The sequence below is a fragment of the Opisthocomus hoazin genome, chromosome 1 (genome assembly GCF_030867145.1).
Source record: "Opisthocomus hoazin isolate bOpiHoa1 chromosome 1, bOpiHoa1.hap1, whole genome shotgun sequence".
Lineage (NCBI taxonomy): Eukaryota > Metazoa > Chordata > Aves > Opisthocomiformes > Opisthocomidae > Opisthocomus > Opisthocomus hoazin.
Genome location: NC_134414.1, coordinates 99,704,640 through 99,841,647, shown reverse-complemented (window position 1 = coordinate 99,841,647; position 137,008 = coordinate 99,704,640). Strand labels below are relative to the sequence as shown.

General features: G+C 42.0%; 2 protein-coding genes across 2 annotated transcripts; one reads left to right on the top strand and one right to left on the bottom strand.

The window, feature by feature from the left end:
* Positions 1–51,257: 51,257 nt before the first annotated feature.
* On the bottom strand, positions 51,258–83,873 carry OTC (ornithine transcarbamylase). Its single transcript, XM_009944703.2, has 10 exons — positions 83,797–83,873; positions 78,927–79,065; positions 78,259–78,340; positions 69,397–69,484; positions 63,063–63,216; positions 55,517–55,639; positions 54,797–54,850; positions 54,539–54,688; positions 53,335–53,472; positions 51,258–51,317 (listed from the first exon to the last, which is right to left on the bottom strand). Exons 1-10 carry the CDS (start codon positions 83,871–83,873, stop codon positions 51,258–51,260), a joined length of 1,065 nt encoding a protein of 354 aa, XP_009943005.2.
* Positions 83,874–85,218: 1,345 nt separating this feature from the next.
* RPGR (retinitis pigmentosa GTPase regulator) lies at positions 85,219–129,991 on the top strand. The gene is given in 16 exon segments (XM_075430594.1): positions 85,219–85,396; positions 87,522–87,647; positions 94,133–94,225; positions 96,922–96,984; positions 98,531–98,689; positions 100,208–100,357; positions 110,265–110,423; positions 118,773–118,928; positions 119,409–119,533; positions 120,674–120,856; positions 121,677–121,842; positions 123,168–123,274; positions 125,114–125,179; positions 125,774–125,815; positions 125,818–125,829; positions 126,162–129,991. Coding segments are annotated over 16 exon segments (4,077 nt in total). The 5' UTR covers positions 85,219–85,326; the 3' UTR covers positions 128,562–129,991.
* The last annotated feature ends 7,017 nt before the right edge of the window (positions 129,992–137,008 follow it).

Below are 137,008 nucleotides of genomic sequence, written 5' to 3'. Positions count from 1 at the left end.
GTTGCCTGCCAGTGGCTGTCCTCAGCTGGCAACACCTGCAGCCAGTGTCAGTCCATTGCAGAACAGAGACGATCTTTTTGGCAAAAGGCAGAAAGCGGAGGGAAAAATAAAAGTCTGATCATTTTGCTGTGCTCATGTGTCTCGGGTGAATTCAGGCGGCTCCGTACAGGTCCCACCAACACCTCTGCATGGTAATTTGGCTCTAAGAAAGCAGAGCTGTTGCATGCCAGCCAATAATTTGTATGGCTGGTAGCTGCATGCTTTTGGCAGGTGCATCAATGGGACCAAGCTGTCAGGCCCAAGCCCCAAAATGTGTTTTCTAAGGAAGCCTCAGGCTTTATGTGTCCCCAGGGAAGCCATGGGGAGTACACAGCCAATCTCAGAGAATGATTAGTCAGAAGAGACCGTGTAATGAGGCACATGCAGTGTCAATGATGTCAACTAAGGTATGCCCATTTACAACAACTGATGAAGCACATCCAGCCTGCTGCAGCACAGACATAAGGGAGCAAATACAGACATCAGCTTTAGTAGTTTGTCAGCAAGCATGAGTTAGGATGAAACACTGTTGTGGTTTAACCCAGGAGCTGGCAACTACAACCATGCAGCCACTCGCTGGCAGCGAGGATCATGCAGCCACTCACTCACTCCTCCTCCCCCCAGTGGGATGGGGAGGAGAATGGGAAAAATGTAAATCTTGTGGGTGAAGATAAAGAGAGTTTAATACGACAACAAAGGAAATAATAATATCAACAGCAACAATAATAATAATGGAATATGTGAAACAAGCAATACATAATACAATTTTTTCTCACCATCCAACAACTGGTTGTGCAACCAGCTCCTGAGCAGCGATCACAGAACTCGTGGATATTGCAGAACTCATAGAAAAAAGCCTCAACTCACGGATAAGTTCAAACTCACAGAAAAAAGAGGGTCGAAATCACTGAAAAAGACTGAACTCATTGAAAAAGTTCAAATTCATGGAAAAGATCGAACTCACAGAAAAATAGAGAGTTCCTGCCCCACCATCCAGCCCCGTTTATAAACTGAGCATAACGTCCATGGTATGGAACATTTCCACTGGCCAGCTTGGGGTACCTGTCTGGCTCTGCTACCTCCCAACTCCTGCACACCTGCTTATTAGTCGAACATGGGAAGCCGGAAAAAGTCCCTGATTTCTCAGCAATGACTAAAAAAACTCAATGTATTACCAGCATTCTTCTCCTACTAAATCCAAAACACAGCAGCTACTGGAAGAAGAATTAAGTCTGTCCCAGCCCAAACCAGGACAAACGCATATTCAGCACCAATTCAGGAAAATGGTCTTGTGGGATGGATCTGCAATATTGAGAACATAGTGCCACCTCAAACTGATGAACAAACAATGTGTATTTACAGAGGAAGAAGTAGTTACACTAAGCAGCTTTCCTACATCTTTTAAGAAAGTCTTGGGCTACTTTACAGAAATGCACATGATGGTTTATGAATTACGCTCAGTAAATTAAGGCCTTTGCCTTATGTTAGGCCAAAAAGAGATGTCAAGGGAATAAGAATCAGAAGAAGTAGTTTTAGGTAAAAGGAGTGAATTTTATACCTCTAAACAACACAAACTAACCAGTTACAAGATGAAACATGGTACAGAGATTAACAAAACTGAGGTAAGTGTTACACTCTCAACCTCCTGGAAGCCAGATGGCAACTAGGTATATCCACTTGCCAGGTTTGTTTCAGTGCTGTTTTATGATGAGTAAGGGCTCTGCCATGCTGTGATCTTCCTTTGGCTCTGGATTGTTCCTTGCTATGGGAACAATGAAATCCTTGATTTTTTGGAGCTCTACTTCTGAAGCTCAAGTCTTTTGTCCCAAATCCAATCAACTGTGTGGAGGTAGGAAGGAGTGTGTGGTGGAAGGATGTCCTTTATCCTGTTTCCCCTCAGAGAAAGCATGTAATACCTGGCTTTTATCAGTAATATTGATATGAAGATGCTTTTCATAACTTTTCCTATCTCTCAGCAAATACCTGGATTTAAAAGGGATATTTCTAGCTGTTTTGTAGGCAGGCACTTCTGATGGCTTGTGATGACTTTCCTAATTACTCTACAGCTATGCAAAGTGTCCTCTCTGAAGAGAGTGGAACAGAAATGCACTTGTGACTAAGTGTAACTACCAGAACAGGATAAATTAAGAACACCACCATTTAGAGAAAGGGTGGAGGACTTGAAGAGATAAACGGTCAGAAAGCAGAAAAATACATGAAAAGTGTCTCTATATTACTTCAGGAGAAGCATTATTACATCTCCAGATGACATGAGTTTTGACACATAGCAAGAAAAATGGAGCCATACAATCATATAATCTTCATCTCTAGCAATAAAGTGACAATTAACCCTGCACATTTGCCAAGTCACTCAAATTGGTTTGTCACACTCTGTGGATTCTCTTTTTAAAATTTTTTTCTTTCTCTGTAGTTCTGAATACTAGCACCAGATTCTGTCCTGGTGTCCCTGGAATACTTGGACATTTTCTTAAGGTCAGTCGGTAATTTACAATTGCCCTGGGAGGAATTAGATCACTTTTTCTTCTGGAAAGATCAATGTGAGGGGTTAAGAAGCCTCTGTGAGGCCCCTCATGTCCATGATTTTCTATTATTTAGCTTGTATCAAGAAGCATGGTGGAGCTGCACCTTAGAATTTGAACACCACAGTGTTTGATACTGTTTCCATTTTTCTCCTTTTTCTTTGTTGACTTGCCATGATCTGTGTTAACTAGATTTCTCATAAGTCTGCCCTGAATCAAGTGGAGGCTGAACTGGGGATCCTGCCCCATTCTGCAGCACTGGCAGAAGTTACATTTTGTCATCACAGTTTTGTAAGTGTTCATATAAGAAGTAGGGGCAAGCAAGCAACTTCCAGCTTTTCTCTAAAGCAGGTGCAGCTATCTGCTTCTGCGACAGACGCAGGCTCCTGACTGACATGTAACTGTCTGCTTATTGTGCAGTATTTTCAGGGATTCCTGAATATCCTCAGATTATGGGTAGAAGGATTGGGAAACCTCAGGTGTGAGACAGCTGACAGACTATGGAGAACATGTATGCTGTCGAGGGAGGTCAGGATATGGAACTTCCACTGTAATGGAAAGTGGTATTACATCAGTGTGACACAGCAGCATAGGATGAGGCGAAGCACCATAGTAAGAGGGTCACGTTGGAGACCTAATTCTGTCATAAACTTCAGGGTGCAACTGGCAGGACCTGATTCCCAGAGCAAGGACGGAAGAAGATACTCTGGGAGACACAGAGGAATCCCTACTTTATACAGTACAGAGGAGGACAAGGGACAGTGTGAAGAGAGTCACAGAGGCTATGGTCAGCCCAAGAGTTCTTTGATAAGTAGCTGTGCTCAAGGTGCCAAAATAAGACCATGCACACAGTAAGAGGAACTTTGAGGTACACTGCATGAGTTTGGAGCCAGTGTGTTTTCTCTTGACACGGTGCCTAGGTTTCCTTCTCCTCCTCTAAACAACAGCTACTCTTCATGCCTTCAGAAAACAAGAGGACTGATTTTTAAAGTAGCCATTTATTTTACAACAGCACACTAGTAATAAAAAGAGAAAAAATTGCAAAAATAAAATAATCAGCATGTTTTAGTGAATAGAATTAAGCTGTAGAAAGCAATAACATTTGAAAAACCAATTCATTTCAGACAAAGTACGATGACATAAGACTGATACTTACTAGTCTAAGCAGAAGTCTTGATTTTTAAGGACAGCCTGCTGCATGTTGCATACAGGTATCTGTTACACGAGCATGCAAAAGATCTAGCTCTAGCTTAGAGGCCAAGACGTTGTTTCTGGAGCAGGCTCCTTCCCTGTGAAGCTGGGGAATGGAGCGGGTGGGAACTGCTCACTCAGACGCTGCTCATTTCTTGGATGAGCTGAGAGGTGGACAAGAGCAACTCTTCTTCCACTGCGGAGGATTTTTTTGCTTTGTGCCCACATCCCTTCCTTCTGGAAGAGCAATCTCGGCGCTTTTTCCTGGACATACCCTTTGCTTATCCTTCTCAGGTTCTGTCAGTGAGCGGCCTTGTTTCCTCCACAACCATAAGGCAATTTCCTAAGCCATTGCGTGAGGAGCTCCATTCCTCTAAGCAGAGGAGCAGCAAACAGCCGGGGACTCAATCCGTGTCAGCCTTAGCAGCCATAAGAAGCACGGCCCCTAGCACGCCCTCCTACCCTTGCGAAGGCCTTGACTCCTTGGGCTCAGGGCCAGCTGAGACAACAGGCGCAGGCGTCACATCTTGAATCAAAGAGGTGTTTGAGAAAACGCTGTGAGAAGCCTCGGTCAGAATGGCTGCCCTTCTCTCAGGAGGTGCTTTTAGGCTGGGCACTCGATCCATCCTCTCTGCCTGAGCTACACTGCAGCTACGTTGCAGCCGTGCCTGTGCCCATGCCTGTGCTTCAAGCTGGCCACCCACCCTAGATGGGCTCACGTCAAGGAGCGCAAGAAGTGTACACAGCTTGTTCACGAAGTCTCCCTGGCACTGGATACACAGCAGCATATGCTCAAGCAGCAGGAGCAAAAGGAGGAGCGCAAGGCACAGGGAGTTGAGAGCAGAAGGGCGAGGAGGTGCACAGGAAAGGCACCAGGACATCTTGCTTCATGGTCCCGCTTTCCTCCTCACAGGGCACTGGTGATAACACAGGGCTGCCTCCTCTCCCTGCAGCTCCGAGGATTGCCACTTCCCCATCGCTTTCTGATACCCTGCCCCCGAGGTGGCTACTGCTCATAGGCATCTTCCCCCCTCTCTTACTGCTTTTGGCCACCATCAGTCAACCCATCCTATCTTTGCCTCACAGTCTCTCCTAGGCCCTTGCTGCCTGCTCAGTCCACTGTGCCGGTGAAACCAGGAGCAGCATCAGCAGCAAGCGTCGGGGCAGAGAGACCGGGTCTGGTACGTGTGCCGTTGTCCCCAGCACAGAGCACGGCAGGCAAGCCCCGATGCCGCTGTCACTGGTGCATGAGGCACAAAGGTTGCCTGCATCGCTGGCCCTTTGCACTGGGTCTGCTGGAACCACGCTTGGACTGTAGATATGCAGATTTTTATTTAACACAGAATCAGCTAGGGCTTTCCTTTTTTAACACGTATAGCTGAGACTGATAGTGTTTTGTAACAGTTGATTGCCTTTGAAATGTATAGTTCTTCTTCATGTTTGTCCTGAATTGTATGTATTTGTTAATGTTTGTTTTTTTTACTGGCAACCAACAGAAATATACCTGTATTAGGAACCGAGACAGAGGGTTTATTGGAAGAATTTTTAATGATGCAAAAGTCACTTATATTCCATACTCAATCTCACATGGCAAAAGGAAATATAAAAAAGAGGCTCCATGAACATCAGCACTACAACACACTGAGGAAATGATCTCTGAAGACCTCTCTATACTGTCCAGCTTCTCCTGGGGCTTCTGACCTGGTGCTCAAGAGTTGCAGATCAGCACCAGAACACCCCACATCCTCCTGCCATCATGCTGGCTTCATGGATGAGAGAAGTAAAGTGTGCCATCAGTCCCTGGGTGACACTTGTGCAAATGTCCCCCATGGGGAAGGAGAACTTAGCAAGTCTTCTGTTCATCCCTTTGATACCTGAGAACCTACAGGCTTCAGAAAATGAAATAAATCTTGCTGTCTCTTCTCTTTTTCGATTTCAGGGAAGTAATTTGCCTGTTTTTCTTCCAGGTTGCATTTTACAGTCCTCTCCGAGTCCCAGCCCAGCCTGCAGACACGCGCAGGATCTTTTATCCCACAGGCCACCTTTATGAAGGGAGTTGTCACGCGGCAGTTGCACGACGTACGTAAATGAAGGAGCCACACGGACCGCACAAGTCACCTGAAGCCAAACTAAATCATATACTGTTTTTTTACTAGATTCTGGTGACTTCAGAAGCACAGCAAGGGCCTCTATAATACTTATGAATTACTGACAGGATATTGTTCCTGTGCAGCAGCAGGACAAAAAAGACACGCAGTGGCTGCACCGTGGAGGTGGTGCCATAGGGAAAGAACTTCAGCATTTCCATGCAGGAATTAGCGAACCAGGTACACCTTTCAGGGACATGTTTTGATGCAAGATTCATTTTTTTAGCACCTGGATAACACCAATGACACTCAGAGCATTGCTGTAGTCGGTAAAGTAGTATCAAATAAAGCACAGAGTTCTACATTTACTTTCTCCTGAAGATTTTTCTGCTAAATTGGGTCAACTTCTAAGTAAAGAAAGAGAGCATTTTAATCTGTCAGCACTGCAAATCTAGCCTGGGATTTGAAAATTACTTTTGTGCTTAGAATTGTTGTGGACTCTGAATTTGGCAAGCAATATTGTTGGTGCATAAGATATAATGGTATATAATCCAAAACCTGATCATTTCTGCTTTGCTTAACTTACCGTTATTTTAATGAATGTTTTCTTTGGTGGTTTTTTAGGGTAATATGAGCAAATAAAAGCTCCATAAATATATTTTTGCTAACATTGAAATTAAAAAAATAAACCAACATATCCCCAGTTTTTTAAGCAATAGCATTTGTCACCTTTATAAGAATACTCTGTATTATAGTCATGCAAGCAGATCATAAAACTGCTCTGCCCAGATCTGCAGGGGACTCAAACAGATGGCAGAGCCCACTGCAGTTTGGATGAAGATTTCATAGCTAGATATACAAGAGAATAGTAAAGTGGTTTCAAGGTCAGCGATGAGGTGAAATCTGTGGCCAGATTTTCTTCGGCTAGGAGCACGTGCAGCCTTTCTCATACATTTAAAGGAAATGCACCAAATACAGAAATTCCTTCACTATCAGGAGCAAATGCCCTCGGTGCAAGATGATACTGCAACAGGGGGAGAATTTGCTTGCTTAACTGGAATTTTTAAAATGCATATTCTACACTGATTTTTTTTCAGATATTTGTTCGTGACTATTTATGTGTGTATATGTGAGTTTTTATTTTTTTAATTCAGTTAGATCTGCAGGTGGTCATACAGCAGCTTGTAAATAATATTAATTGTGAATTTTGGCAACAAAAATGATTCCCAAATAATAGTTATTGTTTTTCAATTAGTTCTGGGCCCAACACGCATCTAAAGCTGTTGGAAGCTGATTTTTTCCTCTGTGCTTGTGTCTTTTATGCCCCCACAGATTTCTGAATCGAGTAGTTATGGCTTTAAATGGAAAATTTCCTCCCTAATTTGTTGTGTTCTTTTAAAAATAAAAACTCCTAGTGATCTAGCTTGTGCTATCCATCAGGCTCAGCTACACAGATCTGGAGGCTTTATCTCTCCGTTGTTTCTGTCATTAGTTTGGTTTTAGTTAATTTTCACTCCCAGATGTCTCTTGTGCCTGTTTTTTTTTCTGGTTAACAGGATATAAATTACCTTGATAGGCCAGAGCTGTTTGCTCTGTTTTACTTGTTTAATTTCTGGATACGTTTTACAGAGCCTGATCCCTCATCATCACAAAACAGCCTTTACAGGCTTACAATGCAGATTTCACTACAGTTATTTAGTGGCATGAAATATGCACAACCGGCTGAAGAATCAGGCTTGTAGTCTGAGCGCCTTTCTCCTCTTTCATTGAAGGGGCACAAAGTCCTGCTCTGGCGAGGGCTGGATCCAGCTCCCGGACTGTGAGAAATGCGAAGGCTCTGGTGAGCGTGGCTGAAAGAACGGAGGTGTGGGTTACTGTTACAACAGACGACTCCTTCTTGCTAGATCAGAATGTTTTCTTCAGAAAACAATGCTAAGCTGCATCATGTTTAGTATCTCCTTTCCATGAAAGGCAAGGGTTTTGGCTTTACTCATTATCAGTGAAAGGTGCTGTACAGCAGCGTCAGTGGACCTGCAGTAGGGTGGCTGCCAATCAAATCATTTCTGTGCTGCATCATCTTCTGCTGAATCACTTCTGGTCCTCAGGTTTCCCCCGGAGGGAGTGGAGGTTGTGCCAGGGTCCAGGTAGCTCGTCCAGGTTTTTCCCTGGAGGGGGTTCAGAAGAAGAGTGGTTGGGGTGCAGTAGTATCGATTATGCCGTGGGCGACTTGAGCAGATCCCCACAGCACTTCTTCAGGTGCCTTTGCATATGAATGCTTCGCTGCTGGATTATATAAAGCACTGCAGCAACCGAATACTTCCTGCTGGTTTTCCAAAGAACTGCTGCAGGGATACTCACGCATTGCACACAAGGATCCCAGGGCACCTGGTACTTTTCTCTGGAGGCTTTGAAAACTTAAAGGGATGGGATACAGTCATCTTGGAAAAAGCCTGGGAACTGGTCCTCAGGTGCTAAATTTGAGTGGTCTGGATAGCCCCTGCCCTGTTCTGTACTACTGTTTCCCCGTTGGCAGCCCAGGGCTAATGAACATTCAACTATAGGCAGTCAAAAGGAATAGAAATGCTTCTAAAATTTTCCAAAGCTTACAAAAATATGCAGAGTCATTATTACTTCTCCTCTAACCACAAAGGCACTGATCTGGGGGCCTGCTCCTTGCAGTTAGCATCTCCAGACAGCTCTAGGTGGGACAAGTCAACTTACAGCAACATTTCCTTCACTTAGGGACCAGCTGAAGGTCCTTCTTGGACACCTTCTTCCTGCTGACCAGCTCAGCTGAACAGAGGCTGAGAAAAGCAGTTCCAGAGCAACTTAGGCACGTACCAATGGTTGTCACTGAGGTTGCATACTGTTACTCAGCCTTGCATTGTCAAACGCGCTGTTTTTTGTTTTAGGCTAGTCAGCTGAGGTCTTGAGCTCATGCTGATCAAGGATCGTGAAGGAGACTGTGCAGCAAGTCAGTGAGATTTGTATGCTGGAACTCACTCGTGCTTTGAGAGCCTGCCAAAAGCAATGTTTCAGAGGGCATGTATAACACTGCCAAAATCAAGCTGATGAATGGCTGTATCATTGAATTTGGATGCAGAATGAGGGTCAAGTTCAGAACAGTCTAGCAGTAGGCTATTCACACAATCTAAGCAGGATGGGACCAGGGCGTTTTGTAATCAGCGCTTATTAAAAACAAGTTGTTTAGCTCTGTTTTATTCTAAAGTGCAGTAGAGGGAGGGCAGAAAGGAACTGAGTCTAGAAGGTAGATGACACGGCAAGTTTAGGGCCATACACTGCCAGGCTTATCTGAGCATTTAGGAATTCCCTCTAGTTAGGCACAGTAAAACAAAGAAGGCAAATGCTGATAGTCTCTGCTGGAACCTGTACACATCCAGGTGTTGGTTCTGTAACACTGGTGTTCACTCTTTTCTTCCAGGAATATAGTTGCTCATGTTTAATATTAATTCAAAACACGGGAGTAAGTCTGTAGATGAAATACTGCATGCTGTTTTTCCTGAAGATGAGAGGAGTTTGAATTTAAATTATGAAGCGCAGTTCTGAAAGCATACAGCCTTGCATTTCATTTTTCTTATTGAAGAATTTTATCTCCGTGGGTAACAGGCAGGCAAAGAAAAACACACATCAGGTGCAGGAGGTGTCAGGTCTTGGTTGAAGACCCTCCCCTCTTAGCTTTTGCTTTTCTATTTCATTTACATTGTTCTCTTCAGCCAGTGGGTTCTTTCCTGTTGCTTTTCACTGAAAGAAATTTTTTATGGCAAGTTACTTTGGGCTCAAGCCAGTTTTAACCAGTTTTATAGTCAAAGATCCATGTGACCAGGAGAGATATCACAGTAATTCAAGTCCACCATGACGGCTACTGAGAAGAAAACTAAGAGCTTACCTAAGAGATAATACTGCCTAAAATAGCTGCCAACCATAATACTGCTAATTCCTACTACCTTATGAGGAGTGCAATATCATTTCTAACACACACAAAGGGCAGTGCGTGTAGGTATATTTGGAACGTCAGGGACAATTTAATTAAAACAATTGAATATATTGTGGATACATTGTACTATGATTTTTGTGACCTCGGTGGTGTCCTTTCTTATACATCAGTCATAAGCTCTTGGAGTGATGGCTAGCCAGTCCAAGTCCACAGAGAAAAGGGCCAGTCCTTGGTGTGACACCATCTCCAGATAATGACATAACCAACAGATGACTAAGAAAACCACTTAATGTAAATTAGTTGTTTGTAAACAGAAAACTCATGTGAGAGCTCATGATGCACATGGCTTAATGGAAAACAAATACAATAAGGGAACAGCAAGCATGTAATTAAATGGAGCTTAGAGCTGAGGCTATCTATCCCATATAATCTGTATAGTGTTGCCATAATATCTAGTGATGGACAAATCCACCCCATTGGACCTGGACGTACTGGTTTAACAGATATTAGTTGGTTCTAGAGCTGTGCTTATATTACTAAATGCCTGATACAAGGTGAATTAAATCTCATGGCAGAACACTACATTTGAAACATTAGCTAAGCTTTACAGACTCAAATGATTGCAGAGCTGTTCCAAATCATGAGTGATGATTTATACCGATCTTTTTATTAATTTATTACCTGCTTCTAAATTGGAGAGTTGCTTTTCACGTAAAATGTGTCAGTTAAAAGAAGAACTGAACTCCAGGAAGACAGAGGACCTTGATTCAACAGAGCAAAGAAGGTAATAAGGATTGAAGAGTTTCTGAATGACGTATTGGTTTGCAGTTTGAATTCAGCTCCAGCAGAAATCTTGCCAAGATGCCCAATTCTCTTTCCATGCTTCTGTCTGGACAGCAGATCTGGTAGCTGGCTGTTTTGTTCAGTGAACAGTCAGATTTTGAACCATCTACTAAATAGTTATCAGCTTCTCCCTCTTCCACCCACATTTCAGTTATCTTTAAGGTCAGAGCTAGAGCGGGGCTGTGCCCATAAGGAGTTTGTCTTTAGCTGTGCTCTTCTGCCCAGCTCCTGCTCAGATGCCTCATTCTGTGCTCCAGGGCTGGACCACAAACACCTCATCTCTGGTCAAGGACTTCACTATGTCTCGAGGATTCCTCCTCTTCTTCACTGCCACCAGCCATCAGTCATGTGGGCCTGGGCTAAAAGTGTTGGCTGCTTTGTTCTCTGGTCTCCTCGTGCTTCCTCACGTTCTACCAAACACCCCCTGCCCGCACGGTGAGGGTTAAACCTGGCTGGTACCAATTCCTGCAGCGTGCCTTTGTCTGTCTACAAGTGCTGATGAACTGCGGTGGCTCTCCAAATATCCCTGCAAACAAACAGCAGCAATTCAAATGTTTGCTGAAAAACAATGGAAAGGACTGAGCTTGGCTGAGCAGGATCATCTGTCTGCTTAATACTCTGCAAATACCGGAGAGGACCTTTCTCCATCGTTTTCTCAGCTAATTTCCAGCTATATACTTAACTGCATACCTAATTGATCACCCACTGTCAATGCCTATGATCAAAAAATACGATAGTCTCTGGAGAGAAGTGTGTTTCATTCTCCTGGGCAAACTGAAGGTGACAGTACTGCAAAGGCTGGAGGGTGGAGGTGAGCCTTCGTAGGAGGGAGGAAGGAGAGGTGCCTATAGTTTCATTAGAGAAAGAGGTCACGTTTTCAAAGGTCAGATCCTTCAGCTTACATTTCCTAGGTACAATCCGACCAGTGCTTTGAAGTGCATTGCTGCTCTAGCTGTAAATAAACTTGAATTTTGGCCAGTTTATGAAGCAGCACTCAACACTATAGCTCACATGGCATCTGCTCTTTAGAGACTCCTAAAAAGCAAATTTATACCAAGGCATGTTGCCTTACAACTGGTGTCAGATTCTTGTAGAATCAAAGATTGGAAATTAACATCTCAGCAATGGTGAAAACTGTTTTGTGTTTGGAGAGCAGGAAATTAAATGGCTAGTCTGAGTCAATTTTTCCTGCTTCAGCTGTGCAGCAGTGCTAAAAACAGACAAAAACACCAACAGCTTGCCTGCTTTTATGAATTCAGGTTGCCCTAGTTTATATGGATGTACATGCATGTGCGTACGTATATGCAGTTGCTCTGGGTGAATGGAAAAAAGAGCTCCACCTAAAAAAACCTGTCTTATATTTTGTGGCTGTTACAGGCTAGGAGGGACACTGGCAGAGGCTGGTTAGTGCAACTGCAAAAAATGTTGCTCCGAAATCAGAAAAAAAGGACTGTCATGCTTTTGGAGTAGCCAGCTGTTCCTTATGAATAGGGCATCTGCGGGGAGTGAGCAGTGCTGCTGGACACGGAGTACAGCCATAAATGCTGTGTATAGACGGTGTAGAAGAAGACCCGCATGGCTAGGCTTGCCTTTGCCGTATTAGGCAGGTGGCCCTTGGTGTAGTCTAAAGGAGTAAACCAGCTCAGTGGACTTTTTAATAGAATTTATCGTAATGATTAATAAAGTAAACATAAACTGAAGCAAGCATGCTACTTAGTTTATTTACAAAACTAATAAAAATGCAAAAAATACAGTAATCAAATTATGTTCTCCAGTAAGAATGAATCAATAGATTAATAGCTTCAAAGTGCTTCTGTACTAAATTAACACAATAAGCAATCAAATCAGATGATGAGGCTGTCACTTTCACTCTCAGTCCTTGTCACTAACGAAGTTGTGCTAAGTGAGTCAGAGGAAGATTTGTTGGCTTTCAGACCAAAAACATCAGGCATCCTACCCAAAACACTGCTTTCACTTGGCTGGGCAGGAGCACAGGTCTTGGCACGTGTTTGACTGGGACTTAAACCCTTACCAAGCAAGAATGACAGAGGTGAGTAATATTGCTCTTTCAACCTAAGCTATGTGCAGCTATCCAGGTACAAACAATAACTCTTCACGTAACATTTCTTACAGTCTTGGGGCTGTTTCGGGGTGGTGGGTGTCATTACCCGTTCCCCTGCCCATGCGCACACTTTGTAGGAGAGCAGATCTACCCGCTTAACACAGACGGGTTCGCTAAGTAATGCCTGATGGCAGCTCTTGAACAGCTTTCAACTTCATCAGAACTTCCTGACTAACTCAGTGGAAGGCTGGCATTTATTTTTATGAAACTGCGAAAGGTGTTTATCCCTGAGCTGTACACAAACGGTCATTTGTAACCGGGGGAGGAGGGTGCCAGGGGGAAGAGAGAAAATACTGAAACTGAAGTCAGCCTAGCAGACGAGTGGTTCAGCGAGGAGCCAGCGGTTGTGCCTGCAAGCCAGGCGAGTGCCTGCTGGCCCGGGACAGACCATGCCCAGGAGCTGGGCAAGTGCCCACTGGCCCCAGCTGAACCACGCTGAGCCCCTGGAGCAGAGCTGCTCGGGCACTGCTTGATTGACTGCTGCTGACACACAAATTAATGGGAGGCAATATGGGGAAAAGTAAGGAGGGATGGAGAACGTACTCCTCAACAACACCCAGGAAAATACGGGCTAGGAGAGACTGCGCTTTCTGATGACCGCAGTGTTCCCTTTCTGAATCAAAGCCGAACCCCAGTGAGTGCTGGGGATAAGAAGGGCTGGATTTATCCTGCATAGAGATATGCTGAGAATAAAAGTCTCTGGATATTTCTCTCTCTCACTAAAATATCCTACTAGGACAGTTCAAAGGTAGATAGTAGTCAGATTTATCAAAAGAAAGAGCTTTCAACCCATCTGAGAGCAACAATGTGCTGCCCAAGGAATATGAAGATAAGCTACTATAATTTCATGCTGTGTTATTTTATTCCGTAAGACAAACTATTACTTGCTTTCACAAATTTATAACAGTGACCGTACAAATTATGGTTTGATGTCACAGGCAGTCTCATGGTTTAGCTAGTAGGAGAGAGAAAAAGGTAATTGCAAAATGTACAATGACAATAAAACAGCAGAGCTAGGTGGTTATGTTAGCAATTATTCCTGATGTGTGAATGCTTCCACTATATCTAATTTTCAAGACAAAAATTTCTTTTAAAGAAAAGTCCTTCCCGGAATTCTAATAAGGGCCAGAGGAAATGGATGGTGAACCTCGTGGTGAGTTGAGTGAGCAGCATGAACGACAGGTAGCGGGGAAGTTAGCTGAGATGTCGCTTGTTGCTCTCTGATGGCTTCAGGGAGAGCACGTCAGTCGAGGATCGACTCTGAAGAGAGCAGGCATCAGCCTGGCTGTCATTGCTGGGCAAGTAACTGGAGTGTTTGCGGTCTCTCTGGATATGCAGTGAACAGACAATGCAAGAAAGCAGTTCACCGTCACTCCTCTGAGCAGATCACCGTAAGCAACAGCCAGAAATTTCTAGCAGGTGGTGAGAGGAAAGTCCCCGCAGCAAGCCTGTGTGGGTGGCTAGCAGGAGCGCAGGGGTCTGCTCCTTTTCTGATACGTTGGCAGGACACTGAAGATGACCTCTCTGGGAGGATGGCATTGACTTTAGTAACTCTTCTAAGTGTGGATGAACCAACAGAAAAAGAGTTTGTGGGACAAAATAAAACCCTCTACGGCATTCTGACATGTTGCAGTAGGTGCTTGTTTAACATTGCTAGCAATACTGTTGTTAAAATAAATATTTGTTGCTAAGATACCCTGCTGGTTCAATAGCCTTGAAATCTAGTTTGTGTCATTAGACTGGAGGTGCAGATATTTTACAGATATGTCATTACAGCCATTGGAGACAGACCAAGGAGGCAGGGAGGGAACTCCTCGAACACTAATAAGAAATAAGCCAGTTACAAGCAGCAGCTCTGACCTGGAGGGCAAAGATATCCTTGGAAGACAAGCAGCTTGCTGAGTGTGAGCAAGAGAGAAGAGCGAGCAGGAAAACGGTGGTAAAAGAGGAGGGAGAAAAGCAGCAGGATGGGCCACAAGGGAAGAGGGGAGTGTGCTGCCTGAGAAATGCCACCGCAGCGGCAGAGCTGCTGGCTTGGGCTGTGTTCACATCAGCCGGTGAGGAGGAGCAGCAGAGGCAGACCTTGGAGACCGAGGTGTGGTCTTCTGACACCAAGGATCCGTCATGCTTACTACACAAATTTCTGGGGTTTTACTTGAGTCTGGCTCTGGACTTGTCCCATGAGCTGAGGTCCAGTCAGTGGCTGGACTATAGCACCATAGATCTACTCCTGTGGTGTCTCTCCTGAGTTAGTCCTGCCCAAGCACAGACAAGCACCCAAAGATATCTAATTTAGGTCAGCGCAAGCCTACTTTTTAGGCCTCTAGCCCATGGTGTAGAAATATTTATTCCAGCCTTCCTAAAGCAAATTCTCTGTACCATTAAGAGAGGGAAAGAGGCGTCCCTGGAAACTTACAGATACAAATTCAGCATCTTGGACTGAGCAACTCTTTCTCCATTGACAATTTAAGAAATGAGTAGGAAATGCTGGATGACTCATTCCACCAGAGGTACTGCTTTTCTGAGGAGGAACAGCAGCTTTTTAAAGAAAAGGCAGTGGCAGTAGCGCATCTTTTTCTTCATCTGCCTCTCCCTGCCATCTCACCATGTAACAAGACTAGGCGGCAGAAAACGTGCCTAGAGTGCGAGCAGCCTTGGCTCCGTGCTTTCTGCAGCCTGAGAAGATCTGGTTTGGTCTGACAGAAGACTATGCCAGCCTCAGCATGGAGGGGAGCCAGGGAGGGAGTGTGAGGAACCCTCTGTTTCTCCTGTTGGCAGGGGACCCCTCTGCAATCATTAATGGGGCTTAGCTCCCAAGCCTCCTGGGGCTCAGCAGGAAAGCTAGCAAAAGGGAGTCTGAGTCACATCTGGGAGGTAGCAGGAGGCTCTGCTCCTTGCAATATGTCAGTAACAACACAAGTAGTCACCGAGTAGGATCCAGGGTGTTTTGGGACAAAACAGCGACTGCCTCTTCTTGGAGGCTGACTGAAGCCATTTTCCTCTTGCCTCTTCTGCTTCTGGCTCCATCACCCTCACCTTCCAGCCAGAGAGAGGTCGGGGTAAGCAGGGAGGTTCTTTGCGTTTTTAGGTGTCTACCAGAACAGGTCCCAGGGGTGCACTGTACCCTGCCCACACAGGCGGGCACCAGAAAGGTCCCAGTCTGCAGATTTCCTTACCAGCAAACACATGAAAGCTTGAAAAACATCACCCCTCTCTTGCTAGAGACTGAGTCAAAAGGGAAAGCACCAGGGCTGGATCCTGCTCTCAAACACAGAAAGCCTGGGGCAATGCTGGCACACAAGAGAAATCTCCCACATATTCCCCCTATTTCTTGGGGCTTTAGCAGCTGCTATCTTATTAACATTTATATTTCTCAGTTCAGTTCATACCATTTCATTACAAAGGGCTTTGCCAGATGGTAACCCAACCCTCGCTGTAGCAGTTGAAGATGTTCTTGCCTCCAGCTGCCTGCTCTGCCCCTGTGTTCAAAGTTGCAACCTTGTAAAGGTCAGCAGAAGAGGACGTGCACCCAGCTGCGTCTGCTCCCATTCACCGTCCCGTTGAGGCCTTCAGCTAATGCTGTGGGCCATGATTTGGAGCAACCAAGGGACAGGTGGAATTTCCTTCTCCTCACATTGCTAAGACGGCAATAACCTCTGCAGCTGGGGGTGAGTGGTGGCTGGAGCTGGTTACATATCAAAGAAGTAGCTCAAGCTTCTCAAAGCTCGTGTGTGGCAGTCACAAGCTGTGCTGGTCCTGGAAGGACTTTACTTGTATAGAAATATAGGTACACTGGTTTGAACAAAACGATTCACGCTTGGGTGTGTCGCTGTATCACAGTTCCCGCTCTTTGCCCTCCTAAAGAAAGCAAAGTTGTATTTTATGAGCAAGCAAACTGTCCCAGCAAACGGTAACTCTTGCCAGTATAGCTGGATCTGCACCAGAGGCTTCTGCTGACACAGCTAAGACAATCAAGGATTATTCTTCTTCTCCTTCCTATCAACACACCAGGCTGGAAAATATCTGTTGTAGAGACTGGAATAAAAGCAATCACAATAGTTTGTCTTTTCTGCGGTGCTCCAATTTAAACAAGGTCATACAGGCAGCATCCGTGGGTGCAGTTTTACTGCTGAGATCAATTTCAGTGCCCTGCAGAATTCGACTAGTGGTAATGTAGTGCAGCTGGCCAGGCTCTGTCTGCACAGCTCTCGGCTTTGGTGGTTGGAGCCACCAGGATGTTCACGTGAGAGCAGAAATCTGCCAGCGATGCCCCGCAGCCAGCCTCTGGAAACAAAATATTGGGACAGCACATGAAGAAGAGGAGCTTACAGTTACATCTAGCTGCTGTGCTGTCTGCTTGTATAACCATTTTTTACTTATAGAGAAGCGATTCTGGCAGAGTATAAATATTGCCATAACGGTTCTGAGAATGGTGTTGAAGGAGAAACGTGTGGATTAGCAGGGATGGCTGGTGATGCACTTCTGTCACCTTTTTGCAGGGTGAGAGAAATATTCTTGTCCTAGGAAATGGAAGTCCTCCATCCTTTTCCTTGTCCTTGTTGTTTAATAATGAGAGTGGTGAACCATAAGGTGTCCTCTGCAGTCTTCAGACCAAGAAGCTGTGGACAAATAACTGAATTCATTAAAGCCAAGCAGGTAAAATCTTCATCCTACTGACCTCAGTGGGGCATGTATTTTACTTTATGTGCACAAACTTGCCCATGTGTATAAAGTTTTTTCATACTGTGTTCTGCTGTTGTGTAATAGTTAAATTATTTCCCAGTATTAATGTTCAACATAGATTTTTTTTCCCGGTTTTAATGTAGAGTTAATGGATTCCAGTTCTGCCCTGAGTTTCTGGTAACTGAACCGTACTTCCTTTGCAGACGGGTGATGTATGGCGACGTTATTATCTGAACCTGGGAACAGGAGACAAAGAACCCGAAGTGTCGTTGCCTACCACTCCTGCAGCCATTTAAAGCAGCCAGCAGTACGTGTAACACTCTGCCATTCTCCACCAGTGATAGTCTGTCCTCACCTTTCAGTGGTGTGAAGACCAACCCATTTTGCTGACCAGTGAAGGACGGATGATACCCATTTTCCTATCTTGCCTCTCCTAATAACTCCTCAGTAGCCTTGGGCATTTCACTTCTTGTCCCTCCCCTTTTTCTCATATTTATAAACCAGGCATAATATTTATACACACTTTTGGCTGTTACGCTGACTATTAATGACAGTTCATGCACTGCTCAGGAAATTAATATATTGCACAAGTACTAAGTGTAATTGAATTATTGAATATTCAGAATTATTTGACTCTATAGGCTATTTTTAGCTCTCATTTCTTTGTACAGAAAACACATCTATTTCTTTCAGTCTACAAAAGACTGTTAAATGGCAAAAGGTATATATGCCTTGAAACTGGCTGCTACAGAAATATGAGACTCTCTAGATGCTTGGAAACCAAAGAAATATTTGCACCATTTTCTATACCCACTAGTGCACCTTCTTTCTTCCCTGTCACCTCACTTCCTTTCTTAGCATTGCATGGTGCCGTTTTCCCACCAGTTGCTACATTAAACCTACCTAGAGGTTCTGCCCATTTGGCAACAGTTTGGTTTTAAGTCCTTTTGTCCCTTAAATATAGTAATGATAATAATAAAAAGTAATAAAATCCTGCCTTGGAGGCCATAGCTCTTGAGCAAGCCGTTCTCCTTAACGCCTACTCATGCTGCAGAGATCCTTGGGAAAATGCATCCCTCCAGGACCCCCACCCACCGCCCTCTGGTTTTAAGATTAACCTGTCCCAAATCTTACATTCAAAACTCATTTCATTTACTTTCAAAACTCATTTCATTTCTGTCTTCTGATCTCATGCTAATTTGTTCATATCTTTTCAAGTTTTAGACTAAGGAAAATGAATTCTGGATTATTAACAACTTATGACTGAAAATCATTGAGGGTTTGGCTGAACGCTATGTGCATGGCTCAGATAAAGAATTTCTGTGTCATCAGATCTGAGTCAGTCATGGTTCAGCTGAATGGAGGTTGCTTGGTCTCTGGCTGTCTTCACCAACTCACAACATGGATCATGTGTGTGTGTGCATGTGTGTGAGCATGTGCTGGTGGCAACAGGCAGAAAGCTGCACGTCACCCATTTTGTACTGACCTACCCCCTCAGAACACTGAGAAAAAACAGTGCCCATGCTGTGGGGACAGGGGGTACTGTGGGGACCACCACTAAAGAACCTGTATTTGCTCATTGAGTAGGTTATTGTCATTAGTATGCTGCTTCTATCTGATGTATGCTGGGTTGTTTTCATGCTCTAGAGGAGAGCGACTCTTGCTCTGTGGAGAATTCAGAAGGACCTCGTTCCCCATGTCCACAGTGGTCAGGCAGAATAGGGTCCTAATATTTGTAGCCAGCTAAAAAAACCAATCATACTCCAAAAGCCATAGTGAGGATTTAAGGAAATGGATGAGAGCTGTGTGTTCTGCCGCTCCTCTTTATGACCAGATAGGATCAATGTTCAGACAACAAAAGGTTATAATAAGTTTCTCTACTCAATATTTCTCTTCTACAGACAGTTTTGGTGAGTCTACAGAGACTAACTCAAGAAACGCTCATAATTTCTCAAATTCTCGAATCTGTGCACTGTCAGTAACTCTGTTGATGGAGTACCGGGTGATAAAAGACTCAGTGAGGATTCTCTGCTACACAAATAGCACAGCTGCTGGAAATGAACCTAGGAAAAAGGGGACCAGTATGTCCATACTGGTGTGGAGAGAGGACCAGGAGACTTTTCAGACTGTCTCCTAACCCAGCAGTTGCCCTTGAGGTTGCCCTGCCTCATGTGAGGTATGATTCAGGATGCTGTAAAGCCTTCATTGCCTCAGGCAGTGTCTTTTTCTGGAGGAGCAGTAGGAAGAAAACACAAACGTAGTAAGTCATGAAGCAAGACAGAGCCATGAACTGGTTCTTCTGGCCTAGTACCTGAAGAGGAGGCCAGAGAGGCAGACCAAGATAAATGGCCATTGCTCTGACCTTGTCCTGATTCATGCACAAAGCCAAAAGTCAGCTGTTTTTCTGAGGAAAAAAATGGGAGCTGTACAATATTTTTTGTCCCAGGAAAGCCAAAATGCCTGGAAAAGGGTTTCTTCTCCCCATTGTGGGGGTGGCTCTGAGCAGGCTGAGAACGGTGAGGCTGGGGAGAGGAAAGACCTCTAACAGGCGGTTGATACGCTTTGAAATACTGCATATACGGCTTTTCCTGGGCAAGGTTAGGGGATTCGCTGAGGCCCTCCTGAGTACAGGGGGACATTGAAATGGAGCCTCTGGGGAGCGACGTGAGCTCTCTCCTGTGCTAAAGGAGATTAAGACTCGACAGGGACTTGCCTGAGTGGGAGGTAATTCCTTGTGCAATAAAAACAAGGTGTGGGTCTGCCTGTGCAAACTGGCGCCGGAGCAGATTGGGTGCAGCAGCGGAGACTGTGCTGACTGTGCTGGTGGTGGGGTCGAACGTGGGTTTGTGTGTGTGTGTATGGGCACGGTCCTGTGCTCTGTAAAGCTTAGGTCGTTGTGCTAAGGACGCCTGTGTCTGAAGAGGGGTCATTACACACTAAAGGTGAGGAACGGAGGTCAGCATGCAAGGCTTCTACTAAGGAAGCAGCAAGGGAAAGAGGAATCAGCTGCAGAAAGGGGCAACCCTACATGCAAGGAAAGGTGGTGTTTAGAAACTCATTGAGGCAGCTGTGTGTGGGAGCCCAAAACCAGGAAACCCTGCTGTGTAATACTGCATACCCACATAAATTACTATGGGATGGGAGGAGTGAGATCCTCATATCAGATAAATAGTGACAATTTGGGCGTAAAAAATGTGGAGAACTGATGGTAGACAGCATGGCTCTGTGCTAGTGAGGAGAAATGCATATAAAGGACAGGAACTAAATAGGATACAGATATAGCTGTATACCGTATCCACTAGCTACAGAAAAAAAATAATACTTTGAAAAAGCAAAGCTCCCTTCTTGCTGGGAGAAGAAAAAAGAGCAAAAGGGCTTTCCACTGGAAAAGGAAGAGATAACATGTTCAGAAGAGGGTGTCTTCAGCAACACCTTGGTTTTTCTTTTGGTGTGACAGTTACTGTGTTGAGTCTTGAGGTATGAATTGTGCTACTGTAACACAAATAAGTAACTGTGTCTGAATAATTAAGCACATCTGAACAGAGAGGAAGGAGTACTAGAGACTGAAAAATGGGAAATTGTCATTTCACAGAGGAAAGGGGTTCAGTAAGAGTCAGAACGGCTCTTTGTATATTCCCAGCATGTCCACGCAGCAGCTACAGCAGTAATTTAGTAATCGGTTAGAGTCAGGGTGCATTTGAGCTGTTACAAAATACATGGTTTGATTTGGTTCCGTACCACAGCTCTTCTGCTATTGCTGTTATGGTTTTCCATTAGTATATAATATTCTACGTAACTGTATTTTAATAGCACACTATGGGCAGCTCTGTACTCTGACGAAAAAACAGTATTTAAACAAAGAACTGTGGATTTTTAACACACTCATATTTTGTGACTGAGGTTATTGAATTTCTTATAGCACTCCAATAATTTTCTTCTGCAGTCACAGTGACCCTTCACTAATAGGCAGTGTAACAAGTTGCTCCATCATAATGTGGCCTCGTCTTCCAAAGTTTGAAAGTTGGCAGCTGAGAAGTAGAAATGGAGACAACATCAGGGACTTTCCCAGAGACTTCCTGAGGAGTCAGACATGAATTAATTACAACACGGGCAGAAACGTAGTGGCTATTGCTTCAGGATATAAACCAGAGAAGTGTCCATCAGGAAAGCGGATGTGATCTCAGATATAAAAATCTGAACTAGGACATTTGGACATTGACTGAGCCTGGAGAAAGAGCTCACAGGAGCACTTAATGCAAGCACAGATATCGATCCTCATGCCCGTGCTGGGGTAGGCTCACTCACTCTTTGACCTCAGCCCCAGCTTGAGTTCAGCATCATGCAGAGACAGATCCATGGGTCATTCCAGCCGGGGCATGCCATTCAGCCCACCTCCCAGACAGCTCTGAATTGTTTTCCAGCCCTGAGTGTGTAGAGGCTACAGGTGAAGAAAAATAAAGCTTTTTGTACCTGGTGTGCTGAGGGAGCTCGGAGGAGGAGCCCTCGGACTCGGGCTGCTCTGCCATCGCTGTGGCAGAACCGTGAGTCTGCTCCAGCTCCGGCACAGCCTGCCGATGCGAACGCCCAGCAACAAGGGTACAAAAACCTGTCATTAGCAGCTCTTAAACACAGCGGTTTGGGAGCAGCATAGGAAAGCACAAAAGCTCTGATTGCAGGAAGCTGGGATAAAGTCCTAGCACCCTGGGAGAAATCGAAGCCCGTGTGCTAACATCCCCATTCTGAACAAGTCGCAGAGGCTTTCAGCCGCTGTGGTGATGTGTGGCCGAGTATGCCATTAATAGAGAGGGCATGACATCTCCCTGAAGTCACATCCCCGGACTGAGCATAACTAGGTGAGCATGTCATCTACAGTAAAACAGGCTGCATGACTGCGTATCAGGATATGTTTCTGGATGACGCGGCCGTGGAAATGACCACCTGTCAGCTGTGCACATTTTGGGAACACAGCACAAGGTCTTCACCAGCCGGGAAGACACGTGACAGAACATCAAACTGCGTGGTGTTATAGACAGCCCGCCTGTAGCATGACTGAGAAGGGCTGCCCATACGCAAAACCAGTACCTTCAGCACGGGACCAGATTTGTATCAAGTCAGGTCATGCCCCATTTAAATTAAATTTTAACCAAATTTTTAGTTCTTCGTAAACTTGAACTTCTGTTTTATGTGGGTATGGTTATATTTTTGCTAGAGAGCAGTTGTCCCTTCTATATTCCTTGGGCTTTCCATTTTGTACTGATAATCCCAAAGCAAAATCTCATGAATGGCTTCTGAAAATAGCTCACAGAGTTGTGGTTTCCATCAGAGCAGTTGATTTTGCATTCCAGACTCGGTGAGCATCACATGAGCCAACGCAGGGGCTTGGCACAGCAGTACTCACAAGTTCCAAGTTGATTTGCCTGTCAGGCACCCATGTAAATGGCATCGTGTCTGTGATAAGCAACTCTGTCCTGATTATCCTCTCTTAAAAGCCTTACTACTTACTGATTACTTCAAGAGGAGCAGATAAGGGCCCTGTCATTTTACATTGTTTAATGCTTTCTATTACAAAAGACCTTAGTGACGTTTCATGAGAAACTTTCGTACATTCAGTCTTGGGGGGGGGGGGCCTGAATTTGCAGCAGCGGCAAAGCCTTTTGGCAGGAAAAGTGGAATTCGTGTTAGGTTTGGGCTGATTAATTGTGCAAAAGTATATTGTCACCAAAAAAAGTCATCGCATTTACTTTTCATCGTTGGGAAAATCTTGCTTCCTTGCCAACATCAGCTTTCTGAGGATGGGCTGTGGCTGTAGCAAAACCGCTCACCTCACTCCTTTTGGGATGCCCCAGTAGCTCTGCTGAAGGGATCAGTGGTGAGAAGACAAACAGGCCGGGGACCTTCCTTGTCCCTGTACAAAGACACATTTTTCGGAGCCCAGTACACAGCGGCAGGGCACCTTCTCTTCTGGGGCACCATGTGAAACACCAGTGTTCCCGTTCCTCCCCTCAGCTCCTCACTCCCCATGGCTGCTGCAGAGCCCCCCTATCTCCAGAAAGTAAGTCAGGAGCAGGATGAGCATGGCAGTCCAGATTGTGTCCATTCCCCAGCACGGGGGGAACACTCAGGGCTCAGCTTAGTTGTCCAAGCATAACTGTCTTGTGCTATTTCCAATGATGTCCTCCTCTCTCCTGCAAATTTCTGTGGGGCTGAAAGAAAAGCAGCAGACCCACAAGCTTCTGGAGAGGCAGCTGGAGAGTAAATGGGATTCTGCAGAGTATTTAATACAGCACCAGATGTCTATGATTAAAGAACTGATTGAAACCCTCCTATTCATCTCCAGTTGCAGGCACTTCAATATAGTTGTCCGCGGTATGGGTCTCTGCAGGTGGAGCAGGTCTCAGGTCCTTTTGCTGTCACTGGAGAGCCAGTTAGAACCAGGAGAGCTGTGAATGCACCAAACCTGGGGCATTTAGGGAAGCCTTCTAGACCCCATTGACTACAGTGGCAGGATAGGTAAGTGGCTCATAGGTAGACAGCTATTCTAGCAACACCTAAACTCAGGTGTCTGGGTCTGGAGCCAAGTCCCACCCTCTACGACTGTGCCTGGGGTTCAAATCCTTTGCACGAAGACAGCAGATTGCTGTAGTTACATATAATTTTTCTTTATCGTTTTCCATTATATGGAAAAAACCCAGGGGAACTGCATTAAAAAAAAAAAAGAGAGAAAGTTAAAACTTTATTTTAAAAAACAAGATACAAGTTTTGAAGTCAGACACTTGAAAATTCAAAGTGCTGTATGTAGTTACCCCTGCAATACCTATTTGTCACCTTGTGAATACATTGCAGTTTTCTAGATTTTATAGTATTATGTTTTCATATCCACCTCTCTCTTAATTTTGCATTTCAAATTACTTTCTTCCAATGTTTAATAATACATTATTAACATAAATATAAAAATACAAATACATTACAAATACCCCTATACAAAAGCTGTATTTATTTAGGTTGCATAGTCAAGCACTTGAAAGTTAGGAAATGCCAGATGTACACACTGCAAGCACAGCAAGATACATTCTCTATCCCAGAAATCTTCTGAATCAAATTAACACAAGATGAACCATCTGCTACAGGGATGGGAAGATAAAAATAATAGTGACCGGGACAAGTTACATAAATCAGATATGAGCACCAAGAGAAAATGAGTGATTGCCTTTATTTTCTTCTAAGTGGTTTCAGGAGACCTCTTGGCCCTGGTGCTGTTGACATTCCTGGAATAATATTCTCTATATTGTCCATATCCCTGGATCTTCTGAAATAGCATCATGAGAAACAGCGTGCCTGTGGGGGGTTCAGACATGCCTCCTCACATACCTTGACAGACACGTTCCTGGTGTTAGGAATTTATAGCATGAAGTGGGAGTTCCTTTAGCAAAAGCGCTGCAAGTAAAAATAATGGACATTTCATGTTACAGACCGTGATTCTGGGGTCCAGTGTAAGGATAGCCCACCCCGAGCCCACCGCCCCGCAAGGCCAGTGGCTTGCAGTGCAGATCCTGCTGTGAGTGGCCTCACATTGCTGTGAGCCGATGCGTGCTCGGATTCATCTTCTTCACAATGACTTCATCTTCAGTGTTATTTTCAGGGGCAGATCTCTGAGCATGTGTGTGTGCACACAATAATGAATACTGTATGCGAAGTTGTGATCCCAGTCTTTGGATCTTTTGTAAGTACCTCCTGCTGTCTCTGGTGACAGAACACAACACTGACATTGCCTAGGACGCCACACGGGATACTTTAGGCATTGAGGACAGAGATAAGAGGATATAAATTAGGATTAGGTCCTCAATTCTTTCTCCTTATCAGTTGTTCCACTAGAATATTACCTCTAACACAATTCCTCTTCTATCCCCGATTTCTGTGTTTTTATACTCATGCACAAACATCTTGACAATGGGATGTAAGAACAGAGTGCTGTGATTACCCCTCCCTCTTGCTGGACTGGATGAATGCCATTCTTTTGCCCCAAATGCATCTTTCTCCAGCAGGCTCTCTAGAGCATCCCAGACTGGTTTGTGCTACAGGTTTCTGATGAAGGTACTAATGGAAAAGTAAACTACTGTGATTGCTGGGGAAGTCTTTCAAAAAACTGCCCAAATTACTAGTTCATCTATCCATCTACTAATTAAAGTTCCATATACGTGTCTTTACTGTGGGACCAAGGGGTATTTCCCAGCTTCTGGATCTGTGTGTGCCTTCTTCCCGCTTCCAGACCCGGGGCTGAGTCAAGACTTGGATATGCACCAGCCTCCTGCCTCCTCACCCCAAATTTCAAAAGCCTGCATGAGCTGGCCAGAGAGGAGCGGTGACACACTTTGCCTGCTCTTCTAACTGAGAGGAGAGTTGGTCTGCAGGGCTCACCACAGTGCCAGCCTGGCCTGTGCTACCTTAGCAGTACCCAGTCATGAGCACTTCATACTCTGCTGCAATCTGTTCTCAGTTTCTGGTGTGTCAGATGATTCATAGCACAGGAGAGAAGAATAACTAGATATAAACAGCAACTCTCACCATGCTCCTATTAATCATCTCAGAGTATTATTGTCCCACCACATTCCTCCCACTAGCTGATACCCCTCCAGAGTGTTCGTGTCCCATATGCTTGTGCAGCAAAGGGTGGCTAAACACACGCGAAGCCGTGACCGAGTGCATTTGCAGTTCTCCCAGTAACCAGCGATTCTCCCTTTTGTTCCTCCTGGAATCTCAGCAATCCACTCCCCACCCACGCGCCCGCCATCTGCTTCGGGCTTTTTGGTGCCGTTGCTGTGCCCGTGTGAGAACAACTGCACACAGCTCATCCTCTGAGACATGTCAAATGTTGCTTTCTTTCCAGCCTAGAAGGAGGAACTGTGGGAAGGATAGGGAGATCTCCCCTTTCCTGGTTTCTGAGAGTTTTGAAAAAATATATTTTCTGCATTGATCACAACACAGAAATGATCTGGCTTACGAAATGCTCTTCTTCCCTCCTACACACGCTTTAAAACAGACCTCTTGCCCTGATCTTTCTTTGGAGAATGCAGTCTATTGTAAGTACTCTTTGCTATTGTTAGTATGGATTGTTTTAGTGTTTCCTAAGTTTCCTCGTTCCAGTAGGAGGAGAAAAATACACCACTCCTCCGACCTTTTGAACTGCTTGCTTTTCTTAGCTATTGGCATAAGTCCATGTGCAAGATGTAAAAAGGGTGGAAGAATGTACCTGTGTGTTGGTTTGTGAAAGTGGGCTCAAGTGGGTGAGAGAATCACAGAATCATAGAATGTTAGGGTTTGGAAGGGACCTCTGGGGATCATCTAGTCCAACCCTCCTGCCGAGGCAGGGTCACCTACAGCAGGCTGCACAGTACCTTGTCAAGGTGGGTCTTCAATATCTCCAGAGAGGGAGACTCCACAACTTCCCTGGGCAGCCTGTTCCAGTGCTCCATCACCCTCAGAGGGAAGAAGTTCTTCCTCCTGTTCAGACGGAACTTCCTCTGCTTCAGTTTGTGCCCATTGCCCCTTGTCCTGTCGCTGGGCACCACTGAAAAGAGTCTAGAAAGAAGGAAATGGTATGAATATGGATGTATGGATTTATCTTCCTTAGGCTGTTTCCTGTATGTAGTCCACCCTGTTTCTTGGCCTCCGCAAGAGCAGGCAGGTCCACATGTACCCGACTCAGTGCCATTAGCGCTAGAAGGTTCTCTGGAAACTTTAATTGTGCCAATGACTTCAACCCAAGCTACCACATGGATAGCTCATTTGTGTAAGTGGGTGACTTTAACTTAGTCTGCACTGCTTTTAAAATGACCCCTAATAATGTAAATCTTCACTGGGCTAAACAATACTATTTGTTTTCAAAATGTCATTAGTTTAATGTGGGAATTTTCTGTGCTTGGCACAAAAGTGGAGAAAAGCACTTTCTCACTGCTGGTGTGTTGGAGATCACCTGTGGTACTTTCCATTACATCAGTCACTAGGAAACTGCACTTTTCCACATAGCAAAGGGCTGCATGGTTGTCACTGCTGAAACAAAATGGGGGGCGGGGGAGGAAGAAATAGATTTTTTTTTAAACATGCGTAATAGGTCAACTGAGTAAAATGGCTTGTGAAAAAATTTCTGAACAATTCCCTTCCTCCTGAGGCTAACTTAGAGGAATTGCTGAGAGAATTAGTCTGAAAGTTCAGAATTGAAATCACAAATTGAATAGAATATCTCCTGGAGACTTCACAATGAAATATCATCCCCATGAGTGCTAATAACATATTTGCCATTGCTTTCTATCCAGGCCAAAGAAAAGGGGAAAAAAAAGAGGGAAAAAAAAGAGGGAGTGAGAATAGAAGGCTAAATGCTTTTGTATAATGCAATGTTGTGATTTCTCCCCTAGCTGCCAACGAAAGCAACACTTTGAATTTTGGCTGATAATTCAACTGGGAGAATTTCAAGGCAGTTTACAGATCAGCAGAAGAACAACTGTAACATGAATAGTAGCAGAGACTAAGCAAAACAACAGAAGGAAAAAATGCAAGATCTCCATAAGACAACACTGCATCTCACCGGCAATCAGTGAAGCCCCTTAAGCACAACAGTCCATCCCTTACCTTTGCAGCCACCATACCCAAGAAATACAAGCTTCAGGAAAGTGAAACAAGATATGAACTGGGCAGATCATTTACATCCGATCTTTTCTAGTTATGCTTAAAAGTGGAGCTTTCTATGAGCTCTGAACTTATACTGCAAAGCAGCAAAGCATTTTGTTATCCTTTTGTGGTTTCTCCTCATTATACATTTGTGATGCCTCGTATGCATTTTGAGACCTACCTTCTGTATTTATTAATTTAATATTTATTAGCATTTATTAATTTATGCCTGTGTTTTTTGCTTACGTCATCCTCATCCTTGATCATCTCTGTCTATCTCCAGCACACAAAATAACTTCACCATTGGGTGATACGGATCATGTCACTGTGGCTTCCCAGCCAAGAGTCTTCAGGTGCAACAGTTTCTGAGAGAGATTTTTGTGAAGATGCATTATCCTGCATGGAGAGGGGAGGAAGGAGGAAAGATAATGCGATACATGTCCTCTTCTGTTGCTTTTGCAACCTGTTGATCATCTTTAAGATAAGTGATTGTGGTGGTTGAGCCTGGCTGGATGCCAGGTGCCCACAAAAGCTGCTCTATCACTCCGCCTCCTCAACTGGATGGGGGTAGGAAAAATACAATGAAAAGCTTGTTGATTGAGGGAAAGACAGGGAGAGATGACTCAGAAATCACCCTCATGGGCAAAACAGACTTGACTTAGGGAAATTAGTTTAATTTATCGCCAATCAAATCACAGTAGGATAATGAGAAATAAAACCAAATCTTAAAACACCTTCCCCCCACCCTTCCCTTCTTCCTGGGCTCAGCTTCGCTCCTGATTTTCTCTACCTCCTCCCCCTGAGTTGTGCAGGGGGACGGGGAATGGGGGCTGTGGTTAGTTCACCACATATTGTCTCTGCCGCTCCTTCCTCTTCATAGTCCTCCCCCGCTCCAGAGCGGGGTCCCACTCACTAGAGACAGTCCTCCACAAACTGCTCCAGCATGGGTCCTTCCCACAGGGTGCAGTTCTTCAGGAACTGCTCCAGCATGGGTCCTTCCTGCGGGGTCACAAGTCCTGCCAGCAAACCTGCTCCAGCATGGACTCCTCTCCCTCCGTGGGTTCACAGGTCCCGCCCAAAGCCTGCTCCAGCGTGGGCTCCCCACAGGGTCACAGTCTCCTTCAGGTTCCAGCGTGGGATCCTCCATGGGCTGCAGGTGGATATCTGCTTCACTGTGGACCTTCATGGATTGCTGTGGGACAGCCTGCCTCACCAGGGTCTTCTCCATGAGCTACAGAGGAATCTCTGCTCTGGTGCCTGGAGCACCTCCTCCCCCTCCTTCCCTGACTTGGGTGTGTGCAGAGCTGTTTCTCTCACATCATCTCCTCTCTCTTGCTGAAAATGCTGTTATTGAGGGGTTTTTTTTTTCCCTTCTTAAATATGTTGTCACAGAGCTGCTACCACCGTCACTGATGGGCTCGGCCTTGGCCAGCAGCCGGTCCATCATCTTGGAGCTGGCTGGCACTGGCTTTATCAGACATGGGGAAAACTTCTGGCAGCTTCTCACAGAAGCCACCCCCATAGTCCCACTGCTATAAAAACCTTTCCACAGAAACCCAGTACATTGATATTTTTTTTCCTTTAGATAAACTGGTAGTGTCCAGAAAAGAAGACACGTTCATCATAAACTTGGAGATGCTAGAGACGTGAGGGACTTAGTAGACCTTAAGACTATCTCTTCAGGCAGCATTCCTAAAAATCCATTAATCTTTCCAGGTCTTCGTAACAGCCAGTGAACCTTCTGCTCTACATTAAAGAAAGCTTGGTGATATTTCCTTTACTTTCCTTTCTAGAGACAAAAGAGGCAATAGGAGACCCAGGCTGTTCTCAGCTCATGCTTAATATGGGAAAAATCAGAAGGCTCCAGAGGTTTCACCAGAGCAGTTTTCTCTCAGCTCTAATCAGTAGGAATGAGAAAAGAAGATACAGCTTTGCCATAGCCTGCTGGGTCCATCGTTTTTCTTTGCTAGCGAACTACATTATCTGTGTTCATAACACAAGAATGCAGCCAACAAATCCTAGACATACCATATATTTCATGGGTTTAGCAACCCATAAATGTTGAGAGTAGCATCTGATTTATCTCGGCAAACAGCTCCAGCTGTTCTCAGAAACATTTTTTTTTAATCAAAGGAGGTATTCCCTAAATTAAGTCTTGATTTGAATCTCCTTGTCCAGGGATATATTTACAGAACTATTTGTAAAATGCTATCTGCTTCATAAAAGCATTTTGAATGCTTTGTTAATGCAGGGTGGTTGGACTTTCCTGTAATCATTGTTTCTTCCCGAAGGAAGATAACGTGATGATTAGTAATTGCTGGATTATCAAACAGTGCACAAGCTCGTTTTCTGGCCAAAGAAAGTTATTAGAGTTTCATAAATGCTCAGGCACATATATTATTCTACTATACTAACCTATTACTAAAGAGACCGCTGAGGAGAGGACAAATAACCCACAGAGGGACGGTGGAATATTTGCTTTCCTGAATAATCTGGCATTTTGTTTCCTTGCTGCCTACAGTGTTGCTTCTTTCAGGTGTGAATGCAATGGATGCCTGGCCCCCATGTTCCACAACATGTTGATAAGGGGATAATGACAGGTGATGATGTTATACAAATACTTGACATTCAGATTGGCCTCGTTTTAAAGAGTGAGGTCAACCTTTATCCATCTGCGACCATCCAGCACGGCTGCGTTACAGTCCCTCCCTGCTCGCTCTCCTACCAACTTTCCTTTTTGTCCCTGACATGACTCAGAGATGAAAAATCTTCAGGCTGGTCTCCATGAGAAAAAAGTCTATTGGTCTTCACAGGCTCCCATAAATCACTAGATGACCTTCATTCTTCCAGAAAGGAAATCGAAAGAGGAGCATGACAAATACATATTTTTCCTTGGTTAATACCTAATTTTAACTAGTAGGTGAATGTATTGGAAAGACAAGGCAGAGGTTTTTTTTAGAGGGATTTTTTTTCCCCAGTGGAAAATGCTGTTTTGACAGAATGGAAATTTTTTACTGGTACATAAGGCTTTCATTAAAATATTTGCAGAAGATGTTGAAAGATCTCGTTCTTACCATTTTGGTACAGGTTTTATGCTACACTGCTAACTTACATAAATGCAAAATGAAGTCTAATTGAGTAAGTCCAAAGGAAACAATTTGTCCTTAATGTTTGAATGTTTCCCTCCATGAAAAGAAATCCATGACAGTCACTTCTAGTCATGATTTGGAATGAAACGAAGTTTTGAAGCCGTGCAGCTTTCCTGAGGATGGATGTCTGGTTTCAGACTGCCCCAACTTTTGGTGCAGTCGTGAGACAGACAGAAATGCTGGTCATGCTGCCAAAATGGGACCAAACGGGTGCAGCACGCTACGTGGCCTGAGGTCTCTGCTCCATGCCACAGCATCCAAGTGCCACAAAAGCTTCATTTGGCAGCATCCCTGTAAAACTCCATTTTAAGCCCCCCGGTTGCTTTTTCTTGTCTAATTTCTTGTTTGCGTTTTGCTCTTTTTTCTGCTCCAGGGACTTTTTTCACAGTCTTGGGTTGCTTTCTCTTTTCTCTCTCTTAAATGCTCCAGTGAGTGTAACGCTCTCTGTTGGCGGTCCAGATGTAGGTGAGAGAACAAGGGGGAATGCTTTGCCCTTGCCTAGAGGTGGGTAGGCTGCCTAAAACGTCTTTATGGGAGACATACTCAGATCCCTGCAGGAAGGTGGAAACATGGATGATATAAGCCTAGCCTATTTCATGGTTTATGACTTTTATCAGTATGTAAATGAAAGACAGCGAGTGGCTCTTTCAAACGTTGACAGTAAAAGTGTTCATTTGGTCACATTATCAAAAAATAAGCAGTGAAAGGGATGGGGAGGTGGCAGAGAGAGTCAGAGATGTGGATGTGACTCATATACAAATGGAGTCATCTTAACCTTTACTCAGGGCTCCGTTGCAGACTTGCTTTTTGACCTGAGGAAAGCCATTCACACGTGTTTTCAAAGCAGCCATTAACTTCAGGAGCCCAAACTGAAACACTCTGAGAAGGACTCCTTTCACTGGAGCTGTTCGTATGTGGGATGGTCACGTGTACCCCATTTACGGCTAGGAGAAAGCAGCAGCTGGGTCTAAGACATGTTACCTTTCGTCTGCGTTGGATATCCACATCAGGACGAGGTGCATCTCTCAGAACTGCCTGTTTCTATCCCCAGCCTACCAGGGGAGCCGACACAGCTAACTCGCACCCAGGTATCAGCAGTGTGGATGTCTGAAGTGAGGTGAGAGGCATCTGCCCCGCGGCATCTTGCTTGATGCAGCTGCTGAGTGGTTGCAAACCCCGCTAACTTCACACGACACCCATATAATGGGTGTTTTGGAGGCAAACCCGTTTTCTTCTGATCTAATACATGGATCTTGCAAAAATTTTAAATCTGACTGCCTGGCAATTCTTTTTTTGAGGGAAAATATCCTCTCTGGATCATGCTGTTTCTGCTTCATGATTCTTAAGGCTCAGGCCCAAAGTAAAAAACAAAAATGGGAAAGACGGCATTAGGAAATCACAGATACTGTTAAGCACCTAAACAATCATGCTGTTCCTTTCAGACCACAATTGCTTAAGCAAAAATTGCCTTGTTTTTAGAATTACAGGAGGCGTCGGATAAGATCAGCATCTTGTGGATTTTACTAATGGAGATGTTCAGCCTGGCAGCTTCAGTCTCTCCCCAGTTACTATTTCTTGTATTTATGCACAGCCATAAAACTGCTGCAGGTCTCAAATAACGAACAAGAATCCCTAAAAATTACAAGGTGTCAGAACAGAGAAACAGAAAACAGAGAAAACTCAGACAACACTCCCTACCCATTCTATCTATCTTTCCTGTGAGTTACTAGAGCAGAATACAAATCTTGAAAAGAGTAAACAGAAACTTCTTAGCTTTCAGATAGCGATTCAGTGTACTAATGTGCATCGCAGGCCAAATCCAGGCCTCATGTGAGTGACTGGAACACTCACAAAGTCAGGAAATTCATGAAGTCAGGCTTACGCCTAAATTTGCTTCATATGTTATACAGGGCAGCTGTATATATATGTGTGTATATATATGTATATATGTGTGTGTGTATATATACATGCATATATATGTATATATATGTGTGTGTATATATACATATATATGTATATACGTGTGTGTGTATATATATACACGTATATATATGTATTTCACCTTGGAGTGAAAATACAGTTGTCAACCAGGATGTGATACATCCCATCAAAAATAATATACAAATTCCCTGTGACAGAAGCACAGCTACACCAAATAGAGCTTTATACAGCACTCAAAAGTAAAAGAATAAAGAACTGCTACAGTCCTAACACAAGCTGGGATGAACATGATGTGTATCTGACTTCTGGTTTGAATTCAGCAGGCTTCTCTGTTCTAAGAGAACAAATGGATCTTGCTTCCCCAAGCATATGGCAGCAACACATGCAATTTACATCCCATATGGGGTCTCTTTCAGGCAACCATCACTCTATAAAATGTCACAAGGAATTGCTTTAGATCCCCATTCCATAGTGCAGACACTTAGCATTCCCCTTTGTAGCACTGTCCATAGCTCCAGGAGAGCTGCTTTTAATATAATTGTTGTTTGTGCTGCCTGAGCACCTGAGAGTTAGGGAGCACTGCAACGCCTCTGCCATCGTACTGTGAAAAATGTAGGATTTCTGCAGATGCCTGTGATCTAATTTAGCAGCAGATGAAACCAGTTGGTGTGACACATAATCAGAAAGAATGGGGCAGGAAAAACAATGCTATATGGTTGTTACACAGCGTATTTTATCACTTGGTCTCAAAGCACTTGGTAAAACAGGGTAAGCAAAATTAGCCCTGTTTCAAAGATGCGGAAACTGAGGTGCAAGCAGGTGAATTTTCAGAGCATGCCAAAGCACTGGTAGAGCTGGCATCAAACCCAGGCTCCTAAGTCACAGTCCAGCTCTTTACACACCTACTCACACTGCCTCTCCTCTCATACTTTGGTCCTGTTTAAATCGATCACGCAATGTCTATGAATAGTTCTGTCACATATGTGTAAATGCATGGGTGAAAAACCACACAGAGTGCGCCTTTTTATTTCCTTGGCTGCCTGCACAGTCATGCTTAATTGGCACCGTTGTATAGGCAACACAATAAAAACGCCTAGCAAAATGATCAGATGCAGATTTTGAAGACTAGCATCAGAAGGGCCTTCCTTCCATGATGAGGAAAGCAGGCATCCACTCAGTGGGAAACCAGCTATCCAGGCAAAGGAGGACAGAATTTCTGGCATAGCAGAGGATGCAGTCAACAAGGCATTAAAGTAAATAAACAGATAGAAGCCTGGAAAGAGAACAGAGAATATTTGTGCTTGATGTAATTATAAGGAAGACAGCAGCAGAAAGGGATGAAACAGGAAAGCGCTTTGTCAGTGCACATGCATGAAGTTTAAGTGGTTTTGATACACGGAAGGCCAAGAGGAGGAAGGATTCATAAATTTCCATCACAGCGGAATATTATGAACACCCTGTTGGGCACAGCAAGTAACAGGTTGTGGGAATTCAGGTTACACTGGACCTGAAAACAAGGAGAATGCTCAGTGAGAGACCACTGAGGTTGAGGAGCATGCTGACGACTCAGGGAAGGGCAATAAGGTGCAAAGGATATTGAAGTATTAGCCTGATAATGTGACTTCCAGGTTAATGAGTTGCTCTTATAAGCAGGTTGGGACATAGTTGGGATGCAGAGGAGACAACCAATCTGCTATGAGATTCTCTTTCCAAAGGAAGAAAGGAGAAGAACAGAAGAAGCCATTGACAAGAAGCATTAAACGAATAAGCAGAGGAAAAGAAAGAGATCTTGAGAAGGGCAGAACTGCCAAAGCCAAGGAAAGAAAAGGTTTCAGCAAGGGGAGTAAAACTGATGACACCAAAGCCAGTTAGGAGGCTTAGGAAGATATGGGCTGGTAGTTGGGAAAGAAGCAATGGCATCCAGCATATGTGCCACCCACCAAGAAACACATGAGCACGGCGTCACTGTTCTTCCCATTTCACTTACCCTTGCGCAGGAGCAGATGAGAGAGTTTTAGTTGCGTGTCAAGAACCCTGCCTTGAAGGATATTATTTCTCTTCACAAGCCGAGCTTATATTGTATCCTTCAACCACCCTAACAGTGACCTCGTCATTAACACAGCTGACATGACACGGCAGTGCCACAAAACCCAGATAGCTGTACTGTGAAAATCCGAGCGTTTCACCACGGCACATCACATAGCTGGTCTGCAGTCAGTAATTTGCCTGCTGTGGTGTGGTTTCACCGAGCACAGGGCTGACCAAGGGCAGTCTGGGCACAAGGACACACACGCAGGCTGCTGTGTTTGAAAGGAAGCGTAGAGAGAGGAAAGGGCCTGCGGTATTGGCCCCTCAGCAAGAATTTGCAAAAATGTCTGGAGAACTTTGGCTGGACAGGAACATTACGCTGATCTGCTCCACCCAGTGCAACCCTCTGAAGTTCCTGCAGGCATTAATCTGACGTTCTTTTTTTACCTCTCCTGGTTATCCCAGCCCTTTTTATTGAGACTGTATATTAAGTCACTCTAGGCTTCACCTTTAAGTTTGCATGCAGTGATTTTTTGATGTATGTTTTTAATAAATTTTCTTTAGTTTGCTCAGGCAATGACTTCCCCAGCACCAAACACCCACGCTCAGCCCGCCGTCCGCAGGAGGCTTTCCATTTACTCCAGTGAGCCAGGTCAAGCCACAGTCAAAGCCTCATTCCTGGGAGGCTCACACTGGGTTATGAAACTGATAATGACATGAGGACAGCAAGCCCAGTTCTTAGACACAGCAATTGCTCAACGGTCCATGAGAGAAATATTCATAGTATACAGTAAGCAGCCAGCAAGGGGAGAGGAGAGAGTCCAGAAAGACAAACATGTTGATCTCCAATGGAGACCTGTAGATAACTTCTTTCTGCCTTCATCAAAACTGGAATTAACCTTATGAATTCAGGTGATTCTTCTTTGCCCTGACTCTTGTGTGAGTGGCTTCAGAGAGCCTTCTCCCCACTGTCTCCAGCAACAGCAGTCCACAAGGACGTTTCAGATCTTAATTGAAAGTGAAATGTTTGCCAAAGGTCAGTTCAAGTGGAAGAAAAGTCCCTTTCATTGTGGCTGGGGGGGAGCAGAGCAAATAAGTATCTCAAAGAGAGGCATGGAGAGCCTTTGTGATTTATTTGTTAGGAGGCAGGTGGGAATCAGCGAATTGTCTCCCTCTAATTTGTTTTTGCCCGGCCTTTACAAACTCAACACATTCCTAACAAGGACATGCATCATCTAGCTCAGCACAGTTCTCAATATGATTGTCCTTTTTTCCCTCCACTTCTGCACTCGCATGATAGATCACACTGTTAATAACTTCGTGTGGATTAGTGCACAGGAATGTTTAACTAAATGGCTCCAGTGGCTCATGTCACTTGCAGATGACCACCAACCACTTTGAATGCAAACCAGCACCCAGAGACCAGAAGGGCATCCCACTTGGATTTCGCTTAAGATCACAATGCCAACGCTGACACAGAGACTGAAGTTTAAGAAGAAAAAGGATGGGAAATTACAGAGAACATGCTGAAGGCTTCCTGATGGTTTGAGGCAGATGTAGGAAATACATCATGAATGATTTTAGCAAAGTCTTCTGCCAAACTGGACATCTACCTCTTCGCAGTGCACACATTTCTCTACAGACCCAGACATCTCTGGCAGCTCCCATTCTGTTCCAGAATTTTCTATCTCAGATAAATGTAAGATCACTTCTTTCTTATTTTTGTGATTACAGACAGTGTATGACATAAAGGGAGCAACACATTGTATTCATTATTTAAGACTGGGAGGTTTTTTTTCCTTAAAAAATTTGAGGTCTTTGTTCTGCACTGTATTGCACTCCTGGGTCCTGGGAAGCCGAGAGATGCATTGGGATTCTGGGACTGAGAGATGGGAATGGACAGAGGAGGAACAGTCAGTCCGTTTCACAGATGATTTTGATAATTCTGGCTATGCTGAGGGTTTGTGAAAAACAGAAGGAAGATCCGGGCTACAGGACAGTTGCTTGACAAGCACCTCTGTGCCAAACACTGGAAGTGGCTCCAGGATGGTCAGACCAGGAGCCTGGGGTGTCAGGCAGCCATGGACTTGGATGCTTGGGAAAGGGGATCCCCAAAGTCTGCAGCCTCTTGGCTCTGTCCCCTCACCAGGTAAACGCCTGGGTTAAAGGACACAGGTTCTCTTCAGCAGCCTGCTAAAAAAACTCGGAGAAAAGTAAAACATTTCCTAAAGAAAGACCGAGCTCTATCACGAAAAGCTGACTTGGCAAAGTGTTTTGATACTGCATGTCACAACTGCAGCTGAAAAAACTGCCACCTGTTTTGCAGAGGTTTCGCGGTTAAGCATGTCCTCCTGCTTAAGCATGTGCTTAAGCAGGTCCCGTGTTTGCTTCTGCAAATGGCCACTGTAATACACGTTGTCCTTCTTCATCATGGTATTGGGCAACCAAGCACCTCTGGGAGCAACGGCTCTGAAAAAGAGGACTGCTTCAAGGAAAGGCACTCACTACCTCCTTTGGAGATGGTCCAGACATTCAGGTTGTAAAGACTAATCCAGTTAAGCCATGTAAGGCCAATACTCTGAAGATTACCTTTTTTAGCTGCCTAGTCTTTGGCATAACAACCCTGACATGCTGCCAGCTACAAGGGCCTTTATTTTTTATAATAACCTTTGACACCAGTTTTACACAGGCGGCAGTAGTCTGGGCACAGGTAGCATGTGCTAGCTTTCAGAGTGTGCAGGGTTGAGCCTGGCTGGACGCCGGGTGCCCACCAAAGCTGCTTTATCATTCCCCATCCTCAGCTGGACAGGGGAGAAACAAATACAATGAAAGGCTACCGGGTGGACATGAGGACAGGGAGAGATCTCTCACTAATAACTGTCGTGTGCAAAACAGATCTGACCTGGGGAAATTAGTTTCATTCATTGCCAATCAAATTGGGTAATGAGAAAAACTAAATCTTAAAATGCCCTCCCCCCATTCCTCCCTTCTTCCTGGACTCAACTTCACTCCCGATTTTCTTTACCTCCTCACCCAGACTGACACAGGGGGACGGGGAATGGGCATTGCGGTCAGTTCATCACATGCTGTCTCTGCCGCTCCTTCCTCCTCAGGAGCAGGACCCCTCACAGTCTGCCCCTGCTCCGGCGTGGGCTCCTCCCTCCACGGGTCTGCAGGTCCTGGCAGGAGACTGCTCCAGCACGGGCTTCCCACAGGGTCACAGCTTTCTTCAGGCATCCACCTGCTCTGGCGTGGGGTTCTCCATGGGCTGCAGGTGGATATCTGCTCCACCGTGGACCGCCATGGGCTGCAGGGGCACAGCCTGCCTCACCAGGGTCTTCTCCATGGGCTGCAGGTGAATCTCTGCTCCAGCGCCTGAAGCACCTCTTCCCCCTCCCTCTGCACTGACCTTGGTGTCTGCAGAGCTGTTTCTCTCACACATTCTCACTCCTTTATCCCACTGCAGAGTTTTTTTTTCCTCTTCTTAACTATGTTATCCCAGAGGCGCTACCACCCTCGCTGATGGGCTTGGCCTTGGCCAGCAGCAGGTCTGTCTTAGAGCCGGCTGGCACTGGCTCTGTCAGACATGGGGGAAGCTTCTGGCAGCTTCTCACAGCAGCCACCCCTGTAGCCCCCCACAGAATCACAGAATAGTAGGGGTTGGAAGGGACCTCTGTGGGTCATCTAGTCCAACCCTCCTGCCGAAGCAGGGTCACCTACAGCAGGCTGCACAGGACCGCGTCCAGGAGGGGCTTGAATATCTCCAGAGAGGGAGACTCCACAACCTCCCTGGGCAGCCTGTTCCAGGGCTCCGTCACCCTCAGAGGGAAGAAGGTCTTCCTCATGTTCAGACGGAACTTCCTGTGCCTCAGTTTGTGCCCATTGCCCCTTGTCCTGTCACTGGGCACCACTGAAAAGAGCTTGGCCCCATCCTCCTGACACCCACCCTTCAGATATTTGTAAGCATTTATTAGGTCCCCTCGCAGCCTTCTCTTCTTCAGGCTGAACAAGCTCAGCTCCCTCAGCCTCTCCTCGTAGGAGAGATGCTCCAGTCCCCTCATCATCCTTGTAGCCCTCCGCTGGACTCTCTCCAGTAGCTCCTCGTCTTTCTTGAACTGGGGAGCCCAGAACTGGACACAGTACTCCAGATGAGGCCTCACTAGGGCAGTGTAGAGGGGGAGGAGAACCTCCCTCGTCCTGCTGGCCACACTCTTCTTGATGCACCCCAGGATCCCATTGGCCTTCTTGGCAGCCAGGGCACACTGCTGGCTCATGGTTAACCTGTCGTCCACCAGGACACCCAGGTCCCTCTCCACAGAGCTGGGTCCACCCCAAGCCTGTACTGATGCATGGGGTTGTTCCTCCCCAGGTGCAGGACCCTGCACTTGCCCTTGTTGAACCTCATCAGGTTCCTCTCTGCCCAACTTTCCAGCCTATCCAGGTCACGCTGAATGGCAGCACAGCCTTCCGGTGTGTCTACCACACCTCTCAGTTTGGTGTTATCAGCAAACTTGCTGAGGGTACATTCTAACTCTTCATCCAGGTCGTTGATGAAGAAGTTAAACAAGACTGGGCCCAGTACTGACCCCTGAGGGACACCACTTGTCACCAGCCTCCAACTAGACTCAGCACCACTGATGACAACCCTCTGAGTTCTGCCATTCAGCCAGTTTTTAATCCACTTCACTGACCACTCATCCAGCCCACACTTCCTCAGCTTCCCTAGGAGGATATCATGGGAGACTGTGTCGAAAGCCTTGCTGAAGTCAAGGTAGACAACATCCACGGCTCTCCCCTCGTCTAACCAGCCAGTCATGCCATCGTAGAAAGCTATCAGATTGGTCAGGCATGATTTCCCCTTGGTGAATCCATGATGACTACTCCTGATAGCCTTCTTTTCTTCCACTTGCTTGATGATGGCCTCCAGGATAAGCTGCTCCATCACCTTTCCTGGGATGGAGGTGAGGCTGACCGGCCTGTAGTTCCCTGGGTCCTCCTTCCTGCCCTTTTTGAAGATTGGAGTGACATTGGCCTTTCTCCAGTCCTCGAGCACCTCTCCTGTCCTCCAGGACCTCTCAAAGATGATGGAGAGTGGCTCAGCAATGACATCCACCAGCTCCCTCAGCAGTCGTGGGTGCATTCCATCGGGGCCCATGGATCTGTGGACGTCCAGATCGCTTAAGCGATCCCTCACACAGTCCTCCTCGACCAAGGGAAAGTCGTCCTCTTTGTAGGCTTCTTCTCTTACCTCCGGGGCCTGGGATTCCTGAGGGCCAGTCTTAGCACTGAAGACTGAAGCAAAGAAGGCATTCAGTAGCTCTGCCTTCTCCGCATACTCCGTCACCAGGACACCCACCTCATTCAGCAGCAGCCCCACATTGTCCCTAGCCTTCCTTTTGCTGCTGATGTAGTTGAAGAAGCCCTTCTTGTTGTTTTTGACATCCCTTGCCAGCTTCAATTCCAGGTGGGCCTTGGCCTTCCTCGTCGCATCCCTGCATGCTCTCACCACGTTTCTGTACTCTTCCCAAGTGGCCTGCCCCTCTTTCCACATTCCATGGACCTTTCTCTTCTGCCTGATCTCTGCTAGATGCTCCTTGTTTAACCCCCGCTACCAAAACCTTGCCACGCAAACCCAATAAATAGAGATACTGAGTGCTTAAGGTCCATGCAGTTTCTATGAATTTGTTTCTCCTGAAGGTCAGGTCCTATGTCTATAAATTATCTGGCAACTCAGCAGGGCCCTGATGATTGTCACTTGCAATGTATGGTGTTCAGAATAAACATGCTTGTTCTTCTTCTCTCCACCTCAGCGATGAGGAAGAGTAAGAAAACCCATTGTGGTCCTGAGCATTAGCACTGGGAAACTCGAGCAGGCACTGGGAAACAGCTTAATTTCATTGCAAAATGGGGCAAGTCCTAAAAATTACAGGTGAAGCAACTGCCCTGGCTGACGCGTGAGAATCGCACAGGACCACCTTTGCAGGAGGGAAGCTCCCACAGTCATCTACATTGAAATAGTGGCATTATGTCTAGCTGCAGAGACAGGAACAAGGAATGGGCGACTTTCTGATGCAGTCAGAGCTAAAACCTTCAAACTGGCGGTAGCTGATTGCCCCACAATTCAAAATCCATTCTGCCTTTATAAACCTCTGAAACAAATTGGTATCACTGCCCTCTCAGAACATCAGAAAAGCTTTTGCTTGGCAGAACCAGTGATTATCCTGCTATGTGGATACCTAAAAGCAACGTGTGCACGGTCACTACAATACAGTCTTTCAGAGGAATTTATTTAACATGTTTTCCCGAGCCCTTAATTGCAGTCTTGTGAATCCTAGTTACTACCCTGACCAAATCAACAGTAATGCTGGAAGAATAACTATAATCTCCTGGTTTCCTTTTCCCAGGAAGGCAACTAGTAAAATAGATAGTTCTGCTGTACTGCAACTTCCTATAGCTGTTTTTGATTGCATTTTCCTCCCTAGTGCTACAATGAGAATTAAACTCCTGTCTCTGGTGCGGTTTTCAGATGGTCTCCTGCTGTGAAGTGATGTTCTGAAATGCCCAGTGATTCACAGCTCTGGTATTTCATGTCTAATGGAATTATTTCTGGATGGAATTGTTACCTTTCCTGAGAGAAAGACACTCATAAAGCTGGTAGGAGACAAATTACATGCGTCTACCCTTGTCTCCTCCATGGGCTTTTCAAAATCAAATTACTTGGCTACACTTTTAAAAATTCCTGCTATTGCACAAATACGTGAGTAATTTAAAGTAAAACATGGGGCACTGTAATTATGCAAAACACGGGAAATTCATGGTTACAAGTGGACTGAAGAAAGACCCAGCTGTCTCACAGCACAGAGGAGTAAGAGAGGGGGATCTGGGAGCTCTCTCCTTCCTTTGTAGATCACACCACCAGTAACTCTGCATTCTAGGATTATACGCCTGTAAGGCATACGTGTAGGTCACCACATGAGGTGTGTTCTGTAATTTCTGGATTGCAATTAAGACATTTTATTGCCTGAAGTCAATCTGAGCTTGAAGCGCTTTGAACCCCCGCCACGGTTCATGCCCCTGCTCCCTTGGGAGGTGGCTGTGCCCCGGAGAAGCGCACCGGGCTGCCCTGTCACCAGGGAAACCCCCCGGAGAGGTGCATGTGTCATTCACCCTCTGGCATCTGCTCCTCAGAAGTCCCCCAAAGCTGCTCTGGGATTAAGTCAGAAATCTGAGCTGCGGAGCGGGGCTTGCAAGCTGGCTGGTGACTCATGCAGGGATTCTGTGGCGCTGGGAGACATTTCTTTTCAATTAGTTGAATTCCCAAAGTAAGCAAATATCCTTCAAATGATATCAATTACGAAACATTCTGGTCTGCCCGGGGAAAGCTCTGCGCACCATCCGTGGGGCACCGTCCCCGGGCTGCCCTGCACCAGCAGGTTTGCAGGGTGGGTGCAAACCTCCCCTGTGGAGGCTGCAGCGAGGAGGGGGCTCGGCCCCACAGCACCGGGCAGGGGGTCCCAGGGCAGCCTGAACCCCAGGGGTGCAGCAGGGTGCAGGGTGCGGGTCACCCCATCGGTGGGACAGCGCGAGCTGCTCCTGAGCAGGGCGGTTTGGGAAAGCAGCAAGGGCTTTGCTGTGGCCGAAGCCGGCCCATATGGAAAGCGTGTCCCAGGCATGCCGGAGAGCCTCCCAGGTGGTCAGAGGGGTGCAGGTCCCATCCTGACGCCGCTGCTGAGCGTGGCAGGCTGCTCTGGCACAGGGTGGCATGTGAGGAGGGTGCTGTCATGCCAAAATTTCTACTCTGGGTCTTCTACAGCCCTGTGGGGACATCTAAGCAAAGGGCTTTATGCGGCTGCCTGTACTTGGACTCAGCAGTGTAAGTGTCAGCCAGTGGGCCAGCAAGCCGACGGCGCACCCTACCCATCACACCCTGCTTCCCGGCGGGGAATCAGGGCATGCGAGTAGCAAAGGAGCCATGGCGTCCTCCTCCGTGTCCACTAGTCCAGGTTGTCCAGGAATGGGACCATGGCATGTCCCATGGAGAACATCCACCTCACATTCAGACAGTGGGTGAGCGTTTCAGATGAGGATGCTGGAGAGGACAGAAGTCAGTCAGGTGCGACGCCACTGAACTTGCTGGCTACGAGCTGGAGAGGGACCCATGAAGTCCCATAACCCGTGTGAGTAGTTCAGCTTTCTCCCTCCAGTGAACATTATTTTGTGCTTAAATCACTCAGCTTGACCTGCATCTGCCCTGCCCACTCTTCAGTACTCTTCTCCAGCTATCGCTGCTGTTCCTTCCAGCTGGACTTCAGTCTTGGCTAAACTAAGTAACTTTGATCAGCAAAGTTTGCAATCTTGATGCTCGTCCCTCTTTCTAGATATATTATGCTTGTGTTGGAGCCTGTTTTGCACAGGTGCCAGTCCCCTTAAAACAGGCCCATTAGAGAGCAGCAGAATTCAATAGTCCTCTGACAAATAACACAGACCACAAGGAGCTTTCCAAGGGCTCTGGCAGGGTCAGGCAATGCTTTGACTGTGGTTGTGAAAGATCTGCTCAGTGAATGGAGTCACCTCAGGTTGCTTGCCCCTAGAGAAAAACCACCTCTATGCATGCCCATGGAAGGGATCACCAGCATTTACAGAGGCCACGAAGGTTTGGGATTTCTTCAAAGAGTTGGTAACAAGATTGTGTAAGAATCAAATAGCTGTATCTCCTTAACCATGACAGCAAATGCTGGGCTAAATAAGATGTTTATTGAGGCTTATGAGTGTCTCTGTACACATAACCTTGGGCAAGACCCAGAAATACTGGGCTCTGCATTTGAAAGGCAGCTGGTTAAATAGCCCTGGCAAAATAATAAAAAAGCACTGTGTATTTGCTCAATACATCAAGTAAGTGATTAACTCAGTAATGGGAGACCCAGAGAAAAGAAGAAACTTTTCCATTTGCATGAAGTCTGGTTTCCAGACTTTGCAGCAGTATTACACATTCCTGGAAAACAAAACTAAGCTCAATGTACCTCAGCTCCGCCACGAAAGCTCTCCCCAGGCTGAACGATCAGCTAGCTCGGTGCATCGCTTAGGCCTTTGTGCAGCTCCTCCTCCTTCTCTCACAAAATTTGAAAGGCAGCAAAATAATTGTGGCTAACTTACTGGCCTGTCTTATGAGGGGTAAACATTAATTCAGGAGTTCTGGAGGACTTCATGCAACTAAACCTGTGTGCCTTCTTGCTATTTAATTGATCTAATTATCCCTATATTTCCCTTTTAGCAACTCAGCTTCTCACAGGAGACTGCTTCTGTTACCAGATCATGAGTAAATCTGCTGTAGATTTTTTTCCAATGTCATTCCTGATGTAAGGTGGTGCAAATAAAATATTTAATTTTGTTTGAGAATTCTTACTTTTCTTTGTTCCCTCCTGGTTGTCCAGGGTCCCCGCTCAGTCCTCTCTAAGTTACTGTTCCTCTTATTCTCAGAATTTTTAATTATTTGTGAATTCTTTCCACAGGCCTCTCACCTGTTGCAGTTACTGTGTTGTCTTTTAGCTTTGTACATAGCGAAGTACACAGGGAAAAAATGTTGTTCTTACTCCTGGAGAAAAATATAGAGAAGTAATTTGCCCCTCTTTCTTCACTGAATCTCTAATTAATGTTAGATCACTTTTAGAAGATCTTGTAAGGGTAGCCAAAGAATCCCTCCACTGCTGATAACCAGCTGCAGAAGAAGAGCTTACAGAGTGTGTAAAATGATTGCTGATAAGCAATACTGCATTTCTAACCGTGGGTGTAGAAGAGGAGTAATCTTCTAAAGGGCCATGACGATATTGAGGGAGTGGGTAGGGTGCCAAAGCACAAGCTCCAGGGCCAGTTGTGATGGCGTAGGATGCCCTTGCTGGCCACCAATTTCTGGTCTCAGTGCCCATCGGTCCTTTTTCACATCTGCCAGGCCTGTGCAGGTGTCTCCAAGACCCGAGGCCCTCAGCTGGTTGCACACCACCAGCCCCACAGCGAGGAGGAACAGGACAGGAGGGTCAGTCCTCCCTTTGTGCCTCTAGCAGGTGATGGATTGGGCTGGCAGCTGCCCCTGCTGGTGCACAGTCCTGGAGAGGGACCAGAACACAGCACTGCAAATGCATGGAGGTGAGGTATCGGAGCAGGGGGTTCTTAGATGAGTCAGATATGGGTAAGACTTGATAAACTCAAACTGGCCCAGGACTGTTGTATAGTTCAAACAGAAGAGCGGGGCTTTTGTGGAGGGAAGATCTAGACTATCAGGAACCAGCCAGCAGTCTTCCTGTAAAAAAAAGGAGAAAACAACACCCTATCCTTCAAGTGCACTCAGCAATGAAAACAGCACTTCTACTGATTAAAGCACAATAAATGTAATGAAAAACACTGTAAGCTATTAGTGACTGCTACCTGTTCTGCATTTGTTTTAAGCCCTTTGAATGCTGATAACTACTTTTTCCCCTAGAAAATCTTTCTACATTATTGCTGTTCCCTTTACTCACCGCATTTGCAGTCATCACTTGTAAATTCAGGCAATGAATTCATGAGGAGCCTGCACAGCATAATAACACTACCTTGCATGCTGCCACAGCTACCACCCGGCAGTCTGATGATGCTTAACCTGCGCCGGAGGATTAAGCCTCGCAGTGCTGTTGTGCTGCGTGTGGAGGCAGCGAATGTCGCTTCAGGCAGAACAGAAACCCTTCTGGGTACCGCGTTTCTGGGTCACGGGGACAGAAATGTACACGTCTATTTGGTACCAACCCAACGCCTCTAGGAAGTGTTGGATGTGCTCTGCATGCACTGTGCAGACAGCCTGCACGTGTTCGGTAAATCCCCCCACCGGGACGTGTTTGTCTCCCAGCGCACAGCACACAAACTGGATATTGCATGCGCAGAAATGGGCAGCACGTTCAGTGCTTCCCCACAACGGTCAGTCGCTCAGCACATGTGTGACAAGTCCACCCAGTACTCCTAAAAAGCATCAGAATAGCTGATGGTGTGAGCAGTTTGTGCAAGACAAGAGCAACGACTATCATCCTTTGCCGTGTACATTCACAGAGGAATAGAACCATAGGAAATTACCATCCTGGAAAGGTTGGACTCTGTTGCCCACGTGCTATGGAGCAGACCTACGCATGTCTTTTAAAAATGTCAAGGTGGTTGAGATGTTGGCATCCTGCTCAGATCCCTAAATATAAAAAGAGTCTGCAATAACCTAGATGCATGTTAGCTCTAATCAGAGCACAGGGAAGCAAAAGAGTAGCAGATAATTGTTAAAATGCTCACCGTGAAACATTTGCGGCAGCAAAGGCTCAAGGGTTATGGAGATGTTAGAAACCATGGAACTGCCGGAGAACGGTCACATAGGAATTGAGGCTTCTTCCCCCAGAAAGGTGGTGGGACCAGTAGCCCAGCTGGAGTGCATCTACACCAGCATGGGCAACAAACAGGAGGAGCTGGAAGCCATTGTGCAGCAGCAGAACTATGATATAGTGGCCATCACGGAAGCATGGCAGGACAACTCGCACAGCTGGAGCGCTGCAATGGACAGCTATGAACTCTTCAGAAGGGATAGGCAAGTGGGGAGAGGTGATGGGATGGCTCTGTATGATAGGGAGTGTTTTGATTGTCTGGAGTTTGATGACAGTGATGACAGGGTTGAGTGTTTATGGGTAAGAATCAGGGGGAAGGCCAACAAGGCAGATATCGTGGCAGGATTCTGTTACAGACCACCCAACTAGGACGAAGAGGCAGAAGAAATATTCTGTAAGCAGCTGAGGGAAGTCTCACGATCGCTGGCCCTTCTTCTCGTGGGGGACTTCAGCTTACCAGATGTCTGATAGAAATACAACACAGTGGGTAGGCAGCAGTCCAGGACGTTCCCAGAGTGTGTGGAAGATGATAACTTCCTGACACTGCTGGTGAAGGAGCCAGCTAGGGAAGGTGCCCGCCTGGACTTGGTGTTTGTGAACAGGGAAGGAGTTGTGGGTGAGGTGATGGCTGGACACTGTCTTGGCCACAGCAACTACAAAATGATAGTTTTCAACTTGGAGAAGTTAGGAGGGGGTTTAGCAGAACCGCCACCCTGGACTTCTGGAGGGTAGACTTTGGCCTGTTTAGGGGCCTGGTTGCCAGAGTCCCTTGGGAGGCAGTGCTGAGAAGCTGTGGATGCCCCCTCCCTGGAAGTGTTCAAGGTCAGGTTGGATGGAACTCTGAGCAACATGGTCTAGTGGAAGATGTCCCTGCTCATAGCAGGGGGGTTGGAACCAGATGATCTTTAAGGTCCCTTCCAACCGTTACCATTCTATGATTCTATGATTCTATGACAGGCAGAGGAGTCCAGGAAGGCTGGACATTCTTCATGAAGGAAATCTTCAAGGCGCAGAAGCAGACCTTCCCCACAGGCCAAAAGATGAGCTGGCAGGGAAAAAAACTGGCCTGGCTGAACAGGGAGCTTTGGCTGTAACTTAGCGAAAAAAAGGAGACTATATGTCCTTTGGAAGAACGGACAGGTGACTCAGTAGGACTACAAGGATATCATGAGGTTATGCAGGGAGAAAGTTAGAAGAGCCAAAGCCCAACTAGAACTTAGTCTGGCTACTGCCATAAAGCATAATAAAAATGTTTCTACGAATGGATTAGCATCAAAAGGAGAGCAAAGGAAAATCTCCACACTCTACTAGATGTGGGGAGAAACTTAATGACAAAGGACGAGGAAAAGGCTGAGGTACTTAATGCCTTCTTCGCCTCAGTCTTTAACAGTAAGGAAAGTTGTTCTTCAGACACCCAGCCCCCTGAGCAGGAATACAGGGATGGGGAGCAGAAGGAAACCCCCCAAATCCGAGCAGAAATGGTCAGTGGCCTGCTACGCCACATACACACACACACAGGACTACGGGGATGGATGGGATGCACCCAGGGGTACTGAGGGAATGGGCATATGTGCTCACAAAGCCACTTTCCATCGTCTATCAGCAGTCCTGGCTAACTTGGGAGGTCCCTGTTGACTGGAAGGTAGCTGATGTGATGCCCATCTACAGGAAGGGCCAGAAGGAGGATCCCGGGAACTACAGGCCTGTCAGCCTGACCTTGGTGCCAGGGAAGGTTATGGAGCAGATCATCTTGAGTGTTGTCACACAGCACTCACAGGACAGCCAGGTGATCAGGCCCAGCCAGCATGGGTTCATGAAAGGCAGGTCCTGCTTGACCAACCAGATCTCCTGCTATGACCAGCTGACCAGCCTAGTGGATGAAGGAGAGGTTGTGGGTGTTGTCTACCTGGACTTCAGCAAAGCCTTTGACACGTTCTTGCACAGCATCCTCCTGGAAAAACTGGCTGCTCATGGTTTGGATGGGTGTACTGTTCACTGGGTAAAAAACTAGCTGGATGGCCAGGGCGAAAGAGTGGTGGTGAATGGAGTGAAATCCACCTGGCAGCCGGCCATGAGTGGTGTTCCCCAGGGCTCAGTTTTGGGTCCGGTCTTGTTTAACATCTTTATCAATGATCTGGATGAGGGGATCCAGTGGTCCTTCAGTAAGTTTGCAGATGACACCAAATTGGGCAGGAGTGTCGATCTGCTTGAGGGTAGGAAGGCTCTGCAGAGGGATCCGGACAGGCTGGATGGATGGGCCAAGGTCGATCATATGAGGTTCAACAAGGCCAGATGCCGGGTCCTGCTCTTGGGTCACCATGACCCCATGCAAGGCTACAGGCTTGGGGAGGAGTGGCTGGAAAGCTGCCTGGCGGAAAAGGACCTTGGGGTGCTGGTCAACAGTCGGCTGAACAGGAGCCAGCAGTGTGCCCACGTGGACAAGAAGGCCAACGGCATCCTGGCTTGTATCAGGAATAGTGTGGGCAGCAGGAGTAGGGAGGTGATTGTGCCCCTGTACTTGGCACTGGTGAGGCCGCACCTGGAGTACTGTGTTCAGTTTTGGGCCCCGCACTAAAAGAAAGACATTGAGGTGCTGAAACATGTCCACAGAAGGGCAATGAAGCTGGTGAGGGGTCTAGACAACAAGTCTTATGAGGAGCAGCTGAGGGAACTGGGGCTGTTTAGCCTGGAGAAGAGGAGGCTGAGGGGAGACATTATCACTCTCTACAACTACCTGAAAGGAGGTTATAGTAGGCAGGTCTTGGTCTCTTCTCCCAGGTAACTAGCAATAGGATGAGAGGATACGGCCCCGAGTTGCACCAGGAGAAATTTAGAACTCACTGAAAGAGTTGCCAAGCATTGGAATAAGCTGCCCAGGGAAGTGGTTGAGGCACCATGCCTGGAGGTATTTAAAACACGTGTAGATGTGGCACTTAGGGACATGGTTTAGTGGTAGACTTGGCAGTGTTAGGTTAATAGTTTGACTCGATGATCTTGAAGGTCTCCTCCAGCCTAAACGATTCTATGATTCTATGACTTAACAATACAGCTTCATTATTATAAATCTGCCTGACTTCACTGGTAGTACATTAATCAACACAATAAAAATTATATTAATGCACTTTTTTATGAAAGGACTAGCAAAATGAGTTGTCTTACTCTCAGACAGAACTAAAATCAGGTTAGTAAGGACATCTACAGTTCTAAGCACTTAAATAGCTCACTAACTCCAAGAGGACCAAACTTACATATTTTGCTGAACTGGAACCTAATTCACAAAGCAGGACCTAATATGACCAGAAATATACTGTATTGCACAAATTTTTTTCCACATACTAAATCTGGAAGTGAAACATTGATTTCTAGCACATACCCTATTCCTCCATCATTGATGCAGCTAGATTTCTGCTGAAGTGTAAATGATCACTGAATTATTGAAACCGTTGTAATGTTGTAATGGAAAATGTCAATTTTAACAAGAAACAAACAAATGCCTGCAAAAACAATGAATCCATCATAAGTGGGTAGATAAACAAATGTATTTTTATTTTCATTTCAGTGATCTGTGTGGCCCAGCAGTAAATCCCAATTTTGAAAGGAATTATATAATTTTTCACAGCTGCTCAGAAAATGGAAACCCATTTGCAGAATTTTTAAAAAATCACAAGCATTGTTCCAGTATTACAGCAGGAAAAAAATCCACAGGTTCTTGAAACTAATTAGAAACAACAAAGGAGGTGGGTTTTAATGGTACTCAAAGCTTTACCTGAAATATTAAACATATCCAGCCATCATAAAAACTACAAATGTCATGGATCTGTTTACCACTGAGAAGGATTAGCTGAAACATACACCATGACACAGTGCCAGACAAAATGCAGCAAATTCTTTCTGCAAAGGAGCTGTACACAATTCCATCATAAGGTGCCCCTCATGTCTGCTGAGAAAAAAAGTAATAGAAAACTTGTTTCTTTAGACAAAATTCTTTTTAGGGAGTGAAGGTCTAGGGGAGATGGACAAAGAATGAACCAGTTCCTTCCAACCATCTTCCTCTGCCGTGTCCAACTCTGTGGAAGCTGCTCTATTCCCAGTTCCACAGCAATATCCTCCTGTGCCAGCCCACAGGAATGCTGTGGAGGAAGATAATGCTCACAAGGTGTCTATGTTTTTGGTGTCAAACAGGGGTGGGATTTGGAGGGTAGCTGGAGGACAGAAACAGGAGCCAGGGTGCCCAGGAATTGCAGGCAACCAAGGCAAACTAAAGCACTGCTGCTCTGCGCACGCTTCCTCAGATCAGCAATTAAATTACAGGTTTATGGAGAAGTTTATGTCTCTCATATTCCACTATACGAGTTCCAACACAGCCATGTGTAGACTACGCTACGCCTGTGATGCTGGTAGAGCAAATCATTAAAGTACAACCTTGGAACTTCTTCCGTGATAGCCAGCTTTTGCAATGGTGTTTACTCTCTTGAACATTTTCATGAATGTAATGCAGTATTATACAGCTAACTATATGGTTTTATTAAAGAATCATTCATTTCCTTGATTCTTTCTGAAGAAGATCTGTGCATTTGTGGACCAGAACATTTTGCCAATGAGGAATATTTTTCTCTTGGCAGGGATCCAAGCATCAAAATGTAGGCTTTTGTAGCTGTGGTGAGTAATCTGTCAGCAGGGCAACCATGACAGCCTAGAGGAGGAAGAAAAGAAAAAATCCAATTACATTGGAAACAGAAACTCCATAAAAATAAACAAGGGGGAAACATTTTCCAGCTCTAAGTCTTGTGTTGAAAATCATTGTCCTGACAAAAACTGCAAACTTAAGATTTATTTGCTAGAATTTCTGATGATGAAGCAGGAAAGAGCTAAAATGCAGTTAGGATGTTCTGTATTGTAGCTGATAGGTTTTTCCTCAGTGCAGACAAAATATATTAATTGACAGCCTAGGAGAAATTCAGACAAAGCATTTAGATAAATGCTCAGGCCTTTTTGGCATGTTATATTGTATCCTCAGCTACTGCTAGGAGAAACTGTAGATACCCCACCAGCACATGGGCTTGCTTGTGGATTTCAGCAGAACTTCCATCAGCATCAGTGAGAGTCATACCAGAATAAGGGCTTTGAAATTTGTCCCAGTTTAGCTATACTTTCTGTGGTAAAACACGGGAAATCCTTACCGAGGTTAATAGTGTGTCATCTGCCCCTCCTGCCCTCCCCTAGAACTCCAAGGAACCTCAGGTACAGCAGTGAAACAAGAGTCATGGGAATGTCAGCTAAATAAAACATGGTGTCGCAGCAGCTCTGCCGTCCTCCCCACACCTGCGTGCGTAACAAGCCCAGTGCTTGCTTGGTTTTGCCAAAGTATTACCTGGTTCACACTGTTGGGATTTCACAGCAATGTCTGACTGAAAATTGCTATTTTGGCCCAGAACTGGATTTACAAAGGTTCTCCAAGGGCTGTGGTCTTGCTGTCTGTCCTTCCTTTCCCTTCAGCGCTGCTCAGTGTGACAGGCAGGCCCAGGCACACCGTGAGTGCTGGACATACAGCTGTGCAGCCCCTTGCTGCTACCTGTGTCCTAGATACACTCAGCCCTGATTGGAACTACAGCTGGGCAAATAATTTATATTTTGCTGTCTGAGCTGAAAATGGTAGAAAATAACACATAAACAAGACCCGTACTTTCATTATTTTTATAGATTGGTAAAATATAAATATGACATTTTTCTTAATCCTCCCCCCGCCCCCAAATGTGCAGCTGGAACCCAAAGTAAAGTTTTTATTTTCTTTAAAAAAAAATATTTAGGGAAAATAGAAACACTGCAAAATTAAAATAAAAAATATGAGCACTTTTCAGAATTTTAAGGCCAAAACTATGAATTTAACACAAATTTGTTCATACTTTTGACCACATCCAAAATCTGAGTTTTTGATAAATACAATACTGAGCCACTGATTCACTTGGAGAACTAGAGTTCGTCTGAGAGTTATGACAATGTCATTTCTGGGTTTTTTTTTTCACCTCCGAAAGCTTTCACTACCTTTTTTTCAACATGATGGTTCTGAAACCAACAATAAATAACAGGCTACTGAGATCTGGAAGTAATTTTCTTAAATTCTAGGAATGCTGAGAGGGGAGTTATGGTTTATGTTAAATGCCAAGTGTCCTCTCATGGTTCCCATGGATCACACAGTATTACCCACACCGTAACTTTTCAGAGTCTTTCAAAGCTTTGCTCTTGCAGCACTTTCTCACGGAAGGTTCCCATTGGTGTCAGTGGCGATTTTTCCTGAGAGAAAACTGCAGAATCTCCAGCTTTAAGTGTTTGGGAAACTGTAGTTTCTAAGGCCAGTCCCCAGGACCTCAGCATTTAACATGTTTTGAAACTGAGCAGCTGAGTTAATCATTAGAGTAAACCCAGTGATTTAAATATCAAAAAATCACAGTTTCTTCTGTAGATTTCACTTAGTGATGAAAAAATGGGTCAAGCAACAGCAGATTATCATCAAAATAGGTCACATTTGTATCCAGAAGTATTTGTGCTACACATATATGTTGCCTATAGTCAAAATTGTGATGTGCTGTGAGGGGCATTTGAAACATAGGTATTTACTCTCTATTGAGGAATCAAACTGAATCCAAGCCTGCAGTGCAAGGCAGAACAGAAGCTGACCCTGACCTCTAACTACTGTAATCTTCTTTTTTTACCATAATTGTCCATTTTCTGTTTTCAGCCTCCTGGAAAACCAATGACCGTGGAGAATAAAATACTTCATCATCAACTTCTTCAGGTTTTCTGGGTAAACAATGTAAAAAAGTCCAGTTGGAAGCAGCAGATTTTGCAGTCTGTAGATCAAAAGCATATGAAAATAAAGAAATATGTGAATATGTTAATAAAATCTTTAACTAGTAAAAAGGTGAGCAAATTTTATATTAGCTCCCACTTTAGTTACTTGGATGATGAACTGGATTCCACTGACTTCAAAAGAATTCCTCATCTGTGAATAAGATGGGAATATCCCCATTTAAGTCAGTAAGAGTTCAGTGCTGACTTCACAAAAGTCAAATATTTACTCCTATTTCTCTGGCTTAAATAGGGGAGTAAAAAACTCCAGTGACCTAGTGGATCAATAAAGTGCAATCTTTATTTGAACACCATACAATAAAATAATATCATATTATCCATAATTGCAACAAGAACATACTAAACCATGATTCAGAAGGCTATATTTTTTTTCTTTTGATATTGTCACTAATAATTCATTGATCTAATATCAATGAACAATGAATTAAGATATTTTAGGCCATTTCAGAGACATACCCATCAATAGTATTTTGTGAACTTATGTTAAAATACAGTCAATCAAACCAGTAATTCTATCAGCAAGGAAAATCTCCTTTCTATCTTGGACCATTAGCAGTTTATGACTTTATGTTTTCTCTAACTGATTTTGTGCTGACAAACATTTTAAATAGATGAGTTTTAAGACATATATTTAAAGCTTTATTCATTGACAGCTACACACAAAATTGCCCCAAATGCTGCCCAGGCATTTAAGAGTTAATCTGTGAGCTGCTCATTTTAAATGAAATATAAGGGATCATTTCTGGTAGCAAAGAGAAAATGCAAAGTTAGATATAGTTTTTAGGTCATAAAGAAGTAAAGGCTTAGCTCTCCTGCACGTGTTCTGGAGGTAGATCTCATTGGGAAGCTCTGAAAGAGGCCAAGCCATGTGAAAATATATAAGATAACTCAAACTGTGTCATCTCTGTGAGTTTTTCAATCTGGAGGGAGGTTTGCATGTTTCCATGGCCCCACTTAAAAAAATACCAAACCCAGGCTCTGCTGATGTTGATTCTTCTAAATGCAAACTGTAAAAGCATCAACAAAACACTACATCTCAATTTTTACCTGCATTGTAACCTGATAACCTTGAAATGCCTTTAGTCTTTCCTTCTTCTCCTCTTCTTGTCCCATACTTATCCAGGTATCTGTAACTAAGACATTGGCACCGTCTGCAGCTTCCAAAGGATCTGTTGTGAGAAGTAACTTGGTACCACACTAATGTGAATAAAATAAAGATCAGGAAGACAAGGAAATTTAACTTCATTTATAAAGAAAATAAAAGCTATTCAAACTGCTCTAGTGGTCTATTTCTTAGGCTCCTACCTCTTTGGAGTACTGTTCAGTTATTTTAGTTATTCTGAGGTCTGGTTCAAAGCCCTGCCAAAAGAGACGATAGGTAACATATCATGGAAGATATATAAGGTCTTTACTTGTTATTAACACTGGTTAGAAAAATACTGATGGGAAAGTCTTTCAGAACTGTAAAACCTAAGGAAATTATGTTGATTTTGTTGAAAGTTTATTTTGGAGATAAACTGGTGGAAAGTGTTCTGATAAAGTAAGAAAAATATATTTCAGCAGTTACAGAATGAAATGCCTATATATACTTTAATTTTTTGTTCTAAATTGATTCTTTGTTTTATATTTTATATTGTATTACAATTCAGCATTCTAAACAGCTGCATTACCAATCTGAATCAACCAAGATGCAACACTTCCACCAATCTGAATCAACTTTCAAATTTTTTTGAGGAGGAGAGGGCATTGGGTGACTTTGTAGCACTTTCTCAAATGGAATTATCGCCCTCTGTGATTTATAGTGCAGTCATGAATTCCTCTCAGCCCTTCTGAGGTTGGACTCAGAAGAAATACTCCTGCTTTGCATCAAAATAACTGAACTGGGATTCTGAGCCTTGGTTCTGAAAGCTGGCACTCAAGATACATGCAGGCCCCACTGGCTGAGGCCCCTGGGAAGTATCCAAGTGGCTGAGACAAGAATGGGCAAAGTTTGCCCTCCTTACTCCATACGTGTGACTTTCTTACCTTGGGAGTTGCAATACGCAGGTGCATGCCCAGCTTTGCAGCACTCATCATGATGGAGTGGAGGACGTTGTTTCCGTCCCCGATCCAGGTGATAGTGAGCCCATTCAGCCCGCCATAATGCTCCTGCCAAATGAATCAGACAGCCCTGGGGTTGTGTTCCAGGCAAGCTGAGCAAGCTGATGCTCTAGCTAGGCGGGACTGATCAGACGGGTCTGGTGCAAAGAAGGCTGGCTACCTTCAAAATGCTAGCTGCATGGAGCCATACCTTTAATTGAACTTACTGCAGCTACAAGATGGTCAGGGAGGGAAAGGGCCCCCATCTTACAGGAAGACACAAGTGCTGCAGCTTTCTCCAGTGAAGCACACATTGACACGTACGCCATATGGTGAGGGCCAGGCTGAGAGACACAGCACCAAAAACACAGTAACTTTAGCACCAAAGCCGTACAGCCATGGTTTGGTGCTCATAAATATCAGTGAATGGTAGAGATTCTTAATTTAGAGGCAGTCCTAATGCCTAGGATAGCACTCCTTCTAGTTTTCCCCCAGACTGTGGAAATCACAGAAATATTGCTATTCAGGTTTGCCCTGGCTTGCCTGTCCGTACACGATGTTCCCTGCGGCCATGGCAGTGCCCTTGGAGTGCATTTTAACTATCACAGCTGCACAGGACAGCAAAGAGCCACACTTTGAATGCAGCTGTGCTGCTCATGGCCTGCAGGGTTTGCTCTCCGTTGTACAATCAAAGAGGGCAGTGATTATTTTTAAGTGTGGATTATCCGAGCTTGAAACAGCATTACAGCGTTAACTGTAGCTTTGCTTGCTGGCACTTCTAGCCTGTACATGTGCAGCTACTCTGGTCCTCAGCCACCAACAGATAATGCTAAGGAGGAACATGAGTAACAGGAGTTTCATATTTCCAGAGCAGGACAATTTGAGGTCCTTTAGCAAGCGTTGTTTTAAACACACATGTTTATAGGTACTTCAGTTGATACCAGAAAGTTTGTAAAGAAATAACCAAATGCTGCTATATGCCTGCTCTGTACAACTCCACCTCATGACTCGAATGACTAAAGACACAATGGAGAGCCTTTTCTTCTGTGTTCAAAACTGGGCCACGCTACAATTGTATTAAAGTAGCTGGAAGCCAGAGAGTGTTTCAACCCTTCGTGTGACATGATCCAACGCTTGTCAGACAGGATAAGCATCCACATTGTAGAGCTGTACTAACTGGCAACCTTGCAGACAGTTGCAGCAAAGATGGCAAAAGACTGAACTGGAAAAGGGCTGGGACAACCCCCTCCTCTCCTGGCAGCAGCTGGTAGCAGGAGGGCTACAAGGATGGTGAGGGGACTGGAGCATCTCCACTACGAGGAGAGGTTGAGGGAACTGGGCTTGTTCAGCCTGAAGAAGAGAAGGCTGCGAGGGGACCTTATAAATGCCTACAAATATCTGAAGGGTGGGTGTCAGGAGGATGGGGCCAAGCTCTTTTCAGTGGTGCCCAGTGACAGGACAAGGGGCAATGGGCACAAACTGAGGCACAGGAAGTTCCGTCTGAACATGAGGAGGAACTTCTTCTCTCTGAGGGTGACGGAGCACTGGAACAGGCTGCCCAGGGAGGTTGTAGAGTCTCCTTCTCTGGAGATATTCAAGACCCGCCTGGACAAGATCCTGTGCAGCCTGCTGTAGGTGACCCTGCTTCGGCAGGGGGGTTGGACTAGATGACCCACAGAGGTCCCTTCCAACCCCTACTATTCTGTGATTCTGTGATTCTGTGATTCTCCCAAACAAATGTTTGTGAAATTGTTCCAGAACAAAGTTATTGGCATTTCTGCCAGTGAACACAATTTTGAGTCAAAAATAGTAGCACCTGAAATAATGAATTACATAAAAATGCCATTGAAATCTAAACTTAATAGAGTCCTAGGCTGCCTATGGTTTAAGGGCTAAAACTGTGGTATTGTAAAACTATTGCTTTTTCAGTCGAAGTTTGTTAGCAGCAGGCTCACTGGCAGAAGTTTGATGCAAGGGCATTTACAGGAGAGCAGAACAGGACTTTGTGAATGTGGAAGTTATTTCAGTGTAACAGCTCTGCAGGTCTCTGGCATCTTTCAAAGTCCCCCCACATCTCCAAGCAATGGTGCTCCTAGGAGAAGGCCAAACTAAAGCATTCACTTAAGTGGTTGCTTCCAGCTAGGGCTTAGTGATAGCTGAGACATGAACCCACAGCCAGGAACACATGAGACAGCCCTGAGTTCTTTTGATTTTACTGTTCAAAAATAGACATCGCAGCCTGTAATGCTCAAAGCACTGACTAGTGAGTCACAAATACACTGCTATGTTAAATAACTTCCACCTTATTACCAGCTGCTACTCTGCATTAAAAGAAGCACAGTGCATACTAAATACTTTTCTCTGTTTTCCCAAGCTACTAGCTGTTACAGATAAAATACGAAGTACTGGAGCTGTCTGTATAATGACCCTCAGTCTGCACTGCAAATGGCAAAGCCACATCTGCAGTGACTACTGTAGAGAGTGGACATAGCTGAGCTAATCTTAATGAAGACGTTTAGCTAATGGAAGAAGTCATAGACAAGGCAGAATCAAGCTGTGTGTGTGTCAGCGGAGCCTATTTTATATCCTCTGCTAAGCTTTATGCTGCCACTGGTACACTGCTGCTGTAACTCAAACCTCTTCATTTAAAGCCAGCTCACTATAACTGCGACTGCACTACTTATACACACACATCCTCAGCTTCTAAGAAAGCAGGGATGATTCTGTTGGTCAGAACCAGAAAGCTTTGAGGCAATACCAAAGATACTGTATACGAGACATACACAATTTTTTTCCTCTTTTATACTATATGCTTATACAACCACATAGAGAAAATCCTGCTAAAAGTGTTTTGCCATGATGGTAACACTCTAGGTTAAACCAGAACCTTTACAACACATGCTGATCACCTGACCCTCTGAAGATATTTTCCTCTTACTTCTCTTCCCAGTTTTCCCAAACTCTGTTATATTGATGTAGGCATTTTACCTGCTTGGGTGTTTTGCAGCTTCTCAAAAAATAACAAATTTTTTTCTCAAAAAATAACAAATTTAGAAAGTCTAGAGCCCTGCTCCCTTACGAATGCCTCTTTGGCAAGCTAGTGATTGCTGCTGTAGTGCCACAAAACTTGGCTTTGCTATTCTCACAAAAATCACTGCTAAATAATGTCAATTTTACAGTCAACTTTCTCATCCTCATGCTTCTTTTACAATGTTCCATTCTGTTCTTACCCATGGTCGCAGTGTATCAGTGTATCAAACCCTGGGAAAAAATAAGCATGCTCAGTGATTTAACACTGTTGTATGTTTAGAGAAGACTGGTTTAATTAAGTGGGGACATTCCTGTCTGCCTCCGCCTGCACTTGCTTCCAGCTAGGCTGAAATTCTGACACCATTATTGATTACTTCTGAAATGTTTGACCACAACAGTCATAACAGCCCTCAATTAAAACAAGCTTTTGAATAATGAATCAATAATCTGTCAAAATTTAAAATGGAAAGTAGGGGACTAGTCAAAGCTTTAGCCCTTTGGGAGACAGTGGAATTCAGTAAATGAGAAACTGGGCAAACTTTGTTCTACTGGGTGTCAAATGGAGCTGAAGGCAGATGCTGGGCCAATTATCTTTCTTACTTCCACATTGTTTTTCATCATAGTTATTGAAACAATATATTCTAGATAAGCAGTTCAGATCTTATCTGGGATTTCTAATTGTTAGAACGATGTTGATGATGATGGTGATGAATTTGAAGGCTATAATAATTTGAGCTCCTTGGGTCGCACATCGAGGAGGAGAATATACAGCAGCCCTCTTCAAGCTGGGCAACACTGTAATTTGTTACGTTATTTATAAAGGAATCATTGATGTATTTCTTATGCCAATCATTTCTTTCTGAAAAAGAAATGTCCCTTCAGACCAGTGACATAAAAAGCTAGTGGCATATGGATCCACTCTAATTACCAGTCTGGCCATCCTGCAGTCAGCTACAAGTTAGCTGATTTGGCCAGTGACATTAATATCAACTGAATCAAAGTCAATACGTGATTCATCCCCAGAATACAAATTGTGTGATGCTGCCCTCCAGCCAAGCATTGCAGAGCAGAAGTTGTGAGCCACAGCTTCTGCCCAGGAGACTGAGGCGCACCGGGTGGGCTCCGCAAGTGGCTGTCACATGCCTTCAGCACAGAGAGAGAAGTGGCTATGTGTGCACACAGTACTCATAGTCTTTAAAGGCCAAATCCCCAAACCCCCCAAATCGGTTGCGTGATGTTTGCAACTATTTCTAGTGGGTTCTAACTCAGGAGCAAACTCATCTCAAGCCAACTTTTAAGCAAGAGAGTGGCATGTATGCTAAGAAAAACATCCCTCTTGGCATAATGGAGGGCATTAATCCTGACCACAGTATTACAGGGCAGACCCAGCTTAGACTTCAAACATGAGAGGAGCTCCAGGTTGCTCAGGAAGAAGGCACCGGGCAAGAAGATCTTGAACCTGAAGAATCTCACCACAGCATTCATGACAGGAGCACACTTTGTGATCTGACAAGAACACCCTGAATACAGAACAAGAACTGACAGCCCTGAAAACAAACCAGCCACATTGTCTGGGGAATGCAACAGACCATACTAAAATAAGCACACCAGAAATCACCTGTGAAAAGGGATTCAGAACCTATAAGCAAGAAGACATTCTGAAAAAACAAACGAGGAAATTAAGCAGTTTCAGACCACAGAGAAAGTGCTCGAAGAGGATTCAAGAAGGCACATGACAAAATTAATAGGATTTAGAAAATGGAATAATAAAAATACGCTAAGCATGAAGAGGGCCAGAGTGCACATAGTGCTCCACTGGCAAATGGAGCAAGAGAAAAAAGAAGAGAAAAAAACCGCTATGTTTTGGGTATGTACTGACAGCAGGGAGGAGTAGATGCAGGCAGACAAATACTTCGAGAGATAAGGAAGAGACATTTTAAAAGAGAAATAAGCTGCACAAAATCTGTAGTTACATTTAAATAGAAGGTTAGCAGTCTGTACCATTATTGTAGTTTGCATGTAAGTATAAATCAAATAAATTGCCTTTGCATCATAGGAAAGAAGTCCAAACATTACATATGAACATTCAACTCATTTAAAGAATAGTGGTACTATTCAACATTCCTATATTAATCTTCTTGCAGGCGGTACTCAGATAACATCTTTTTACGCCACCAAAAATCCCACGAGAAGTTTGACTGTGTAAGTAACAACTAGACCCTGTGATTCACACTTCTTCAAGCGTTAATCCTACTTCTTTGACCTGGTAAAGTTCATTATATGATTAAAATTCCATTTTATTACATGCTGCTGGCTCTAAGACTAGTTTTCTCCACCTGAGTGTACGATGCGGAGAGGAAAAAACACAGCAGACAGGCAGCTCAGACAGGGAAAGAGCAGGCAGTGCCAACACCCACACGGTGCTGCTGAGAGCTCCCCCCAGCCCACCCCTCCCTCTGGGTTAGAAAGCAAGCGTGCAAAGTGGGTCAGAAACCAGTGGTGAGCATGTCCTTGGCAAAGTAGGGCAGCCACCCAGCTGCACTCTGAAGACCTCCTGACACACTCTGGGCTAAGGAACATGTTGGAAAGACTGAGGGAGAGATGGGCACAGTGCTCCGATTATCAGGCTGACTGGGAAAGTGCTGCAAATTTTAAAAAGCTTCCGTGGCTTTCCAAAAGCTGAGCCATTCCTTGAGCTTTCTGTAAGCGTTCACTTTGTCATGATACCTCTCCACGTCAAATGTTTCTTTTGTTTGAGCACCAAGTGTTACGGTCCTATTTCCTCATCATGTAAAACGAGGAGGGACACGCTTTCCAAAGATGTCCTCCCCAGTGCTTGGTGCAACAAGGACAGCCACCTGCTGCTGCTGCCGCCCTAGGTGTTCAAGGAAAAGTCTAGCTCATGTTCACCTGGAGTTTCTACTATGACTGCCCTGTACAAGGACACAATGGAGGAGGAGCAGAGGATGATCAACAGGGCATGTACTCATTCCGCTGATCTCCGCAGGTTTCCCGCTAAGACCAGTGGAGAAAGAGATGCATCTCTAGAGAGTGACTGAGAGGCTCAGTGGTCTCTCTTCATTGGCTGGAGGTGGAGTACAGGGCAACAACACTCTGAACTTTGGCACTGTAGTCAGTGGCCTGGATAAAACCAGGTTTAGGGGCAGAGGTATCAATAGTTGTGTAGACTAAGAGTCACAGATTATTCCTGCAGCCCGTTATTCACAAGTGCTAAGATGCTAATATCTAAGGTGTTCACAAGACAGAACCCCCCGCAAAACACAACCATACAATTCACCTGGCTGACAGTTGCAGACAGTGTTTAAATGAAATTAGGACATGTAATGATTGATTACATTCTCGTTACAGCTTACTGTCTTCTGTAATTTGGACAGTTCATTGAGGCTAGCTCCATGTGATCTTGCAAATGTACCTTATCCTGAGGCATGTGAAGCATTTTAGTCTCAAGTTCACCAATTTTTGTTGGTCTCTTCACCTTAAGTATTGAAAAATACTAATTAAAGAAAACGTAATTTTTACTGACCATATGAGTCCTTCAGTATTTAAAGTTTAAGACATGAATAATTTAATACTACTCTCACTAGATCTTTTCCACATGCTTAATGTCCCCTAGCAAAGTCTTCAACAGCTGAGAAACACAGCTGAATGAATCAGGAAATTATTCTGCCCTCCTTTTTTCAAGCAGTCTGATTTTTATTCATTCAGAAAGTAAACAAGGTCAGAGGAGTTCATCATAGTTGTCAACTAGCACTGCAGTATAATAATCTTTTTTATAAGCCAGTTCATGAATTGATTGTTAAACAGCATAGTGCTTCTGTTCGCAGATAAACATCTGGTATTCTATATATAAAATATTATCCTGCTGCCAAATCAACTATTTCATTAGATTAAACTAAAAAATATGATCTTTTTTAACTATTCTTTGATGTGAGTAAAGTTTAAATAGGCTTAAGAGCCTGAACTCTAGGTGTCTGGTAGCATTAACTGGCTTTTCAAAACAAACTTGTTCAACCAAATTCCTAATACATAGTGATTCCTTTTAAACTGGTTATAGGTTAGGGAGGAATCAGGAGTGAACTACTGAATTTTTTTCAGTCAGTGGAAAAATTTCCACTGGCTTTGGTTGAACCAACATCTCACCTTTATCTTAACATGTAAAGCCCCCTGCACATTTTCTGAATTGCAGCCAAATTCCAATGAAGTACTTAATTTTATTCTTAACTTCAGTCCCACTACAGCTGATGGGACTAGGTAATTGGTTTAAATTAAACAGGTCCTTAATTCTATTGCTGGATGAAGATCTCTTTAAATAACACGTGCCATGTAATTACCACTTAGAAAAACCTAGGAATATATTATTTTGAACCTGACTTCCCCAAATACTTATCAAGACCAAGACTTAGCAAAAGAAATTGTTATCAAATGGGGATTATACTGTTACCTGAAGGGTTAGGTAATCAGCTAAAATCTGGAGAGGGTGGTATAAATCAGACAATCCATTGATTATTGGGATCGTGGCTTCTTTTGTCATTAGGTCCAGATCGTTATGCTTATAAACTCGAGCCAAGATTGCGTTTGTCATGCTGGACAGAACCCTAGAGGATGGCGGAAAATACCCAAGTCAAACATAGTAAGTACATCCCAATTGCACTCTTCAGCGTGCAACACATAAATATTAATGAGAAGTGGTAATAAATAATATTTTTTCAGCTATTTGAATAATTTATCATGTCTGCATAACACACTTCAATGCAGACACTTAACAAGCTGCTAATAAGTAAGCAGTTTTACTTATTAACAAACTATTGTAAGTAAATGAAAACCACTGCCGTATTTTATGTTTTTTTCTCTAGCGTTTGATTGTAGCTACAGATGTAACATCAGTAAACGTTAAGGTATCTAAACTAAGATAAGAGATTGCATGACACTGTAACATTGAAGAATTTGATAACTTCAGAAGAGATAAGGTATAAGATTTCTCGAGTGCTTTAGGAAAGAACAAATGTTGCATTGACTGAATATTACAGTGTCTCTGTATGGTAGCCTGGCCTTTGTGAGGATTAGGAATACAGAACTGTTTTAGATTACCACAATGATTTACTGATCTTAATGAACACAGAACAGGAGGCCAGCAACACCAGTCTGTTCTTTCTCCTACCTACACACCTGTGTACTGACACACATGGTATCGGGGCTAAAGTAATGCCCAAATTTGAAACTTGGCATACGGATAGGGGCATGCAGGAGTCACTGAACCACTCTGGCCTTAATCTCATTCGCCAGTGTGAAACACTTGGAGATTAGCATAGTGGATTAGCATCATATACTCGATATGCTCTGAATTCTTTAGATATATTAAATATGGATTGGAGCTCTGCATTTCTCTGCATTTCTGTGTTTTAATCAGGCCCTGAAGCCTGACTTTGAAGTAGCATTTTGTGTGTTTTCATGTTATCTCTAACAGGACCTTAAAACAAAACAAGGAAGAGATTGAATAGCAGAGTATGAAAAATCCCTGCAGTATCTATCATCCTGATTAGCCACGAAGAATTCTGGTATCTCCTCTTGTGGAAATATGGCTGTTAATGCCATGGCCTTTACACAGACAAAACTCCCGATGAAGTCAGTAACAAATATTTTCTACTGACGCCAGACATTCCTCACACAAGCAAAACTCTTAAAAAATGTTACAAGATTCCCTGTAGAGCTCTGTCTGAAGAAAAGACTGCCGATAAGCAGCTACAAGTGAAAAGGAGGAACCGAAGAAGGTATTTACTGCAAGGTATTGGAGCAGTTGCTGTTTGTGCCACTATTTCTTCTTAGCTCACAAGTTTCTTCTTCTGTGCATGTGAGAGTTTATTCTAGCTTGAAGCATGTGACTGTGGAAAGCCTGTTCTCTTCTGAACTAGTCATCAGGGATGGGAGGCATAGTCCCTTTTGTTAGCTGTCTAACAGGTGTCCATGCTAAACAAGGCATAGCCAGTCCCACCAGTCAAGGACCAGAGGCAATCACATTGGGAAACTGCCCATTTTTCTTAGACTTTTTTTTAGGATGTCAGGACAGCAGATTCCTACCCAGCATGCCTGATAAAGAATCTAAAGAAGATGCTCCCTTTACAGGGTATGCCATTAGAGGAAATTCAGTCATAACCAATTACCAGCTATTGAAAACTGCTGGATTTTCTTCCTTAATCTGTTGAAAGTAGATACTAGACTTCTTAGACACTTACCAGCAAGACATCAAACAGTCATTCTGCCAGCATTTCTATATGTCATATCTTATATTAGTAGAAAACCCAGGTGAAAACTGGGTTTATTCTTTGCGAAATCAAAACTAAATTGAACTCAGCAGAAAAAAAAAATATAGACCTCATCTGAGGAGAGCAAGTCTTCTGTAATCAAGTCAGTTTAAAGGAAACCATGTAAGGCTGGGATTGTGCAAGAAAAAAGACCTGGCTAGATAAGAGTCTGTATTAAAGGTGAAGTTTTGGAAGGTGAGGGGGAGTAAGGACAGGCTCATCAGGTGACTTTTCATTTAAGGTTCCTATGTTATCACCAACTACAAGGTCTTTTTCTCCTTTCATTCTTTTTGCAGGACTGTGAGCCTATGAACTTTGGAATCCCAGAGCTTGGAAATATATGAGAGCATTGGAATGCTGTATTTCTCTCGTTTCAGAATAGCTTTTACTTCTACAGAGAAAAGCTGGAAATTTTTCCTCAGGTGTGTCCTCTGAGGAATCAAAAATTAAACACAAATAAAAGTATGCCTTTTTGGTGCGGCTGATCTCTTAATTTGAAAATGGGCTATTTGAATACATTTTGTGTAGGATATTGCTATCCAAGGTAGTTTTGCTTTTCAAAGTATGTATCCATTCAAAAGCTTTACATTTCTGACCGGACTACTTCATCGTCATTCATAGTCTTACAGGGTGGATGCGTTCTCAGTAAGCAGTGAGAAGTAAACCCGTTCCCTGTAGATGCAGAGATTCATCCCCTAATAATGCCAGTGCACTGGTAAAACCATCCCATGAGTTCTTCAGTGCTGTCAGTGAACCTTACGGCCACTGAGCTATAGTGGTACACAATGGAACTGCTCTACAGTGGAAAATACAGATACAGTACTTATATTTCACTTCACGTAATATATCAGACATGCTAAAGAGCACTGAAAGGCTTAGAGCTCCTTAATGGGTGGTAACTTTTTGCTACTGTGTCAGCATAAATGTAAATGTCTTGTGAAGCATGGAAGAACTGTATTATGAGCAGGTAATAAGTCACTAAAAATGTGTTCACAGGAGAAATGTTTTCAACCTTTACCTGGAGCTATTCTGATAAAAACTGGGACTTCTATAGATCTGTGCCCCTTTTGCTTTAAGTCTCAATCTCAAGTACTTCTAAGGCCTTCAGAGCCCTAGACACATGGCTGTAAACATTTGAAATACCCTCTGGGTCTACTACAGGCATTCTTTTTTTATTCTTACAACTGAATGAGGTTGGCATGTTATCCTTCATTCACAAGAAATGCCAAGGAATTAACACTCATGATGTTCTTTCGGGTAAACTGCTCAGCCTTGGTTATGCAAAGTCAATAACAATTCTGTTAATGAGAGCAGGAGTGAAGCAGAGCATATGGGAGGAGGCAAGTGGTGTGACTCAGCAGAGAAGCAAAATCTGCAAGTCAGGGTCATAAATAGGGACTTGACCTGGAAAAGCAAGCAGAGACAGAAAAAAGGGGGGCTGGAGGCTTGCATGGGAAGTGGGTATTGTGAGAGCTTTCTCCACAGAATGGGGACTGGTCCAGAACGGCTTGAAGATTTGCTTGCTTCTGCTTTTTGCCTATTTCTTGTAGCTTAATACCTTTCTTCTTCCCTTTTGCTTGTGCAGATAAAGGTCATTTAAGAGACTGTGAACCAAAGACTTAACAGCCCTTTATTCTCCCAAGAAGAAATGAAAACTGGCCTATACAAAGCATGTCTGTTTGTTTATCAGAACACGCCTGGATTTGCTGCAGGCTTGGCGTCTGAATGGCAGAGAACCTCTGGAAGACAGTCCTGCATGTCTGTTGGGATGGTGCTTGGAGAGGTTATTGCAGGGGAGCACTGCGTAAGGGCCCTGACCGCATCCTTCCCCTTCCTGGAGGTTTGGCTGCTGGGGCTCAGACCCAACTCTGCAATAGCACAGCTGAGGGCTACCCCTCATCACCCTGATGTCAGGGGGCCGAGGAGGCTCCCAGACAGCCCTGCGAGAAGCCTCCATCAGGGCCAACCCCCTTCTCTTGGGAGTCACATCTCTTGCTGCTTTGTAACCATCCCCATACTGACACACACCTGTGGGTGGATGTCCCAGCCTGGCCTTGGCCCACCCCCATCCCCACAGATGTGCCCGATGCCGTGACTGTCCCCGGCTGCCTCCCGGCTGCCCTGCCCCCTGGCTCGGCCATGGGGATGGGTGCTGGCTCACGAGGCCCTGCCCTGCCTGACCCTGTCCTGGCACCTGAGCCTCCCTAGTCCCCAAGGAGCCACTAGCCCACATGGCACCCTGACACACTGCTCTAAAGGCTCTCACCATTTGCCCTTTCCTTCCCATTACAATTGCCACAGTGCAATTTCACATCAGTCCTGGTAAATCAACCCTTCCTTTGGCTTCACCTGCCACCTTTGGTGACACTGCAATCCTTCCACATCATTTTGTATTGGAGCTTGAAGTCACTCCTTCCCAAATGTGACACCTCTGCACTTCTTCATTCATTCCCCGCTGCTCTGGTGTGTCCCATCCCTTCTCAATTTCAGTTCCTTTAAGTTGATGTAAATAACTGATCTTCATCTTTCCAGCCTGGTGTGCTTGTACCCCTGCTCACCATGACAGAACCAACTGTCTCTTCAGCCCTGGTTTCTCAGCACCAGCCTCCCAGCTCCCTCCTACTGCGCCCTCTGCCAGCATCCTCTCCTCCTGCTCCTTCACAGCCGAGAGGCTCTCTGCTTGCAGTGGTCCAGCAAGAATGGACGAAAAGGCAAGACGCTTGGAGAATAATACTTATTAACATCAGTGTGGGGGATTTACCTTTGATACGTTTCCCGTCCACCTTTACTATGACATAGTAAGCTATGTATGTTTGACTTGAAAAATCTTCAATATCTCCCATGCCAGTAGAGCTGTAGCAGGGGTGCACGTGCTCTGCAGCATTTAAATGGCACACTTTGATGAAGCTATAGCTGTCCTGCTTAAACCGGGGCTATGTCCCATGATGTATGAAGAATTTCCTTTGAGGGGAATTATTTAAATCTCACTGCAGTGTATGAGCTCTGCTGAACTGGACACGGTGGCCACTGGACACAGTGCCCTAATGTACCTCAGACTTGACTGTTAAGTTTCAGATTAATCTGCTCTCTTTATAGGCCCATAAGTTTACACTATTTTTGAATCTTTTAAACTTGCGGTTACTAAAGCAAGGCAGTGGGACACGCTTTTGTTGAAACATCTGAACACTAACATTGCAGCTTAGTTTGATATTGGCAGTTACGTATCCAGCAAGGAGTGAGAGCTAAGTACTTTCAAGCCTCAAGAGACTGAAATGTTGACTTTCTACTATCAACACCCATATGTCTTCCACTTCAGCAGTTAAAAGCAGGCAACAAAAACTTAACATGTTCAAATGTTTGGTAATTTTCTTACATTTTCTTTGGATTTCATCACAGAGCGAACAGCAACATAGTTCTTAAACAATCTCTCCCACTGGGTGTGAAAACTGTAGTATGCAGCAGAGGCAATGGAACCTTAGCTGGCTGATTGCATATTTTGAATTGAGCCTGATGAGCTTGACATTGTGTGTCTTTCACCAGAACAAAAAGGACCTTTCAGACACTACTAACCTTCCAACAGCTGAGCCCGACTGAATCAATCTCAGGCTGCAAAAGTGCTGCCTACAAAACAGCACGATACAGAGGTCTTTAATACATGGAGTGTACGTGGAAAAACAGCAAGAGCATCTGCAAAAGATAACCTGATGTTCGGCCTTTCTGCAACATTGGAGGGAATCCACTGGAGAAAAACCTTGAGCTCAGTTCTTCCCTGCCATGGCAATGAGGATAGGCTGCTAGCTACCCATCCCTGCATGCATGTGGGACTGGGCATGATTAGGATCTTCCAAGGGTGCCAGTTAGAGAACAATGCCACAGTCCAGCCTCCACAGTGGTCCTGACAGTGGGTACGGCTGTGAAGGAGGGCACATGAAATCAGAAACTGGCTGCAAAGTGTTGGTCAAGTTTGGTGCTGATGAAATAGAAGGATCAGGGTGGCCTTCAATGCCTTCCTGTCACTGCAGGTAGGCTAAGGCCCACCAAGAGCTGACCTACCTAGGATAAATAAAGTCCTTGCTTTTTGATTTGCCAGTCAGCTGTACTTCGAGCTCCATGAGAAGCAACAGAACAAGAAGGTTCTAGTCTTGTTTGAATGTACGTGCTGTCATCAGCAGAGCTGTACTACTGAGGTTCATAAAATGTTTTCGTTTGTGTGACTGTCACTCTCATTAATATTCTATATGCCAAATTTGATAAAAATATTTCTTGTTGTGAGATGTTTTGGAGAGCCAGAGTGGATGGAATGATGGTGTACTGACCTACAGATTCTGTGAGCTGATCTGTAAATATCTAAGAAATTTGGAGTGCCTCCTGACATTTTCCTGAAAGAAAATATTAGCTTCCAAAATTCTGTAAGACAGGTTTTAGCCTGATCAACTACCCAATACATAGTGATCAATCAAGTGACATTTTGCCAACCTTGCTGTATCTGTGAGACTCTCGTTAGTGCCCAGATGTATGTCTTGTGTTGTAAGGAAGGAAGGATGTCCTCCAAGCAGAGCAAATCCTACAGTGAGGACAAATAAAAAAAGAAATTAAACACTATCACCTCATACTTACAGCCAAGATCCAAAATCTTCTTCATGAAAAAGATATTTACATCAATAAAAGTTAAACTCAGCAGGGCATCCAAAGGTTTCAGACACTTCAAATCTGACATGCAAGACACAAATAAATGTATTTTGGAATAAAACCACTCAAATGTGATGCTTTGCTGAAAACCTTAGGCATGAGCTCTGATCTGTTTTCATAGAACAATCATTCAGGCTGCAAGGCTACATATTGCCAAAAGCATCACTGTGGCTCCCTGTTAAGAACCAGGTAATCCATTCATCATGCTGAACTTATGCTTCAAGGGACTTAGCATCTTAGAAGAGCCATCTGAGTCACTAGGTGTAATTCCACATCCTTGCAAGAAGCTTTAAGTATAGTCACTCAGAGAGAAAACCCTAAGTCTCCTCATACACTATGACAAACTTGAGCTTCGTCACAAGTGACCAAGTACCTTAAAAATCATAGTGTGACAGAGAGAAAAGAAAAGATCTTGGACACTGCCAGCATCCCCCCACCCTGCAATAGTTGGGAATCCACAAGGTGAGCCAAGGAACTGGATGGATTAGGTCTGAAGAATGAAATCCATTCCTGAACAGGAAACCATGGAAAGACCTGAGCATCATTTAAGAATATGAAACACTTTGGGGAACTTAAAAGGTGTCTGGACAGTATTTTGGATAGAGACAAATTACATGCTAAGGGCAACTCCCGGATTCTGTCCTGCCTTATTCCCACTGCACCACCACTAGAAAGCTACCACAAGCAACCATCTGACACAGACAGGGAGAAAAACAGCTTTTTTTCACCAACACTTCAGTCTCCCTGCCTTTGCCTGGTTTAAGCGTAAAGGCTCCCTCCACTGAATCTCAGTGTGAAGTTCATCATGGCCACATGTCGGGAGGACGGGGCCTGAGAGGGGCTGTTTCATGAACCATCACAAATGGTTTGGCATAAGCCTAGCACAGGACACACGGTCCCACAACTCAGGACGTATAATGTGTAGGATTTGAATTGGGCTGTTGGCAGCCCTCTAAGGCATTTTCTGTGCACTGGGGAAGATTTTCCGCAAAAGAGCAACTCTATTCTAGTAGAGAAATTGTCAGAGAGCTCTTGCCCTATCACTAATATCCATGATGGAGGAAATTTCCAGAGAATCTTGGTGTGGACAAACCAACCCTGTCAAGACAACACTGCGAGAGAGTGAGCCTTTTATTGTGACAAAAATCTAGAAGGCAGCCTATCTTTTTTCTGTTGCCAGGAAGAGAAAGGCTGCATACAGCACAGAAGAGCAGATACCCCCTTCTCTAAAAACGTGTGATCTCTTGGAGGTGCTAACAAATTTCGTGTTATTAAAAAAAAGGGAATAAAAGAGGAAAGAAAAAAAAGAAAAAGGAAGAAAAGGTTAAAAGCTGCTTGGGCTGGTTGCAGCCATTAGATGGCACTGCAGACACCGCCAGGACTACAGCTTCAACATGAGGTTTGCACAGGCCTGTCAAAGATTAAAAATTTGATCCCACAGCTACTCTTCAAAAAAGGATTAAACCAGGAGTGAACACTGAAACCTTTCACAGATAAAACCAAGCAACTAGGTCCAGGCAGCAGGCCTGGGCCCCACAGCTGGGCCCCTAACACAGAGCAGCCCTTATTAACTTCCATCCCATGCTGTCAGCAGAGTTGAAGTGAGGTCTTCCACTTTGCATCTGTTCAGCCAGTCTCTAGATTTTAACATGCAATAGATAAAAATAATACTGGCAATCATTTGCTTGTGACTTCCTCAATTTCCTTAAAAGTCACATTAAAAATAATGATGCCTCAGATCTCACCTGAAGAGCAAATCTCTGCTCCAGCAGCCAGCGTATACTCATTTTATTGAATGGGCCTGATTTTACTTTCCCTTTGTCATCATTAAGTATTGCTCCAAATCTCAACAAGATTAGAGTCAGACACAGCAAACTTCTAAGAATGAAGCATCACTTACTCTACTTCTACTTCTTGCTGTTAGAAAAGCACTATACATTTGCTGGTTGCTTTGCCCTCCTTTCTTGGTTATTCAGAAGCATTTTTCTATTAAGGCAGGTAAAATGTTTAGGTTTCCTCAAACACTTTCACCTCCTCTCTGCAACTCAGACACAAACACTGTATTTATGTGAATGTGTATGCAAACTCTTGCCTAGACTTTATAGCCTATCTATTCAGTGCAAGTTTTTAAGTCAAGACCTCAAGCATGAAATGTCGTTTGTAGTAACTTTTCCTGTCCAGTTTCTTGTGGGTTTTTTCAAAGTCATGTATAATTATGTCAGTGATTTATCCCTGCAAGTTCCACACAATACGACAGCTCTGCATTTTACGCTTCTAAATGCATACACTCTGGTAGATCTTTCACAGTCCAGACACACTCCCATGGGCATGTTCTGTTTCCTTTAAATGATGCCCAGGTAGAAAAAGAGAAATCTGGCCATTTATTCAGAATTGCCAGACATTAGGCAGCCCAGTCGGAGCTGCCACCTGGAGCCTGTGTACACAGCAGAGTTCTAATGTGTTGGGCTTTCTGCTCATGAACTGGCCATCTGTGCAGGGCTTGGGAACATATTTCCATCCAAAACTTTCCATCTGGAAATACAGGAGCTATGTGCTCTAGCTTTGTGTATAGTCACAGATAAAATCCTTGCTTCAGATACTTTCACCCAGACTACGAGTAGAAAGAAAAAAATCATGACTTTTGAAGATCTGCAGGCACCAATTCAGCAAATAAGCACATGCTGGAATGCTGTGTTAAATTGGAAGATCTAATCCCCTGTGTTGTCACAAGCTAGTCTTATCCAAAGCCACATGCTAAGTGTTTCTATGAATCCTAGTATCTCCAATAAATTGTACTAAATGTTCATACTGCAGAGCCAGAATAGATTATTATCTCATGTCCACATTTCTCACTCCTGTTAGTTTTCAAAAATGGGCAGTTTTATGCCTCAGGATGTGCCACATTATTGAGCCCATTTATGCAATGCCCAGTGCACCAGTACAGGCTCGCGGTGGACCTGCTGGAGAGCAGCTCTGTGGAGAGGGACCTGGGTGTCCTGGTGGACGACAGGGTGACCATGAGCCAGCAGTGTGCCCTGGCTGCCAAGAAAGCTAACGGGATCCTGGGATGCATTAGGAGGAGTGTGGCCAGCAGGTCGAGGGAGATTCTCCTCCCCCTCTACACTGCCCTAGTGAGGCCTCATCTGGAGTACTGTGTCCAGTTCTGGGCTCCCCAGTTCAAGAAAGATGAAGAGCTACTGGAGAGAGTCCAGCGGAGGGCTACAAGGATGATGAGGGGACTGGAGCATCTCTCCTACAAGGAGAGGCTGAGGGAGCTGGGCTTGTTCAGCCTGAAGAAGAGAAGGCTGAGAGGGGACCCAATAAATGCTTATAAATATCTCAAGGGTGGGTGTCAGGAGGATGGGGCCAGACTCTTTTCAGTGATGCCCAGCGACAGGACAAGGGGCAATGGGCACAAACTGAGGCACAGGAAGTTCCGTCTGAACATGAGGAAGAACTTCTTCCCTCTGAGGGTGACGGAGCACTGGAACAGGCTGCCCAGGGAGGCTGTGGAGTCTCCTTCTCTGGAGATACTCAAGACCCGCCTGGACGCGGTCCTGTGCAGCCTGCTCTAGGTGACCCTGCTTTGGCAGGGGGGTTGGACTAGGTGACCCACAGAGGTCCCTTCCAACCCCTACCATTCTGTGATTCTGTGATTCTGTGAAACTCTTTCACATAGGACATGAGTGCTGGTGGTTGTACAGACATAGGTCAAATCTCCATTCCACCCTGTCCGTGCTACACTGGGTAAGTAAGCATGCCAAAGTGAATCCCCTAGTTCACACATCGGATATACAATTGTGGGGATGCCCTGCTATCACCGGGAGACATACACAGCCAGCTTCTCAAACTCAGAGGAAGGATCCCTTTTTTTATTTCAAGACGTATGGCCTTGGATTTGTTCATTTCCTCACTGTCTGCCAGGACTTGCAATCAGTTTAGACCTGATAACAAAGAACTCTTTTAGGCAGTAATTACAGGAATATTCCTAAAGTTGAAGCCTAAATACTGATAAACAGTTTTTTAAAGCCACCCCTCTAAGTGGAGAGTAAGGTAAAAGAGTACTCTTGCCCCCTCTGTAATGTGGCCAAGCTAAATAACACTAGCCATTCCAACAAAAAACAGACCCTGTGTATTCCTGCCATGTAATACCACCCCCACTACATTAGAACATATGAAGTGACGCAATTATTTCTGTGACTGTATGTAGTAGTCTTCAGGCATGGATATCATGTTCCTCTTACCCCGCTGTGTAAGAGGAGTAAGTTGGGAGTAATTCCACCAAAGCCAGTGGCAGTGAACCTCTGTAAAGCTGTTGAGATCTTGTATATTCCAATGCACAATGAAAGAAGGTGTACAGAGCTTTTCTGTCTGTATTGTTTCCTCTCCATTTCCACCCTGTGACATATTACCTGCATTCAGCGTCTGTGAAATTGTTAGATTTGTTTATAATTTGTTCACTAAAATGTAACTGCAGCTGTGTGTTTTAAGAGTATCAGTGACAATCAGAATATTTTACACCAAAGCTATAACAAAAACAGGACATTCACCTTTATGCCATGCCTGAGGATGTTTATTTTACAAGTAATATATGACCATGTAAAATATCTTTCTTTTCAAAAAGTACACAAGATTTTATGCAGAATGGGTATGGGATTCTGACTGCAAACAGATTACATTTTCCAGTATAATAGCAGAGATGTCACAATTTCTAATATAACAGCCAGTGATAGCAATAAATCTAGTAGGCTCCACAACACTGGATTTACTTTGCCAATACCCTATGGAAGTTACTTGTAGTTCTTCATTAAAGTTCCAACACCACTACTACTTTTAGAAATGGTAAAATAATACAGGTTTCAGAAATATGCATTAGCACAAGTTTATATTTGTTCAAGAGAGTAATGGGGCAATGAATTACACCACAAGGAGCTGTACATTATTCAGTACAGTTGCAATGTCATCAGAATAAAACAGTTTAGAGACATAGCATGTTATAAAAGCCACAAACATCAACTGTTTTCTCACAACGTATTATGAATTAGTGTTTTGATAATATTTGGTTGATCTTGGTGACTGGGAGAAGTGCCCAAAGACTGGAGGAAAGCAAATGTCACCCCTATCTTCAAGAAGGGCAAGAAGGAGGACCCAGACCATTACAGGCCAGTCAGCCTTACCTCAGTCTTTGGAAAGGTGATGTGGCAGCTAATCCCGGACACCATTTCAGGCACATTAAGGACACAAAAATTATCTGGAGTTGTCAGCATGGCTTCACTGAGGGGAAGTCATGCTTGACCAACTTGATAAACTTCTGCGATGAAATGACTGGACTGGTAAATGAAAGGAGAATAGTGGGTATTGTCCACCCAGACTTCATTATAGCCCTTGACACTGTCTCCCATAAGATCCTCATAGGCAAGCTGTTGATGTATGGGCTGGATGAGCAGACAGTGAGGTGAGTTGGGATCTGGCTGAATGGCCGGGCCCAGAGGGCGGTGATCAGTGGCACAAAGTCTAGCTGGTAGCCAGTGACTAGCGGTGTGCCCCAGGGGTCAATAGTGGGTTCAGTCTTTTTAACATCTTCACTAATGATCTGGACAATGGGAGAGTGTGCTTTAACAAGTTTGTTGATGATACAAAACTGGGAGGAGTGGCTGATACACCAAAAGGTTGTGTCACCATCCAGAGGGACCTTGATAGGCTGGAGAAATGGGCTGACAGGAACCTCATGAAGTTCAGCAAAGAGAAATGCCAAGTCCTGTGCCTGAGGAAGAACAACCATATGCACCAGCACATGATGGGGGCCACCCAGCTGGGAAGCAGCTTGGCAGAAAAGGACCTGGGGGTCCTAGTGGACACCAAGTTAAACATGAGCCAGCAATGTGCCTTTCCAGCAAAGGTGGTGAATAGTATCCTGCGCTGCATGAGACAAAGTATTGCCAGCAGGTGGAGGGAGGTGAGCCTTCCCCTTTATTCAGCACTGGTGAGGCCTCACCTTGAGTGTCCAGTTCTGGGCTGCTCAGCATGAGAGCGCTGTGGACATATTGGAGAGAATCAGTGTTACCGTGTCAACAAAGAGCCATGAAGATGACTAAGGGACCTGAGCATCTTTCATATGAGGACAGGCTGAGAGAGCTGGGATTGCGAAGGGAAGGGAAGGGAAGGGAAGGGAAGGGAAGGGAAGGGAAGGGAAGGGAAGGGAAGGGAAGGGAAGGGAAGGGAAGGGAAGGGAAGGGAAGGGAAGGGAAGGGAAGGGAAGGGAAGGGAAGGGAAGGGAAGGGAAGGGAAGGGAAGGGAAGGGAAGGGAAGGGAAGGGAAGGGAAGGGAAGGGAAGGGAAGGGAAGGGAAGGGAAGGGAAGGGAAGGGAAGGGAAGGGAAGGGAAGGGAAGGGAAGGGAAGGGAAGGGAAGGGAATCTTAATAATGTATATAAATATCTGAAGGGAGAATACAAAGAGGATGGAGCCAGGTGCTTTTCAGTGGTGCAGTGGACACAAACTGAAACACAGGAGGTTCTCTCTGAACATCAGGAAACACGTTTTTACTGAAAGAGTGATGGAGCACTGGCACAGGTTGCCCCAGAAGGTTGTGGAGTCTCCATCCTTGGAGCTATTCAAAAGCCTTCTGGACACAGTCCTGGGCAACTGGCTCTAGATGACCCTGCTTGAGCAGGGGGATTGGACCAGAGGACCTCCAGAGGTCCCTTCCAACCTCAACCATTCTGTGATTATGTTTATTTTTCAATAATGGTGTTCTTTAGAGGCACACGGATAGCAGGGCTTCTGAAAAGACTTCCATGATGTTCATATATGACAACAATCTCCTAGACACCACACAGATCAGATTTTGTAACCAGTGCTTTCCAAGTTTCTACTTCTTTATAATGAAACTCACTGATTTTCATCTAGTTGTTCCTGAGATCTGCGAAGTTTGTTTAGATTAATCTCATCACCAGAACCTTGTCCCACAAGTGAACTTTTTCAAGAAATTGAAGCTGCAACTTGTGGGAAATGCTATTTGAGATAACTCAGGCATTTTATAAATAAACACTTCAATCCACTTCAATGCTCACTTTCACTGAACATTAGAAAATGGGTATTAAATTAGCTTATTCAGCTAAAAGAAACACATGTGACCCCACATTTGTTTCGAGTTAGAAATTCCGAGGGAGTAGTCCTGTATGTTAAAAAGCAACTGAAATGTATACAGTTTCCATGAACAGAAGAAACTTGAGTCTGCCTTTGAAACAAAGTCTTAGGCTTCGGGGACTTAAGACCAATTGACTGAAGGTGTGAAGCTAATGCACAGAAGTTAAACTGCATTAAACTCCCTTGTGGAAGCTCTCACGAAGAAATAAATTGGTTTTATTTCACTGGAGTTTAATCCCTCCTGGATGAATTTGTGTGCATTAATTCCCATCCTTAAGTTAATTCATTTGAACTTTCCTGAGCTTCCCCCTTCCATAAGTCTTCAAAAGCCAAGGACTAAATAGTGCTTACTTCTGAATACAGAAGCATGAAGGATAAACAGATTCAGAGAACTTGTCATTACCAGCCCATGTACCAGTATGTCAAGCAACTAGAAACTGGACTAAAAACTCTGAAATTAAAATAATTAAAATGTGGGTGGTCTTCACAGAGAAGGAATGCACAAGAGAAACCCATTTATAAGTCCCGCTTATGTGGAGAAAACAACAAGTTTCCATAAAGACCAGGATCAGCAGGTAAATGGCTGTGCCAGAGGACACAAAGGCAAATTCAGAAATGCTTGCAGATAACATATCTGATTCTTCTTTCCATTATTTTTTACATTATCTCTTAGATATTGTAAAGAAATATGAATACTCAAAAAGCTTCCTGTCCCTTCACTAAGGAGAAGTCAGTCTAAGGGGTGCTGGGTCAACCTGAATGTGAGAAGGGCAAGCTTCTTCCTTGATGCGTAAAAATGTAACCATAAGACAGTCACCAATTCATAGTTATTCCTTGCTAGCATGCGAGAACATGAATGATTTCTTTCAGCAGTCTCATTGATTTCAGAACAACTACCATGTAAATAAACACATGTATGTGTTTCAGTGTTTGCAGGACTGTATCCTAAAAGAATAACGTTCCAGTGCCTGATCTTATTAGGCTAATACCCTGGAGTCGCCATCAAGCTATCTTTCCCTGTAGGTAATCATGTTAATTTTTTTTTTCCCTAATTTATATCAAGGCATTACTACCATTCCCAGTCTAAACACATACTCTGAAGTGTGACAACAGTAATGCATAATACATTAGAAAAATATCTATTAGAGCTTGCATAGAATTAAATTTGTGATGCTTAGTAAAATGTATGTTAGGAAATGTGCATCTTGCCAGTACAACTAGGAGCTTACACCAGAAATGCTTATTTCTGCCTGTTACTTTATTTCCAATCTATCATAGTTTGGAATCGACTGATGAAATTTCAGTGACCAAAGGGATGCGCTTGTGATATTAATACGCAATGTGAAACACAATTAGCTACCATTCTTTTCCTATTTTTGCTTTCAAACTATAGGTTTCTCCTGAGAAAAAATTCCTAAATACAAAATTATGCAGTGTTTTTCAGTATATACTCACAGTATACAATTTCATATAAAATCTGACTGTGCCATTGCTCAGACCTACCTGTTTCTGCAGATAATCTTGTTCTTGTGCTTCTCTTCTCAAAAATCATGGCCAAAGATTTTCCTTGCATCAAAGGCAAATACTGAAATATGAAAATTGAAGGCATTTCAATTTTATAGTCATTATACACTTTACAGTGTAAAATATTTCTTTCACATTTTAATCCAGCATTAGATGAGTTACACAGGTGTTTTTTTAACTATAGCTTTGTTATCCTGCCCTTCAAGGAATTTACTAGCAGTGGGAAGGTTAAAGGGAAAGAAGTAATTCTAGGGGCAAAAAGCAACTGCATTTTGGCAGTCAAATTGAGCTAGTATCAAGGAGAACTCTGGTACTAATTCAATCCTGTGCAGGGAAGTGTCTTCCATTTCCTACATTTAGTGCTGCAGGCACACCGTGTGTCAATGCATGGGGTTAGCTGACAACAGGGAGTTAGCTGTGCAAACCTGTTTAACCTTTTCACTTGCAAAGTCCTCTGAAGTATTTAAAGAATATCTCTGAACACTTTACAGGAAGGCTTTTTGATTTGTAGCACGTGATTTACAGTACTTAAGAGCTCAGGTGATATTGTTTAGGACAAGACAGCTGAACAGCTCATTCCGAATACTCTTCAGAACAATATTTATTTCAACATCTGAGTGACCTGAACGAAAGTTGAAGCATTTCACCTCTCTCTTGTGCTTTATCCTTTGTTTCAAATCTGATGCCATCCACAGCAAATACTTCAGCTCATCTGCTGTGTAGTTCTGTAGAGTAAGGAGGTCACGACCTTTCAGATGAACATTCATTTGAGCTGGTGGCCCATACCTGTGCCAAAAGAGAAAAAACCCACACTTTTTATCATTCAACACTAAATTGTACTCATGCTTAAGCCAATGAGCAAGCAGCTGAATTCTGCCCCACTCCCCTCATTTGGCCCAGCTGGATCTGCTTGGTGGACTGTGCTAATTACTGTCAGGCAGACACAACATGTCACTATGCACTATATTGATCAGCACCATAACAGTGTCTCAAATTGAATTATAAACTATACATTAGATGTAGTTTCTTTCACCTTCTGATGTGCCTATGACTTGACTGCACGCTGCCTAATCGAATAAACCCAAAAGCATAAAGCCATTCAGGGGTTGGTGAAATGGCTTACACGTAGACCGCAAAGCCGCCCGTTGGGGGCACAGAATACGAGGAACTGATCTTGGTGCTCTTTCTCCCTCCTTCATGCTTTGTGGATGAGTAGACACTTGCCATGTTCTGCCCCCGCCAACACAAATGGTGTACAACAATACAAATTCTACAAATGTGTATGAAATCTCCTGATTACACTGGGGAAGAGGGTAAAAAAAAACCCACAAAATAGCCATGTGCTCTGGTCCTTTTCCTACCCCACAAGAGATGTTCTGGGCATGTGCAGTGTATTTCTTCAGTGTATTCTGGTCTCCAGACAGATTTACGACTTCAGAATCACATGAAATTGGATGTTGATAATCACCCATAGAAGTTACATGATCAAATTTCCTCTTGCTTAGACGAGGTGTCTTAATGAAAGTCGAGTCCAGGCCCGTGTTTCCACAGGCTTAAGATTAATATGGGAGAGTGGCAGCTTAGCCCTTTCTCTGGCACTGTATCTACAGCCATCCTTAGCATAACACAGCCTGCACTGTAGTCCTACTAAGGTTTGGATGGGTACAAGCTAAACTTGTCTTTTAAAATAAAGGCAGCATTTTTAGACTGATCTGACGGAATGGAGAGCAAAGCAATGCAAAAAAATGGACTCAGAGCAGCTACCGCTTTTGTATGTCCCAATAGGCTTCCCTTTAGCTCACCTCTGAGGTCAGGCTCAGTTACAGCACCTGCCAATGGCCAAGCCCTGGAGCTCACAGCTAGGAAAATTCAGGGGACAAAAAATAGAATTTCTGTTCATTCTTCTGTTAATTCCAATGAATAAAAGCCCTGGTAGTAGATAGGCCTATTATGGTTTCTAAAGGTTTTGGTGTTATATTAGTTAAATATGGAGGGAAAGACTTTTTCTGCAGAATTTTGTGGCACAGGCTCCAACTGAAACCGAAGGAAGAGAGCATCTCTTAAGCTAGTGGTACCACCCACTACTACTGCCCATTCGACGTCACAGCACAAACTGCATGCCTTTTCAAATCATGTAGCAGAAGTTTTTCTTTAACTGAAGATATCTAAATGCTGTGTGTTTTACTTCTGGACACCTTAAAAGTGCTTTAGATACACATTATACCACCACCATTACTAAGAAGACTTTTTTCACAGTGAAAAGAATTATGTGTAACAGCAGAAACACAGAGAATATATGAAGAAGTAGCCCATGCATGCCCTGCAGATTAATAGTGCTGGAACTCAGTATATGCTGTGATGTATCAAGGCAATGTTCTCCAGGGGTTACGCAGACTGCCAGAGGCTCCACTGCTAAGCTAGGCACAAAGCAACACAAAGATTCCCATCAGTGTGCATTGAGAGTCCAGTCTCTGCACAGGTCACCAGACTGCAGAAGGGCTGGACTTTTCTGTAGCATTGTGCAGATAAAGGAGTGGATTTCTAGTTCTCTAAATTTATGGTAATGTTGCCCATGTATTTTCTTACATTGTCTCTGAAAATTGATTCTTAAGTGAAATACATTCTAAACTATGTGTGACTTAAGTAACAAATATTTGTGGCAGTACCAGTCACAATAATAATGAACATTTCCAAGCCATAAAGACTATTTTTCATAGCATTACAATCATTAGGAAAATAAAGTTACATATTTTGCTATAAGTGTTCTCTTTCTGTCCCCATGCTGGCCTCCAACCCGAGGTAAACAACCTCAAAACAGTTAGGAAGCATCCATATGCCCCATTCTTTAAGTTGAAGTGGGTGTTACAGAGCTAGCAAAATGATGTCCTGTACTTCTGTATTCAACAGCTGCGGAACAGAATATACCTGACATTATAGGAAAGGCTGGGCATTCATGTGTCAGGTAGCTTCCACCATAGCATGAAAAACAGCCTACCAAGGTAAACTACTGAAATCCAGCCTTGAATACCAAGGCTCTTAGTTGATATTCAAGGGATTGGTTCTAACTTCAACATGTATATTCTGAAGGAAATTAGTTTCATAACTGACTTTCTTGTTGTTGTTATTTTTCAGAACAGGAATTTGCTACTCTATCCAATTTGGGGAAAACAAAAACAAAAACAAAACACTTGCCCTGTTCTAAAATCTGTGCAGTTGTTTGTTGCTTGGTCACTCTACTCTGCTTCGCTGCATTGTTTCCAGTGCAGCTTTGATGCTGCTCCTCGAGTTTCTAATTGCAGCCTACAATTCCTTCCAGGGAGTTACAGGTTGTCTAATCTCAACCTGCCATGCAGGAACTTTTGTTCATGGGTCTTGTTTTACCACTTTGCATAGTGAGAAGTGGACTGAGAAATATCCACCACTAATTTCTGCACAGGTAGATAGTGAAGCACTAAAGCTGGTTACCCGGGAAGGATTTGGAATTACCGTCCTTGGAGATTTTCAAGTAGTGGCTAAGCAAAGACATAGCTGACCTCATATGCTGTTGTCAAGCTACAAGCAGAAAGTTGGACTAGAGGTCTGCTCCTGACCTCTGTGTTCCCACGATGATTCTGTTTTATTGCAATGACCTTCAAGAAATATGTTCCCTGCCCTGTTGTCCACATCCTCTGCACAAGAGGCAGAAGTGGACAAGTAAATTCCAGAAAAAGAGCATGAGACAACATAGCAAAGTTAAAATGTAACAGGCAGAATTGCAAGGCCAAGCAGTTGGCTTATTCCTTTCTGAGCAGGAGTAGCAATTGCTTTGGACTATTAGCACAGACTGACAGATACTAGGTTATCCTGCAGCATCAACCACCATGTGCTTAACTTGTAAAGCTCATACACAGTGGTGATAGCTTATGCCAACATTATGATTTAATGTTAAAAAACCCCTAAAAATAGCAAACAACATTACGTGAGGAGCTTAACAAATTGGATGACTTTATTGAAAAAACAGCTTTACTGCAGTTGTTTTCCAAACTTGCTTTTCTATCATCTCTGCTAACCAGAGAAAGTTTCCACCAATTGCCAGCAGTGAAAATCCAAAATCCATAAAAAAATTATCACCCAGGCTTCAGGACCACTTTAAAACCGTAGCAAATTTATCACAGAACTTTAAAAACCTTTGGTTTTTGTCTGGTGTGACGTAAAAATGATAAATAAATGACTTCTTGCATATTAGGATTCCTGTGAATGTGAAATTCCTGCATGTTGTTTTCCAGCACTAATCACAGAATCACAGAATGGTAGGGGTTGGAAGGGACCTCTGTGGGTCACCTAGTCCAACCCCCCTGCCAAAGCAGGGTCACCTACAGCAGGCTGCACAGGACCGCGTCCAGGCGGGTCTTGAATATCTCCAGAGAAGGAGACTCCACAACCTCCCTGGGCAGCCTGTTCCAGGGCTCTGTCACCCTCAGAGGGAAGAAATTCTTCCTCACGTTCAGACGGAACTTCCTGTGCTTCAGTTTGTGCCCATTGCCCCTTGTCCTGTCGCTGGGCACCACTGAAAAGAGTCTGGCCCCATCCTCCTGACACCCACCCTTCAGATATTTTAAAGTATATATTAGGTCCCCTCTCAGCCTTCTCTTCTTCAGGCTGAACAAGCCCAGCTCCCTCAGCCTCTCCTCACAGGAGAGATGCTCCTGTCCCCTCACCATACTCATAGCCCTCCGCTGGACTCTCTCCAGTAGCTCCTCATCTTTCTTGAACTGGGGAGCCCAGAACTGGACAGAGTACTCCAGATAATCCAGATAATCATTTGTTACATAACGCTGTTGATGCTATTCTTACTGACACCGACATGAAAATATTTGAAGATGTGGAATTAAGTTTCAAATCTTTAATTTTAACCTGATTCTGGAGATGTGACAAGCATGAGCAGCAGCTTACTGAAACACTGCCACACAGTTACTTTTCCGAAGGCACTGGGCACAGGTGCATCTAGGCAGCTGCAGAAGGAACCCAAGGCCAGGTCACAGAGCTAGGTCTGCCTGGTTAACTCTGAACCTTGTACCACATCACGCTTTTCCTGCACACCTCCAGTGTACACTGAGACAAAAAACATATTGGAAATTCACTTTGCAGCTTCAAGGAGACAATTCCTCCCCCCCCCCGCCCCGGACTGGCCATTATAATTGTCTAAATGCGTAAGATTTTCCTGTATTTTATTCAGACATTTGTTGGTTACAGTACCTGCAGCATCCACTGACCTCGACAAGAAACATTCCTTCTCAACTTTGCTGCTAAATCCCACAGAAAGAATTGACAGCGTTATGCAAACAGTAAAAGGGACAATCCTCCAGCCTGACAAAGATGCAGAACTTGCTGCCTCAGGAGGGAAAAGGGCACTAAAAATGCAAAAAAAAGGGCTTTTCTCTGAAACACTCACTCCTTCACAAGATTCAGCTGCTTTTGTCTCCAGGTTTCTGGAGTAAACATCACTGAACGCCAGATGAAACTAAAGGATAAGCTTACCAAAACTGCCGCAGCGGCTGCTTGCTGGTCCACGCTGGTTTTGCAGTACTGACTAAGTTCCTCATGTTAAACAGCATCTTCCCTTCCCGTTAGACTTCTCCCAGCCCCACAAACACGGTGAACAGAAATGGAGGCGCGTGAAGCCGCGAGTGAACCGTGCTGCTGTGCAAACGAGGGAAAACCGAGAACCAAAGTCTTGGCTCCGGCTGATCCCAGCCGGGGCTGGGCTTTGCCTGGGTCAGACTCTGCAGGGAGAGGTGTTCTCAGGGGCCCCACCGCACCACTCGCAGCTTGCGCTCCTCTCCGTGGGCCCATCATATCGTACCTGTGTCAATACCATTTCGTAGCAGTTTCGTGTTCGTTAAATATTTGTACAAGGGCATGTGCTAGTAGGAAAAGGCAAAAGAAGATTTGTCGGGGCGCAGTACAAGCAGGGCGGCTGCCTTGGGGACGGTACCGTGCCCGCGGGGGCTCCCCGGCCCCAGCACGACAAGAATGCAGAAGGGTACATTAAAAAATGCATATTTTCCTGGGGTTTTTTTGGACGTAGTTTTCAGTTGTGCTATGGCAGCGTTAAGCAGCCCTTGGCGAGGCCCAGAAACTTAAACATTGCAGCCTGCAAAGCTCCTTACATTACATTGCTTGCTGTGTAACCTGACGTCGGTCAGTTGCTAAATACTAAAGTGATTTCATTTAAATTTCTACCTTCAAATGTAACTGTCAGACAAGGTTTTATGCCACCCGCACTGCAGGTGGTTTTGAAATACGACCATTACTTTCTCATTTCCTCCTCTGTGTAGGGAAAAGGGTGCTTGTGTAAATCAAGGTGATGGCGTATCTGTCGGAGAAGGCGATATGCTGAAATTGCAGCGTGAGGGTCATATAATTAAGACGCATACAGAAAAAGTTTGACTTCCCCAGAAAGAGAGAGTGCCGTGGAAAATGTCACACCAGGTGATAGCTCTCGGTGGGATTTGTTCAGGACCCCTCATGCCAGACCAACCCTGAGATGCTTGGAAAACGCAGCAGTTGCCCGGGGAAATGTCAGGCAGAAGTTAAACCCAACAGAAATGCGTGGGAAGGGAACAAAAGAGCCGGAAGAGCTGCACACAGAGAAGAAAGCCGGGCCATCATTTCCCTCTTGGTTACCCTTCTCTGGCAGACGACTCCCATGGCCTTCAAGTCCTGCCCCGTCTCGGGAGCCTGGCCGAGCCGAGCGGGGAGCTCAAGGCGAGCCCCGCTGCCAGATGGCTGCCACGGCAGCCGGGAGCAGGCTACAGAGGAGGGACACAGAACCGATGCCCCCACGGCCCCAGGGAGCTTTAAGACGGCGGGGCGGGAACAGCCGGCCCCCGGAGGCCGCCCCGCCGCCACCCGCCAGGGGGCGCTCACTCCCCGGGCCGCCAGCCCCCCGGCCGGGCCTCCTGCCGGCGGAGGCCTCGGCGGCGGGCCGGGAGGCGCCGCGCCGCTCTATGGCCGTTGCCCGTGGCAGGGCCTCTGTTTACTTCCGGCAGCCCGGCGCCGCGGTGCATGGGGCGCGGCCGCCCGCCGCCAGCTGCCATGGCCGAGCCCGCCGAGGAGGACGAGCTGCCGGTGCCCGGTGAGTGGAGCCGGTCCCTCGCAGGGGACGGCGCGGCGCGCCGGGTGGGGGGACCTCGTCCGCCTGTGGCGGTCCCTGCCCGCTTCCCCCACCGCGGCGGCGCTGGGCGCCATCACCGGCGGCCGCCCCCCCTAGTCGCCCCGCTCTGCACTTCGCGGCCGGCCCCGGCTCCCTCCGGCCTGCGGGCCACCGGGCTCCGGCCGGTGTCTTCCGGCGTCCGGGGAGAAATACGTGCGCTGACGTCAGAGATTACGCGGAGGGCAACCTTGCTGTCGTCACCGGCGTGGTGCAGTGGTGCAGTGTTAAGCAGGCAGGGCTTTCCGGTTAATGAGTGAGTCCTGGTCCGTGGTTTGACCTGCGGTGGTTTTTAATCGTTTGCTTGGTCCCGAGACGGCAAAAACCTCTTTGATGTTCTGTGGATTTAAATTTTTAATGAATTGGTGGGATTTAATTTCCAAACTGGTGGCTTAGGTTTCAGCTGTGAAATGAATGAGATACAAAGGAAGTTTGTGAATTGAATCGTCTCCTTTTTTCTATCCACTGGATGAAGAATATGTGTATTTCCTCATGTTAAAGCTTCTGATGATAGAATAAGAAATGCACCAGAGAGCTCTGCTTTGGCACAAGTGCCGACGAGATCGCTGTAAGCATGTTCAAATGCGCAGCATGGCTGTCTGGCTGGAGACTGAAAAACACAATAGTTTTCAGATGCCTTCTAGCATGTCTGTGGCTGTAGGTGTGTCTACATAAAATGTGGAAAAACTCAACCCTTTCTTTAAAAGGCTTGAGTTCATCTGGACAGGGCTTGTTTTTAATAAAACAGTGAAAGTGACACACATCTAGAGAGATGACAAATACAATTTTATATATGTCTGCTGGACCTGATACATAAAACAACATGCGGTTTGCAAATATGGGAAACTTTTTCATGAAAGAATCATTTCAAAATGAGTATCAGATTTACAGTTTAAGAGAGAACTTTGGGTTTTGGAGCTGGAGTGCAGACTATTGATGAGATTGTTTTCATTGAAAGTAAATACACATAGATGTTTCAATGTTATCAAATTATAGGTAGTTTTACAGAAGCAGTCTAGTGTTACTGTGTGTTTGTGTTACCATAGCTTACACATTAACAAAAAGTCTGCAAGGAAAAGGTTTAGTTTTGCCTTTGTTTTTTCTTCCAGAATATGATCCTATGCTTAAGCGTAATTTTTGACATTTTAAAATAGCAGGTCTAATTGTGTTTTGCCACATTGTCTGCATGACTTTTGGCAAATTATTTAACTTGTATGTTCGTTTATTTTCCTATAGAATTAATATTTTCTGTGTCAAGCCACCTGCTTAACCAAAGAGTGAGTGAATAGTTAACATTCTATGTTTTAAAACAACATTGCTGACACTTTTGAAAGTGGGAAGAATTGAGAAAACTAGACAAATTCCAAGGGTGGAAGAGCTGTCTGGACTTTATTTTGGGGTGTTTTTGTTTGGATTTTCTAGATCACGGTCTTATAATCAAATACAGTTGTGCCAACCCAGGTTTTGAAGGCTGAGAGTTTTGATTTCAGGGGACCGTTTTTGAAGCACGTGTATCTTCTCAGATGGGTGAGGAAGCGTGATCAGTTTAGAGCCTGTCACCTCTTTACAGTGTGTGTGTCTCTCTAATGCAATTTGGAAAACCTGTTTGTATTCAAGTATAAACATAAGTGAGAACTCTTTGCCTCAACCTGCTTTCAGAGTGAGCTTTTGATTTTGCTTTCTGGGGGCAGTTATTCAGAGTTCTTTATTCTTTCTTTTACGCACCTAATAGTTTTTCTCAGAGGGTAGTGGTAAAGTACATTAGTGTACTTCAAAATAAATTACTGTATCCTCAGAGCACAATATACCACCAACAATAGCTATTCTATTAGGAAATTCACAGAGGCTAAGAAGAATCAGAAGGACTAAAATGTGAGCCTGTAAATGAAGTAGTCTTGGTGAAACAGAATAGAAGAAAACACTTCAGCCATTTTTAAAAGAAAGATAGGAAACTGAAATGTGCAATTGAATTAATGGGAAATGGCAATTTCAAGATGTATGAGGCAAAGTTTGTTCTCACTAAAATTGGTGTTATCTCTTTGTGTTTTAGAGTCAGGTGCTGTTTTCACATTTGGAAAAAGCAAATTTGCAGAAGATGTTCCTAGCAAGTTCTGGTTCAAAAATGACAAGCCTGTACTTATATCATGTGGAGATGAACACACCGCTATTGTTACAGGTCAGTATTGGAAATGGAGTATATGATAAAAGGTTATTTATTTGGACAGCTTGGAAAGTTATGATTCTTATTTGAATCCTGAGGTAATATATCCAGTGAGGTTGTGGAGAGTAGAGGGGACTGTTCTGTGGGAACTGTTGGATGCATTTGAAGTTAGTGTGAGGTCACTGAAGGTTTTCACAAGAACTGTCATGAGGCAATCTGTAATAACTGAATGTATCACACAGGATTTAAAGTAAGCATGACTTCTTTCAGCTTGAATGTTTCTCATGAATCTGACAGTGTTTAGTAGGCAATCTTAAATATAGAGGTTTTTATTGTGGAAGTGAGCAGTATTTGTTGAACACGGTCAACAAGTTTGCTAGGAATCTGCCTGAAACAATAGATAAAATTGCATCTCTGAAATGAAGATTTGAATTACTGTTGACTGTCAACTGAGAATAACCCTTCAAAGAGCAACTCAAAAAACTTCAGAAAATCCTACTAAAATCAGAAATAAATTGCAAAAGCATTCAAAAAAGATCATATGCAGTACAGTGAGCAGTATTAATGTTTATTTTCATTTCATTGAAATGATGGAAACAATACTCCATTGAGGGATTTGTTCAGTTCATGTTACGTCGAAGGGACTACACATTTGTTGATGAGCATGTGTGTCGAATGTATTGACAATCAACTGCTGAAAGACAATAAAACTTTGTTATGAAATTTATGTGCATGCTTTCAGGACTTTTTTTTATTGGAATGCATTTATTCTTCATCAGTGCCCAACTGGTCATTGCTCATTAAATAATTTTGTGAGGGTTTCTTGCTATGTCCCCAAGAAAAGTTGAAGATGCTGGATTTTTAGAATTAACTATTCCAGACATGATAAAAAAAGAGCATAGATTTTGTGGACTGCAGAACATCTTGAGGTGAAATCGTACAATTCATTTTTCAAGCCTAACTTCATAGAAGATTAATTTTCCATGAATGGTTTATTTTGAGCAAAACTTGACATTTTTTCTTGGGTTGAACAAGTTCTACTAAATTGCCCGTTGGTAAAATTAATCAGAAGATAAGGTGGGGCACTGTGAAATTTTCCTTTTGAATGTTTTTTGGGTACATCCTTTCGTATGCCCACACCCTGCTTGAAATAACACTAGTATAATTCTCAGTTTAATCCAATCAATTTAAATTGCCTCCTTGAGTTCCCCCGGCATGTGCCAGCACTGTTACCCCACTCAGCCACAATCCTGTAATTCCCAAGTCACTGTACTAGTGGTCACTTACATAAAGCTTTTGAAGAATTCAACTTGCAGAGGGCAAGCAGCACCATTTCTCTACCATCTCCCTTTCTCCCTGTTATTTTAGTATATTCAGCATGTTTCGAAAATGTTCCTGTAGCTGGCCTTTGATGTTGTAGCGTGCATATGTGTCACCAGAGAAACTTCTAGATAATCAGCTCTTTATTTTCTCAAAGCTTTTGAGAAGGAGGAACTGTAGAAGCATGAGTAAAAAATCTCTTTGGTACCAAAAGGTGTTTTGGGACATTGTAAAGTAGAGGCAAAAATGAGGGTAAAATACTGATCAACGTTGAACAAAGGTAGAGAAGCTGCAAGAGTCGTACAAAGAAGTGAAGCAGGGAAACAGAAAACCTTTGTCCCTCATTTGTTCTTCACACCTGTGCATGCCCGTGTGCACCTAGCATTTCTGCTATTAGATGGAGTCTGAGGATACATTGGAATTACAGCCCTTGGTGAATGACAGTAACACCTGGAATAAAAGCTCCAGAAGTGCATGCTGATAATGAGTTAACAGACCTTGTGGGAAACCAGGAGCTTCTTTAAATCCAGCTGAACCTGACCTGGAAGAGGTAAGAGACAAACATCACTGAGGAAGGAAAAGTATCTCAAGCAGGTGTGTGTGAATGCATGCTTCATTTTATTTTCAGTCTTTATTTACGGGTCACAAAATTCCCCCCTCTTTTTTTTTTCCTCCCCCTGGAAGAGGTGGCGGGACCTATGTATGTAAGGGACAGTGGGAATATGAGGTAGATTCAAATCTGATAGAAATACGTCAGTTTTACACTAACATTTCTCAACAATCATAAGTAAAACAATCACCCAAACTGACACAAAACATTCCCTAAAGCTGGTTTTGGGCAGGAGAGACAGCTACATCTAGCACTGAATCTTGACTGAATGCAAATGAAAAAAATGTACAGGAACTAATATTTAGCATTCAAACAAAATATTCAGATATTTTCAAATACTTCTTTCATCTAATCCAGCATCAATATTCCCGCATGACTTTTAGGAAGAAAAGTGTGAAGTAAATACAAACCACTCTCCTTTGGCTTGCTAGGTCAGGAATTAGAGTCCAAAATTTTTTTTACATACTGTGGCTGTATGTTGGAATAGAAAGGACCAGTGGTAGTTACTTGCCGACTTTGAGTTGGCTTCCTGGGCTAGTCAGAGAAAAATTTCCTTCTCCAGTTTTGGAGTTTGGGATTGAAATTTGTGTTTATTTTTTTGCTTTCTACCTTTAGCACAATCTTCTTTAAAATGTTCAAGAAGGAATTTTTTTAAGCAGTTGTCTTCTTCAGTTATTTAATGCAGTCATGAGCAGTGTATCATCCAGCATCACTTGTAATATGTTTAATAATGTTTCTTGCCCGATTTCTGTACTTTTTGGCGTAAGAATACTGACAGTCCACTCCCTGCATCTTCTGTAACTGCAGGCTTTGGAAAGCAATTTGTTCATTGTGTTGGGAGCTGGTGTGACGTAAGTGATGTTACACACATTTTTAGGCATCTCCTCCCAATATCTTTCTATTAATTTTCTGTTCTACAACACTCTTTGAGTTAACAGCTGACTTACTGTTTATTTGCCTTGATTAGAGCATCCTAGGCAGCTTGCCCACATTTGATCAAACAGACTGATCCTGTTCACAAGGGGGAAAATGGTGATGATGGAAGACACATTTTCTGAGCTCAGAGCTCTGGAAAGAATTGAAGCCCCCAGCCCAAGAGGGTGGAAGGAAAGAAAGAAGCATAAAAGTAGGAGTGAAAAGAGATGCATATGGAACCACAAGAAGATTGTATGCTCATAATGTTGAGTTTTGTAAGGCATTAAACATTCAACAGTTTACACCAAAGAGACCTTGGAATCTCCCCAGGTCTTTGGACACTAGATTCCTTCTGTTCTTTCTGCTTACCAGCAGGCCATCAGAACGTGGCACAGTATCTTTTGCATCAACTGCAAGAGGAGAATGAGAAAGATTAATCTATGTTTGTGTTGATCTTTGGTATGCGTAGGAGCAAGCAATGTACTGCACTGTTTATGTGATGCTTAATGTCCTGAGCATGACTGTTCTTGTTGCTCAATAAAGCTTTTATTTTGAGATCATCGTGACTTGCCTAACCAAACTGATGTCATTCCCATTAGATGTATTTGAATTGTATGTGAATTTTAAATGAACTGGCAACATAGTTCATTCACAAAATAGCATAAATAAAAAAAAAAACATGGTGCCTTGCATATGATACTCTGTCCAAAATATTACCCATTACATTTTCTTCAGATACAGCTTCTCAATAGAATCTTGTAATAAATTCTCAAAGTCTGTATGTTGTCTCCCCATTTTATTTCTCTCCCACAGTAATATAATTTAGAAAGCAAGGGGGAAATATGTAAAACATACCTTTAAACATGGGTGGTAGGGATACTTGGCTGCCTGCTGTTACCATGAAGTGTGTTGAGGATTTCAGCTGGTATTTCCCAGCTGTTGAATGAATGGCTTCAGCTGTGCGTCATGAACCAGGGGAACATGAGAGATGGGGTTCCCTGGAGTCACAGTTGTCATAGTTGCTACTCATATGAGAAATGTCCTGGTTAGGAGACCCTCTCTTCCTGAAGTCTCTCACAGAACCTTTGTTCCTAAAGCCATAAGCATCTTGTGGCTTCCCTCATAGCCCTGAATTGATGTTGGTGAAACATCTGCTCACGATAAGCCAATGCATACATACTTTGGAGAAATACTCCAGTCTTGTGTTAGGATGAAGGTAGAGACTGGTGCTGGAAGTGTGTTTTCATCACCAAAACAGTCCACATAGTCCCTGTCTGTATATCCCGTTGTTTCCCTTTTGCTGTCCTGAGTCATAATCTTAACTCTGCCGGACCTGACTTCTGCCAGCCATTCCAGATGGCCACAATCTCTGTATGTCAGCACCAAACTGGAAGCGAAAAAACAAGAGCAATGTGAGTTTGCAAAGTTTTGAAACATGATCCTTGTCTACTTGTCTGCTGTTGAATCAGTTCTCACTTCAGTGCATCTGTGGTGATGTCTGGAGATATCTCAGTGTGCAATTATGAAAATAAGGCCTTTTGCATACAAAATTCTGTTGTGTTTCCTGGCCAGCTTAGATTGCATCAAGTCTGTTCCAAAACCTGATTTGCTGTACAGACCAAAAAATGTTGCTTCATTATAGGCATTTGTTTAGATTCCTCTGTAGTGCCTATTAGTTTTCATTCACTGTCTGAATTACCCGCTTCCCAGTTTTCTTATTTTCTGTTACAGTGGTAAGTGTTAGAAACCTGAAATTATAAAAGACTGTTATAAAAGAATGTAAAAAAAATAAAAATTCATCTATTAAGTTTCTTGGCTTATGAAGCAATATCTGAGAATTTAAAGACTGGTATAAAACCCAGCAGATTATAGGATGAAAAGCATGACCTGTTGGAATGTTGAATGGATAAAAGAGAATGTGCTTAAATTGAATTATGCAGCTTGGCATCATATTCCCACAGGACCACTACTGTCTTATAAAGGCAGTTAAAAAAGTACAAACCAAGGATAGAAGGAAGCATGTACCAATATAGGAAGTAATTTGCTAATAAAAATTATTTCTGTTAAGAAGTGTTTTGCTCAAAGTGACAGAAAGTTCTGTGTATGTTTTGATGCGATTCCATTATCAAAATCAGGATGGTGATACAAATGCGTGAGTGTAGCCTTGACCTCAGACTTGCTTCCCTTCCAACTTTCTTGCAAAGACATAACATTGACACGTAGCCCCATGTTTCAAAAAAAGGTCAAAGCTGACAATTTGATTGGGACTTTAGATACTAGTTATTGTTAGTTGTTATTGGTTTGGGTTTTTTTTAATTATGTGGTTATATTTAAGAAAACAAATGAATTTTATTGACAGAGTAAGTATTTTTGTTGTATTTTAAACATTTCAATATTATTCCAAAGTCTCTGTAAATCACATTCAGAACCTTCACTGGGAACTTACGCTACTCAAGTACAGCCAGCCATAGTATTTTGACATTATTAGGTGGAATTGCTGGATTGCGTTGTGATCAGGTGATAGTTGTTGATGGCTAGGGTGACAAAGTTTATTTACATGACAGTCTTGTGATGCAGTCTAACTGACAAAGCTCTGCAGACTTTCATCAAAAGCAAAAAATCTCCTTTTAACAGTGGTAAAAGGTGGGGTTTTTTGACAAATCAGTTTCTGTTTTTTTGCAAAGATTTCTGTTGGAACACGGGTTTTATCTTTGGGTGTGAACTTCACAGCTTTACAAAAGGTAATAGTTTGAAAAAAGGAAATGAAATTATTTCATTTTAAGGTATTGTCAGTAGTCAGTTTTGGCTAATTTGCATGCATGACAAAAATGTCATCTGTTCATATACCATCCTTTTAAAAAATACTGGTTATTCAGAATTATAACAGTTCATTGTTCATAATGGTCAAACCTGCAAGTTCAGTGACACCTCATACCAGTTTCTGGAATATGATTCTAGTGTTGCTCCTGTTGAAGATTTGTAATCTAATGTTTGCATTTAGGTTTACAAATCTCCCTGACAGCATGGTGGTTTTATCTATTACTTCTTTGTATGCAGAGTAACAAATTAATACAATTTGTGAACACATTTGAAAATTTATCAGCAACCATGTTCTGTAGAAACGCAAATTTGTAAATCGTTTTAAGAGAAGACATTTAGCAGTAAAATAAATAGCTCCCCCCAAACAATAAAATAAGCTGAATGTAACAAATTTGTGTTCGTACTAATTATATAGCTGCACTATTCATTCCTGTCTTTGGGGTAAAAGATGTGAATGCTCAGTTAAATGTGCTCTTATTTTAAAAGTAGGCCTATAGATACTGTGGTTTCTGAACTGCAGGGTCTGTCCAAGAGTACGACATTTTATTTTCTGAAGAGTGCTTTATCTGTGCTGTAATTAAAGGAGAGAATGTTTGTTCTACTTTTTGTCCCTTCTTCTGGCTGGGGATTTCTTACTTAAACAATGCGGTTACTACTTTTACACTGAAAACTCACAAGGACATTAATTATTGTTTACACTTAAATATTGAATTGCCTAATCTTAAACCTTATGTTAAAAAGGAAGTAATAAATAGCACAGTGTGTGAATGACCATCTTGTCTTGTGTGAGACATTCAAACACTTGTATGGATTTTGACTGTGCATTTTTTTTCAGGGAAAGGTAAACTATACATGTTCGGCAGTAACAACTGGGGCCAATTAGGACTAGGATCAAAGAACACTGTCAGCAAACCAACATGTGTTAAAGGTTTGTTTAATTTTTCTTTTTTAGTCTTTTTCAAAGGAGACCCTTGTGAAAAACTACTTTATAAGGTGCAACTACAAAATAACTGATTCTGCCTTCTTTACTCATCATGTGTAGGATATTACTGCGCAAGCTCACATACGAAGAATCTAAATCATATCCTCTACATAGTGGGTAGATTTAGATCAGATATGAGGAAGAAATTCTTCACTATGAGGGCAGTGAGGCACTGGAACAGCTTGGCCAGAGAAGCTGTGACTGCCCCCTCCCTGGAAGTGTCCAGGGCCAGGTTGGATGGAGCTCTGAGCAACCTGGTGTAGTGGAAGATGTCCCTGCCCATGGCAGGGGGGTTGGAACCTGATGATCTATAAGGTCCCTTCCAACCCAAACCATTCTATGATTCTATCAGTCCTGTCTTTTGTGAGGGCTCTCATTTTGTGTAACATTTGCCTTTTCTGACAAACCACGTCTTTATTGTGACTGCAAAGACATTGATCAGATGCCTGGTCTCTGCAGTGTTGTCTATGCGTTAGAAATCAGAGTTCCAACAGCACCTTTGTATCATTTTTGTCTTAGCACCTTTATAAATGAAAAAATTTATCAGGAGCTTTCTACAAGTACTGCTACGTTTTTAGCAAGTGTGAGAAGTGCCTGAGGGGGCATAAATGTTAACATATTTGTATGAAGCAGTAAAATAAATGCCCATATTCTTTCATGTGTTGTAAAATATGTTTTCATTGCACTGTTATCTTCTTGATCTTTCCTAGGCAGTTTTATCTTGTCAAACAAAACTAAGTCAGTACTTTTTCCCTATCGCCTTAGTTATGTCAAGTCAGATCTATCCCATTAACACATTTCTTTTCACCATGAAATGTTTTTCCTCATCCTTTCTGCCAGCACATCGATCTGTTAGCTTATTGTTAAAAGCAAATTATCCTGCTTGTTCAAACTCTTTTCTCCCTGATTTAGTTTATTCTACTGTCCTTTATCTGTTCCTCTCTCTGTTTCACTTCAGAGGGAGAATGCAGCTACTCTCAGGTTCACATCTGTCAGCCATGTGAGAGATTGATTCTTACCTGGGCTTAAATGAATTGGGTGTCAAGTTTTGTTTTTACTGTCAAATTGCAATGGAGAATAAAAGACAAAGAGAAGATGACAGCAATGCAAACCAGACCTGGCATCCACTGAATAAGTTACGAGGGGGGTATCTTTCTTCTGTCGGCAGTAGGAGAAAGTCCTGGAGCTTTTCTCACTAGCTTTCAGTCATCACTTGGCTTTGGGAATGGGGTTGCAAGGACACATTTCACTTTCTGCTTGGGGCCACATGGCTGTGGCTGCATGTTTTCTGAGAAAATATCTTCTGGGACTTGACTAGAGACTAATGAAATTGGTTATGAAAAATTGCCAGCAACGTTGTAAATATAGCGTGGCTCATCAAATTGATTAGTCTAAGTGGGAGGAAGGTTAGGGAGCACAGGCTTCTGAAAAGCTGATTAAGATCTTCTCTGAAGTTGGAGGCAGGGTTCTGGGATATAAAGCAGCAGATTAAGATTGTAGGAAGAAGCCAACATTGGAAGTGTTATGGTTCCAGCCTTGTGGTAGTGGTAGGTGTCAGGCAGGATAAGCAGGAAGTTGAATTTGGACAGTTCATGTTTGTGTCTGTGTGATAGACCAGAGACAGTACATGCTTAAGTAGATAGGTTTCTTCGGTGACTTGGTAGAAGGAACTTCAATCTTGGTGTTATGGAGCTGATGAAAGTTGATTTGGAAGGACTGAAAAAGGGTTTGTGAAAGGGATGATGGTTGTTGGCTTTGTCATGGACTAGTGCAGTGGAAAAGCAATTAGTGATATGTTAAAATAATGCTGTTTTAAGAGTGTAGGGCACACGGACATGGCTGAGAGAAGGTAAGTTGTTGTCAACGATCAATAACTGGAGAGAGGATGGAAAAGTCGGACTTTTTCCACGTGTTTCTGAAATGGAGTGCACTTGCCATGGGAGAAAAGACACCTCTCTGTTCTCTCTTTCTCACCAAGATAACTCTTGACTCTGTCTCATACATTCCCAGTCTTTCACAGTGACCAGACTGCAGAGAAGCACATGCAATGGGTGGGTGGTAATTGAGCTGAAATTCGGACAGGATGGTGTATGCAAACATTTGGGGCACTAGTCCAGATAGGACTGTCCTTAGCAATTGAGTTTAGTGATGAATAAGAGGGCAGTGCAGAGCAAAAGTCTAGCCAAAAAGGTAGCTGTGCATAACGAGGAAGATAGGGATGATGAGGTAAAGGAATGGTATTATTTTAAAGATTTAAGATAACGGGAAAAGTGTTAGAGGGAGTTAAGAATAGTACTGTTAGTGAAACTCAAGACAGTTTTAAGCATGCATTTTATCCTGCAACTTGACATATTCTTTGAGGAATATGCCATAAATGGTAAATTCTGGGGAATGTGGCATTGGGATGAAGTAGCCATCATCAGCTTAACCTGAGTGTCAGCTATAAGTTTTTATCTATTTTCTTGTCTTGGGAGAATCTTGGTGTCGTGCTAGGTTCAAATGCGCCACGAATCTTGTAATCTTTCTGTTGGTAATAATATGAAAAAAATCAGAGCTCCCTCTAGAGCACAGAACATTTTGTTGTTGAACCAGCTATTAGCTTGTTTATAACTTTCCCCCCCCCCTTTGGCTTTAATTCATAGCTTTAAAACCAGAAAAAACAAAACTTGCTGTTTGTGGAAGAAACCACACTTTAGTTTACACAGGTATGTAACCTATATTATATACATATTAAAGATAGATTTCTTCCTTTGCTTTCATGCAAAATTACATTAGGAACCCCAGGAGTGTTTAGGAAATAAAAATGAATTAAAATGGGACTGTTAAACTTGGGGTTTTGATATCCAGTTCTTTGAATGCTTGATTTATTCTGAGCCAATGCACTTAAAATAATGTTATATAGGAGTTTACTAGCAATAGACAGATGAAAAAATTTCTTGCTGGCATTTGAGGTGTGGTTAACAATTATCAATATTTCATTTAAGCACTGTAAAGGTATATTAGTATTTTTTATATATCTGTACTCAAATGTAGCTTTGACAAGTAATTTATCTTTATTAGTGTGAAGTTATATGTTTGAGTATATACAGTAGAACTGAATGTTTTCAAGTCTTCAAATGTTGTTGCATTTTGATTAGACAAGGTAGTCTGCTATTTCAATGACAAGTTGCTTTATTAAGCTATAAATAAATAAACTGTAGATTTAAACTAAATAAATTTTTAGAGAGACAGTATACAGAGAATTGATGCAAATTCTTGTCATGCTTCTAAAATTTATGTCATGGAATAGCCATCTTTCCTTTAGCTTGCAGTAATGTTATAAAGAGGATTGTTTGATTATTAGGAGTTTTATGTATGTGGAGATCCTGAGCACTGTAAATAAGACTATTAGAATAAAACAGAACATTTTAATAACAATTGAGTATGCAAGACTGCACAGGGTAAATACTAGGCACTTTTAGTGTAGATGCTGGCTACATAATTTGTGGCCATATATATAGCAAGGACCATTTATAAATTGTATGTCAGTTGCTTATCACATTTGTGTCCAGACTTGTGTTTTTAATGGGACTTATCTTTTTCATCATAGATGAGCACTTTAGATGTGAAACATACTAAAATTGAAGATATATCTTAAAGTTCTCTTAAGCTAATATTCAGCTTTAACTTCAATTTTTAGATTCTAAAATAAAGACCTAGTTAATTAAAAGTGCTTTAAATATTAAAATGAGTAAAATAATAAAAATCTAAGCAAAATTATATTTCATTCACAGTACTCAAATCTATCAAGTTACGTGTCTCTTTAATTTATGTACTAATACAACTTCAGTTTTCTTGCCTGTGACATCATTCACAATTTTCTTCCTGCTTTATCTTAAAATATATGTTAATTATGGAAGGAGCTGCTTCTGCCTGCCGGGGCTATTAGTAGTCATTTTCTCAGAACTCTTGCAGAACTTCAGATTGTATTTACTTTTTAGATCTTTCTCCAGAATGGTGGGAAACACAGTTAGTCTAAGTACATGTAAGGCCTTCAGAAAGTTCTGATCCAAGCATATGCAGGAAAGCCTCCTTGCTAGCTGCAACATAAACTGCTAATGTCAACTTGAGGATATTTCAAGGCATTAGACCCCAACTTTTCAGTTATGTATTTCCATCAAAAATTTAATTACTTACTCCAGTTTCTCTGCCTCTTTATCACTGATGAGAATGTCTTCATTCTGTGTATTACATGTGCTTTTCTGTATGCAGAAAAAGGAAATGTGTATGCTGCTGGAGGTAACAGTGAAGGTCAGTTGGGATTAGGTGACACAGAGGAAAGGACCACATTTCATTTAATTAGTTTTTTTACCAACCAGCACAAGATCAAACAGCTAGCAGCTGGATCATACACCTCAGCAGCAGTAACTGGTAAGAACAACGGCTAATAAAATCTATTTATGTGTGTCCAGCCATGTTTCCAGGGAAACATTTATTCCAGCATTCTGTATGCATGTGTGGGTGTATTTTCCATGCCTCCCTGTCTTCTTTCCCTAGTGACCATAGTGATTTTTTGATAGCCAGTTGTCTGTTTCAACACAATTTTGTGAGGGGTGGCAGGCTCATTAACTTCCTACAATTTTTGTGAAAGTAGACGTTTTCCGTGAGCGATGGCCTGCAATGGGAGCTCAACCCGTCCTAGTTTAGCAGGAATCCTTACAAAGGAGAGACAGTATGAATACCCTCAACATGGGAAAAATCTTCAATTCGTTTCCAGGGAAGCAACTATAAAACATGAATCTTATGAAAACTGAGTTTCTCCAATTCCACTTCTTGCTGCAACGATTTTGGTCTACTGGTACAGGCTACACAGCTGTGTCATTACTAATTCTGAGAGAGGCCAAACCTATGACCTGTTTCTCTGATGGCAGAATTATACAGTTGTGACATGTTGAAGTCCAGACAGTTATAATACTTTAAGCCATTGGATGGGTGGTCCTTTATTACTCTATAATATGATTTCTGAAGTTGTGCTGTAAAGCATCTCTTTTTGTACATGTTTAGGAGAAGTTATCGAGGCTGTCATTTCAGAATGTGACAGCATAAAAGTGTATGAGAGAGATGCTAGCCTCCTCGTTAGGTTTGTATTTTTTTTGTGACAATTGCTAACATTCTCCTGAGATTTGTAAGTCAACTTTGAATGATTTTAGTTCCCAACAGCATCTCTGTAGCACTGTAGATGATACATTTTTTTATGCACAACTTCTTTCCAACCAATAAGAAATATGCCGCGAGAAGACCTCATCTCTTCTAGAAACATCTAGAGATTTTTCATGTTGTTTGCTACCTTTTTTTGGTGTTTGTTTTTTTCTTTTTACTGCTGCCATTGGTCTTTGTGTCAGCAGAGGCTGGTCTTAATAAATGTGGAACAGCTATTGTGATAGTTTAAGGACAACAAAATGAAGCTGGGCAATATAATCACCTGTGAAGAGAACTGAAAGATAAAGCAAGAATAAGTGGGATGTGTACCAAAGTCAGAACAGAGAATAAATTTGGAAGAACGAGAAAGTGGTGACTTGCTGCTAGAAATGAGAAGATGCCTGGAATTCACCGTAATATTTTCATACTGACCTCTGGCAACTGAATTGCCTTATACGCTCAATCTTCCTCTCTTTGAAGGAATGTTTTTACATAGTACTTTTCCTGTTGCTATTTATGGTCTAACATCGGTGGATGACTGAGTGTTCAGTGTCACTTTTGAAAAGCTTAAGGGATACCCTCTTACTTCAGACTGTTTTGTTGCATTGTGCTAAATACCATTTTATGTCCCTGAGATCATGACATTTAGTAGTATCATACACAGGGTTAATGAAGTGCGCTTAAGTGGGTAGATGAACTTTTTATTAGTTTTGTTTTTTAAATTGTTAACTATCTGTGTCTTCGTTTTAGAGGATGGGCAGCTTTTTGTGTGGGGTGACAACTCGGAAGGTCAGATTGGCTTGGCCGATGAAGACTGTGTCAGTGTCCCTTGTCAAGTGGATGTTGGAAAACCTGTTTCCTCTGTATCCTGTGGATATTACCACTCTGCCTTGATAACAGGTAAGAGAATGGGAATAGCGGTTAGTGGAGACAAGTCAGTGATTCTCAGATTGTTGGCTTTGTAAAGGTAGCTAAGGAGGCATGCGTTACTTTTGGAACTAGATATGTCATAGTTGTTGAAAACTGCCTTGTGGCAGAAAGTCATCTATCTAGTTTTGTATCACATTGGGAGATTTTACCAGAGACGGGTTCTTTAAAAGGTGGTCCTAATTGATTTATTTGGGAAATTTACATGTAATCTGCTATGTAATTGTGTATTAATGTAGTATGAACAATACTGTGAGAAAAAACTGCAGTTAATTTTCTGCATTTGCACATTGTTGTACAAAAGTATATTAGAAAGAATGACTATCTTGCCACACTATTTTTGTGAAGGTTATGACAAATGTTGTGGATTAATATTATGGTTTCAATAATCCAACTTTTCTTGAGATTATTCATTTTTTTCTGATGATCAAATAATCATCTTCATCTTCTCTAGAAACATAAATATTGAATAGACTTACTAAGTTTTGAGGAAAAATTAATCTCATTTGCTAGCAGTGCAAGATTGTTGTCAAAGTTTGATGTTATGTCTTAAATTTTAAGTTTTGAAGTCAGTTAAACAGGCAGTATACAATATGAGGAGAAGTGTACGCTACAGTGAGTCAGTGTCTGATCTCCAAGCCAACTCACCTCTCTGTTGCTTTGCACCTTACTCTTCCCACCTCTCTGTTGGTTTCCAAAGGGAAAATGCCAGTCATTTTTTAACAATGCCAATATGGATCAATTTATCAGTCAGTACTGATGGTATTGTATATGAGCAGCCATGAATTCTGCTCAGCCATATAGATTTACTTTATTAAGCTTTACAGTTTAGTCCCCTCAGAGTAATTAAAGATTTCAAAGGATCAATAGTTTTGATTGTAAAGCTTTTAATGGGTACCCAGGAACTGTGCCATCAGATGCTTTTCTCAGGTTGCTTGATAAATGCTACTTTTCCACATACAATATCTATAGAGCTCTATGAGAATATGCTCTTAACAGAATGAGAGCTTCCTATGGTGAACAAATATTAATTAGGTGTTATGCTTGTCGTGTGCAACTTTCATTACAGATGCTTTATTACAGTAAATGAATGAAGTGCCTCTGACTGATCAGGAGCTCAGCACCTGTTAGGAAATCTACAGCTTCCTGAACTCAAAATAAATGGAGAAAAAAAAAAAAAAAAGATCCTTACTTCAAGGATATAGTAGGAAGGTGTGTATTTCTACCTCAGAGCCGAGAGCTGAAGGTCTGGCAAGACTGAAGTGGGATGTGACAAAAGCTCTCATTAGAAGAAAGATTCAGGACAAGTATCTAAGAGCAAGGAGAGAACAGAGTGTGCCAGGTGCTCTAAGGAAGTGGAAACTTTTAATGGAGGGGGATGAGAAAAAGGGATCAGGGTAGCAGCTGGGTAAAAGAAATGGAGCCTCTTAAAATATTAATAAGAAGATGAACTGGCTATCATCTGTGAAAATGGGGAGCTGTTGAACCCATTACTGTTTAAACAGCCCTGGCTGTGAGATGGAAAATCTTAATTTTCAGACTTAGTATCTGCAAATCCTGCACAAACTGGGCTTCAGTCTGTCTCACTGAAACTACTGACATGCGGGTGGCTGCTTTTGTGGTGAAAGGAGAAATATTTTTCTGTTATTTTGCTTTGGACCCTTGCTGACAGTTTCACTTGGCTGATCCTTTAACTACCATAAAAATTCAGTGTTGGACATCCAGGTACTTTTACTGAATTGATCTTCTGTTGCACTAGTGTCAGTGTATATCCAGACAGTGTTTCAAAGCAAAGCTTATGCATTTAGTGTAAGTGTACCGTAGTCACACATTATTTTAGCTATATAGTTAGCCATTAAACTATGAATTTGGAAGTTCTGCAGACTGAGTCTGTTTGAGTACAAATGTAGTTACCTTATTTTCTTACAGCATAGTTAGGAGGAAAGAAGGCACTATGCTGTTAAAAGATTTTGCCCAAAAAACGGTGATTCTTTTAGTATTACTAGGATTCTTTTTTTACTTGTGGAAAACACTTGCCTGTAGGACTTGCTAGACTGCATCAGAACAATAGTTCACATCCTCAGTATTCTGCCTCTGAGGGGTGGTAGAACACATCAAACTAGGTAATTATGGAGTATTTGGAATATTCATATACAGGGATAGGGGTTTTTCCTCCCAAATTGCCAGTCAGTCATTGAATTATGCCTTGAAGTATGTTTAAAAGTTTGCCTAGCACAGGGAGTTTTCCATGTATTTTCATTGTATGGTTTTATCTTGTATACTAGAATTTAGGGTGATTAGTGTTATTGTGGAGGAAATATCTGGAAAAGAAAGTGGCTCTGTATTTCCAGAAGTGATATTTGAACTATTCAGAGGAGTGTATAATCTGTATTAATTCCCTCAACATCAGTAAACTATACCAGCAGAACTTTTATAGATTGTGATTGTTGTTACTATGGAAGAAATGGGAGAAACACTGTTAATGGAAAGCTTTCAACACCTGTAACTTATCAGTTATTAGAATACTGTAGAATTACTACATTTTGACTGTTTAAACATGACTTGTACATAAAAAAGCATCAAATAATAGACTGTCATTAATAATAAAACATAGTTGCAAGATGCAGGACTTTATACATGTTGCTGGGCTGAACTGATGAGCATGGCACCATATTGTTCCCTTTCTTAATATGTTTATGTTTTGACATGAGCTGTATACTGGCTAAGCAAACTGTTAGGATCACAGGCGTATCTGGGTTAAAACTAAAAGGTGGTTAATAAGGATGCTAGAATACATAGTGTGGTCACAGAGTGCCCTCTCCAGGGCAGGATGTTCATTAATAAGAGACTACTGAGAAAAAAGAAGTGGCGAAGTATGGATTCCAGCTTTTTTTTTTAAAAAAAAAGAACCCTAAAGTTGTTATTTCTTTGAAACTGCTGGTTTTATAAAAGATTTTTTAGTAGGCATTTGTCTTTAAGGTGTTTAACTAGTATAAAGCTAAGTGTAATGTCAGTGAAAAGTAGAGTGGAATCCTGGCGCAAACCTTAGTAGATAAAAGCATGTTTTATGGAAATTGTACAGCATTCAATTATATGGATTTATACTTCAGTTCTACAACCCTCCCCCCACCCCTGAATTTTCTCAAATCTAGGAGTTCCAAAATGGTGATCTGTCACCTTTCTTAGTTTTGCTTTTTACAATGCCCGCTTTGCAGATGATAATTCGACTATTAAACATGTCAGTCATCTGTATTCTACCACGTACTCGTAGGCCTCACTGACTCCAAAAGTGGCTGTGGAATAGAATAACAGAATGTATCCTGACTTAAAAAACACTTCTGAAATTTAGGCTAGGCACGAGTACAGGCAATAGCTAGCTCATTTCCATGTGCAGATTAGGAAGGTGGTCTGGTTGCTCACTTCATGTTTGAAAGATGATTGTTTGATCCATTTTCTTCTCACTTTGCATTCTTCAAAGAGCTCCACTGAATAGAATTTTTTAGTTTATAGTTTCCAGCCCTGTTTAGGACTTTTTCACAGTATCCACTCCCTTTCGTTTCTTTTGGCAGACTTCAGACATTAGGTCCCCATATTAGAGGTATGCTTCAAACAAAGCAGCAGAGAAGGAAAGAGCTGGAAGAGGGCAGCAATGATTTGCAGTCCATGTGCAGATCTTTACTTGACTAGCCTTTGGCCACGCTCACTCAAGAAGTCACAGTTTTTCAGAAAGCATTAAGCTTGGCAAGCATATGAAAGGCAGGTCCTGCCTGACCAACCTGATCTCCTTCTGTGACCAGCTGACCTGTGTAGTGGATGAGGGAGAGGCTGTGGATGTTGTCTACCTGGACTTTAGTAAGGCCTTTGACACTGTTTCCCACAGCATCCTTCTGGAGAAACAGGCTGCTTGTGGCTTGCGTGAATGTGTGCTTTGCTGGGTAAAAAACTGACTGAATGGCCGAGCCCAGAGAGTGATGGTGAATGGAGTTAAATCCAGCTGGCAGCCAGTCATGAGTGGTGTTCCTCAGGGCTCAGTTTTGGGCCCGGTCTTGTTTAATATCTTCATCAGTGATCTGGATGAGGTGATTGAGTGCTCCCTTGGTAAGTTTGCAGGTGACGCTAAGTTGGGCAGGAGTGTCAATCTGCTTCAGGGTAGGAAGGCCCTGCAGAGGGATCTGGACAGGCTGGATCGATGGGCAAACGTCAGTTGTATGAGGTTCAACAAGGCCAAGTGCTGGGTCTTGCACTTGGGTCACAACAACCCTATGCAACGCTACAGGCTTGGGGAGGAGTGGCTGGAAAGCTGCCCGGCGGAAAAGGAGCTTGGGGTGCTGGTCAACAGCTGGCTGAGCACTAGCTAGCAGTGTGCCCAGGTGGCCAAGAAGGCCAACGGCATCCTGGCTTGTATCAGGAATAGTGTGGGCAGCAGGAGTAGGGAGGTGATCGTGTCCCTGTACTTGGCACTGGTGAGGCTGCACCTGGAGTACTGTGTTCAGTTTTGGGCCCCTCACTAAAAGAAAGACATTGAGGTGCCAGAGTGTGTCCAGAGAAGGGTAACAAGGCTGGTGAGGGGTCTAAAGAACAAGTATGATGAGGAATGGCTGAGGAAGCTGGGGCTGTTTAGTCTGGAGCAGAGGAGGCTGAGGGGGGACCTTCTTGCTCTCTATAGCTGCCTGAAAGGAGGTTGTAGTGAGGCAGGTGTTGGTCTTTCCTCCCAAGTAACTAGATAGGACAAGAGGCAATAGCCTCAAGTTGCCTCAGGGGAGATTTAGATTGGATATTAGGAAAAATTTCTTTACTGAAAAAGTGGTCAGACATTGGAAGAGGCTGCCCAGGGAGGTGGTGGAGTCCCCATCCCTGGAGGTGTTCAAAAAGCATGTAGATATGGCACTTCAGGACATGTTTTAGCAGGCATGGTGGTGTTGGGTGGATGGTTGGACTTGATGGTCTTAAACGTCTTTTCCAACCTGAATGATTCTATGATTCTACATATAGCTCATTTGTTCACTGGAGGAGATGGGGAGCAGGAAATGCCAGTGTATCTGACCGTTGCTCTGGTGTTCACAGGGGAATTACATTCATGGAGTCAGAAAGGAATTGAATATTAATATATTAAGACCTCTTCTAGTGTTTCCCCTTCCTGAACTGTTACTATAAGCAAGGTCAAGAGAGTCTCACTGAGAAGATGTCTTTATTTCATAGAGAGCTTTGCAGGTTCCTTGAATTCCTGTTTTTGATGTACTTTATCATTATTTTTAAGGACCAGTTTTAAAGATCATCCATTCCTCAAATGCTTCAGTGCTCAGAATTTCAGCATTTGAGGTGATTTCAACCAATTTGGTCTTGAATAAATACTACTTTTTTTTTCTTCATTCATTTAAAGGGTCATAGAGTGATCCATTTCTTTTGTCTGTTTCCCTCATTTGCCACCAGCCAGGTCTCGTTTCTTCTCTCATCATTTCCTTGACATGCTCCTGTGACCTAACGTTTGGTGATACAGAAAATGTGCTACACTAGGGAAGGTTTAGCATGTGAGAAAGTGACTCATATGAGAGAAGAAAATGAAATAACCAGGTTCCATTGTGAATAGAATGTCCTTAAAATGCAGATGTACTGCACACATACTGTACTCAAATTTTATCTGAGTTTGACTGGATTCTTTTTATGGTTGATAGCTATTCAGCATAGTTTTTAGAGTACTATTTGCCTTAAAAGGATGTGTAATGTATTCAAAAATTGCTTTAATAAATGTGTTTATCTTTGTTAGCTGGATTATTAAGTTGAAAAAATGTAGTAAAGTTGATTAGTTTTGGAAGTCAGTGGAAGCTTGGCCATTTGAATCTCTAATCCTATTAATTAGATTGTGATTGGATTAATATTTGCAGTGCAGTAGTGTTTAAAAAGAAGTGCTGGTTGCTTCAAAGAGAACTGCGCAAGTAGTTAACTCCCAAGTGCTTTTGGGGGTTTATCAGCTTGTTTCTAGAAATATATGGCAGATCCAAGAGTATTAAAACAATAATTACCTTCCAAAAAATACAGGATTCTTTTTGTTGTTTGTGGTTTTTTTTCCTTTCTTTTCACTTAGAATCCCTAATAAAATATCTTTCTGTCAATGGAATGTTTTGGTTACAGAAGGCCTCACATTGCAGTTGATTTTTTGGTTGTTAATTGGGCTACTGTTTAGGAATAGCAAATTGATGCTGCTGCGAATAACTGCAAACTATCAGCCTGTTCAGAGTATTTCTGCACATAGGTAGAAGAATAAAGATCAGAGTTAAAACAGAAAATCGAACTGAACAGAGAAGCCTAAACACAGTCCATAGTTTACAAATGAAATGAATTATACTTTTCTGCAGCTGAGATCATTTGCGGTTTCTTAATAAACACAAAGAGGTTGAAATGACTGCAAAACACCTCTTAATTTTCTAAGTGTAGAAGAGTGCAACAAAGGTATTTCTGCACAGATACATACAGGTAAATGAAGTGTTATAATACTGTTGGTGTAGTTAGTGTCTGCAGGAAAGAAAATGTCAGAATGATAGAAAAAATAAGGACAGCTGGGAGGATGGGGTGACACTTCCGATGATGATAGTTGGGAAATACAGTCGCTATCGTGTTTCATTGCCTTGCTGAAGAGAACGTAGGTCTCTGAATAGATTGTGGGTGGCTACTCTTAATAGCCTGAGCCCTGTGAAACCCTGCAGGAAGCCTGACATTGAGTGAGATTGTATTATTGTCATTCCCTGATTGCCTCTCTGTGCAGTTACAGTGTTCAGCAAAGACAGAAAGTCCAGGTATTAGCCTTAGTGGCCCAGGAGCATGGTACTTGAAGAATCTGTGCTGTTGCGAGAGGCAGAAGTGATCTGGGAAAGTACGGAAACCATATAAAACAGTCTGGCATTTCTCTGACTAAGGCAGAGGCTAAATTTCTTAGGTCTTGTAAGCGTTACAAATAAAGATTGTGCTGCCAAAGCTATGTTCCAAATCTTTGGTGGAAGTGCTGGGTTGCAACTTTATGTTGAGGCTTAGGACCCGTTTTCCATTTAAAGCAGGAATTTGACTTTTATGAAAAAAAGTGCTTTTTACAGATTTTGCTCTTTGAGTGTGTCATACTTTTTTCATAATTCTGAAGTTAATTGATAAATTTATGCATTCAAAAAAATTTGAAGCCAAGGTATTTTAAAATATGCCTAATCTCTTTCATGTTTTTTTTTTTCTTCAGTGAACTTTACCATAAAATAGAAGACATACTTCAAATTTTCCCTGTAGGTAAATTCAATTGAAAACCTATCCTCAGGCTTCCTTTGAAGAAAACACATAATGATTTAGACCTTTTTTTTTTTTTTGCTTATTGTGGACTGTCAGTGCCAAAGGTAACATACGTCACAAATGAGCGTGACTGCTGCAGAATTAATTCCTCTGAGAAGATGGGAGGAGAAGCACTGCTTTATTAAAAGACATAGTAGTTCAAGGGTTTTCAAAATTACTCAAAGTCCTTCTGGTGGAGGATCCTGAGAACAGCAGTCTGTGCTGCTCTGCTCTATCCATCCACTGCTGTTGTCACTCTAGGACAAAGTAATCAAGAGGCAAGTGCCACAAAATTAAAAAAAAAAAAAAAATATTGCTGGCAAAAGAGTTTTCCAGGAAAAACATTTTTGAATCTAGTTTGTCTGTTGGATTTGGAGATGACTTGAATGAAAACGTATTACTAGCTAGTTGTCCCATAGTTACACAAAATGAAGATGTGGTTTCGCAACCTGAAATTCTTGCTCAGTTTTTATTCATACAAAAGGAAATTTTAAATGAGTGTATTGCCAGAGTAAAGCTTAGGAAGATTAAGTAAAAATGACACATTTCTTACTGACACCAGTTCTGAATTTCTCATCATCAGAATTAAAAATTCAAAAAGATAAAATTCCTTTGCTGGCTTGGCTTGGCATGCTCTAGTTTTAGTAAACTTCAGTTGTGAATCATACCTTCAGTTTTTATTAACTTGGTTTTAATAATTTCACTAATGTCATTGAGAATGCATATTGTAGCTTCATTTTATTGAACTTTACATTTTTACTCAAAGGTTTACTTTTAGCTCTTCCCTTTTTCCTGTTTCTGTGTAGGCTTATTCATTGGGTTTTTGCCGTTATCCTTAAATTCCCAAATTTTAAGTTGTGGCTGATAAAGTGCAAGGAAAAAGCGATAAATCTAGCCGCTGTGCAAACAGAGGAATATTCACAAAGGCTAACAAAAAACTAGTAATAAGCTTGTTTTTGTATGCTCTGCCTATGTTCAATGGAGGGAGGGATGGACTTTTCTAATGATCAATCCTGAACACCTAATTAAGGCTTCAGCTTTGAAACTTTCTTTGAGCTCATCTGTTTTCACTGTCTATGGAGAAAGACCAGTATTTCTAATGTTAACCCAACTTCATGTTGGCATGCAATTAATGGCTTTTGAATAAGAATCTCTCTGATAGTTGTGCGTTGTGCAATAGTAATGCCTCTAAACGCTGTAAAAGTAAATTTGTGAACACTAAATGTATCCCTCTGAAAGTAAAAGTACATTTTGTACTGAAGAACAAATCTGCATGTTTCCAAAACTATTGTAGGTGGGTGCTTCTGATGACTGAGCTTTAATAATGGAGTATATGTCTGAGGTTAGTTATTATTTTGATTATGGAACTGTAGCTATCTCTTTGAATTTCCTTTACAGACAGCTCCTACGCTATTTTAAACATTTCTTTATCTTGGACTAGCTCCGTGTGAGAGATTTTTTTTATCCTTCTGCTTAGTAATATCCAACTGTAATTAAAAACCAAACTTATTCTTACATAATAGTGTATGATGATCTTTTTGGTAGGTAATTTCAAATTCAGATTGTGGGCCACAATTTGCTATGAGGACACTACTCTGCAGATACTCTACCTAGACCTCATTCTGACCTATTAGAATAGTTGGGGGCCCCTTAGCATGGAAAATCAGAAATGTAGATAAATTGGAAGAAAAGGATGCAGGTAAATGTAAAATGCAGATAAATATAAAAAAAGTAGATAAATGTAGTTAAACTGTAAAAAAAGAAGTACATTTTACATGTTCCATTTTTAACTATGGTAGAGGGATACATAGAATGCTGTCTTGAATGGCAGTGAGAAAGCGAAGGGAGTGATTGGAAAGAAAAAACAAAGCACACTTGAAAGTAAAATAAGTCACCCAAATTGGTGGTTGAACAGTTGTTGAACTGGATTCTTAAAAATTCTGGGTGAATGAGAAGGGTCTTGTGGTATGATTATGTAGCAGATCAGAAAGAAGTTACAGGAAGAGATCTATGAAGACCTCTCAGTATTTTTTTGAACTTAATTCTGGTGGAGTTATTGCTATGCAACCACTGCTGTATTCCTGTTGTTGGATATATAGCTCTCTTCTTGCTGTCCAGACTACACACAGCTTCATATCATTTACTCTGCTTTTTCTTTTTTTCTCTCCATCTTCAAGAAGAAAGTGTGGCTTTTCCATCAAAATTCCATGCAAAACGATTTTCTTTTTTAACTGAGCTTCTTCCAAGCAACTTCAGTTGACATAAACACTGATTACAGAGGGAATTATAACCTCTCAGAAGCAGGATATGTATGGGGGTTTTTTTCCCTCATCTAGATTCCTTGCAGGCTAAATTATGCAGTCCTCATCTTGGAGAGGGGCTAAAATTTAGCCCCTTGTCCCATCAAAGCAGGCTGCTTTGCACAGCTCTTTGGACATTATACAAATATGTTCAATTATCCTGTAATGTTCGTACATTTTTCTATCTTACTGATTTGTGTCTGCAGCAGTCTTGACAACCCATCCGTGCTTCTGAGTGCATGCTGGAAATCCTGCTCTGCTCTGTATTTTCACAGGAGATGGTGAGCTCTATACTTTTGGAGAACCTGAGAATGGGAAACTTGGATTATTGCCTGAACAGCTGAAGAACAATAGAGTCCCACAGCCTGTACTGGGAATTACGGAAAAGGTTAATAAGGTTGCTTGTGGTGGAGAACACACAGTGGTGCTGACAGGTACGCAGTTAACTGGCTTTTTTTACAGCCCTATAACTTTATCAGTAAACTCAGTTTAAAGAATTTACATCTCACTGGAATGTGAGATGCTATAGTGTTCCTAACTGGAAGACTGTTGTACACCAAGGAGGTAGAAATCCATGTAACAGTAACCTAAGTGCTGACCTGTGCTGTGCTGTGCTGCTCCTATAGTTTGACGTTCAGGCCTGTACTGCACATATCTCTCTGCTCAGGACTAACTTCACCAGCTAATTCTAACAAAGGAGCTTACAAGCAGCTCCTACTTGGTTACTTGGTGGTTACACTACCTGCGTGTCCTTACCTTTATCTAAAACCTCACCGGCAAGTTCCCCTGTGAATGTCCTTCCTATCTGACAGTATAAATGATAAATAGAGTTGTTTTGCTTGTAAGAAAATCCTATAAGAGCTCAAATGACCAAAATGGGGTAACCTTCCATGGATGGGGTCTGCGTAGCATGCTGTGCCTGGCTGGAGGCCTGTTCCGTTCCACACAGCTCAGGATTCCCAGCATCTGAAGGGATGTAAGATTATTGATACTGTCTTCTTTTTCTTTATAATATTAGCTCCAATAAATAGGAGTTTAAGAGATACTTTACTGAGTTTGAGTGACTTTCTTACTGGGATTGTAACAAGCCAGCACCTCCTAGCACAACGCAGATGATCGATGTTTCTTTTCTCTCAGGAGCTTGAAAGTGGTATTGGCGTGCGTGTTGGGGGGAAATTTTAGAGGAATGCTTCCATTCTGTAGTAAATTTAAATGACGCTGGATATTTAGGAATGTGTTTAGGAAGTCACTTTTCAAGCAGCTGTCTGTTAATAGTGATAGAGATGCACAATCTACTGGATGCCTAAATGGATTAAATATCTCTTTTGTGATACAAAATTTGCCTGTGACTTTAAGCAGAATCTTTAACGTATGTATAAAATTAGTACAGATATAGGCATTCAACATATCATACAAGTTATAAAAATAAGCAAATAAAACTGTTATAGACTAGTTCACAGTATTGTATGTATAGTACTTGAAAGATGGAATATGGTGTATATTACTGCACCATTAAACAGTTGTGTCCCAATGGTGAATTAGCTTTTCAAAGAGATATAGGCAAAGCATTGCTGACTGTTTATTTCCACAAGTTCTCTCCTGAACTGTAGTACTATAGAAGCAAGAAAGGGGAGTTTGACTTTGCCTACAGATGATTTGAAAAATACCAGCTTTGGCTTGTAATGAATTCCGCAGTTGTATAATATGCCTGTAATTAATCTCCTACCAAAATGCAAAAGCTATAAAAAGAAGTAGGACGTATAGATATCAGTCCTTAAATCTGTATTTTGAAAATCCTGAAGTCATCTCTTGTCAATCTGGTGGAGTGCCTTCAAGGTTATGTAACCAAAATTTCTAAAATAGAAATTGAAAATCTAACTGAAATTGTAAGTGATATGATGTGGTATTGTACTGCAAGCCGCTGGAGAGAGTACAGGTGGAAGTGATGTGCTGGGAAAGGTTATTTGTAATGATGAGTCAAGCTGCAAGATTCTGGGTAGGTTAAAACTCCTTTGGGAAGACTGTGAAGAGGAAATAACAGTAGCCAATGCCAGAAATAATGCAAACATTTGTCTACATTTCAATGCCTTTGTCTCTCTTCTTCCACCAACATACAGTCTTACCCTGGCAGTGTTCTATGTCATAAAATAAATTTCTTTGCATGAAATCAGATTGTCATTATTATGAAAAAAATTACTATAAATTTAGAACCAGCAAATGTATAAATCGTAGCATTATTTTATGGGTTATAAAGTGAAGTTCTGCAGAAGAATTTGATTATCATTATTGATTTTTTTTAACCATAAATCTGAAGCCAACCAATAGATTTTTTGCTTTAATGGTACTTCATGTGATAAAATTTCATTGTAACAAATGACTGTTACAGAGATTTAGTAGAAGGATGTAGACCTGGACATCAGCATTATAGTCAAGTCTGTCCAAGAGCTAGAACAAAAAGGCAAAATATAAACTCCAAAAAAAAAACCAGTGAAGAAAACACTATAGTAAGTCAGTGTCTTAGTATGTAAGATTTACTTGCCTGTGGAAATAGATTTTGTAGTAGAAGGCAAATAGGAAATTCAGTGCTGGCTTAGCTGGCAGTTGATGATCAAAGTGCTGAGTGCCAGAAGATCCAGCTGAGTCAGGAGGAGAACAATATCCTCCAACAAAGTACATTTTCCTGAAGAGTAATAGTTGTTGTGATAAGAGTGAAAGATCAGATAGATATTTGTTAATGTCACTCAGCTACTATTAAATAGGCTACAGGTATGGACTTCTGCCTAAGACACTTGGAACAAAAGAGTAGAGGATAATGGAAATATTGCCTCAAGTGAAAGATACTTCGTCAGGAGTGTTGACATACAGAAAATTTTCTGACTCAAAACAAAACTTGGGAAAAAGATTGGGAAAAGAGATAGTTTTGGATACTGTAATCATTTAGAAAGTGAGTGTAGCATTCATGCATTATAGGCTTTGCACCAGAAACTTCACTTAAAATCAGTACTGAAGTGTATATTGCGTCTTGAGATGATGAAGTGGCGTGACCACTAATTGAGAATTCTGATGAGGGATATATCTTTAGAGAGGAGCAGAAATATTTACACATCTTTTAAGCTCATTTTCCTAAATTAAGAATGTTGTACAATTTTGAAGAAATTCTGAATTTCATGTATCAACTCCCGTGAAAATGAGTGCTGTTTAGCTTTAGTAAGACAATATACACTGATACAGTTTTCATCTTTTCAGGGTCTTTCCAGTTTTTCAGAGTGTGTCATTTCAGTCTTAAAAAATAAGAAGTGAGTGTCTGACTATTGTATATTCCCCTGTTTCATCTATCTTGTTTAACATAGGAATAGGGTAGGAGAAAATGTCGTATGGAGAAGCTGTTGCACATCTTGGCTCATTTCTTGTCATCGGTTCTACTTAGGGTTTATCAAATTAGAAGAAAGCACAATCCGGTTATCTTACTGAGTACGAGGCAAGTTTCTTCCTGACTCTCATACATAATTAGTCTATTCCAAAGTATTTAATTTGATTTCTTTTTTATGACTGTCTTATCTATTCTACTGGCACTTTTGTATGGTAAGAACCACTGTTATCTGGGTAATTAAATCAAACTACGGTTTGGAATCTCTCCAGCAAGTATCAGAGTAAATGGTAGAAAGTATATATTAAAATGATTCACTATTTTTCTCTGAAACTCCAAAATGGGAAACTCAATTTTCTTCACAGAGAACAAAAAAACTGTTGAGAGCAATGATTAGAAAACAAACTTTTTTTAAAAAATTTTTTTAAGTTTTATAAATTTTGAATATGGTATTGGAAACCATTTTCTTTATGAGTCTTATTGTTACTTCTGCCTTTAATATTTGCAGTTGTTCTAGAGAATAAACAGAATTGCAGTTAAAAATTCTATCATGCAAAAGCTTTCTCTCACCGTAGCAGCACAGACTGACTCATTTCATGACAGTCTGTCAGCCGGTTCAAGAAGCTCATATCCTCATCCCAGATGACTTCTCTCAGAGACTTAAAAAAATACTTCCACTAGCCACAATGCTTGCCAAATGCTTCCCACTGAAAATGAAAGCTGTTGGTGTCATCACTTTCAAAAGAAATATAAGAGAGCAGCAATCCCAGTTTGCGTACTTTTTGAATAAAGCTTTTAAAAAAGTAGAATAACAATAGCTTGTGAATCTAGAAATTGGAGAAGAAACACATGATTGGGAGTGGCCTTAGTATCTTCCATTTTTTCAGATGATGACAGATCCTCTGGGAATAATCCTCTTTATAAAAGGAGATATTACCTCTTTTTATTCTCTGAAGGGAGGGAAAGCAAAGATACTCTTCAAAGGAAAAAGTGAAGCAGTCCTTCGAGAACAGATTGTTTGACGTAACAGTACAGCACATTAGTGCATTCGTGTGTAAAATGTTGGATTTTTCATCTTCTGTCTCAAGGTCTTTTAAAAAGAAAAGAAAGTCAAGATACCCCTTTGACAGAGAATGAAAAGGATGAAAATGCTCGATCTTTTCTTGACAGAACTGACTGTTCAAATCATATCTAGATTTCTCAAACCATTCTTAAGTCTGTATACTATTTATACTGAAATTCCCAAGTCCAATTACTAGCTCTCGTAAAACTGAGTATTGTGTCGAAAGCTGATTTTTACAGCAACATTTTTCAGCATAACCTGTTTAAGAATAAAGCCATAGTAAGAGTGAATAGTCCATTGGCATAATAGTAGTAGTAGTCAGGTGGTGATGATGTTCAAAGGAAATGAATCTGTGTGGAGAGATATAAACGTACCTGTCTTGTTTCTGATTTTCTTCTGTGGATTTTTAACTTGTCTATAGCCTTAAATACATAGCAAGGAATGCATGAATCTTAAAAACACTCTTGGAGCTCACTCAGTTCTTTCAGCAAATAACATGTGTTAAACAAAACCCTGAAAGCTATATAGATTTTTGCTTAGGACTATTTTATTTACAGTGACAACGGTCATGGAATTAAAGAACTGTTATGTGTTCCGGAAGATGCCTGTGAAGGTGGAAGATAGGCAGTTACAGGGAGATATCCCTGTTCTTCCAAAGAAGGAAATCTAGGAAGTAAAGGAGAAGCAGTTCCAGCACGCAAGGGCTGGAGGTCACTTGGAACAGTGAAGCCATTGGCTTCTGTGCAAGCTCTGAAACTAATTCTCTTTGTCCTTCAAGGGCCCTTCTCATGGGCTGCTGCTGAGGAGGCAGCAGGTCCTTCATCGAGGCCAAGGTGGGACCTGTGTTCAGTTTCTCTTGGGTGCTGTTGGTATGGCTGAGCCCTCCTAGTGATGCACTGACGCACTGGAGGCAGCGCAGCTTTCCTTGTGCTGCTGCGGCCAGATGTCTGTCCTCTCCACTTGTACCACTCTAGTGCTGCCTGCCTTGACCATTCCACAGGATTATCAGCAAAACCCCCCAAAACCTGGCTTATGGAGCTGAGCTGGCTCCCCACGTAGCCGGGTGGACAGCAGAGGCAGTGCAGGAAGGGACTGAAGAAAGCGAACGGGGGAGCGAGATCTGCCCTTTTGCTGGCAGCACGTTTCATTTGTCTCATCCAACCATGGCATTACTGGGACTGAGGACAGTAAGGAGGTGACAGTGGGGCTGTATCCATTTTTGGATCCATGCTGTCAGCAAATTAATTTGCAAATTCAAGCTCTGAATGATGAAATTCACCTCTGACATTTTATCGCAAAGTCTATGAGGTTGCTTTGCCAAAGACTTCTCTTTCCATGTATTTATAAAGACAAATTGGAGGAAATATCTGATTTCTGCTGAATGGGATTGTTACTGAGGTTTGGCCTCACTTCTGCACCGGAGTGTTGAATCATTTAAGAAAGGTGCCACGTTTTTGTCTTCCTATGTCTTGATAACTGACTAATAAGCGAATTTTAGGAGGAGCAAAATTTAGGTGCCCCTGCTCTATAGGGGCAGTAGAAAAAATCCTTCTTCTTATAAAGGCACTTTAACCTGGTTTTGGATTGGCCCATTCTCCTCTTTGTCACTGGAAATTGGGGAAAGAAAATAACTTCCTGTACTTCTAAAGTTATAGTTTGAGAACATCTCCCTTTAAAGACAAATGTCTTTAGAGGTCGTACGCATTTTATGACAAAGGCATTGCATATTTCAAGCTAGGATTAAAGATAATATGAAAAACTCCACCATCACACAAAATAATTATGTTAATCAGATAAAGCCATATAGTTTGAAAATGACAAAACCAGCAAGTTTCCAAAGAAATGTTAAGACAAATGCATTACTTTTAAACAGAATTTATGGAATAAGACATTTACTAAATGAGAAAGCCATTTACTAAAATGAAGATGAGATGTGCTTCACTTGGAGAAAGCTCCTTTCTTTCTGGAGTAGTTTCTTGATTCTTATGCAGAAAGTGTAAATATTACAGAAAATTTCTTAGTTGTTTTACTTTTTGAAGATCCTGAGGTGGTGTTGCTTTCTTACAAATTCCTTCCTGAAACTGCCAGGAGAGGGAGCTTTACTATTACGTTTAGGAAAAAACCCCAGCTTTACTGAACATTTCTCATCTACAGTCTGAAAAAGTGTGAGACCATTGGGTTTATTTTATGGAGTGAATTCATGACATCGTAATATGGAACTATTTAAAAGGGGCAGAAAGGGCAAACTCTTTCCTAGAATGAACATTTCCATACATAGTGTTAACAGTATTTCATGATGGTTCCTTTGAAATCGGAAAGTTCAATGTGAGTTGATAAGTGTGCTATGGTAGTAATATGGAATCTGGTCTGTTCTCTGCTTTTTCTTTCCCTGATAGTGGTGAAGGATTAGTTTGAGGGAATGGTAACATAATTTGTTTTTAATATTTCTCCAGTTTGTGGCTGCTCTGAGAATTTGGTCGCACAGTATAAACTACTTATATGGCACTGAAACTTACTTTGCTGTTCCAGTGACCGTGTTTCCTTGACACAAAGAAGTGGTCAAAAAGCAAAGATTCTCCATCAATTGTCGCTCCACACATTCAGCTGTGGATACCCATTCCTCTCTTGCTTTTGAAGGTAGTGAGATTTTTGACCTGATGGCATCTGTGCAGCAGGAACAGGCATGCTCTGCACCATGTTCATGACAATGATGTAACAATATATTGCTCCAAAGTCTCAGTTCTTTTCCCTTCACATAGCATATTTTTTGTCCTTCTCGATCTTTCGCAGGTTTTCATAACAATTTTTCAAGCTCTAATTAGTATGAGCAGCCCTGAGGAGAAGAACTTGGGGGTACTGGTGAATGAGAAGCTCAACATGACACAACAATGTACTCTTGCAGCCCAGAAAGCCAACCGTATCCTGGGCTGCATCAAGAGGAGCATGGCCAGCAGGTCGAGGGAGGTGACTCTGCCCCTTTACTCCACTCTTGTGAGACTCTACCTGGAGTACTGTGTCCAGCTCTGGAACCCTCAACATAAGAAAGACATGTATGTGTTGGAGCAGGTCCAGAGGAGGGCCACGAAGATGATCCGAGGGCTGGAGCACCTCTCCTACGAGGACAGGCTGAGGGAGTTGGGGCTGTTCAGCCTGGAGAAGAGCAGGCTCTGGGGTGACCTTATAGTAGCCTTCCAGTACCTGAAGGGGGCCTACAGGAAGGATGGAGAGGGACTTTTCACAAGGGTGTGTAGTGATAGGACAAGGGGGAATGGCTCTAAACTAAAAGAGGGCAGATTTAGATCAGATATTAGGAAGAAATTCTTCACCATGAGGGTGGTGAAACACTGGAACGGGTTGCCCAGAGAAGCTGTGGCTGTCCCCTCCCTGGCAGTGTTCAAGGCCAGGTTGGATGGAGCTCTGAGCAACCTGGTCTAGTGGAAGATGTCCCTGCTCATGGCAGGGGGGTTGGAACTAGACGATCTTTAAAGTCCCTTCCAACCCTTGCCATTCTATGATTCTGTGATTCTACATCCAGAAGAAAAAGGAGCAGAGAAGAAAATTCCAGGAAAACTTCTCCTTAGTCTTTAAATTTCCCTTTTAAAGCATGATCTCATCAAGATTTCCAAGCTTCACAGTCTTCCACTGTTGTGATGGATTGCCAAGGATGGACACACAAGAATCTTTATTGCTTGGGAGAAGCTCTCATGCTTTTTCCTGGCACAGGCAGTGCATTAAATGGACAAAATATAAATGTGGAAAGATGATTATTTTGTCACAAGATAACACAGTTATAGTGTTCTCTGTATTTAATGCAGACTGATTTAGTAGCCAAACAGAATACTGAAATCTGTTCTGTTATTGTTCCAGTCTGTTCTTACACACTATTTAGTATTTGCTTAAAGAGGTCTAGTCTATTAAATTTAGGGTTATACAGTGTACATGCAGATAACCAGAAATTTGGATGAGACTATTCCACTTGAAAATGTACATATAGGTAAACACTGTGGTCTCAAATTAATTTGCAGTATGTAAAGTCCCATAAATTTTTTGTCAGCTGCTATTTTGTGTATATGTGATCAGTGCATTATTTTGTGGTTGTGTTAGAAAATACATTGCATATTGAACCATTCAGAATTCTTTTCTGTATATATTTTACTGCTTAATTGCCTGTGTTTTATTTTGTTTTGTTTTGTTCTTAATTGATAAATTTAATTGATTAGTTGTTACATTTTTAAATTGATATAACATTGCTTTTTTGATGCTGATGTAATTTGACTTTCACTTGGTAATAGAAAGAAGGTTATAATGAATATATCTGCATATTTGTTGTTAACTTTGCCCGTACATTTTCAGAGACAGATGTATATACTTTTGGACTTGGACAATATGGGCAGCTGGGACATGGTACTTTTATTTTTGAAACTTCAGTACCAAAGTCTGTGAAACACTTGAGGAGGCATAAAATATGTAACATTACATGTGGGGAAAATCATACTGCTGTAATTGCAGGTATGTAAGTGAAAAATTCTGAAATGCACTTCCAGTCACTCTCTTATTATACTATAAAAGCTTTCTTTTTAAAAGGAGTAGTAGCAGAAGGCATGTGCAGACTTACTTTTCTGAAGGTTAAGTGAGCTAGTGAGAAAGCCAGATTTGATGTTAGGAATTTCTGATGCACAGCTATGCCATGCGTAGTTCTGTACGTGGGGAATTTTTACCTTATAATCATGCCTTGCTAACAAGTATTCTTGTTTAGAACCCTTTTTTTTGCCATACAATTTCAAGTGTTTTGTTGTTGGTTTTTTTTCCAAAACTGTCTAGAATAACTCTAATCTCTGACAGTACTTTGTCTGAAAATACGAAAATAATTGTTCAGGTGTTGCTTTAGGAAGAGAAGTATTCCTCACTTGCATAGCCTGTTACTTTGTAATGGTTTTGTACTGAATCTTTGTTATTGATAACATCCTTTTTTTTTTTTTCTATATACAGAGAATGGCCTCATGTTTACTTTTGGAGATGGGCGACACGGCAAGTTAGGACTTGGAGAAGAGAGTTTTACAAATCAGTTTGATCCCACTCTGTGTTATAATTTCTTGAGTTTCACAGTCCTTTTGGTAAAACTTTTGTTCATGATTATCAGACATCAAAATGTTTCTATTTTTATGAAATGTTATTAATGAGTTGAAATCTCATTACAGAATTATTATTGTCTATAACATCTAATTAGTAGACAACACAAATTGAAAGAACAAGGAAATTATATTTCACACTGTTCATTTAGTTTAGAATGTACTTGGCTTGGACTACACATACAGACTGCTTTTTAGGTTTTTATTCAGTAGTGTTGTGCTATAGTTTTTTGGTCTATAGAGTTGGTAGCAGCCTATAAAATTAAATATTTATTGCTCTTAGATTGTTGGCAGTAGGGGGAAACTAATATATGTTCTGAAAACACGAGAGAGATGTTTTTAGTTTTAACGATTATTTGTACAGTGGGATATAAATTAAATCTTAAGAAAATTTGAGGTGTTTTTTTTTTTAATCCAAATGGAATGAGAAAGGAGAAATACTTTTTTATTCTAAGGGCATTGTTTCCATCTGTTTCCTGAGGTGTTGAAGAAATAAATGTCACAGAATTGCCAGCATCAGAAATGCAAACATGACTCTAAATTGTGCAAAATTTGGGACAAAAGTCTGTGGCTCACTTCTCTTTGTTTACTGGACTTAGAGTTTAAGGAAATTTTATCAGAAGTGGTAGGGGGTTTAAACTTTTTAGAAAGTGAAACCTCTGATCTTTATGTAATTATACTTTGTCTACTGGGAGGGTGTAGGCCTTTGCATTACATTTTACGGATTTTGTGATAAAATATCTAGGTTTGTATCACTGAAGTTAGCAGTATTTCTCACATTTGACTTACATCAAAATAATTAGCTCCAATCCCTTCAAAATCAGTGGAAATACCTTTACCACCTTCTGTATCAATAATTTGATAGACCTACCTTGTGTTCTGTTCAATAGAAATATGTTGTATTTAAGTAAGAAGAAATGAACATAGATCACTAGTCATTAATAACTATAATTATGTACTTTTACTTGGCTAACATCATTAGGAGCTAAATTTAAAGTAATTTAACATCTCTTACATTTATTATGTTTTTCTTATAATACAAGCCCCTAGAGATAATCGTAACAAAATGAGATCCTTGTATTTATAATTGCAAATGAAATAAGCAGACCTTTTTTGGTGCTGTAGGTTGCTTGTGGTGGTTGTCACATGCTAGTTTTTGCTGCTCCAAGACCTAAAGGATCTGAAGAAATACTCTTAGACGATTTATATGAGAGCTGTTTGACTGCTACTGTCTCTAAAACGAGTGGAAACACACTACTGACAAACACCTTACAACTAACATCGGCACGAATGCGTCGTCGAGAAAGGGTAAATTCAGAGCTGTTTAGAGTTGCCATACTGGTTTTAGGAAACAAAATAACTTCTTAGATTAAAATCACAGCATATACTCAGCAGATAAATATAAATCCTTAAAATATGTGTTGAAATTTAATGTATAAAAAAAGAATGAATGTCTACTCTGGTCCCAAAATGGATGCCGATAAAAGATAGGCAGTGGTCAGATTTTACTTGTTCTATGAAAAAGACCCAGATTAGTTTTGTATTTTTTTACTCTAAAATATTGAGCCTGTTCCTTTGCATTTTTAAAAATATCTTAGAAATATGAAAAAAAAAGAACAAGAACATTTTTTGTGTGTTTCCTCTGAGTCCTTGAATAGATTAAATACGTTCTTAGTTTATAAAATATCAAAGGGGAAAGTTTCACAATCAGCTTAAAATGATCCTAAGATCCTGTAGCTGCTTGAAATAGTTTTTTCTCCTTTATCTCCATTACACATTCAGTGTGGTTTTTTTAGCAGCACAGTGAATTGGATCATTTCACTTACCTGTCTGAAAACTAACTCTACCACAAAACCACGTTTATTTTGTAAAAATATATTGATGTAGTGGATTAAGTAACTCAGTGTTATTTGAGAAAGTAGTATTTTCATTTTAAATACAAATCACTGCATCTCTCCACTTTTTATAAATAATTAAAATATTCAAGAAATTTTGTTTATGCTTTGCCTTCAAAGTTGGAACACTGTATCGTCAACTAAAGGGAAATACTACTGTGAAGTATGTGAGATTGCTTACATTTTATTCTTCTACTCTTATTCTCAATTTTTTTTTTTTTAATCTTCTAAAGGAAAAGTCACCAAAATACATTGGTCGACTGGCACAAACTCTGCCTCCACTGGGAGAAAGCTTCTTAAAATCTTCGTTGCCTGTGACTAGCAACACTAGCCCACTCTGCTTTTCTGCAACAAGTCTTCCTAAAGGTGAACCTTCGAAGGATACAGACCTTGAAAAAGGTGAAGTGTCCCCACATCTTGTTTCTGTTTTCTGAGAGTTGTGTGGTTTGGCTCTCCTCATTCATAAACAAATGATCAGTTTGAACATGAAAGAAGTTTCAAGTTCAGTCTTATCTCAGGAGGGTCTGGCAGAACACAGGCACGAAAGTTGAAAAATGCATGCAAGAAATGGCCTTACTCTTGGTTCATGTTCGGAAAATGTGCTTAGAGATTTAGAGAAGGGTTGAGTGAAAGAAAACAACTTCTGAATTGTACCTGAAGTTCCCCAAGCCTGTAGAAATACGACTTCACAAAAATAGTGTAAGATTAGTAACCACTTTCTCCATTTTCATGAAAAAAAAGAATTGCAAAAAAAAATTAGGAACAATTGTAAAGACACAGGAAGGCCTGCAAGAGACCTTGAATAAGTAAAGAGGTCTACTAATTCTTATAGGAGCTTTCTTCTTCACTTGGAAATGCAAAAGTACTCTTCACTCTCTGTTATCTAAGATAATAAGGATTTGCAGTATTCTAGATAATGCGAAAGCCTGGGTAACAGTGGTACTGATACAGTGCTGGACTTCTGCACAGATTCTTTAGAGCAGTTCTGGACTTCATCTGGGTTCCTGGGCATGTGTGATTTCCTGGGAAGAGCAATGCAGAAGAGTGCAGAATGCAGTGCTTCTGTGTATAAGTTAGCTGGGATTTATTGGACAGTCAAATCCAATTTGAAAGTAATTAATTCAGTTAGAATTAAGATGATTATTTGTAAAGCTGCCAGCACGTCTATTAGCATTTCTGGTTCCAGGAAAGCAGTGCAGTGAAATTTAAAATGCCTTTGGAGTCTTCTGAGGCCTGAAACCTCAGGTTTTGTGCCCAGTGAAACTGATCATATACCTGATGAACTTGCGATGAACCTGAAACTTGTGCAGGTACATTTTTATGATGCTGCCTTAGAGTTAAACTCACTGTCTCTCCATCCATTACGTAGATAATGTAGGTAACATGACTGCAGCTAATTTAGTCTAATTGGTACACTATTATTAAAATAGTATCCAAAAGAAGCTTTGTCCCATGTAATAGATATGCTTTGAAAGCCTGCAAAAATGGTCAGAGATGTACAGTGCACTGAGGCCAGATTGCTGAGCTACCTCTAATGTTAATATTGATGAAAAGAAGGTGGAAGTGATTCTGCTGTGTCTTAGGGTAGGGGAATGAGGAATCTCAGGACTTCAGTCCTATGTCAGTGAAATAGAGATAGTCATTTTACAAGAGTGGGGTGTTCTGTTTGCTGTATATTGCTTGTTCCTATGATATTTGTTTACTTCCCCCTATTTTACCTTAAGAAAAGAATCATCAAAAAGATAAACCTGGTGAAGACTCTTCAGAAGAAGATTCAGATGATGAAAATAATGACAGAAACCTCGGAGATACAACTGACATCCTAAATATGGTAATATATTCCACTAATGAATCTGTGATTCAATCGTTTTTATGCAGGGGAAGAATGAAGCAGCTAAATAATGTTTCAAGTTCTAGTTCAAGTTCTAGCCCAGAACGTCATAAGTAACATTATGCGGCATCAAGAATTACTGACATACTGTTAAATGAGCATGCATTTTGTCTCATCATTATCCAATGCTAAAGTTTGTTTTCATTTTCCAAGTAATGCTGTAATATGAGATTGAAGCAGTCCAAGTAGTGCAGCCACTCCCCATGCTTTAGCTCTGGATATCGGAAAGAAAAGGAGAAGGATGCTGGATACCACGTGGTGATCTCTGTCTCTGACCTTTCTCATCTTGATAATTTCCAAGACAGAGAACTGTAGGAAATGAACCAGAGAGCTGTCTTTTCCTGTTTCTAGAAGAGCTTTTTTAGTGCAGTTAGATCACATTAAAGGGAAGACCAAAATGCAGGCATTTTGATTATTTGGTGATCCCCAAGCATGTTCCTACTTACTTCTTTTATTTAAAAAATATGTTCACCTTATCACATGTGCACCTTTCCAAAATATTTTGTTCTCTTGGCAGATAGGGCATGTCCTGGCCGTAATGCAGTGCACTGGAAGGAGTATTGGTTTATGTCCTTTTTTTTAACTTCAATGGAATGGAAACAAATGAGCAGCTCACTGTGGACTCAGCTCAGGATACACTGTCAATTATATTGAAGGGATTGCAGCTTTTAATGGAATCATTACTTGTTTGTGCTTAACAGTACTCGGCATTTAACAATCTGTTTGTGCATACCATTTATTTAACAGTTATAAAACTTAATTTTCATTTCCAAGAAAAAAATTGTTTTCGGATATGATGCACAATGTGGCCTTCATTAATTTACTGAGGCTTTATTTGTAACATATTGCACACTTTTTGTGCTTGACTTTCTTCTCCATTTTGTTTTTGTGCCCCTTGTGAATCAATTTTAAAACATTTATCAGAATGAAACAGTACATTTGAAAAAAATCTATCAGGCAAACTTGTTAAAATACAAAGAAAAATGATTGCTCTTCCTGAGTCTGAATGAAAATAATCTGTTACAGCATAGCTGTTTCAGTTTTTCTGAACTGTGGCAACATGCAGCTTATTGAAAAATGTGACAAGAGGAGGAAATGTCTTTAATATGGTATTGATGATACAAATTCTTGGGAGTCAGAAACCAGAACTGGCCATGCTCACTGTGTTGAAAAACAAAATGGTGGTTAAACCATAAGCAGTTAACAAACAGCAGCAGCGAACATTACCATCTTGTCGTTTGGAGTATATGGGATGGGGTGACCAAAATCTCACTATACTTGCCCACCTAGTAGTATTCTACATTGCCTTGCCTTTTGGGTTTTTGCTTGTGTAGAAGAGGTAAAGGCATTAGATTCCGATGAAGATTCCTGCTATGTAATGTTTCTTTGCACCTGTTCTTTCAAGGCTGTGGTATCAAACTCGATGTTAAGTTGAAGGTTGTGATGATGAGGGAGTAAGGTGTTATGTTTGTAGCCACAACTTCACAATGAGTGGAAGGTGGATCTAAAATGTACTTATGGGCTGTAAGAGAGGCCATGTAGATTTCGGTCTCTGCAGAGGGTTAGTGTTGACAACTAAGCTGGTTACCACTCTCTCTCTTTATAAGCAGTAAATGAGGGAGTGGAAGGGAAATAGATGAGTGAGCACACAGATTTGTCTCAACCTGACTGCAATAATATTGAAATGTTCATATAATAGCTCTGTTTATGACTAGGCGTTGATACTGCTTTTCCTATTAGTTGTATTTATTTTTTTAATAGAGATCTTATTTTTTGCAGACACATGCGATGAAATTGAATCCCAGTGACAAGTCTTTAAAATTATCACCAGTCCAAAAACAAAAGGTACTGTAACTAATTATATATATGTGATACTTATACTGATGTTTAAAAGTTTTACAATTCTTGTATTATCCTTGAACTTCATGGGTTTTTTTGAGTTGTAGAAAAACTAGGCAAATTTTATAGGCCTCCTCTTGCTAATTTTCTGAATATCCACGAGGTAAAATTCGAAGAAGCTGACTGAAGTTAGAATTTGTGCAGGCACATAGAACTCCTTATATGCAGCATAGTTTGAGGAAGGAGTATATAACACTTCACCAGTTTAAGGAGCAAGAGACTATCATATACACTTTGCAACTTAAGCTGATAACATACATTTCTACTGGTTAGTTGATATTAAAATATTTTTATTGACTTTTGGCACACTAAGTAAAGATTTTATTTACAGATAATCACAATGGAATATATTTAAAGGAGCAATAATACTGATTTCAATTATGAAATTAAAATACTTCTGTATTATCTTTCTATTTCACTCCTAAAGTAAACCCAGCATTTCAGCATTTTGATATATTTCATTAAATTTAATATTTAAAAAATTTTTTTGCAGAATTTGTTTTTTAAAGCAGAAAGACAATACATTTTCAGACTTACTAGAAAGAGCAGAACAGTGAGTGTATCGGAAGATTTCCCACGGGGAAAGGTGGATGAAGGTGTAAGGGAACTGTAGTCTTTCCTTCTGTTCGCACAGCCTCACACATTGCATGTGCTCTAGGTTATGGGATGTGATAGTGGCTGTACAGTTCTTACTGCATTCACTTTGAGAGCTTGGATAGTGCAAAAGGCATTTACAATCAACTGAATGTTACATTCTTCCAATATGTGCACTTATAAGTTCATTTCATGTGAAATACTCTACCTTTTATGCTATCTCTTAGTTCCCTCATACAAATTGTTTCTGTTTTTGTAACCTTTTATTTTGCTGTCATTTGTCCTTAATGCTTTCCTTCTTTCTTTTTAATTTTCTGCTTCTCGTGTGGAATAGAAGAACAATAAAAATGTGAAACTGAAAAGAGATGGTAAGGGTGGGCTGAAAACAAAGGATTCTGATTTCATGAAGGAGGGGTCAAAATTAGACTCTGGCTCTTTACAAAAGCAGACTTCGCTTTCAGAGTCACTGGGACAAGATTTAGAAAAAAGTAGTGCCTTCGTAGGGAAGCCTGTGGCCAAAAAAACCCCAATGAAAGGTCAATCTGAGCATGCACAAAGTGTTAGTACTGTGAAAAGGGGTGTTCAACAAATTACTAGGGACAAATGCAGATTAGGGAAGAAGAAAAGGGAAGAAGAATATGTGGAAAATCCTGAATTTGTCCGAGAGGATGTAACTTATCATCTTCCCACTGAAAAACAAATTCTGACTGAAAAACCAAATTCTTCCAATAAAAAGTCAAAAGCTGTTAAATCTAAGCAGTCCCTTAAAATAAATGTACTTCCTTCTGCATCCAGGGATCTGCCCCAGACTGATTCATTAATTGTACAAAAATACAATCCTGTTAAAAAGCAAAGAAGTCCAGAAGCAATAGAAAGTCGTAACAAAATAAAGGATGTTAATGAAAAATCTGATAAATGTGAAAGAATATGCATCCGAGGAGAAGAAGGTAGAGAAGAGCAGGGAGGGTTTAAAAAAAAGGATCAATTTTTGAAACAAATAGCTGTAACTATGTCGTCATCTTCAACTGAGGAAAGTAGTAATGATCTTGCGAAATACGTACTTAAGAGCAGGGAAAAAGAAGAGGACTACTATGAAGGTACAAAGTTCCAGAAGGCAATGAAAACGGTAGAAAAAGTGAAAAATTTAGACTTAAAAAAAGAAGACAGTGAGATTGAGGAGATGCAATCTATAAACAATGAGAAAGAACGTGTAAATTCTGATATAAAAAGCCTGAATGAGGAAGAAACAAACTCTGAAGCTAAATCTGATGAAGACAGGCAGTTAGAAATTAGGAATGAGGAGGAATCTAGTCAAGAGCAGGAGAGTGAAAGCAGTGAAAATGGTGAAAGTAAAAAAAACCAACTAGATGAAACAGTTGACAGCGAAGGGGAACTAGGGGAGAAAGAAGAAGAGAGTGAGGTTGAAAAAGATAGAGATGAAGTTTCAGTAGAAAGAGATGAAGATGAAGAGGAAAAAGATAACGAGCAAGAAAGTGAAAGAGACAGTGAGAATGAAGGTGAAGAAGAGACTGAAGAGAATCAGGAAGATGACAAAGAGCAAGGAGATGAGGAAGGCAGGCTGATGGAGGAAGAAGAAATGCTGAGTGAGGGAGAAAAGGAGTATATGGAGGAGGAGAAGTATGCAAAAGAGGAAGACACTGAAAAAGAAAAGGAGGAGCAGGTTGAAAGTGAGGGAAGAGATGAGAGTGAGGAAGGACAAGAAGATAGAGAGGAGGAGAAAGAAAAAGAGGTAGAGGCAGAAGAGGAAGGAGAAGATGAAAAGGAAAATGAGAAAGAAAACAATGAAAGGGAGAATGAAAAAGATAAAGAGGGTGAAGAGGAGGAGTTAGAAGAATCATTGTCAGGGAGGGAGGAAGAGGAGGTATCCGAAGAAGAACAGGAGGAGGAAGATGCAAATAGGAGGACTAAGGAGATGGGGGAGGATGGAGTGGAAGGAGAAGGAGAAGAGGGGGAGGATGAAGTGGGAGAGGAAAGAGAAGAGGAAGAGGAGGAGGAGGAAGAGGAAGGAGCAGAGGCAGAAGGGGAGGAGGGGGAAGAAGATGAAAACAAGGAAGAAGAGGAGTGGGAAAATGAAGAAGAGGAAGGGGAAGAAGAAGAAGATCAAGAAGAGGGAGAAGGGGTGGAAGAAGATGAAGGAGTAGGGGAGGAAGAAGAAGAGGAAGAAGAGGGAGTTGACCATGAGGGAGAAGAGGGAGTGGAAGAAGAGGAGGGAGAGGAGGAAAAAGAGGAAGAGGAGGAAGAGGGAGAAGAGGAAGAGGGAGTGGAAGAGGAGGAGGGAGAGGATGAGAAAGAGGAAGAGGAGGAAGAGGGAGAGGGAGGGGAAGAAGAAGAAGGGGAAGAGAAAGAAGAGGAAAAAGAGGAAGAGGGAGAGGAGGAACAAGAAGGGGAAGAGGGAGAGGAGGAACAAGAAGGAGAAGAGGGGGAGGGGGAAGAAGGAGAAGAGGAAGAGGATGTGGGAGAGGAGGAAGAAGAGGGTGAGTGCGAGGAGGAAGAAGGAGTGGAAGAGGAAAAAGCAAAAGTTAAAAGAAAAAATTACAGTTATCAGCTTCTACAAAAGAAAAGCAAAGCCAGAAAGCCAGAGAAGACAGAAAGTACTGCTTTACCAAACAGCTCTAAACAAAAAATGAAGCCCAAACAGCACGTAGCAAATGGTTTACATAATTCAGAACAATTTTGGAACAATGTGCTACCTCATTATTTAACACTAAAGTAGCACAGACTACTGGAGATGCGTTTTAAACCTATTCAGGAAACTCTGGAACTACAGCAGATTGATTTTTATTACTACAAAAAACAATTTAATGTAATCAAAATACATTACTATGCATATACTTTAAGTGCCAACTTCTTGAAAAAGACTGAAGAAAATGTTTAGATTTGGGAAGCTTTTATGAGAGAAATCATATTAACTGTTCATACAGTCACACAATCAGCTGACACGTACAGATTTAAAAAAATATTTTCCAAGGAGGCAAAATGTGTTTGCCTCAATTTAATTGTAATGTCATGCTGACAACATAAATTATACATTGTGACAGTGTAATCTTCCTTGCCTTTGAATCAGATTTCTGAAAGTAATACATTAATTTTTCGTTGCAGGATACCTTACTTGTTAATGTGCCTTATATGAAAGGAGTGTCCGTAAATTATCAAAGATTCATATTTTTTAATTTTTATATCAGTCCATATTCATTCCCCCTACTTTTCTTCTGTTCATATATTGGTAAAATGTTTGAGTACTCAGCATAAATTACAGAAACGACAAATTGCCAGATTCACACAGGTCGGTAGATGGGAGGTAAATGAGAACATAGGCCTGGGTGAAATGATGGCCTGGGCTTTTTCAAAGGCCTTAAGGTTGACTTCTTATTTTGCACACAATTATGTGCAAAAAGACAAACACAAGTCTCAGAACCTGTCCTAGATTACATTAGAGTCAGAATGCATCTGTTTAGGGATAATTTTTGACTGTCGCATTTGGTGATTAGATATAATTAAGAATTTGAAAATATACACCTGTAAAACGTGATTTACTTGTTTATACTGTGCAATACACAAAAGATTCTACATCTGCCTACAAAAGACTACGTGACATTAGTCATCTAACTCTAAGGTTCGCAAGGAGGGGAATACAATTTGCTGCACTGTGAAGTGCATATGTGTTTTCAGGATCAGAGCCTAAGCTTCTTGTCATTGGAGGAGATTTGTGGTTTTCACTCTTAAAAATCACATCTGTGATCTCCAAAAAGAGGACAATGTAATAAACCAAGAAGCCTGATGGAATGGTAGAGAAAGTGGCGTGAAAGTCTGGATTCTTTTTGGATAAGACAAAGTATCATAATACTTCTGGAGTTTCCTTAAAATACCCGAACAAATCTTGCAAGGTATTTTTGTACCTTATTGCATTACTGTTTCAACTATTAGTGGTCGAACTGGCAAAAGAAAGGATAGGGACACATCACGCAGCATTATTACTTAAATACAATGCTGATTGGTGGTCTGAGAAATTTTTGTGAACAGATCTCAGTATTGACATTCTCTAGAAAAATAGTTATTTAAATCCTATTTGAAAATGAGGACAGGAGAAGAAAGGAATCAAAATGAGTAAATGTCATTGAATAAAAATGTTAATCGAATCAATACCTGTGTTGTGATTATGAAAACATTTTTAATGTTGTTTTATAAGATACCTGCATTAAACTATCTTTGACACAATGTCTCCAGAATTTATTTTCTAAAAAGGCTGACATAGATAATAGTTTGCCAGTAGGTTCTAGTCCAGTTTGATCCTTCCTATCTCAGTCACCCCTTCCGTATACTGCATTTGAAGGTAAGGTCACTTTCAGCCATGCTGCCGTGCCTGACTATAACAAAAAGTCTGTATTTTGTCCCTGTGAAATTTATTTCAAGCTTTGGGCTTTTGTGGAATACATTGTCTTGACATCAGCAGGTCCCTGGAAAAGGGCAAGTATTCTCATATACTGATAGAGTGGAATATTTTAACAGTTAAATGCACTTCCCAAGAACAAAGCTCGCTCTGACAAAAGGAGTGCTCGGTTATTTCGTAGAAGTGCTGTACTGTCACTAAACTGCTGTGAAAATATTTACTTTTGAAACTAAGTGGAGCTAAGATGTGTTATTTTCTCTTTTTTAGGAAAGATTAGGATGTTACTGTGATTAGAGTAATACTGAAAAGTGTTTTTGTAGGCCTAAAACAGTGTTTCTTGGACATGACATCTTATTTGTGATTCTGAAATTCAGCTGTGAAAGAAAACTACGCTGTGGGAACAGATCAATTATTTCTTGTGAAAAATACTTGCTAGAGAGAGGGGGGGAAAAGTGAGAGCACTTAGAATCAAGTGATTGCCAGTTCCTTATAGGAATGGCTCTGCATTTACTGTTTGACTGTAGCCTTTAATCTAAAACCTTAGGCGAATGGGGGGCCATTTGTTGTTCCTCTCTTAACATGCGCTGATAGCATAAAGCTTCCCAGGGGAGTAAAGGAAGCCAAGTTATGGGCATCTCCTCTTCTTTGTTTTGTCTGAATGAAAATTCATTGAATTGAGAACTGATTTTATATTGTTTTGGGGACCATTCCTGTGGTAGGGGAAAAGCGAAGCATTACTCCAGCACTTCTAACGGTTTTTCACAGAATCGTTACATAAATTGTACGCTGTGCCAGCGTTTCTGGACTTGGGGCGGGACTTTGGAACTCCATTAGCATAACGAGTGGAATCTTATTTAGTTTGACTCATGCTGGTTTATGGAGTTTGGTACTTGTGGTTTTGTGGGAATTCAGTACGTCCTTGGTATTTATTAGGGGATACAAAAAGATTTATGTGCAGTACTTAAGCAACATGTCAGAAATACTCCTGAACTAGTTTTCTGTTGGGAAAAAAGAAATCCTGCAACAGAGAGAGAAAGCAATGGACAACTGCTCAGACCAAAGGTCTCTTTAGTCTAATATCTTTTTTCTACCAGTGGCTACTTGTGAGTGCCTGGCAAAAAATACAAGAATAGAGCAAACATGTAGTGTTACTTCTCGTGTGTAATCATTCAGTATACCAAATATATTCAGAATATTCAATAATTTGTGGTTCAGCAGATGTCTGTATTATATTTAATAGTAATTTTCTTCCATTAATTTCTTTCAATCAGTTTTTAACCTGTTTAGCATCCAGTACATGTTTCGGCAAACAATTCTTAGATTACCCTTTGTTTGAAGAAACAGGTCCTTTTTTTGTCATCTTCCCTGTATTCTTGTATTAGAAAAAAGAGCATTTATTCCCTCTTCATGATTTATTCCCTCATGATTGTCACATGGAAAAACTGTTCAGCTGTGTGGTTTAAATTAAATCCAGATCCAAGTGGTTTATTGATTTATTAATAACAGTTAACCAGCAGTCATCCAACTACACATTCAAGATCAAGAGTGGCAATACAGCAGGTAACAACAACCCTAGACATCCATGGAATGTTAAGAAGCACCTGGAAATTTCTGAGCACCCTTCTGCAGGTAATCTCAGAAGTTTTAATCTCCCTGCACACTCTCACATGCGTGTTCTCAGAATTACATATGCACACACTGCCTTTTATAGCAGGCATGAATTACAAGCACATATCCCCTTTTTGGGGGGCAGGGTGCAAGTCTGCTCTGGCCACACGGCTCCTGTTAGAGATGAGGGTGCTCCAGATTACTTTTGAATACTCTTATGCCTGCAGAATTTCAGCAGGTAAATTTTTCCATTATATCTGAAAATACCAAACAATTTATTCAGATAATGGTTGTTTTTGCATAATTGAGGCTGAATAACAAAAATGTCTTTCTCCAAACTACAGAAAATGTCTTGTTTTCGTTCACTATTATTTGTCCTGGTGTCTTATCTGGATAGGTACATGGTTATTCTGTAGAACAGGGCCTTTAGGAATTATGCAGAAAAGGACATTTAGCTTTTGTTTCCATTGCTTTTAGTTTTTTTCACTAGCTATTCTTACCTTTAGCCATCTTTTAAGATAAATTTTAGCTTACTTTCTCCAAAGATGACAGTACCTTCTAGATCTTACCTCTCAATAGCAAACAGTCTTTTATTAGATTTTGTGGTGTGAATCTAGTCATTTAACAAAAGTATTGTAAAGTACTCTAAAACCAATGAGAGTGATTAAAGGCAGAACATCATTTTTAGTGCAATCTGAGTTTTTTCTTAGTCCATATAGGGTGGATTTATGAACTGTGAACTCACCTGAACTTCTGTGTATTGTCTTTAATTTTAGAATGAGTATGATGGGAAGCAGAGTCAAGCTCAGAAATAGCTCAGGATCTTCAGATGAAAAAATGTTGTCAGATCTGTAAGCAGGCAAAAAAGGGCAGAGTAAATGTAAAAGTGCAAATTCTCAACTCATTTCTAAATGTACAAGTCAAATAAATGACAATGTTTATACTGTGGCATTGTATGAGCAATGGAGCAAATATTTTGCTTGCAGAAATGGCAAACCTATAGTTCTGTCCTCTGAAGTTCTGGGCGTGTTTGTGATCTGAAGTCACTCACTGAGTTGTAGTATTTTTATACACTCTTTCGTATGTTTTCATGGAGCAAGGAGAGGTTAGATTTTGCATCCTTTTGAAAGGATTTTGGAGAGATAGCTTTGACATCAGAAAATTGCACTGCTGAGAGCTACAGAGGCTTTGTTTTCCTATTGCCAAAAGAAAAAGCAAGTACACTTAGTTGCTGTCCTTTTTAAGGATTTGTGATAGTGCCCATTGCTTCTTTGCTTGGCAACCTCATGCTATAATAATTTAAACACCGATTAATACCTTATCTCGAAACTCCATACTTATTTAAGAAAATATTTGTTATCAGGACCCTAAAATGTGAAGTGTAAAGATATTTACCATTCTGGCTTTCATAACTGTCCCAGCACTGAAAAATCAGACATGACTCTCTTTCTGTCTGAGGTGGGTTGCAGGGCAGTCTGCTGGAATGTCCCAGGTTCAACGTAACAGGTTTAGAGCTTTATAACTTGTCAGGAGTACCCCACCTTTCACACAGAGTTGCATTTGAGATTTGTGTGAGCTGTAAAGTATTTGTGGTTTCATACTGAGACTGTGAGAGAGAGCTAAACAAAAGTAGCTCTGAGCAGAACTTTGTGTTAAACAAAGCCTTTGTCTGCACCTATACCTGTAAGAATATGGATCACAGTAGTATCGAAGAGTAATATTTCCCATTCCCTGTGTACCAATGATAGTAAAGAGCCTGTGCTGTTCTGTTCAGCTGGAAAGTCAACAATAATGACCAATCTAACCTGAGTTTGGGATTGTGAGCGACCCTGGCAGAGGCTGGTTTTCTTACAGGAAGTTTAAAATAGTTACTTCCATTCTATCCAGCATCTAGCCAAGGCGCAAAACGACTCTCAGAAACACAGCAGCAGAACTGCTGCGAAATTTAATCTCTTTTAGTAGGCACTTCATTGTAATCTCTGAGGAGAAAAAGAGCAAAGCAAACCTGAATGTGTCCTGTATCGAGTGCAGAAAGAAGTTAAAGCGTGCTCTGAAGGTGGCCTTCCCATCGCTGGGGTAGAACTTTCACAAGTGCCAGCATGACCTGGGGAACAGTCTCATGGGGAACCTGGTGGGACTTGTGTTACTAAGTTGGGTGTGCCTTGAAAAATCTGCCCATACAAGATGAGAATGGGTTTAAAGATCATTGATGGTTGTACAGATATTGCCACTTTTACATCAGAGTATTTTCAAATGGGGGATCTCCCCTGAGAGACCCAGCCTCACAGGCTGTGGAGATTTTAGCAGTGACTCGTGGAGCATCCCTTTCAGGAACGTATGGAGAACAGAGAACCTTGAAGAACCTTCCTGCATCCTATGGTGTTATTGGTGAGCACTGAATAATAATCAGCATGATTAAGCTAGGATTTCAGGGAAGAGCACAGGATTTTGGAGACACATGCAGTACTCTAAGCTATGTGGCACAATAAAAGCAGAAAGTAGTGACAGTCCTCATTGACTTGCAAATACGTGGGACCTGCATGACAAACTCCAGCCGCTTAAAATTTTTTCTATAAGAATTCGGAAAAAATGCACAAACTGCATCCAAGTGTGGGCTAATATTCCCAAGTTAGTTTTTCTCTGTCTGTTAGCATTAAGAATTCATTTTATGCGGCATAATGTCTTCCAGAGACATACTAAGTTTTTGAGATAACATCAACATATTCTGATTTTGGAGTTGCTCATCGTGTTTAATCTCTTTTGCTTAAGTACCCAGGAGTTATTTTGGTATGCTATTTCCAAGTGAGTGAATATTAAAGGTATTTATGTTACTATGTAAAATGGCTCATAGGAGATTATACTCCTGTATACAGGATGTAAACAGTTTCCAACTCATTTTGTGATTCTTCACAAAACACCTTAAAAATTCTTTCTAGTTCTATAGAGGGGTGCTTTTTTTCATTTTCACCCTGGAAATGGGTATTATTTATTTGTTTTCCAAAGAAAGCAAATGTTTTTGAGAAGATAAGTTTTGTATATGAAAGCTGTAGTACATCTGAGCTATTTCAGATGTTGATTTATCTTGGAGAATAAATAATAAAAAGTTGTTCTGAATAGCTGGAGAAAGAGAATCCTTTAGATAGCTCTATTTAAATTGGTTTTGTAGCAATTAATCAAAATCTAAAACAAGCCTGAAAGTACAAATACTGTCTTTTTTAGAATGTAGTTTTACATTAAAATTTTATACATTGTTAAGTAGTTATTTTCACTCAAACAAGAATGCAGAGATGTATCTTTCTCCAGGTAGACCTATAGCAGCAAGCTGGTAAGCCACAGAATAATTACACCCAATCCAACTGAAATAATCTTTGAGATAATGCCATCAAAAAAGGGACTGTCTACTACTGTGTAATAAATGATAGTGTACTATCACAGAATGACACCTAAGATCTTCATTAATAAAAGTAATCAGATTAATTATGTTGATGCAAAGTATGTGCACTGCCAGCCTGTGACAAAAGTGCACAGATCTGTGGAAACTTGTAGCTCCTTGTGTTTGGCTTTTAGTAAATAAAATATATTGTGTAGCAAAGTATTGGCAGAAAAAGACTTAGGAAAACAGCAATAAAAAATGAGTCTACTCAGTCAGTTTCTAACAACGTTATTTACAGCTATGTATTCACTATTTTATTCCATTTTTCTCAGAGTGACACCATCCTGTTGGAGGATGCACCAGAAGTATCACAAGTGCTACTGTGGTAATGAGTCATCACATTTTCAGGGTAATCAGTGTATCACTGTGCGGGCATCTACTGCTTCGAAACATTTTCCTCCATATTTGCAAGAAGGCATAACTATCTCTAAAGTTCAATTTTTGCTTGACATGCAGCAACAGAAACTCATGCCTGACATAAAAATGAATTCCAGTTGTTTAACTGTCTGTGCAGTGTGCCTGAAATTAGGAGTGCAGCATTGCATTAGTATGCTGGGATACTTACATGACAAAAGCGTTAAGTTATAAGCATCAGGTAATCCAAGTCAAGTGCTCTTGACATGGAATTGTACAATTAGGAAACCAGTATAACCTAGTGGAAGTCTAGATGTTGTCTTCGAGACAAGTTATGGCGACAGCCTCTTCTTTTTACTGAAAATTCTTTTTAAGTGTATTCAGCTGAGCTCTCGTGTTTGTCCCCATGACAATATATAAGGAAAGCCTAGTTCGGGTTGTTGACTGCATTACTGATTGTATTTGAAAGAATAAGCTGTTAAGTCTCTCATTTGAGCACTCACATTTGCGGACTTATGTCTCTGAATTTTGTAGGTCGTCAAACTGGACAGCTCTTTCTTCAGTAAGCATTAAAGTGAAAGATACTTCTCTGAGGTTTAGAGTAGCTGAGCAAATAACTTTTCTAGAAGAATAGCTGCAAAATGAAAGACTAGTTCAAATTCCTGATGACAAATGCCTGGCACTCTATGGATTTTAAAATGTTAAGCTTTCGCTGTAACTGCGAAGTAAGAAATTACAAGGTATGCCCCTCCGTGGCAGTGTCCAAGGCCAGGCTGGACGGGGCTTTGAGCAGCCTGGTCTAGTGGAAGGTGTCCCTGCCCATGGCAGGGGGGTTGGAACCAGATGGTCTATAAGGTCTCTTCCAGCCAAAACCATTCTATGATTCTGTGTATCTGAGCTTTACTAAAAGTTTTGTCAGGCAGTATTTCTAGTCATTTCACATCAGATAATTTGACATCAGGACAAGATCAATATCAACAAAATGTTACATATCTACCCATCCATGTATCTCCAACCCACAAAGGGTAAACAGAAATATTTTTATTTTTTCTTCTCTCATCTGCATGTAAAATAGTGTTACTTCAAATGCTGTTTTAGTAAAGTGTTAACACAGTGCATTTTCCCAGCATGGACAATTCAGGAGTGACATGGATGTGCACTCATATTTTGGAGACCAAAATGATAGCTAGTGGAGGTTATGATTCCTCTACGTATTCCTCTTCAGTCCTGCATCAAAAAAGAAAGATGGTCTGTAGATATGTATTTTTGTAGTTGTCTGTACCAGTGCTCTACAAAGGGAGTGTTGTTCAGTGCCATATGACAGCATTATGCCCATTGACCAGCCTCCTTAGACCTGATACCCATCTAAGAGTCTTCT

Excerpts from the sequence above, each read along its gene's own strand:
- OTC (XM_009944703.2), bottom strand. The coding sequence starts at position 83,873 with ATGCTGTTTAACATGAGGAACTTAGTCAGTACTGCAAAACCAGCGTGG. Across the intron at positions 54,851-55,516 it reads TGCGTATTGCAACTCCCAAG|GGCTTTGAACCAGACCTCAG; the intron begins GTAAGAAAGTCA and ends CTCTTTTGGCAG. Across the intron at positions 53,473-54,538 it reads GTTATCAGGTTACAATGCAG|ACTGCAAAATCTGCTGCTTC; the intron begins GTAAAAATTGAG and ends TTTGATCTACAG.